At 46.5% G+C, this 144179-nt stretch overlaps 2 protein-coding genes across 2 annotated transcripts in view; one reads left to right on the top strand and one right to left on the bottom strand.

Moving 5' to 3' along the window:
• Positions 1-1258: 1258 nt before the first annotated feature.
• LOC119962117 (protein mono-ADP-ribosyltransferase PARP14-like) lies at positions 1259-76410 on the bottom strand. The gene is made up of 20 exons (XM_038790003.1): positions 76033-76410; positions 74508-74716; positions 73442-73496; positions 72832-73002; positions 68304-68552; positions 67868-68104; positions 62968-64496; positions 60001-60049; positions 53289-53423; positions 46018-46080; positions 40510-40686; positions 38973-39139; positions 38108-38231; positions 37550-37612; positions 33102-33278; positions 13663-13842; positions 11112-11879; positions 8903-9048; positions 5579-5753; positions 1259-2264 (listed from the first exon to the last, which is right to left on the bottom strand). Exons 1-20 carry the CDS (start codon positions 76199-76201, stop codon positions 1963-1965), a joined length of 5145 nt encoding a protein of 1714 aa, XP_038645931.1. The 5' UTR covers positions 76202-76410; the 3' UTR covers positions 1259-1962.
• A 25443-nt stretch (positions 76411-101853) lies between these two features.
• Positions 101854-144179, top strand: part of tnfaip6 (tumor necrosis factor, alpha-induced protein 6) — a 52578-nt gene continuing 10252 nt past the window's right edge. Inside the window, exons 1-4 of the mRNA XM_038790004.1 lie at positions 101854-102132; positions 106683-106820; positions 141609-141770; positions 143425-143653. Coding sequence (XP_038645932.1) covers positions 102039-102132; positions 106683-106820; positions 141609-141770; positions 143425-143653 — 623 coding nt within the window. The 5' untranslated portion in view covers positions 101854-102038. The remainder of the gene's footprint in view (positions 102133-106682; positions 106821-141608; positions 141771-143424; positions 143654-144179) is intronic.

Consider the following 144179-nt stretch of genomic DNA (forward strand, 5'->3'; position numbering starts at 1 on the left):
TTATTAAATTTAATGCACATGAACAAAATTGTTGATGATGATATCTACAATGACAACTTCCCACCAGTACCGATTGCACTTTAGAATAATATGTTTATTTTAGTTCAAAATATAGATAGGCACAAGAAGTTAATTTAACAGTAAAGCAATCACGTCGTCCAGCAAAACAGTTTTACCGATAATACTTGAAAAATATTCCGAAATAGTTTGTATCCTAAAGGACAATTGTTGTAGAAACGTAACTGAATTAATTCCTCAAGCTGGTGTTTCTGTTCCTTCTTATAATGTCTTTGGCTGTGTTTCCCTATTCGAATGGGTTGTGTCACTTTGGTAACAGGACATCTATTGGCAGGACCTCGTGTAAATTAGGTCTCATGCCAACATCCAGAGATGACATGATTCATTGAGCAAATATATAAATTCAATTTCTGTGTATAGACGCTTAGAATTATGGAATGGACTTGAGGTCAGATAAATTGCAATGGGAGGAGTGAGTGATCAACTGCTCTGTCATCTCATTTTTTGTATCCAGCCCAACACGTCTCCTTACTTTGGCGACTATATTGACTCCGTGATGCGCGATTGGACAGTTTCAAAGGTACCAGAGGCAGGTCCAGAGCCACCAAACCTCCTGGTTTCATTCAAATTGTTAGGAGAGTGACATTCGCATTAAGAGTAGGTTGCTGGTGTGGGAAATAGGGAATAATTCACACTAGTGTGATGGGTGGAGGACTTCAGTGAAGGCATGTGCCTGGGGCAAATCAAACTTGGTTTTACTCTGTATCTGACTCCAGCTACACCCTCATTCCGAGGAAGACATAAAATTACCTCTTTAACTGCAGACATAGAACATAGAACAGTACAGCACAGAACAGGCCCTTCGGCCCTCGATATTGTGCCGAGCCATGATCACCCTACTCAAACCCACGTATCCACCCGTAACCCAATAACCCCCCCCTTAACCTTACTTTTTAGGACACTACGGGCAATTTATCATGGCCAATCCACCTAACCCGCACATCTTTGGACTGTGGGAGGAAACCGGAGCACCCGGAGGAAACCCACGCACACACGGGGAGGATGTGCAGACTCCGCACAGACAGTGACCCAGCCGGGAATCGAACCTGGGACCCTGGAGCTGTGAAGCATTTATGCTAACCACCATGCTACCCTTAAGACAATGTAGACTAAACTGTAATGTCAAATCTATATGTTCATTAATCTATTTAAAACAGCAACAATGAGAACACTTTAGAGGTTTTAATGCCGGTCATGTGTTTATTGCACCTGATGTTCCAAACCATCTACATTTCCTGGAATTAAGGCTCAGGAAGGTGACTGCTCCAGTGAAGCGGAAGTCAAACTTCAATGGCTTATTCACATGCTGATGACATTGTTGGATGGTGTGTATTATTCTAACAACAGGCCTGACTGAAGGCCGCACAGTCTTGAGCTCACTGGCAACAGACAGAATCCCGGCCACAGGGGGCCAGCTGTCTTTACTTTGGTTTAACATTCTCAAAGTTACTGGTGGGCCAGGTGAACCAACAGCGTCCTCCTGCCCCGCCAAGGATACCTGGGGTCTCCGCTGGCTGATCCAAACCCACTCATCAGATCCCAGATTTTACTCATTCCCTTCCCATCCCTGACTACCACTTGTTTTTTTTGAGGGGGAGCGCCATTTCTGTGGGTCCCTGACAATGCTTGCCCACCCTCTCAATCAAGATCCTGGATGATAATTTATGATGAAGAAACAAGACACTTTTTTTTGTCTTTTACGGTTATGCTGTTTCACGTTAGGTTTGGAAAGAGTGCCCAGTGGCAATCAGAAACATTACAGTATCCGGAACAGATCCTCAAAGCATAAGCTGCAACTTGTAAAATGCTGGATTTACCAGACATATTACTGAAATTCAAAGAAGTTTCAATGAAACCATGGTCGCTGGACAGGCTGCTTCGGACTCATGCTGTCTTTGTTTTGAAGCTTATTAAGTACTCTGGGTACGCTCCAGAATCGCAAAAAACAACAAAAATAGTGGGATGAGCTAAATTATCCACTGCACAGTCGCATAGGTCTGTTGAGTCATTTTGTGCATTCACTGGCAATGGTTCCAGCATATCTTTTTGTCCTCTGCATTGCTTCGCAGTAATCACTCGAGCGTAATAAATGTGTTGGCATCCATTAGAATCAGGGTTGGAGTATATCTTCTTACATGAATAGGAGGCATTCAAGGCAAAGTAAGTTCCTTTTCCATAGGCAGTGGCTAAGAAGCATGAAAGGTATATTACTAGAGAATTGCTTAGTACAAAGAACAAAGAATAGTACAGCACAAGAGCAGACCCTTTGGCCCTTCAAGACTGCGCCAATCATGATGCCTTTCTAAAATGAAACTTTCTGCACTTCTGGGGTCCATATTCCTCTATTGCCATTCTATTCATGCATTCATCAAGATGCCTCTTAAACTTCACTATCATATCTGCTTCCACCACCTTCCCCAGTAGTGCATTCCAGGCACTCACCACCCTCTGTGTAAAAAACTTGCCTCGCACATCTCCTCTAAACTTTCTTCCAAGCACTTGAAAGCTATGTCCCCTAGTAACTGACATTTCCACCCTGGAAGAAAGTGTCTGACTGTGCACTCTGTCCATGCCACTCATAATTTTGTAAACCTCTATCAGGTCCCCCTTCAACCTCTATCATTCCAATGAAAACAATTTGAGTTGATCCAACCTCTCCTCATAGCCAATGCCCATCTGATCAGGCAACATCCTGGTAAACCTCTTCTATACCCTCTCCAAAACCTCCACATCCTTCTGGTAGTGTGGCGATGAAAAAAATGTACGCAATATTTCAAATTTGGCAAAATAAGGCTCTGTACAGCTGCAGCATGACTTGCCAATCTTTATACTCAATGTCCCGATCGATGAAGGCATTTACTGTATAATTCCCACCTGTATTAGACCTTCCAAAGTCCATTACCTCACATTTGCCTGGATTACACTCCATCTGCCATATCTCTGCCCAAGTCTCCAACTGATCTATATCTTCTGTATCCTCTGACAATCCTCTTCATGATCTGCAACTCCACCAATCTTTGAATTGTCCGCAAACTTACTAATCAGACCAGCTACATTTTCCTCTAAATCATTTATATATACTATGAACAACAAAGGTCCCAGCACTGATCCCTGAGGAACACCACTAGTCACAGCCTTCCATTCAGAAAATCACCCTTTCACCGCTACCCTCTGTCTTCTATGAGCTAGCCACTTCTGTATCCATCTTGCCAGCTCACCTCTGATTTGACTTTTTTGATTTTTAAAAATGTTATTTATTGTCACATGTATCAAAGTAATTTTCTGCAGCCGAGGGAACGTACACAAAACGTACATAGTAGACAAAAAGAATAATCAACCGAGTACATTGCCAAATGGTCCATCGACATGCAGTGATCAGTTACTGTGCGGAACAAGGGGCCAAACAAAGCAAATACTTGAGAAGAGCAGCATAAGGCGCCGTGAATAGTGTTCTTACAGGGATCCTGTGTACCTTCACCTTTTGTACCGGTCTGCCATGAGGGACCTTGTCAAAGGCTTTTCTGAAGTCTATGTGGACAACATCCACTCCCCTCCCTTCATCAATCATTTTTGTCACTTCCTCAAAACTCAATCAAGTTAGTGAAACACGACTTCTCCTTCACAAAACCGTGTTGCCCATCACTTATATGTCCGTTTGTTTCCAAATGTGATTAAGTCCTATCCCTCAGAATCTTCTCCAATAATTTTCCTGCCACTGACATAAGGCTCACCAGCCTATAATTTCCTAGATTATCCCTGCTACTCTTCTTAAACAAAGGAACAACATTGGCTAGTCTCCAGTTCTCTGAGACCTCACCTGTAGCCAATGAGAATACAAAGATGTCTGTCAAGGCCCCCAGCAATTTCTTCCCTTCCCTCCCTCAGTATTCTGGGATAGATCCCATCAGGCCCTGGGGGCTTATCTGCCTTAATGCTTTTTAAGACACCAAATACTTCGTCCTTTTTGATATTGACATGACCCAGACTATCTGCACACCCTTCTCTAGACTCATCATCCACCAAGCCCTTCTCTTCGGTGAATACTGATGCAAAGTACTCATTTAGTACCTCACACATTTCTTCTAGCTCCATGCATAGATTCCCTCCTCTCTCCTTTCCCTGGATACCCTCTTGCTCTTTATATACATATAAAATGCTTTGGGATTCTCCTTAATCCTGTTTTCTAAGGACATTTCATGACCCCTTTTAGCCCTCCTGACACCTTGCTTAAGCTCCTTCCTACTTTCTTTATATTCTTCAAGGGCTCTGTTCGTTCTCAGCCTTCTAGACCTTACAAATGCTTCCTTTTTCTTTTTGACTAAGCTCACAGTATCGCTCATTATCAAACATTCCCGAAACTTGCATACTTGTCCTCCATCCACACAGGAACATGCCGGTCCTGAATTCTAATCAACTAACGTTTGAAAGGCTCCCACGTGTCAGATGTTGATTTACCCTCAAACATCCATCCCCAATCTAAGTTCTTCAGTTCCTGCCTTAGATTGCTTAGAAAGGCAATTTGATCTATTGCACCTTCTGAAACCATGTGAAAATTCTAAGGACTGCAAATAGAAAAATTGCAACTTGAAAATCAAAGGCAAGAGATTTTTTTGCATTCTTTGATGGGTTGTGGACATCACTGGCAAGGCCAGTTGTCCATCCCTAATTGCCCTTGAACATTTCAGAAGGCAGTAACCAACAGCTCGCCGCATTTACCATGGGAAACCCTGTTGCGGGAGGGTGGAATATCCTGACCTTTATTTCAGATTTCCAGAATTTCCGCATTGCTTGTGTATCAGTGTTTTATTCACAGCCATTACTCTTCCAACACTACCACCTTGAAACAAATCTGGAGCGAGATTCTCAGCCCCGTTTTTCGGCGTGGCGCGCCCCTACCAGCAGTGAGATTCTCCGTTCCCGCAGCCGGCCGTTGTGGTTTCCCATTGTGGGAAACTTGTATGAATTCCCTCATCTCTCACTGCTCCAGTGGAAATGGATTCAACAGCTCATGGACACACAGAGACATAAAGCTTTGTAGCACAGAAAAAGGCCCTTCGGCCCATCGTGTCTACGCGGCCATCAAGTACCTATCTATTCGAATGCCCTTTTCCAGCACTTGGTCTGTAGCCTTGTCATTCAAATTCTTTCAAGCAGTGATTCCTAAGACTCTCTCAAATCTCCCCTCATGCTTGTAGCTTCCAATAGCTGGCACCATCCTTCTGAAACCTCTGGATTATCTCCAATGTTGACATGTCTTCCTGTATATCATATTCCTGTGCCGTATAACATTAGCCACTTACAGTTAACCTTGAACGGTTTATGGTGCCATTTTCCCCACCCGATCGGCACCTGAATTTACCACCTTAAAAATTCTTAACATAAACTCAGAACAGGCAGCTGCTAAATTCCTTAATTTGAATTGATCCCTGTTCTTTGTCAGACTGTTTGCGGCCTGAATATTCCAGCAGAATTTTGGTCAGCGTATTTCTCAGGTACTTACCATTTCTCCCGCAAAAGCTTCGGTTGAAGCCAGTTTTGTTCACTTTTTTAGAAATGTCCTTTGTAGTCCCATGATAAAGGACCTGCTCAACATTTTGCCCAAGGTTTTTTCTTTCTGCAGCTTCTTTGTGGACAGAATAACTTTGCCAAAGCTTGCAATTCTGAACCCTTTCAATCTAGACGAGAAATGTATACTCTGTTAGATTTTAAAGTAAAAAGAAATAGGTGAAGAATTGAAGCTAACATCATTTAATAAAATACATTCCGGATGTAATATTACTAAATTTGACTGAACATTATTCCAGAAACAAATATTTTGGGCTTGAAATTTTGAACCGAGCTTGAATCCATCAGTCAGAATGGGATTTTTAATAATAATAATCTTTAATAATGTCAAACGTGGTTTTTCTCTGTATCTGACTCCAGCTACACTAATAATAACAATCTTCATTGTCACAGTAATGAAATTACTGTGAAAATCCCTAGTCCTGTTCGGGTACACTGAAGGAGAATTCAGAATGTCCAATTCACCTAACAGCACATCTTTTGGGACTTGAGGGAGGTAACTGGAGAACCCGGAGGAAACCCACGGACATGGGGAGAACGTGCAGACTCCACACAGACAGTGACCCAAGCCGGGAATTGAACCCAGGTCCCTAGCGCTGTGAAGCAACAGTGCTAACCACTGTGCTACGGATTTGACAATGGGATACAACTGAGTTTCATTGGGATTCATTCCCAAGCTCCAGTGGAGCAACCTTCCAGGAGAGGGGAAGAGCTGTTCCCGGAGGTCGGATTTGGAGAAGATGTCTGATGAAATTCTACAAGAAAGTACAGATGGGAAAGGTATTGTTTTTGATACTAAAAGGCCTGCAGAAGGAGATTCCTAATGCAGCATTTGTTGGGGTTCTATTTGCATTTTACTGGTTGAACGGAATAAAGAGAATCTCAAGTAGACCCATTTGGTCTGTCGAGCATGCTTAGCCATTCAACAAGATCATCACAGCGGCATAGAATCACAGAAGGATGCCATTTGGCCCACTGTCGTGCCAGCTCTACAAATGAGCAACACAGAGAATGACATTAACATACAGTGTCCCTGTAACCCTGCCCATTCTTCTTTTTCAGAGAACAGTCTTAAACCTTTCAGAATGCTTCAATTGAACCAGCCTCCATCACACTCTCGGGCAGTGCATTCCAAAACCGAACAACTTCCTGTGTGAAAAAGTTTCTCTTCATTTCACTTCTGTTTCATTGACTGATTACTTTAAGTCTGTGCCCTCATTCTCAATCCTTGCACCAGTGGGAAATGTTCCCCCCTATCTACTCAGTCCAGGCCCCTCAGAATTATGAATACCTCTATCAAATTTCTTCTCAAACTTTTTCTGAGGAAAACAGTCCCAACTTCTCCAACCTATCGTCATTACTGAAGTGAGAGAGTGAATCCAGGCGTTTCTGGGATGTGAGAGTGAATCCTGGAATGCCTGGTATATGAGTGTGGATCCTGGAGTATCCGAGGTGTGACTGGAGTGTCTGAACTATGAGAAAGTGAATCCAGGAGTGTCTGGGCTGCGAAAGAGTGAATCCTGGAGTGCCCAGGGATGTGAGAGTGGATCCTGGAGTGTCTGATGTGAGACAGTGGATCCGAGTGGCACGGCAGCACATTGGTTAGCACTGTTGCTTCACAGCGCCAGGGCCCCAGGTTCGATTCCAGCTTGGGTCACTGTCTGTGTGGAGTCAGCATGTTCTCCCCGTGTCTGACATGGAGATATGTGTGACACCTTCTGGGACAACATTTGCTGCCCATTCCTAATTGCCCTTGAACTGAGTAGCATTTAAGTGTCAACCAAATTGCTGTGGGTCTGGAGTCACATCTCGGTCAAATCAGGTGAGGATGAAAGCTTTCCTTCCCTAAAGGACATTAGTGAACGAGACAGGTTTTTACAACAATGGTTTAATTGCAGATTTCATTGAATTCAAATTTCACCATCTGCTGTGGTCAGATTCAATCCTCATCCCCACAGCATTACCCTGGGTCTCTGAATTACTAGTCCAGTGACAATACTGTCATGTTCTTTGTTATGGCCGTAATACAAATGCATACAGAACATCTAGTTCTTTGACTAGTAAGATGATTTATTAACAAGATAAACACAAGGAAAGATAACTAACAAATTGTGATGCAGTGATGAATAAATTAATTCAGTGAATTCCCCTAGTGCGATTATCCTCTTGTGCAACTTACTATCAACTGCTGGATATTTTGAGTCACATGGTAGATCTCTATCGCCACCAGCTGGTTGGAGGTCGCATTGATAACCATATACATTGACAGACAACAAATACAAAACTGTGCACAGGCATATCACCACAAATACCACTGCCTCCTGATCCAGCAGTCCCTCCTCTCACTTTGAAGAGTCATAGAGTTTTACAGCACAGAGTGCCGTCGACCCTTCCAGAAGTTCCGTAGCCTTATAGCTATGGCAGTTTAAGTGTTCACCCAAATGCTTCTTAAATGTTGCAAGGGTTCGACCATTGTTTTAGGCAGTGAGCTTCAACTTCCCACCACCCTCTGGGTAAAGAATATTTTTTCTCAAATCCCTCTAAATCTCGTGTTCCTAACCTTTAATCTATGTCCCCTGGTTATTGACCACTCCACTAAGGGGACCATTTCTTCTTATCCACACATATGTAATTTTGTACACCTCAATCAGGTCACCCCCTCAGCCTTCTCAGCTCTAAGCAAAACAATCCCAGCCTAACCAGCTTTCGTTCATAGCTGAAACGCTCCAGCAGGCAACACGCTGGTGAAATTCCTCTACGCCCTAGCTGGCAGGTTTCCCGAAACCAAAGCTGAGGAGTTGACAGTGAAAAACTTCAGATGCCATCACTGGTGGCAGGGATAAGCTTTTAATATACTATAGCTGAGGAAATGAATGGATATCAAACCAAATACATTATATTTTAAGCACCTTGAGCATCAGTTTTTAACATTTTTTTTATGTCTTACATCGAACACCTAGGACGAGTCATTTCGGCTATCAGGCCAGTAGGATCTTACTGCCCTGCCGATGGCACCCCCCCCCCCCCCCCCCCCCCCCCCATGGGTTTCCCGGCAGCAAGGGATGGATTCAATGGGAAATCCCATTGGCAGCGTAGAACTGAAAGATCCCGCTGCCAGCCAATGGCGGGCCACCTCCTGTTGCCGTGGGGAGGCCAGAGAATCTTGCCCCCAATGTTTGTTAGAAACTTTAATTCTTTAAGAACAAAGTTGAGGAAAAAGCAATAATACATGCAATCAGAATTTAGTGAACACGCATACCTTGACTATGTCAACAATATTTGGCATACAGGATTTCTTGAATATCTCTGCCAGGTCTTTGTATTCTGTTGTACTTGGCTGAAGAGTAACAATTAAAACCTCTTCATTTTTCATGTTGGTCCAATTTGCTGGGAGTTCAGCTTTGGCTGGAACATTAAATAGACACAGATGCAGTTCCAAAAGTTAATGTCAAAGTTTAACGTTGCATTTGTAAATCTTTGCAAACTAGGTTAATTTCGATATGCGCAACATTCTTGTCATCTAACATTAAAGCAAAACAGTGCTGTGAAGGCAATTCGTTCCTGCTCATCTCTGCTTACTGAGATGAAGACATTCGGGGCATTATTTAAACTTTCAAAGTGTAAACTTTCAAGAAGAAAACACTTTTAGGTTTCCTTCTGGCTCCTGAAGATTGAGGAAAATCTCCCACATCACTCTGATGTTCCAGTCTATATTATTTAAGCCTGACTGCTCACATTCCAATGCCGATATTTTTGTGGTCAGAACACAGCAGCATCACTGTGCTTTTGTAATCTGTACACAATCTCAATCCTTCAGTCCTGATCCTAACCATCCTGAAGGTACACTAAGTTTGAATGAAGAAAGTCTTAGCCCATCCATCTTCAGAGTTTGATGATCATATCATCAAGCTATCTCTTCAATCAAGCAGTGGCAGGCCCTTGCCCATTCATCCACCACATACAATGAACCCTATAGTGCCAGTAACATTTGTTAAAAATGAATCTTTAAAAAAGTCACTCATTGATCATTTTTGAATTTATTAACAAACAACCCTTTTTACTAAAGGGCAATAAAAGTGTTAAACATCCAGACTGATTAAAGTTTCAATAGCTGAAACTGTAGGCACTTGAAACCTCTTAAACTTGTGATAACAAACATCGTGAAATTGACAGTAGAGAAAATAGAGCTAAAGTTGTCAATAACAACAATGGTTTCTCTGGGTTCAGGTGTTTCAAAAGGTTAATGGATTTCTGGGCTCTCAGGCCATCGGGGTCTTTTTTTGAGGGAGGCTTTCCTTGGCATGGAAGTTATGGGGTGCCATAAGGGGTGGGTGTCGGGATACCTCAGCATGGGGGATTGTGAGGTAACATAGAATCATGGAATCCCTACAGTGCAGAAGGAGGACATTTGGCACATCGAGTCTGAATCGACCCTCGGCCCACTCCCCTACCCTATCTCAGTAACCCCATCCAACTGCACATTCCTGGGCAATAAGGGACAATTTAGCATGGCCAATCCACCTAACCTGCACATCTTTGTACTGTGGGAGGAAACCGGAACACCCGGAGGAAACCCACACAGATACAGGGAGAACATGCAGTCACCCAAAGCTGGAATTAAAACCAAGCCCCTGTCGCTGTGAGGCAGAGTAATAACCACTGTGCCACCGTGCCGGGTTGGGTAAGGGCATGAAGTGGTATGGGGTGCCATGGGTCTGGGTGGTGGGATTACCTTGGCATGGGAGCAAGAAGAACCATAGGGGTTGGCTGAAGCATGGGGGAGTAGGAGGTTCCATAGGGGATGAGAGGGATTACCTGGGCACGGTGGGTATGAATTGCCAGGGGGTGGGTGGAGGGGTTACCTTGGCATGAGAGCAAGAAGAGCCATAGAGCTAATCCCTGATCATTTATGCAACTAACCCTATCCACAGAATTTGGATGGGGTTTTGCTGGAACCGATCAGAGTGAAGTAACTAAATCAGGGCTTCGAGGCTTCTAACCAGTCTTGCTCATAAAGAGAAGCACATTGTTGTTCAAAATACTACAGAATTAGGGGGTCATAGTTTGAGGATAAGGTAAACCTTTTTAGGACTGAGGTTAGGGGAAATGTTTTCACACAGAGAATGGTGAATCTGTGGAATTCACTCCCACAGAAAGTAGCTGAGGCCAAAACGTCGTGTAATTTCAAGAAGGAATTAGATATAGCTCTTGGGGCTGAAGGAATCAAGGGATACGAGGGGAAGGCAGGATCAGGGTATTGAACTTGATGATCAGCCATGATCATAATGAATGGCAGAGCAGGTTCGAAGGGCTGAATGGCCTCCTCCTGCTTCTATTTTCTGTGTATCTTTCTATGTAAAACGAAAACTGAAGGATAATCTAAAGTAATTTATAAAGTTACAGCATGATGTGTACATCATGTTCCCCAAATAATTATTTTATAAAGACAACTATTTGTTTTGATATACCTCCTTCAAGAAGTCTTCTCTTAATATCCACTACATTTCCTTTTGAATCACTTTCTTGCATCTTGCCAAAGTCAATGGTGCATTTTGTCCCATTTTTTGTAAAATCTAAGGTTTTCTTTGTATCCCTGTAAGCTTTTTCAAGGTCGCAGTTTAAAGATTGATCATAGGGTTGAACTGCTCCATTGTGCACAAACTCCCACTGGACAAACCTCTTCATCTGAGTCTCTTCCTGCCTTCTATCTTCTCTTCCTTTGACAGCCTGGAACATCGAGTTCACTTCAATAACGGATTCCAGAATGTCGGCACTGTGCCCGTCTATTGTTATTTTCTCTTGCTCAATTTTGACTCTCAATTGATGTTTTTCGCAGAGATCTAAGATTCGTTGTTTTTCGGCATCTGAGAAACAGGCTGCATATTTATTTGTTATTGCTTTGCTCTGGCATTTTTCTTTAATTAGATCTTCAACATGCTTCTGAGCCTTCGTAATGTCATTCTTTGTTACGCCATACACTTCAACCATGCAAATTAAAAACTTTGCTGCACTCAGAATGGTTGGATAAGCAGGTTTGACTGCAGGAACAGGTCTGGGAGCAAAGAAACGTTTGAGGACAGAAGGAAGTTTGATGGCAAGGACAGAATTGTTGGCAGGGGCAGGATTGACGGCAGGGACGGGATTGATGGCAGCCACAGGATTGATGGCAGCCACAGGATTGATGGCAGCCACAGGATTGAAGGCAAGTGCAGGATTTGCTGAAAAAGCTGTTTGTGCTGAAAAATAAAATTGATATAACGTGTTTAGTGCAGGCTTCCTGCTAACATTCTGCAGTGCAGAGAAAGAAATTTATACTGGAATTATTACAATAAGCACAAAATATAAAACTTTAAAATTATGAGTCTTTGAAGTCTGAGATTGCCAAAGTAAATAAGATGGATTTTATGCTTCCAGAAACCAATCCTAACCTCTCTCTAAATCAGATGGAATTAGATCTGCAGGGCTCAACAACATAATAACTACATGTCTGCAAAAGAACTCACTACATTAAATGGTGTCACTTCTAGTATATAGCAGACATCAATTTAACTGCCAGTACCAAAATATTAGTCGCAGGTGTTTTACAATGTACCTACAACACTCTAACAGCATCCGATATATTTTAAAAAGGTGAAAGTATAACGTACTGCTTAGTTTTGATATGGGTTAGGATCTTAAGTTCCTAACTTCAATAGGTTCTGTGCTAGATTGTCAGGGTGCGAGATTGGCAGTGCCAAGGTGCCCAGGTGCCACTTTGGCAGTGCCAGGGGTAGGGCTCGGGCGTGGCCTTTCCCATATGATATGGGGTGAGGGGTGTTTGCGAGCCCCAAAAAAGGTTGGGGGGGGGGGGGTATGATTCTGAAAGACGGGGCTGAAAGAGGGGTGTAGAGATCGGGGCAACCTTCCAAAATGTTGCCCAATCTGTGAGGATATTAGCTCACCAGCGCAGGACAGCTGCCTAATGTGGCCTCGGCGGAGAGAAACTACCCAAGGACCAAAAAACTGGCAACATGCCGATGAATAGCGGGGTGAATCTCACCGCTGCAGCCATCGAGAAAAACCCCGCCAAACACACCCAAGAGAGGACTTTCACTTGTGTCTGCTGAATCGCGCCCCTTGTATCTGAGATTGAATCAGACTGTTTGCAGCCCTACTGCCAGGTCTGACTCTAAGGTGAGTTTCTGGGTACATAACCATACCATTACTAAACCTGCCTATTTCCACCACAGTAATATAACCTGACTACGGCTCTGCCTCAGCTCATCTGTTGCAGAAACCCTCATCCACAGCGTCGTCACCTCCAGAGTAGATGATTCCAATGCACCCCTGGTAGGCTTCCCTTTTCTGCCCTCCATAAACTTGCAGCCATCTAAAACTATCCCTGTGCTAAGTTTTTCCAAGTCCCGCTCACCGCCCTGCGCTCACTAACTTACAATGGCTCTTCGTTTAAAATTCGCAACCTTGTGTTCAAATCCCTCCAAGGCCTTGCCGTACCCTATCTCTGTAATATTCGCCAGCCCTTCAAGATAGCTATACTCTCTCCATTTCGCGCCTCATGAACTTCCCCGATATTAATCAGTCCGGCTCTGCCTTCAGTTGCCTGGTCCCTAAAGTGTAGAATTTCTTCCCTAAATCTTTTCACCTTGCTTTCCTCCCTTAAAACCTATTTATTGACCAAGCTTTCAGTCTTCTGCCCTAATATCACTTTGGGTTGGTGTAAGAAACATTTCTTGGCAGTTCCCCTTTGAAACATATTGAGGCATTTTACTAGGTTAAAGGTGTGATTATAAATACAAATTGTTCCTACTGTTATTCTGACAAGACAGATTAGTATAGCAAATGAGAATGTTACACAGGCCCCATGATTGCTTTTCTGAATGGATGAAGCTGGGGCAGGAGTGGATGAAGCTGATTTGCAACAGTTTGAAGCTTACAGTGAAAAATAAGGGAGATTACTGAACTGGGTTTTGTGATTATGGAAAACACCTGCAAGAGTATCGTGCTGAAATAGCTTCTCACCCACAGGCTGTGAAATGTTGAAACGCTGCTCCATACATTGGCGAAATGGATCCATCATCCGTGGGTCGAATAAAATAATCCTTATCAAAGAGAGTGAAGGTTGAGCAAAGTCTAACAGGTAATCATTTATTGCGTCCAGCAGTGCATTTGCAATATCACTGGGCCTCAATTTCGCATACCCTAAACAAAAGGCAGAAGATTTGTGCGGTTAAATACTGTCTTGAAAAAGCTCAACAAAAGCAGTGACTTAAGTAAAACCAACTATGAATATCCTTGTGGTCACAGTGCCCTACTTCAATCAAGTGACCATATGCAAACGCAAAGAATGAGTGACAGCAAGCTACTTGATTATGGAGGTGTTGGGGGCATGGCTGATAACACTGGGGCCTTTGTCAGAAGATTTTGGATTTAAGGCCCACAGTGAAGTAATGAGGGAATGCTTGCACTGTCGGGTGCTCCATTGTTCAGATAAGATGTATGTTAAACTGAGGCCTTGTCTAGCCCCTCAGGTGGAGAGAGACTCTCTATTTCGAAGAAGAACAGGAGAGATATCCCGAGTGTTCTGACCAATACTTATCCCTCGATCAACATCATAAAAACATATGATCATTATTGCATTGCTGTTTGATGAACTTGCTTTGTGCAAATTGGCTGTCACGGTGTCTACAGTATAAAAGCGTGAGGCACTCTCAATTACGACACGAAAGTTAGGTCAGTAATCAAAGGCAGTAATAAGCAGTGAAGAATGGCAGCATCCAAGAGAAGTGTGCTCGCAAAATGGAGTCTCATCTTAAATACTGTTTCCCAGGGGGCGTAGCCAGAGGCGGAGTCCTCCAGGGTTCCAAGCCTTTTAAAGGGGCAATGCCAAGCCTCTTAAAGGGGCAAGGTATTCCGATCATCACAAAGCGATTATATTTTTTAAGTGCTGCATTGGTTGTAAGCACTTTAGGGTGTCCTGTGGTCATGAAAGGTGCTATATAAAGGTAAGGTTTTTTAAAAAAACTTGCAGCAATCTGGACATTTTGTTACAAATTGTGGAAGGCACTTTCTTTCTTTTAAACTGATCGTAATTTCCAACGTTTCCGTTCATCAGAGAAATCGCAACAAAAACCACTTCAGTTCTAATCTCTGACTCACAAAGACAGACGATAAAAAATACAACACACATCATGCTTTGGCTAAAATTAATTGGTTAAACAAAACACACAGATTTTCACAGCTCACAAATATCACAGTTAACCGTTAGCCTTATCTCACGGCTACAGAAAATCTGAATTCCCTTTCTCTACAGAAACTCATCTGTTACGCTTTTAACTTAATCTTCTATTTACTTTTACTCCCCTGTTTTTTTTCGAGAGGGGGTCAGCTTCATTAGGTTCCTATGCGGGACATATAGGTTTAATTATTAAAGCTGCAGTTACAAAAGTGTGTCAACAAAATGGGCTGCTATGGCCAGATGCCATACCCATAGTAATGTATGCCCTGAGAAATCAGAGAAATCGTAATACGGGTTTAACCCCGTATGAGATAGTAATGGAACATTCCATGACAACTGGAACTAAACCCCCAATGACTCCAGCGGCAGTAGCCATAATATGGGAAAATGAGGCATCACTAAAATATGCCCAGGCCATGTGTGAAACCGCTGAGAAAAAAAAACAAGAAAAAAAAACCAAGAAAAAAAAACATGAAAAGTTCCAAAAGGCAAAAGGCTCAGATGCATCCAAAAGAGGGAAATACACACCCTTTAAACCTGGAGATCAAGTGTTTGTGAAAGAACTAAACAAAGATTATTTTTCTCCTAGGTGGAATAGACCCTGCCAAGTGCTGCTAACAAACCGAACAGCCGTTAAAGTAAAAGAAAAGCCTGATGTGATCCACGCAACTCGTGTAAACTACATCATATGGAACATTGAGAGTACTGGCAAAACGCTGACCTGAAGAGAATGATGGCGCTACTGTTCTTATGTATTATCATATTAATCCAACATCATGTAGAGGGTAAACTGAACACAAACACCTTGATATACATGTCCCACTCATACACAGAAAGTGTAAATACGTCCAGTTGTTGGGTTTGTACACAAATTCCCAGATGCTGGGAAGTTGAAAATCGAACTAGTGGCGGCCCCTGGGGAGGGGATCCGATTAGACTAATGATGACTGATAGTAAAGGAAACCTGACTGCATATAACGGCACCTATTTTATATGTGGACGTAAGGCGTACCCGTGGTTACCAGAAAATTGGGAAGGCTCCTGCTATTTGGGATATGTGGTCCCTTATGTACATCACGTCCAACAACTAAGGGACCATCCCCATCACAGGACGACACGAAGTGTTATGACATGGGCACAAATGCTGGGAATTATGATGCCACCATTAGGAATAGCCGCTAATGCCTATGACCTGCGCGAATTACGAGACATCCTTGAGCAGGTAGCTAATGACACCGCGGAAGCTGTTAACCAGATAGAAACTGAGATGGTTGCTAGAAGAGCAGTTGCCCTACAGAATAGAAAGCCGCTTGATTTTTTGTTAGCTGAAAAGGGAGGCACTTGTGCCCTGATTGGCAGTAACTGTTGCACATACACACCTTCCACACAGGTGCTTGGTGTTTTTGAGTTATTCTGAAAGTGACAAATTAATGTTCAACACTGAAATTTCCTGGCTATTGTGAGCATTTCCTGAACTTGTGCCCTTAAAGTAACCGGCCAGCTTAAAAGATGATCTAGCGGGTACCAATGGTGTCAGGATTGCTTGCTGTTGGAACCTGCACAGATCCTACTGGGTAGGGACAATTGGTTACCCCGTGGATATCCGGGAGTATAAGCTCTCCAATAATGTGGTGGGGCAATCATTAACCTTTCCTGTTGTATAAATAGAGCCAGCCAGTTAGGTACGGCTTGATAGAAGACCAGTAGCGAAGTACTGGTGCTGTGTAAATATTAGTGTAAATACAGCTAATTTTCATTTGGCTCACAAACTCGTGTTGAAATCTGCGTGGTCCTAACACAACTCAGTGCTGGGGAAAGTTACTCAGTTCATGTGAGTGTCCCTTTAAGAAAGGTTTTTATCTTATCACATGGCTTCAGTAATGTCATTTTGCGGGTGGTGCTGGGCTGTGGCTGTGAGGTGTCTGGGTTTCAGTTTCAGTTGACTGCTTTGGACAACAGAAGGAGAAAGAAGCGCCTGTCTTTCTATGTTTTCATTTTCAAAGCTGTTCCAGTAAAAAACACATTCGTTGTGGCTAACTGCCTTGGTAATTTTAAAGATATAGTTTGCTTTCCGGAAGGAGAAGGAGTTTGAATCTGCTGGTTGAGACTGGATCAGAATCTCAGGGAAAGGACCAGTCCCATTCAAGTGAGAATCCAGTCTGCCGGGCCACGCCCATGAAAAGGGGTTTGGTTTATTGGATTTTGTTGTTGAATTGGAACAGTTAAGGGGGAATTCATTAAGTGTTATATACATAGATTACTGGAGGTGTGTGGTGTCTTTATGTTCGTAATTGATAAAAATTCTTGCTGTGTTTATAGATATAGATGCGTTAACTACATTCTTAGAATAAATATTGTTTTGATTAAAGTGCTTAGGAAGTCTGATGAATCACACCTGAAGAGAAGGCTTCTGTGCTCACCCTAGCCAAATTCAACATAAAGGTTGTAGTTCAGGTGAACTTCATAATACACTTTGGAGTTTCTAAGCCCTGGCCCATAACACTCAAAAATAAGCTAGTATAAAACAGGGATTTTAAAGCCTTTAAATATAAAAGTAAGTGTAGAAATACATTTAATATTATGGACTACCATTTAACTTAGCTCCAAAAATGAAAGGAATAGGATCTGAGAATTTGAATGGACAGAAGGAGGTTTATCAGCTCAATATAGCTGTGCCAGTTTTCAGCTTAATATCATTCTCCTGTGTCATAATATACACCAGTATATCATGGTGCAGACACACACTGATGGACACACACAGGGACCAATCAACATGTACAAACACCAAACGCCAATCACCAGTTAGAATACACACACTATAAAGGCAGAGGGCACCATGGTTCCCGCTCATTCTGGGTGCTGCCTCTGAGTGTAACAAGAACTCATCCAGCCCAGCACAGACTTACACCACGTGCTGAAAGAATCAACTGGTTCGGACAAGGCTTAGGTCTCTAGTTTAAGTTAGCATCATTTAGACCCACAGTCATCGTGTGTTAGTTAGTTAGAAGTAGTTAATAAAAATTGAGTTGAACCTTCATCAGTGTTGAAAGTGTCTGTTCATCTCTCAAGTCTACACTAGCCAACACTTCATGGTACCAGAAGTTGAGGGATGCTAGCACTTCTGAGACCTACCTTTCAGTGATCTGCCTTCCACCAGTCTCGCGCCATCCTACAGAATGGACTCCGTTCGCCCGCCGCCGCCTCTCCGCATTGCCGGGAATCTGGGCTTGAACTGGAAACTTTTCAAACAGAGCTTCCAGCTGTACCTCGAGGCCAGGGACCTGGAAGCTGCCTCGGATGCACGGAAGATTTCTCTCTTCCTCTTCACAGCCGGGGACCACGCTCTGCACATTTTCAACTTGCTCACCTTCGATGAGGGGGAGGACAAATCGAAGTTCAAGACAGTGATTCTAAAGTTCGATAGCCACTGCGCGGTCGAGGTCAGCGAGAGCTTCGAGAGATACATGTTTCAGCAGCGAATTCAGGGTAAGGACGAGCCTTTCCAGTCCTTTATCACCCACCTCCGCATCCTTGCGCAGTCCTGCAACTATGGGTCCATCTCTTATTCCATGCTCTGTGACCAGATTGTTTTTGACGTTCAATCTGAGCCCCTGCGCCAGCAGCTACTAAAAGTAAAGCAGCTCACTCTCTACTGCCATTGAGACTTGTGTACTTCATGAACATGCCTCCATGCGCTACTCCTGCATCCAGGCCGCTGAAACGGCGCGGCAAGCCCCTGACGAGGCAGAACGGGTCCAAATTATTAAATCTTTTCAGGCTCTGAATCTGAACGGTGGTGGCCATTTTGCGCGCTTTTCGAAGAGTCCCACACTCACATGCAGTGAGCGTGCTGATGTCACGGACCACTTCACGCAGGTGCGGTGGCGCGACGAACGCCCCGATGCTCCGGCGTGCGGCAACTGCGGCTCCACCCACTTAAAGCGGCAATGTCCCGCGAAGTCCTGACGCTGCCTTCAGTGTGGCAAATGAGGCCACTACGCTGCAATGTGCAGATTTTCCCTGCCTGCTGTTTTCAGGAGGTCCACCCAACCCCACAGAGACGTCAGGGCTATCCAGCCTGCCATCAACGAACCTACTCCAGACCTTGCTTCCAACTGTGTCTGCGATGACCCACAGGTCCCATTCCAAATCGGCATCATTACTACCAACATGATGACCCCAACCATGGCACTGAACCTGTCCACGTCCACAGCATCAGCCAGGATGATGAGTGGTGTGCCACCCTTACGGTCAACCGGTCCCCTGTCAGGTTCCGCCTGGACACTGGCGCTTCTGCCAATCTCATCGCATCATCTGATTTCCGCAAGCTCTGCGTACAGCCTGCTGTCCTGCCATCTGCCTGTAAATTGCTGGACTACAATGGCAATACCATCGCCGCCGGCGGCTCCTGCCACCTTGAGGTGACATATCGTGCTCACACAGCCATTCTCCTGTTTGAGATTGTTGCTGCCTCAAAAGCCTCCCTGCTTGGTGCGCAGGCATGCATGCTGCTCCACTTAGTGCAGAGAGTACCCTCTCTCTCTTCAAGCGATGTGTCTGCATCCTCTGACACAGACTTCAGGGCGCAGCTCGACTCCATCATCCAGCAATACCATGATGTTTGCGAAGGCATGGGCACGCTCCCTTACACATACAAAATCTTACTCAAGCCCAACGCCACGCCTGTTGTTCACGCACTCGCAGAGTCCCAGCGCCCCTCAAGGACCGCCTCAAGCAACAGCTCCAGGACCTCCAGGACCAAGGAGTCATCTCTAGGGTCACGGAACCCACAGACTGGGTAAGCTCCATGGTCTGCGTCAAGAAACCGTCCGGCGAGCTGCGGAACTGTATTGATCCTAAAGATCTGAATCAGAATATCATGCGGGAGCACTACCCGATTCCGAAACGTGAGGAGCTCACGTCCGAGATGGCCCACGCCAAACTATTCTCAAAACTGGATGCCTCGAAGGGTTTCTGGCAGATCCAACTAGATGAGTCAAGCAGAAAGCTGTGTACGTTCAACACATCCTTTCGCAGGTTCGGCTACAACCGGATGCCATTTGGCATCATTTCTGTGTCCGAAGTTTTCCATCGGATCATGGAGCAGATGATGGAGGGGATCGACGGAGTCTGGGTATATGTCAACGACATTATTATCTGGTCAACCCGCCTCAAGCACGTTTTCAGGCGCATCCACGAACACGGCCTCCGCCTCAACAGGGCCAAATGCTCCTTCGGACAGTCGAGTATCAAGTCAGAGAATCGCCCGGGGTCGGCGTCAATCCCGCCCCCGCCGTGGCCGGAATTCTTCGCCACCCGGGAATTGGCGGGGGCGGGAATCACGCCGCGCCAATCGGCGTGCCCGTCGTGGCGATTCTCCGGACCGCGATGGGCTTAAGTCCCACCGCTGAGAGGCCAATCCCGCCGACGTGGTTTCAACCACCTCTGGTGGCGGCGGGACTGGCACCGCGAGCAGGCCCCCGGGTCACAGAACACAGAACACAGAACAGTACAGCACAGAACAGGCCCTTCGGCCCTCGATGTTGTGCCGAGCAATGATCACCCTACTCAAACCCACGTATCCACCCTATACCCGTAACCCAACAACCCCCCCTTAACCTTACATTTTAGGACACTACGGGCAATTTAGCATGGCCAATCCACCTAACCCGCACATCTTTGGACTGTGGGAGGAAACCGGAGCACCCGGAGGAAACCCACGCACACACGGGGAGGACGTGCAGACTCCGCACAGACAGTGACCCAGCCGGGAATCGAACCTGGGACCCTGGAGCTGTGAAGCATTTATGCTAACCACCATGCTACCGTGCTGCCCCTGGGGGGGGGACGCGGGGCGATCGGACCCCGGGGGTGCCCCCACGGTGGCCTGGCCCACGATTGCGGCCCACCGATCGGCGGGCGGGCCAGTGCCGTGGGGGCACTCTTTTTCTACTGCCGCCGCCACGGCCTCCACCATGGCGGAGGCAGAAGAGACCCTCTCCACTGCGTATGCGCCGGTGGTGACGCTAGCAGCAGCTGACGCACCGGTGCATGCGCGAACAGGCGAAGGCCTTTCGGCCAGCCCCGACGCTGGGCATCAAAGGCCGTTGCCGCCGGTTTTGGCGTGGCGCCAACCACTCCAGCGCGGGCCTAGCCCCCAAAGGTGCGGAGAATTCCCTGACACCGGAGTGGTTGGCGCCATTCCGCTATGCCCACGGACCTCCCGATGGCTCCCCGCTCAGGAGCGTGAATGGAAGGAGCTGGAGGCCAAGCTTTCCATGGCCCCAGTGTTGGCCTTTTACGACCCCACCAAAGAGACCAAAATCTCTACTGATGCCAGTCAGTCGGGGATTGGTGCCGTGCTCCTGCAACGAGACGAGGCCTCGTCATGGGCCCCCGTTGCATATGCGTCGTAGGCGATGACCCCCACAGAGCAGCGCTATGCGAGTGTCTCGGCCTTCTCACTGGAGTCGTGAAGTTCGACAACTACGTCTATGGACTTCCGCAGTTCATGGTTGAAACCGACCACCGCCCGCTTGTAAATATTATCAAAAAGGACTTGAATGACGTGACACCTCGCCTCCAGCGTATCCTACTCAAGCTGCGCAGGTACGACTTTCAACTGATCTATACCCCTGGCAAGGACCTTGCTGTTGCCGAAGCCCTCTCAAGGTTGATCACAACTCTGTGTGATCACAACGGCTTCATTTGCCGAATAGATGCTCAAGTTCAGCTTGCAGCCTCCCATTTGCCAGCTTCGGATGCACGACTAATGCAAATTCGCCGCGAGACAGCGGCTGATCCATGTCTGCAGCGGGTAATGCGTCTAATGTCAGACGGGTGGCTCAAGGGCCAATGCCCGCAATTTTACAACGTCCGCGATGACCTGGCGGTTGTCCATGTGCTCCTGAAATTGGATCGCATCGTCATTCCACAAAGCATGTGCCAGCTAGTGTTGGAGCAACTCCATGAAGGCCATTTAGGAATCGAGAAATGCCGCCGCAGGGCCAGAGAAGCCGACTACTGGCCGGGCATCAATGATGACATCGCCAATGTGGTGCTCAACTGCTCTACCTGCCAGCGTTTTCAGCCCGCCCAACCACGGGAGACCCTGATGCCCCATGAGCTCGTCACATCGCCTTGGACCAAAGTGGGCATCGACCTGTTCCATGCATTGGGCAGGGACTGCATCATCATCATCGACTACTTCTCCAGTTACCCGGAGGTCATCAGGCTGCACGATCTCACATCCTCGGCTGCGATCAGGGCGTGTAAAGAGACATTTGCCCGACATGGCATTCCACTGACGGTCATGTCAGACAATGGCCCCTGTTTCGCGAGCCAGGAATGGGCCGGATTTGCCCGACACTACAATTTCGAGCACGTTACGTCCAGTCCCCTATACCCCCAATCCAATGGGAAGGCGGAAAAGGGGGTCCACATCGTCAAGCGGCTCCTCAGCAAGGCCGCTGACGCCAGCTCAGATTTCCAACTTGCTCTGCTAGCCTATCGCTCCGCCCTGCTCTCCACCGGCCTGTCGCCTGCTCAGCTACTAATGAACCCCACTCTCAGGACGATGGTGCCATCGATTCTTGCTCCCAACCTCGATTATGTCCCCGTGCTCCACCGCATGCACATGTCTCAACTGCAGCAGAAAACGTCCTCCGACTCACGGGCTGCTGACCTTCCCGACATCCATCCACGCGACAAGGTTCACATCCACCTCCCGGATGGTGGCTAGTCTGCACCTACTGTCGTTCTAAGGCAGGTGGCCCCCCCGCTCCTTCCTGGTCCGCTTACCGGATGGATCCATTCGGCGCCGCAATAGGCGTGCTCTTCGCCTGGTTCCAGGGTTGTCACGGGATCCTCTGACCAGCTCTTCTACTGATCCCGCCGTGGACTGTGTGTGTGCGCTTCTGGTCGCTCTGCCTGCCCCTGACGTGCTGCAGCGCTCCCGGATCCTGATGCGCCAGCCCTTGCCCTACCCTTGATGCGGTCAACTAGAATTCGTCGCCTACCTCAGAGACTGAACTTATGAACTCTGTACCCATGTGGACTCTCTGAAATGTTTTTTTTTCTCTATCCTTCATTGTTGCATTCGTTATCCAGTAATTTGTAAATAGATTCGTTGGTTGTTCCAGTTCATGGTAGTCATCTGCACCAGGCACCTTCCTCTGTAAATAGTCTTATTCCCTGTATATAGCTTTGTACATATGTCTTCGCACCTCACACGTAGCTAGGTACATTCTCCATACACCCACACTATTTATTATCACATGCCTATATCAACATTTGTTTATAAAAGGGGGGATGTCATAATATACACCAGTATATCATGGTGCAGACACACACTGATGGACACACACAGGGACCTATCAACATGTACAAACACCGCAGCCAATCACCAGTTAGAATACACACACTATAATGGCAGAGGGCACCACGGTTCCCGCTCATTCTGGGTGCTGCCTCTCAGTGTAACAAGAACTCATCCAGCCCAGCACAGACTCACACCACGTGCTGAGAGAATCAACTGGTTCGGACAAGGCTAAGGTCTCTAGTTTAAATTAGCATCATTTAGACCCTCAGTCATCGTGTGTTAGTTAGTTAGAAGTAGTTAATAAAAATTGAGTTGAACCTTCATCAGAGTTGGAAGTGTCTGTTCACCTCTCAAGTCTACACTAGCCAACACTTGATCCTGTTTTTTCACTTTCCTTTGAAAGTTATTGTGACTGTTCCATGTTTGAGAAACACACCGAGCTTTTATTTTACATTTTATAACCTCGTCCTTCACTCTTTTGGTGATGGTCTTAAAATTATGCCCCCTTTGACCAGTGGAAAGAGCGTTTTTCCGATTTACCTGTTCAAAACCTTTCATAATTTTGAACGTGCCTCTCAGATATTCGATTATCCTTCACTGCTTCAATAAAAAGAACATCTGGTCAGCCAGTGAGAATGGAGGACATGACTAAGTTTAATGATGGGAGGACTGTGGGATGCTGACTGATTTATATCGTTTTGTAAGTATGACAATATCAAGCCGTTGAGACAACTCTCCCAGCCTTGGCAGACGTCCCAGATATTAACGTGCAGGGTCGACTGGGCTGCCTTCATCTTTGTCATGTTCTAACTCGCTGCCTATAGTTCACATCTGAGTTATTTATCATTTTGTTATTCTTTTTTAATTCACAGCAGTTTGATATAAATGAGTGCCTTACTAGGCCATTTCAGAGGGCATTTAAGATGTTGGTGTAGGAGCTGGAGTGACATACACGCCCCACCATCTAAGCATGCCAGGTTTTGTTCCTTTAAGCACAGGTTGAGCCATTTAGGTTTCTATGAGCATGCGACAACTTGTGGTTATTGTATCTAGCTCTTTCAAATACTCTCACATATTTGATGGTGCTGTTTTTCACAATGAATTTTAATAGAAGCTGGGTCTATCCTTCATGGATATTTGCTAGGAATTGTCAATGTCAAATCTTGGTTTTGGAAATTCTGGAGTTATAAGCAGAATAACCTCACAATTAGCAGGAGCTTTGAGTGTCAATTTCAACATTGTCTTCAAACTTGTGTTTTGTAATTGAGTGTAATAATCTCACACTGAAGTCACTTTATCAAGTTATACTAGGGACAGAATTTTTAGCCCACGTTAGCCGTCGGCGCAAATTCTTGTGAGAATTGGGAAACGCAATTCTTGCCAGATTGCGTTTTCCAATTTTCCACGCTCTTAGCCAATGACGTAACGTGGTTCTCGCCCAGCAAGGTTGCGAACATCATTTAAATACATTAGCCTTCCCGTTGGGACTTCCCTCCTCATTGAATATTTATTGCATGCTGGCGTGACGTCATGCTGGTGTGATTTACAACAACTATATAAAACAAGAAACTGGCTGGAATAACTTGCACAAGACTCATAGAACTGGGGAATATTGTTTCCCCGTGTTCATTGGAACTGTGAGCTCCCCTGCTCCAGGGTGTCAATTAGCGAGGGGGCACCAGAGAGAATGTGGGGGAACCAGAGAAGTGCAACTCGAGGCTGGGAGGCGGGAGTATTTGTGTCTCAGCACTTCAGGGTGGTGTGTTGCTCACAGGCCTTAGTGGCTGTTCACTGCTGTGGTTCTCCGTGTTTCAAGAGGTCTGGTGGCTGGCTTGCATGGTAGCACTTCTCGGATCCCCCTTGCTGGGCTTTGAGTCATTTCTCCCCTGAGGGATTGCCCTTCTAGACTGGCATCTGGAGGTGGGTGGGAGCGGGTGAAATCACAGGGTCAGAACAGAGGGCGACTGTGAGATCCCTGGGATGGGTGCCGTGAAATGCCAGGCTGCCTGGGAAGAGTGGGAGACTCTGAAAAGGGATGGTGAGCAGCTACAGAGGGCAGAAGACCCTGACAAAGGGGGGAGAGTGAGTGCAGTCCGAATGAACTCCCAGACTGCAAACTGTACCCTCAGGGCAAGAGCTTTCTGGAAGGGAAAACCCACTGGTTATGGAAACAAGGCCATCAGGAAATAAAGTCCGGGTATCTGGCTGTTCAAGGTGGGAGGCTTGTTTAATCTGCAGCCCATGAGAGCTGGGGGACTGGGAGTGCCACCCAAGGATGAGGGTGACTGCAAGTTGCTGTCTCAGCATGAATCAGGTGTGCCGCATCTGCCACGGGACAAAGCCAGTTGCCTGATTAGCTCCCTGACTTTGTCTTGATGAGTCAAGTGTGCCAATTTGGTCAGTCCTGCAACGCTTGAGTGTGCCACTGATTGGCGTCCAATGATTAGCCCTTTGGGGGCTGATCCTCCAAGCATTGAACACTCGGTTTACACTCACCTCTCCATAACAGAGAGGTGTCACACATTGCCCCTAATGCAAGGTGGGAGGGTAACAATGTTCATCGGTCACCCCATTCAGGCCATGATGGGTGGCAGCATCTTGTTCCCCATGAGGTTGGAACAGTGGGTGATTGAACGCGGTCAACTGCCCGCATGCCTCATCCTTGCCTGGGAGGAGCGGGAAGGTAAAGCGGCCCATTGAGACTCTCAAGAGTCGAGGCGCTTCTGTCAGGTGGAATTGAGAGGGGCATTTTATGAGTGGGGAGGGAAGTGAGGCTCATTGGAAAGCCACTCGCATAGGGGGATGTGAATGGGTGGGTGTCCCAGATCTTGAGAGGGTCAGGGAATTGTTTGGACTCCTTGTCACTAACTTTTAATTCTCTTCCTGTCAGTTTTTGATTTGAGAGAGTCATGAAGCCAGTGTTAATAGCTGTGGAGTAGCAGCAGCGGTCTGCCTCAATATGAGGCTGCACATGGACTGAACCAGCAACCTGCAGAGGGGGGGACGCTGAGCCCGCTGATATACCAGGTGAAGGGCCAATACGGTGGAGCCTCAGAGGAGACACTACCTGCCATGGGTTTACCGTCAGAGATCCTCCGACATCCAAATATCAGAAGTCCAGTGTCTGAGAAGCTGCGTCTGTCCTGGGGACAGTGAACCACCTGTGCCAAGAGATACAAGAGTTGACACCACATGGTCTGGGAGGTCACCCATTGCCTGTGGCCCTGAAAATCACCGTCACTATGAACCTTTATGCCAGGGCTCATTTCGGGGCTGCATGGCTGGCCGGTGTGGTATTTTCCAGTCTTACACGTGTAAGTGCATAAGGGAGGTGACAGATGAGCGATTTGCGAGGGCTCATCCGTACATCAACTTTGACCAAATCCAGGTGAGCCAAGCTGCAATGGACTTCACCAACATAACTAGCCAGCTCCAGATGCAGGGTTTCATCAACAGCACCCACGTGACTCTGCATTCAATATGGCGGCATGGGTGCCATTTGTGAACCGGAAAGGATTCCACTCCCTCAATTTTCAGACTATGACCATGTCATGCGTATCATGCAGGTATGTGTTCATTTCCTGGGGGCCATCCATAAACAACTCCATCCTGGGATGCTCGCAGATCTCAGCCATTTTCAATGGTGAGCAGCGGCTGAAGAGATGGCTCCTTGGGGACAAAGGGTACCCACTCAGGAGGTGGTTGATGACACCAGTACGGAGGCCACAAACACCTGCTGAGACTTGCTACAATGAAACTCATGCTTCGATGCATGCGCTGGTCGCGCAAGCGATTGGCCTGCTCAAAATGCCATTCTGGTGCCTGGACATAGAACATATAGTGCAGAAGGAGGCCATTCGGCTCCATCAAGTCTGCACTTACCCACTTTAAGTCCTCGTTTCCACCATATCCCCATAATCCAACAACCCTGCCTCACCTTTTTGGCCACTAAGGGCAGTTTATCATGTCCAATCCACCTAACCTGCATGTCTTTGGACTGTGAGAGGAAGCCGCAGCACCCGAAGGAAACCCACGCAGACACGGGGAGAACGTGCAGACTCTGCACAGACAGTGACCCAGCGGGGAATCGAACCTGGGACCCTGGCGCTGTGAAGCCACAGTGCTAACTACTGTGCTGCCCACAGTCAGGGGGAGCCCTCCAGTACAGCCTCCAGAGGGTGTCCTGCACACTTTGTGTTCTGCTGCACTCTGCATAACCTGGCACTGCAGCGGAGCGAGCAGCTGCACCGTAGACGGAGGAGTACCACATCTTCTCGGATGAGGAAGATACCGAGGAGGGCAGCGAGGGGCAACCCGCGGAAGTGATGCAGACAATGGACAGGGCCTGCTTGGGGCGCTGGGCTAGGGACACCCTCATAGCTTCTCGGTTTGGGGCAAACAGGACAAGGATTTCAAGACCTTTCCCACCACGGGGTCTTACATCTTCTCACTAGTGTGATGCCTGTGGGAGGTCATTGTCAGGGTCAGACTAATCATAGGCAGGCCTCCAAAGTGATTGACTGGACACTGCAGGAGAATGATGATGACTTACAGTGAGGGCAGAGTGTTGCTCCTCATATCATGTCTGATCTGTCTGACTCCTGCATGACGGGGAGGAAACGCAGCCTGCCACTGAACAGGGTGTTCCAGGGGCCCAGAGATGCTGAATGGCACATTTCAGAGCTGCTACTGCCTCTTCCGATGTCAGGGGTCCCGGTGTGTTTCCGCACCTGCTAAAGAGGTGGACAGACTCTCGTATGTTTTCAGCCAATGGCATCCTCGTAGCTAGAGAATTCTGTCAGATATGAGAGTCCTGACCATTGCTGTGGGGGTGTGTGGCGAGGGCAAACCATCCATGGATGGGGCGTTCGGAGGGGCCTGGGGGGCCCGCACCAGGAGCAGTGTAGCATTACTGCTTCGTCAGTGTGAGAGGTGTCTCTAGCTGTGAGTTTGCAGCGATGGTCCCTTATCAATGCACAATACAGTGATGAATAGAGGAATATATAGTATTATCTGTAGTTGGTGCAGTAAGGGTTAAAAGCCTGGGATAGTGTGTGACTGCTGTGGTCATGTTTTAAAATTCTGGTTTGTAAGATAGGTGGGCTTTTTGGAAACAGAGATTTGGGCGATTTGGATTAAGAGGGTTCCCTGGGGAGTAAGTGAATAGGGACATTCTGTTCAGCTTAGTAAGATGATATAGTTGATGTGAGGAGCTAGGGGTTGAAATAGTCAGGTATTGAGGGTTTTTCAGGGTTGACTTTTGGCTGAAAGGTGAGCTGAGATGGTTTCTGAAGAATACAGTCAGAGATTCTGCATTATTCTGAAAGTCAGATCCTTTTCTTTCAAGCAGCTTCAAAAGATCTCTCTTAAAGTGGAGTATCCAAGACATCTTTTTACAGCAAGTATTCCCGAGTCTGCTAACTGTATTTAAAAGTGGATTGGGACCGGAGATGGATTTGTTGTTTGAGTGGAAGTAAAGATGGCTGTTAAGGGTTACTGTGTATTAACTATTGATTCGCATTGTTTAAGGGGTAATTTTAAGCTATTTTCTGGGGTGATGTTAAAGATATTTTAATACTGTGTTAACAATAAAGTTGTTTTACCGTGGTTTACTGAAGTAGTTGAATCACTTGTCAAGAGGAAGGAGGAGGCTTATGTAAAGATCAGACATGAAGGTTCAGTTAGAGCGCTTGAGAGTTGCATGTTAGCTAGGAAGGACCGAAAAAGAGAGCTAAGAAGAGCCAGGAGGGGACATGAGAAGTCTTCGGCAAGTAGGATCAAGGATAACCCTAAAGCTTTCAACAGGTATGTCAGGAATAAAAGAATGACTAGGGTAAGAGTAGGGCCAGTCAAGGACAGTAGTGGGAAGTTGTGCGTGGTGCTAAATGAATATTTTTTGTCAGTATTCACGCAGGAAAAAAGACAATGTTGTCGAGGAGAATACTGAGATACATGCTACTAGACTAGAAGGGCTTGAGGTTCATAAGGAGGAGGTGTTAGCAATTTTGGAAAATGTGAACATAGATAGGTCCCCTGGGCAGGATGGGATTTATCCTAGGATTCTCTGGGAAGCTAGGGAGGAGATTGCTGAGCCTTAGGCTTTGTTCTTTATGTCGTTATTGTCTACAGGAATAGTGCCAGAAGAATGGAGGATAGCAAATGTTGTCCCCTTGTTAAAGAAGGGGAGTAGAGACAACCCCGGTAACTATAGACCAGTGAGCCTTACTTCTGTTGTGGGCAAAGTCTTGGAAAGGTTTATAAGAGATAGGATTTATAATAATCTAGAAAGGAATAATTTGATTAGGGATAGTCAACACGGTTTGTGAAGGGTACGTCATGCCTCACAAATCTTATTGAGTTCTTTGAGAAGGTGACCAAACAGGTGGACGAGGGTAAAGCAGTTGATGTGATGTATATGGATTTCAGTAAAGCGTTTGATAATGTTCCCCACGGTAGGCTATTGCAGAAAATACGGAGGCATGGGATTCAGGGTGATTTAGCAGTTTAGATCAGAAATTGGCTCGCTGTAAGAAGACAGAGGGTGGAGGTTGATGGGAAATGTTCAGCCTGGCGTTCAGTTATTAGTGGTGTACCACAAGGCTCTGTTTTGGGGCCACTGCTATTTGTCATTTTTATAAATGAGCTGGAGGAGGGCGTAGAATGATGGGTGAGTAAATTTGCAGATGACACGAAAGTCAGCAGAGTTGTGGACAGTGCGGAAGGATGTTGCAGGTTACAGAGGGACATAGATAAGCTGCAGAATTGGGCTGGGAGATGGCAAATGGAGTTTAATGCAGAAAAGTGTGAGGTGATTCATTTTGGAAGGAGTAACAGGAAGACAGAGTACTGGGCTAATGGTAAGATTCTTGGTAGTGTGGATGAGCAGAGAGTGTCCATGTACATAGATCCCTGAAAGGTGCCACCCAGGTTGAAAGGGTTGTTAAGAAGCCGTAATGTGTGTTAGCTTTTATTGGTAGAGGGATTGGGTTTCGGTGCCATGAGGTCATGTTGCAGCTGTACAAAACTCTGGTGCGGCTGCATTTGGAGTATTGCATGCAGTTCTGGTCGCCGCATTATAGGAAGGATGTGGAAACATTGGAAAGGGTGCAGAGGAGATTTACCAGGATGTTGCCTGGTATGGAGGGAAGATCTTAAGAAGAAAGGTTGAGGGACTTCAGGCAGTTTTTGTTAGAGAGAAGGTTAAGAGGTGACTTAATTGAGGCATACAAGATGATCAGAGGATTAGGTAGGGTGGACAGTGTTAGCCTTTTTCCTCAGACGGTGATGGCTCGCACGAGAGGACATAGCTTTAAATTGAGGGGAGATAGATATAGGACAGATGTCAGAGGTAAGTGCGTGGAATGCCCTGCGTACAACAGTAGTGGGCTCGCCAAAATTAAGGGCATTTAAATGGTCATTGGATAGACATATGGACGATAAGGGAATAGTGTAGATGGGCTTTAGAGGGGTTTCACAGATTGGCACAACATCGAGGGCCGAAGGGCCTGTACTGCGCTGTAATGTTCTATGACATAGAGCTGCCATCCTCTCACTGTAAGGGAGGAAGCACAGAGTTTACGCAGGGGTTTGCAGATTATGGCGCCACCACATGCCACTGTGGAAGCTTTTTATGGGTGAAAAATGTGAACTTTACTGCAAGCTAGTTATTACAGTGGCAACTTATCTCTACAAGTGCCTTGGTTCACCCGTGCCCACTACGTTCCTATCATTTCTTTGTCTTCCTAAACCTCCTGTTATGTCTAGGCGTATTCCCAGGATCCACATCTCAAGGCCTGCTACGTTCCACATCCTGTTGCTTGAGATGACATTAGCAGGAATCTCCTGGATGGCTGGGATCTTGAGGATCCAGACCTGCTTTTCGGCTGCGCAGATGTGAATGTATTGCCCTCCTCAGTGTGTGGGGTTGGAGGTGTGTCGCTCACAGTTAGAAGGGTGTTAAATGGGCAGGGTACCACCAGGGTCTCCTGGGTTGAAGCCCCTGGGTACTCTCCCTTGGATCCGCTTCCCTGTGGATGCCTGGATGCCCCTGCAGTCCGCCATGGGATGGGGGAGGGGGGGTGACTGGAGTGAGATCCAGAAGTCCCACCATCCTCTGGTGCTGACATTTGTGGATTCCCACCAGTGCCTGACCATGCACGGTAGCATTGTGGTTAGCACAATTGCTTCACAGCTCCAGGGTCCCAGGTTCGATTCCGGCTTGGGTCACTGTCTGTGCGGAGTCTGCACGTTCTCCCCATGTGTGCATAGGTTTCCTCCGGGTGCTCCGGTTTCCTCCCACAGTCCAAAGATGTGCAGGTTAGGTGGATTGGCCATGCTAAATTGTCCTTAGTGTCCAAAAGTGCCCTTAGTGTTGGGTGGGGTTACTCGGTAATGGGGATAGGGTGTATGTGTGGGCTTGGGTTGGGTGCTCTTTCCAAGACCCAGTGCAGACTCGATGGGCCGAATGGCCTCCTTCTGCACTGTAAATTTGATGAAAATACAGTTGAATCCCTGCACCATGGAGCTCATTCAATCAGCCATGGAGGTCATAACCTGAATGATGGAGAGGGCATCCCCCGCTATGGAGTGCACGTCCTGCGCCAATGACTACATTGCAGATGCCACCCTCGCAATGTTGGCCTTGTTGCGTAGGAATGGCAGTAGCATCTGACAGAAGGTGATGGGACTCCTCCGGTTGACCTTGGACAAGGGGAGGGATGCTAACATCCCTTCCTGATACACGTGACTCTGCCATTGTAGCCCCAGCAGCTCAGGGTTGACAGAACCCGGAGGCACATTCTCTAACTGGAGCTCAAGAGAGTCCTGGGCTCCAACTCCCTCCAAGTACCTGACCTCTGGGACATCTCTGCCTCTGCCTGCTGTGAGGCATGCGCCATGGCGGGATATGTTGAAGGTTTTCACTCTTGTCTTCAGCCCCCACCATGCTCTCTGCATAGGTTCGGTCTTGCTCCTTGCCTGCAAGCTCAAGGTCATTCCTCAAATGAGGTTTGGTCTTTTAGCTCCAGTGGCTGTACCCACGCATAATAATAATCGCTTATTGTCACAAGTAGGCTTCAATGACGTTACTGTGAAAAGCCCCGAGTCGCTACATTTCAGCGCCTATTCGGGAAGGCGGTACGGGAATTGAACCCGCGCTGCTGACATTGTTCTGCATTATAAGCCAGCTGTTCAGATCACTATGCTAAACCAGCCCTAAAATGCCGGTTTTGTTCGAGTTTGTCCTACAATGAGGCAGATGAGGAGAGTGTAGGCCGGAGCCGTGGCAGGTCAGATGGTGGTTTTGTGTGGGAAGCGTGGGAGTGTCAGTGAGGACCGGGGTGGGGCTGGTGGGCATGGCAAGTGTTTGGGCCTACGAGGTCGGTGAGAGTGAGATCTCCGTGGAACTGGGAGACGTGATTTCGAGGGTGCTGCGCGACACGAGAGAAGATAGACTTGCCCTGGCTTAATGAAGGTCTGCCTGATTGTGGGTAGAGGGTCTCCCACCTCTGCTGGACCCCATCCAGAAGCTTGCTGAGGGCTCCCTCGGGGAAATGTGGTGCAGGCTTCCTGGCAGCCACCCTCCTAGATTGGACTCGGAACAAGTGCTGGGGAGATGTTTAAATGGTCATCCCCATTGATTGCAACCATTCAGTAGTGGAGGGGCGAGCGAATCAGAGGTACGTTGCCTCGGGTGCGGCATGAAACCCATGGTAAAAAAATCTTTTGATTAAAGATGCTGAATATACGGTGACCTTTCTCACCAATGGCATGGACAGGATTCTCTCTGGATTTCTCACCGGGTCCAACACTTTGAAAAAGCATTGTAAAATTCCACCCTGTGTTTTTTTTTGTGATAACATAAATGCTAATTTAAAGGCACTATCTATCTGTATTAAAACCTACCTGCTCCCACAGCTGGAAAAGACACTGAACTTATTTTTAGGTTTTCACATTGCTTCAAAACGTTGTCAAACAATGCTTTTGTGTTTTGTGCCTTCGTCCACTCGACCAGGTGCAGAATGTGTTTAACTTGAAGATTTCCTGCCTTTGTCGTAACAACACTCCCACTGGTTTGGACTCCTAGGGAGGAGAAAGAGAACTTTAACTTAAGGTTAAACTACCATTTTCATCAATTGAATAACTCATTGGGGCACACTGTTTATCTCACTCCAAGTTCAATAGCCCAATGGATGTTTAAAAAGACGTTTTATCGGCATTAACGGTGAGTGCACCTTTTTCTGTTTTTCTGGTTCTTTGTTTCTTGGGGGAGTGTGGACGGAGGGGGGGGGGGGGGGTTTGTGTTGATCAAAGAACAACAAGTCTTGTAAACTAAGAAAACTATTTATTCAACACTACAATTGGATTTGACACATCTCTAAGAATTAACCGTTGATTAAACACACATAAACTATACTCAAATACTTGAATAGGATGGGAATAGAGGGATACGGACCCAACAAGTGTAGAAGATTTTAGTTTAGACGGGCAGCATGGTCGGCACAGGCTTGAAGGCATGTTGCATGTCCAGAAATACTGGGCGAGATTCTCCGCACTCCCGACGGTGCGGAGAATAGCGTGGCTCGTAAAATTTTACGGCCACGCTGTTCCGATGCCCTCCCGCTATTCTCCCCCCCCCCCCACGCCCAACTCCCGACACGAATCGCTGCCGCCGTTTTTTTACGGCCGGCAGCGATTCACAGCTGATAGATGGGCCGAGTTCCCAGCCCTTTACGGCTGTTTTTACGAACGGCAAACACACCGGGCGCGATTCTCCCAAAACGGGAGAAATCGTAAGGCTGGCGTCAAACCCGGGCGGGTTTGACGCCAGCGCCCCCCTTCCCGACCGGGAACCGATTCTGGTCCCCGGTCGGGGCTAGCAGCCCGACGCCGTAAGCTCCGGCATCACGGGCTTAACGAATTTCGTTAAGCCTGCTTGCCCGAGTTAGCGCCGGCTGACGCGTCATATGACGTCAGCCGCGCATGCGCGGATTGGAAGACTCCAACCCGCGCATGCGCGGATGATGTCATCGCGTATTTGCGCGAAACCCACGCATGCGCGGGCCGGGATGCCCCTCAGCCGTCCCGCGAATGGATACTGCGGGGCGGCGGAAGGACAAATAGTGCGCGGGCATCGGGCACCGATCGCGGGCCCATGGCACCCTTGGCACGGCCGTGGTACTGCCGTGCCAATCGGTGCCATAGTTATAAAATGCGAGTTTTTACGGCCGTTTTTATGAACGGCCAGACCAGGTCTGTTTGCCGTTCGTAAAAACAGCGTAAAGGGCTGGGACTTCGGCCCATCTATCAGCTGAGAATCACTGCCGGCCGTAAAAAAACGGCGGCAGCGATTCATGTCGGGAGTTGGGCGGGGGGGGGAGAATAGCAGGAGGGCGGGAAAAATGTCGGGAAGGCCCTCCCGCTATTCTCTGACCCGTCGTGGGGGGCGGAGAATCGCGCCCACCTGGTCTGGCCGTTCGTAAAAACGGCCGTAAACTCGCATTTTATAACCATGGCACCGATTGGCACGGCAGTACCACGGCCGTGCCAAGGGTGCCATGGGCCCGCGATCGGTGGGCACCGATCGCGGGCAGCGGGCCCGATGCCCGCGCACTATTTCTCCTTCCGCCGCCCCGCAGTATCCATTCGCGGGGCGGCTGAGGGGCAACCCGGCCCGCGCATGCGCGGGTTTCGCGCAAATGCGCGATGACGTCATCCGCGCATGCGCGGGTTGGAGTCTTCCAATCCACGCATGCGCGGCTGACGTCATATGACGCGTCAGCCGGCGCTAACTCCGGCAAGTGGGCTTAACGAAATTCGTTAAGCCCGTGATGCCGGAGCTTACGGCGTCGGGCTGCTAGCCCCGACCGGGGACCAGAATCGGTTCCCGGTCGGGAAGGGGGGGTGCTGGCGTCAAACCCGCCTGGGTTTGACGCCAGCCTTACGATTTCTCCCCATATGGGAGAATCTCGCCCACTGTATCTAACATCTAACTCATTAACTACTCTCTTGCTCTCTCACTATCTTCAGTGCTCCTAGCTCAGCTCCTGCTCCTACCACCTACCCCAACCTTCTGTCCCACAAGGCTCCCTTATATACTTCTAGGATTGCTCCTTCTAGTGGCTGTCTGTAAACATTTCATTAACCCTTACATTACCTTCATGTATAATAATACCAAACTGACAAAGTTGTGGTTGTTGTGGCACAGTGCGAACGGAAGTGATGACGGTGGATATCTGAGGGTTGGCGTGGAGGGTCGCATAGCATGAGCCAGGGGTGCCCGTTCCTCCTGTTGCTTTTTGCCTTGGCTATGGAGCCACTGGCTACTGAGGTCAAAGGCCAGGAGAGGAAGTTGGGGGAGCTGCCGTTTAAGGTAGTGGGGAGAGCATTAAGTGCTTGGTGACATAGAGTTGGGCGTAGCTACATAAGTTAAATTTGACTCAGTTGGTGGAGCAGATGAAGGGGGACTTCAAGAGGTGAGATGTGCTGCCACCGTCGCTGGCGGGATGGATGCAGTGAAGATGACGGTGCTGCCGAGGCTCTTGTTTATATTTCAGAACCTTCCGATCTTTGTCCCAAAGGCATTCTTTGAGAAGGCGTTGATCTCAGGGTTTGTACGGGGGGGGGGGGGGGGGGGGGGGGAGGAGGAGGAGGAGGAGGAGGAGGAGGAGGAGAGAGAGAGAGAGAGACCTCTTGGGTTAAGAGGGTCTTTTTGGAGCAGGGGCGAGGAGTGGGGTGTTGACGCTGCCGAATATAATGAATTACTTCTGCGTGACCAATATCGCTATGATCAGGAAATGGATAGTGGGGGAGGGGTCGGTTCGGGGGCAGATAGAGGAGGCTTTGTGTTGGGGAACAAGCGTCAGGGCTTGTTCACGGCACACTGCCATTCTCACTGGCTAGGTACTCCGTGATGGTGTCGGCCTTGAGGGGAATGGGGCAGTGAAGGCAGCATTTGAGACTGGAGGAGGCCTCGGTGTGGGCACCGATCTGTGATAATCATAGGTTTGCACCAGGGGGGTTGGATGTGAGGTTTCGGGGGTGGCAGCAGGCAGGAATCAAGCAATTTGGAGACCTGGTCATTGGGGGCAGCTTTGTTAAATTCGAGGACCTGGAAGAGGTATACAAACTGCCTAGTGGGAATGAGATTAGGTACTTGCAAGTCTGGGATTTCGTGAGGAGCGAGGTGCCGTCCTTTCCCGGGTTGTCGTCCCTGGAGCTGCAGGATAAGGTGTTGCCGAGGAAGGGGGTAGGGAAGGGGAAAGTGTCCGAGTTCTACAAGGAGCTGATGGGCTGGGAGGGAACCCCGATGGGAGACATTAAACAGAAGTGGGGGTAGGAGCTGTGGGGGAGGTGGAGACCGGCACAAAGGAAGAGGCCCTGCGGAGGGCGAATGCGTCCTCCTCGAGTGCACGGCTCAGACTTATTCAGTTTAAGGTTCACCACAGGGAGCATGTGACGGTGGCTAGGATGAGTAGGTTCTTTGAGGGAGTAGAGGACAGGTGTGGGCGATACACGGAGCGGCCCACGAATCATGTCCACATGTTGTGGGCATGTTCGAAACTGAAGGGGTTCTGGCAGGGGTTTGGGGGCATAATATCCAAGGTATTGGGGCTGAAGTCCAGAGGTAGCGATATTTGAGGCGTCAGAAGATCCGGGTGTCCAAGGGGGCGAGGGAGGCTGATGTTTTGGCCTTTGCCTCCCTGTTAGCCCGGAGACGCACTTTGCTTGAGTGGAAGGACTCGGAGCTGCCTAAAGCAGGGGTGTGGGTGAGTGACCTGGTGGAATTTCTGAGGTTGGAGAAGGTCAAGTTCCTCTTGAGGGGGTCGGTTGATGGGTTCGCTCAGAGGTGGAAGCCGTTCATTGACTTCTTTAAGGAGAATTGAAGTGTCAGCGGCAGGGGGAGGTGGAGGGCATATAACGGGGTTAGGAAGAGGGAAGGAAGGACGGGATGTGGGGGTAAGGCCTCCCCCGGACCCAATCCCTGGCAATGTGAACCTGGCAGCTGGGCATTGCCAGCCTGGCTTACCTGGGCACCCTGCCAGTGACCTCGACCACCCAAAGATCTCCAGTGGCCTGGGAGGTCCCCCCCACAGGTGCTGTTGTGACGATTCAGATGACTCCAGCAAGGCTTCGGGCCTGGTGTGAGCCCAATTTGGGGATTGCACACAATTCACCTGTTGCTCACACATCTGTGTTGGGAAAAAGATGGTCGTTGAATTGCCCCCAGCGTTAATGTTTCAAATCCCCATGACTCTTCTTCAGAGGCTATCATCCTTCCTCCTAAAATAAAGCTAATTCTGAGCTTGCATTTGTCCATGTCTAGATCGAGGAAAATGGCCTCAGTTACTCACCCAGTTGATTGCACTCATCCACCACTGATTGGCCGGCTGCTTTTAGAATAGCACCAGAAACTCCTGCAAGTTAGAGAAGTTAGTTATTGATGCTGAAAGGCAATTTCCATTCTACAAAGAACTCAACTTCTCTGCTGTAGATCTGCAAATTTCAGCAGGTCTGCTATGTAATCAAGCCCACAATTCTGTTTTATCATGAGGAGGGGATGAAACTTTTTTCCCATTCTTTCCACTTTCTGTCCATCAGATGTCACCGACAGACAAGTCAGCAATCACGGGCGAAATTCTCCGACCCCCCACAGGGTCGGAGAATCGCCTGGGGCCGGCGGAAATCCCGCCCCCGCTGTGGCCGGAATTCTGCGCCACCCGGGAATTGGCGGGGGTGTGAATCGCGCCGCTCTGATCGGCCAAAGTCCCGCCGCTGAGAGGCCTCTCCCGCCGCCGTGGTTTCAACCACCTCTGGTGGCGGCGGGATTGGCGGCGCAAGCGGGCCCCTGGGGTCCTGGGGGGGGGGGGGGGCATCGGGTCACTGTTGTTGAACAAAGCATTATAACTCACCATTCTTTCGGTCCAGGTTGACAGTCGTGCTGTTCACAATCGCATCAGTGTGCTCTAATGTGATGTCACCTTGAACAGCTATCACTTTCACTTTTCCACAGTTTATTTCTACGGAATTCAATGTCTGAAGGAACAAATTGTGAGTTTTTAAAACATTTGGATTATTCCCTTTCTTTCCGTGTGTTCTTCTTTCTGACCTAGAGAGCAAGCTTTCAGTCTGTTCCTGGACACGATTTTAGTTTTCAGATGGCAAAATGAGAAACTGGCCCATCGAGGAGCAGAATATTTAAACGGCCAGGCCTCATTAACTTGCTGTCAAGAGAAGTCATCGGGATTTGAAACATTAAATCTGTTTCTATCTCCACAGATGCTGAGTTGTTCCAGCATTTTCTGGGTTTTTTTAATTTTGGATTTCCAGCATCCGCAGTATTTTGCTTCTATCTCATTAACCAGCTAGCTTCCTGACCAATACGGCCATTAAAGGCAATGAGATGTTGCTTCAAGGACACCAGGTGACCTATCTTTGGCGTGAGATGCCTGTACTGTGAGGGGAAACCCTGCATCAGAGGGTGGTGAAGCCCAGGATAGGGAGTCCTGCCTTCCGAAAAAACGAACCTTGCTGAGTTTTTTTTCTGATCTTAGATCCTGTTCCCTCGCTTTGACCTGGCAATGAAGTCCTCCTCCACTTAGATTAAAATACCAGAATGGGCCCAAATGATCTCTCTGGGCTCGGGGATAAGGATTCTTGCCAGAAAGGGACAGAAAAGGAATGTGTATGTTTCTCACGCTTCATTTTAAATGCCCCTCTGTCTGGTTTCATTATAAGGCTGCAAAATGCAGTAGCTAATCCCGAATCTTCTCCTACCTTTGGTGATTTTTGTTGGAAGACATCAGAAAAAGAATCGTACACTTTACGATCGAAGACGACAATGTAGATGTGTCTAATGGCTGATGGTTTGTTTTGTGACAAATGGTTTCTAAATCCAGTCAACAGGCTTTCAACAGCATCTTGCGATTTCACACCTCCTATACCTGCAAAGGAACATGATAAAAATGGAGCTAAAGTGGGCGGAACCCAGAAGAGGATCAACGTATCTTTGCTCAAATTATTGAATTTTACTATCAGTATCACAGTCAATTTTTTAAAAAGCGTATTTTCATACCCACACTATTTTTTACGCCTTGGGGAATAGTGGTGGGGAAGGTGGTGGTGGAAGGATATCTGAGCTGATTGTAAGCCCGTTGAACCACGTTGAATGCTCCTTTGCTGGCCAACAAGTCATGCTGTTGGTCTCAAACCCAGAGCTTCTGGTCCAGCTGTAGGGACGCTACCACTGTCCCACAAAGCCTCATCACATTCAATGAGGCATGAATTAATCAATTAATATGAATTTACATGTTTGCTTATTTATTATTTATATATGTAAATTAATTGCATTTAACTTTTTTAGTGTAGCCATTATTTACTGATTTAATCTGTATCTATACAGATCAACCTCAGATCTATTGTGAAACTGTGTCCCCTACTATACCTACACTTATAATTTTGTACGGGCTGTGCAAGTTCTGGTAGTTCCTATAAATCAACAATTATGTAAGTCAGATTGTCGGCTTCCACCATTGTATCAAATTCAATGTGACATTAATTCGGAATCTCTTTTGACTACTTATTAGTGAGCACTAAGCGGGCACAGAGCTCATGATTTGAGCATTGTTAACATGATGTACTTTATCCAGGATGGAAGCCAGGAAGATAAAGTTCTCATGTGGAAGCTGAAGGTAATGAGGAAGCAACGTTCGGTGATCAGACACTAAGGCAGACTCAGCCATAGAAACCAGCAAGTCTCCACTTTGATCTCCTATCTCTGCTCGGCTAATCTCAGCCAAGCCAGCAGTTGAGGATGCGGAATTCCCAATATCGGTCTCAATGGTCGGAATTCTCCTTCCATTGGGATTCTCTTTTCCCACGTGCAACGCACCCCCGCCCATGGTTTTTCCGCGGCGTGGGATGGCTTCAATGGGAAATCCCGTTGACAATCGGCGGGAGTAGAGAGTCCAGCTACCAGCGAACAGCGCACTGCCGAGACTGGAGAATCCCGCCAATATCTTTGGGTTAAAGGGTGAAAGGTTTGCCCTAGTGTTTTGTGCCTGATTGTCATTGAGAACAACAGCTGCTCCAAATACAGTGCGATGGATTAGGAATTACGTCGCGTTGTGATACCACTGTAGCTGAATAGCCAGATGATGATCATTGTCAAGAGACACACCAGTCATTTGGGAGAGGAGCTGGAGGCACAAAGGTTCTCATGCAACTGAATCTCTGCAGCAAGCATCACCTGCAGGAGAGGAGAGAAGCGAAGGTGAGAGAGAGATGAGCATCTTGCTGTTCTGACTGCAGTTACCTGTTCCTAGAGCAGGGAAAGACACTGTGGTAATCTGATTTTTTTCACATTCCTGCAATACTTTTTCCACCGAGGCTGTTATCAGAGCAGGAGTAGTTTGGCCGACCATGTGAATGATGTAATCGCAGGAAAGGTTCCCACTTCCGGTAACTACAACACCACCATTAGGCTGAGAACCTGAAGAAATCATAGGTAGAAAGTGAAATAAAAGTTAGATTTATTTTCTCTGCTTACAAAAGCATTACAGTTAATAACACTGATGGAAAGATGAGTGCAAAAAAGGCTTTGTGGTGTTCGAAAAAAGCAAAACTTGCATTTATATGGTGCTTTTTATAGCTCACCGTGTCCCAAAGTGCTTTACAGTCAATGAACAGACCCTGTTGTTTTAGTAATTATACGACATACCAATTAGTTACGACCCTGGCCTGCAGGCAAGATAATAAGTGTTTTCACAGGTCAGAATGCCGATATAACTCTAGAAAGACTGGAACTAGGGGCAGCATGGTAGCATAGTGGTTAGCACAGTTGCTTCACAGCTCCAGGGTCCCAGGTTCGATTCCCAGCTGTGAGTCTGTGCAGAGTTTGCATGTTCTCCCCGTGTGTGCGTGGGTTTCCTCCGGGTGCTCCGGTTTCCTCCCACAGTCCAAAGATGTGCGGGTTAGGTGGGTTGGCCATGATAAATTGCCCTTAGTGTCCAAAAAGGGTAAGTGGGGGTTACTTGGTTACGGGGATAGGGTAGATATGTGGGCTTGAGTAGGGTGCTCTTTGTAAGAGCTGGCGCAGACTCGATGGGCAGAATGGCCTCCTTCTGCACTGTAAATTCTATGATTCTAAATGGGTCTAGGAACTGTTTCAAGAAACCACAAAGATTTCAAAAAAATGCTTTTTAAAGAAGTACATTCTACTGGATTGTCTCTTTAACTCTTTCATTATCTAATTAAAAGTCTGTGGATTAACCTCAACAATTCACTGTCTCCTTTGAAAGTGTTTTGAAACTATTTGAGTGCATAGTGGAAAGTCTCCATGTAAACCATGCATAAGGGGTGGAATTTTCCCATACGGGACATGCCTCTCTGAACTTAATTCTTGTTTGTGGATGGGCTCAGCAGCCTGGAGGGTGATGGCCATTAGAGATGGCAAGATTGGGTTTGGGCCTATAACCAGTGAGGACACATGCCTGTCATAGAAACCTAAGAGCCAAGTGTGCCTCCATGTTGGAGGCAGCTCATGCTGTCACTTGTTCTCTCCACACTCATTCACAGGTGCCAGGAAGAGGGAAAAAGCCAAGCCACGAGAAGTCCTATCCATCTTCAACAGAAACGCAAGGCCAGAGAGAAATGAAGAGATCTCAGGAAAGCGAAGAGCAACTGTATAGTCGTCATGACAGACACCTGCATTCTTCACAAGCCCAGAGACACACACGTTGAAGGATCTTAGCTCTAGTGTGGGGAGGGTCTCACACTCTGGGGTCACGGCACAGACACGTTTCCACAGCAGGAAGAGGAAGGGTCAGCCGAGCTCAGCGGAAGTTAGAGGAATTCTGAGGAAGACGCAAAGTAAACTGGGCCCTCCAGACGTCAGGTCTCCGCTGGACAGCCACCACTATCAGCCAAGGAAAAAGGGCCAACTAGTCAGCAGGCTCCTTCCACCCCTGCTGAGGATTTTGAGGGAACACTGAGCAGGAGTGACAAAGGAAGGAAAAGTATGAAATACTCAAGTCACATTTGGGTGGTCTATTAAATATCACAAATATCAAACTTTTGTAAATAAGTTGACTTTCTCTTTAATAATGTCCGATATATTGTTTTAGTCCTTAAGGCTTAGTGTGTGCGTTGTCCCCCCAAGCCCCGTTCATCATCCTGAGGCACCCCATCCCCCAGAATGAGGCACCTTCAGGGAGGAAAAGGTAATTGCCAAGATCCTTGCGAGCCATGTGCAAGCACTCTCCCGCATACACTGAACCTTTGGCCTTCAAATTGTTGTGAGGAGAGGTTGAGTAGGTTGGGTCTGCACTCTTTGGAGTTTAGAAGAATGAGAGTCAACCTAATTGAGGCATATAGATATCTCAGGGGGCTTGACAGGGCAAATGCTGAAAGGTTGTTTCCACTGATAGGAGTCTAGTCAGTGAGAGGTTGCCCATTTAAGACTGAGATGAGGAGGAATTTCTTCTCTCAAAGGGTAGTGAATCTGTTGAATTCTTTATCGCAGAGGGTTTTAGAGGATGGATTGTGAGACAGATGGACAGATTTTTAATCAGTAAGGGAATGAAGGGTTATGGAAGACAGGAAAGTGGAGTTGAGGATTATCACATCAGATCAGTCATGATCTCATTGAATGTTAGAGCAGACCCGATGGTCTGAATGGCCTACTTCTGCTTCAATGTCTTATTGTCTAATGTTCATGCTGGGTGGGATTCTCCGTTGCCCGACATCAGAATCGGAATCGGGCAGAGAATCGATCCCGACGACAAAATCGGGGCCGGCGCCGTTTGACGGTGGATTGCGATTCTCCGCCCCTCCAAACCGGCGTCATCGTGACACGTGCCACGCGCAGTCGCAATGCCATTGGCGCCTCGTCAACTGGCCCACTCGCGATGCTCCACCCCTGAAGGCAACGTCCTGCGCTGGCATGATTTCCCACTGCCGGTGTGGATGATTGGGCATGGCGGAGGAGTGAGGGAGTTGGGCCTTCATCGGCATCTCATTAGCGGGATCCAAGTCAGACGTACGCAGGCCTCTGACAGGGAATGCGACCCGTTATGGCAGTCAGTAGCAGATGATCCCAAAGTAATTTCACACCAGTGTAAAACTGATTTTTTGAACTTCCACCACATTCTCTCCCCCACCTGCCATTATTCCCGCATGGGGCGTGAGAAAATCCCTCCCTCCCCCACCCCAGGAATAGATTCTTGTTCTCTTGGGTCAATGTATTCCAGGTAAACATGTGTTTAGATGTTGATTCAGTTCACAAGGCAACATAGACCTGACGATGGGAACTGATTGTTCGACATGGAAAAGTCTGAATGGCTTATAAGAGTACATCACGGTATTTCTTGAACTTTGGGACCAGCCAAATAGACTTCAATTAGGAAAATGGACATTCACGATAAAATCCTGGATGCAGTTCATCTGAAATTAATTGCTAAGTTGATCTAACAAAATATTACAAATTGCCATAAAATCCGAGATGAAGACAATAAAGATGTCAAGTATCCTTGATGGGGAGAGATGAACATCGGATTGACATTCCAGACGCTGAAACGTCAGGGGGAATTTTGTGGCATCAAGGGTCCTGCCTGCCTGCTGGAGAGCTGGTGAAAGATCCATGCTGCCTCTTCAGGAAGACCCATTGAACCACAAACCAATCAAGCACTGGCAAGGACAGCAGGTGGATCTTCACTGGAATCAAGGGGTGGATGGCTTCCCTACCAAGGACTGCCAGCGAATCACAGATATGCAGCTGCTGTGCTCAACAGTACCACTGTGGAGACCCTGGCTGCTGCTCGAAAGACAGGCATCAGAGACCCAGGATCAAGAGCAACGAGGCCATAGGTAAATAATGTCAGGGCTTGAGGGTTTTCATGTGGTGGTGGTCAAAGGGAGAGGGATCCTCAGGAATCAGCAGCAAGGGAAGGGGCTCTCAGCGGGTCCCACCTTCCCGATCTTCAGGCGCTCAATCAGACACTGAATGTCTTTGATCGTGAGACCCGCCAGCCCAAGATGAAAAGCTGATTGTACAGTTTTACGTACTGTGCATGCCACTTGGTGACAGATCTACCTCCAACTGGGTTAATACTGGCAGCAACGCGATGAGGCCCTTAAATGATCATCAATGACCAATTAAGTGCTGCAACTGGTGGTGGGGTGGGAAGGTCAACTTTGGGCCTTCCTGTCAGAATTCCCAGAGATGGGAAGGCAATGGGTCCAGTATCCAAATCCTGCCGAAGAAATGCCCTGCCAACCTCCAAGTTGACCACCAGTGGCATCACAATATTCTGGGCAACGGCATTAATTACGTTCACCATGGATGTTGCCTTAATTACTTGATAGCTTGTTGCAAAGGTCACTGAGGCCATATATACAACAATTCCAAGTTTTACCTATATCTACTAATGAACACAATGACTAATCCGACTGACTAATCCTATAGAGTTTGAACACTCAATCATATTGTCAGGTCCTCATGTCCTTTCAATCTTAGTCACAATGGTAAAAATTGTGATCACTGAGGTTGATGAAATAAATTACATGTCTCAAGAGTATCACAGAATCATAGAAAAATTATGGCACAGAAAGAGGCCATTCAGCCCATCAGGTCTACACTGGCCAAAACATTTTTTTTTAAACTAGGCACCCATTCTAATCCCACTTTCCAGCCTTGCAGGTTACAGCACTTCAGGTATAGATCCAGGTACCTTTTAAATGAGTTGAGTGTTACTGTCTCCACCACCAAACCAGGAAGTGAATTCCAGCCATCCACCACCCTCTGGGTGAAGAGGTTTTCCCTCGTGATTCCACTAATCCTTCTAACAATCTAATCCCCCTGGTAATCCAACTCTCCTCTGAGGGAAACAGATCTTTCCTGTCTACTCTATCTACGCCCCTCTTGTATACCTCAACTAAGTTACCCCTCAACCTCCTCTGATCTAAGGAAAACAACTCCAGCCTGTCCAATCTCTCCTCATAGCTGCAATTTTTCAGCCCTAGCAACAATCTCCTCTGCAGTGCCTCCAGACAGTCTTCCTGTAATATGGTGACCAGAACTGTACACAAAATTCCAGCTGTGCCCTAACCAGTGTTTTATATAGTCCCATCATTACATCTCTGCTTTCGTATTCAATACCTCATCCGATAAAGGAAAGCGTTCCAAATGCTTTCTTGACCATCTTGTCCACCTGTCCTACCACCTTCAGGGACCTGTGGACATGTACTCCAATGTCTCTCCTTTCCTCGAATCCTCTCAATATCATCACTTTGTTGTGTATTCCCGAGCTTTGTTTGCCCTCTCCAAACAAATGACCTCACACTTCTTTAGATTGAATTTAATTTTCCACTTTTCTGCCCACTCAACCAAACCATTGATATAATTCTGGAGTTGACAGCTATCCTCTTCACTATAAACTACACAGCCAATTGTTGTGACATCTGCAAATTTCCCAATCATGCCTCCCACACTTAAGTACAAATCAGTAATATATACCTCTCGTACTCTGGAGATTATTAGTTCATCAGATCATCAGTCAACTGTTGTAATCTCCATGCCAATGCTTCTACCAATCAGAGTTCACTTGACAACAAACTAGCCTCTTTGTCTCTTTGCATGCAGTATATATTGTTGTTCTCTTTACAATTACTATTCTCACAAATTGTCCTGATGAGTGCAAGACAAAAAACTTTGACAACTTGTGTCTTTTTTTCAGCAATAATCTAGAGATTGTTTTTAAGCTAATATGATTTAGCTATATCTATATATATTATACATATATATATGTGTGTGTCTGTAACTTACCCAATTGTTTGCATTCATTCATGACAGTACTGCCAGCTGCTGCAAATATTGCCCCAGAGACACCTAAAAAAACAATAGCAAAAAAATACGTTGATATCTAATTCATCTTTAGTCATGTCAGTGCTCACAACATGGATCCTTTGATTTCTTTAGTTATATATAATATTCTTACAGCAAAGAGATGAATGTACAGAAGGTGGAATGGTTTAATCTGGAAACCCCAAAGTTTCTAATTTCAGTCGGAGCCTAAATTAGAATCTTCCCCACAACAAAGGGACTTCCCCAGAACGAGGGAGGAAAAATCAAGAGCGTAATTTCCAGGATAGACGAGTGCCACCTATTCTCCAGCCCCTGGTGACCTCACCTCAACCACAGTGGATGTGAAAACTGAGATCAGGAAGACAAAAACAAGTGAGGTAGTTTACCAGCAATTCTAAATACAGAAATAGCCCAAGAGAACCTTTCTGACAACTCCACTCAAAACACCTGCCTGGTCTGATTGCAAATTTAGGTGCACCATTTTCATTTGTAAACCAAAAATCAATGCTCTGGACAAAAGAAGAGAGAGGGTGGTAGCTCCTGGTGGGCCCTGTAACTAAAACAAAACATCAAACGAAACTTAACAAACTAAATCAAAATGTCATTACTGGAGTGATGATGCACTCCAGCCCCTGTGGCGTCCGCCAGTTGCGGAAGGTTTGAAGCATGCAGATGGACGCCATGGTAGCTGCAATTTTTCAGCCCTGGCAACAATCTCCTCTGCAGTGCCTCCAGACAGTCTTCCTGTAATATGGTGACCAGAACTGTACACAAAATTCCAGCTGTGCCCTAACCAGTGTTTTATATAGTCCCATCATTACATCTCTGCTTTCGTATTCCCATGGTAGGCTTATTCAGAAAGTAAGGAGGCATGGGATAGTGGGAAATTTGGCCAGTTGGATAACAAACTGGCTAACCGATAGAAGACAGAGAGTTGTGGTGGATGGCAAATATTCAGCCTGGAGCCCAGTTATCGGTGGCGTACCGCAGGGATCAGTTCTGGGTCCTCTGCTGTTTGTGATTTTCATTAACGACTTGGATGAGGGAGTTGAAGGGTGGGTCAGTAAATTTGCAGATGATACGAAGATTGGTGGAGTTGTGGATAGTGAGGAGGGCTGTTGTCGGCTTCAAAGAGACATAGATAGAATGCAGAGCTGGGCTGAGAAGTGGCAGATGGAGTTTAACCCTGACAAGTGTGAGGTTGTCCATTTTGGAAGGACAAATCTGAATGCGGAATACAGGGTTAATGGTAGGGTTCTTGGCAATGTGGAGGAGCAGAGAGATCTTGGGGTCTATGTTCATTGTTCTTTGAAAGTTGCCACTCAAGTGGATAGAGCTGTGAAGAAGGCCTATGGTGTGCTAGCGTTCATTAGCAGAGGGATTGAATTTAAGAGCCGTGAGGTGATGATGCAGCTGTACAAAACCTTGGTCAGGCCACATTTGGAGTACTGTGTGCAGTTCTGGTCACCTCATTTTAGGAAGGATGTGGAAGCTTTGGAAAAGGTGCAAAGGAGATTTACCAGGATGTTGCCTGGAATGGAGAGTAGGTCATACGAGGAAAGATTGAGGGTGCTGGGCCTTTTCTCATTAGAACGGAGAAGGATGAGGGGCGACTTGATAGAGGTTTATAAGATGATCAGGGGAATAGATAGAGTAGACAGTCAGAGACTTTTTCCCCGGGTGGAACACACCATTACAAGGGGACATAAATTTAAGATAAATGGTGGAAGATATAGAGGGGATGTCAGAGGTAGGTTCTTTACCCAGAGAGTAGTGGGGGCATGGAATGCACTGCCTGTGGTAGTAGTTGAGTCGGAAAATTTATGGACCTTCAAGCGGCTATTGGATAGGTACATGGATTAGGGTAGAATAAGGGAGTGTAGGTTAACTTCTTAAGGGCAGCACGGTAGCATTGTGGATAGCACAATTGCTTCACAGCTCCAGGGTCCCAAGTTCGATTTCGACTTGGGTCACTGTCTGTGTGGAGTCTGCACATCCTCCCCGTGACTGCGTGGGTTTCCTCCGGGTACTCCGGTTTCCTCCCACAGTCCAAAGATGTGCAGGTTGGGTGGATTGGCCATGACAAATTGTCCAAAATTCTATGATTAACCTAGGACAAAGGTTCGGCGCAACATCGTGGGCCGAAGGGCCTGTTCTGTGCTGTATTTCTCTATCTATCTCTATGCACTCCCTCCACCTGGCCAAAAATGTAGCAGCAGTAGAGGAGTAGACAGCCAAGTCGGATGACCCTCCGCGATTGCCCGCTTCCTGGACCTGCTAAAGGCCAATTTAGCCAAGCCCAGGGGTTGGCTTACGAGGAAATCCTTTCCCTCTGCTATAGACCCCTCGGCCCTTCCCCCACCCCCGCACCGGGACAAATCTCAGTATATTTGTTTCAATCAAACAATCAATTAATTAATTGTTTAAAATTCACTATAATGCCCCTTTCTATTTAATTTCCATATCCTGGCAATTCACGAGCACATTATCAACAATTGACAAATTAGGATGGTTCATATATTAATATAAAGGATTGGACATCCACCTTGGGCGGAATTCTCCGACCCCCCCGCAGGGTCGGGGAATTGCCCGGGGCCGGCGTAAATCCCGCCCCCGCTGTGGCCGGAATTCTCCGCCACCTGGGAATCGGTGGGAGCGGGAATCGCGCCCCGCTGATTGCCGTGCCCATCGCGGCGATTCTCCGGCCCGCAATGGGCCAAAGTCCCGCCGCTGTCAGGCCTCTCCCGCTGACGTAGTTTAAACCACCTCTGTGCCGGCGGGATTAGCGGCGCGAGCGGGCCCCCGGGGTCCTGGGGGTGGGGGGCGCGGGGTGATCGGACCCCGGGGGGTGCCCCCACAATGGCCTGGCCCGTGATCGGGGCCCACCAATCGGCGGGCGGGCTAGTGCCATGGGGGCACTCTTTTTACTCCGCTGCCGCCACGGCCTCCACCATGGCGGAGGCGAAAGAGACCCCTTCCACCGCGCATGTGCCGGTGGTGACGTCAGCGGCTGCTGACGCTCCGGCGCATGCGCGTACTCACGGCGACCGGCAAAGGCCTTTCAGCCAGACCCGACGGTGGGCGGCATGGCGCAAAAGGCCGTTGGCGCCAGTCAGCGGAGCGGGAGCCACTCCGGCGCGGGCCTAGCCCCTAAAGGTGCGGAGAATTCCGCACCTTTGGGGAGGCCCAATGCCGGAGTGGTTGGCGCCACTCCGCTACACCGGGACCCCCGCCGCGCCAGGTAGGGGGGAATTTCGCCCCATATCTCTCAATAAAGCAGCCACAACCATTATTAACAGATTCATGCTGACAACCACAAATTCGAATAAAACCCTTATTTTTCTCATTAAACATTGTCGAATTGGCATCTGGCAATAGGTGATGAAATCGTTATCCAGTCTTTGCCAACTAAGCAATCAAAAACAACAATGGTGTAATCCCTCAAATATTCTTCTTTTACTGGATTGTGGAAAATTCCAGAATCCATGTTTTATAGAACATAGAACAGTACAGCACAGAACAGGCCCTTCGGGCCTCAATGTTGTGCCGAGCCATGATCACCCTACTCAAACCCACGTATCCACCCTATACCCGTAACCCAACAACCCCCCACCTTAACCTTACTTTTATTAGGACACGACGGGCAATTTAGCATGGCCAATCCACCTAACCCGCACATCTTTGGACTGTGGGAGGAAACCGGAGCACCCGGAGGAAACCCACGCACACAGGGGGAGGACGTGCAGACTCCACACAGACAGTGACCCAGCCGGGAATCGAACCTGGGACCCTGGAGCTGTGAAGCATTTATGCTAACCACCATGCTACCCTGCTGCCCAAGTGTACAAAGTCTTTACAAAGGCTTAATTACCTTTAAATGCCCGCATTCAAAGCATTGTCTTGCATCTTTGACTTTGTCTACATGTATGTTTCTGGAACATACCTTTTCATTCACCTGAGGAAGGAGCAGTGCTCCAAAAGCTAGTGATTTCATAAAAAAACCTGTTGGACTTTAACCTGGTGTTGTAAGACTTCTTACTGTTCTATGGCCAAGCCAGTTCTGGATCTATCCAGCTTGTTCACCCCGACCCCATGTGATCTAATCTTTTGCACCAGCCTGCCTGAGGGACCTTATCAAATGCTTTACTGAAGTCCATGGAGACAACATCCACAGCCCTTCCCTCATCAATCATTTTTGTCACCTCCCCAAAAAATTAAATTAAATTAATGAGACATGACCTCCCTCGTACAAAATGCTGTCTGTCGCTAATGAGACCATTCACTTCCAAATGTGCATAGATCCTATCTCTGAGAATCTTTACCAACAATTTCACTATCACTACATCAAGCTCACTGGCCTATAATTACCCAGATTGTCTTGCAACCCTTCTTAAATAATGGTACAACATTGGCTATCCTCCAATCCTCTGGGATCTCACCTATGGCCAATGAGGACACAAAGATTTCTGTCAGAGGCCCAACGATTTCATCTCTTGCCTCCCTCAGTAATCTGGGATAGATGCCATCTGGCCCTGGGTATTTGTTTACCTTAATGCTTTTTAAAACACCTAACACTTTCTCCTTCGTAATAACAAAATGTTCTAAAGTGTTTACACATCCCTCTGAGACACCACCAATCAACGTGTCCCTCTCATTTGCGAATACCGATGCAAAATACTCATTAACGACCTCACCTACTTCCTTTGGTTCTACACATAATTTCCCTATTTTGGCCTTGACTGGACCAACTCTTTTTCTAGCTACCCTCTTGTTCCTAATATACATATAAAATGTCTTGGCATTTTCCTTAATCCTGTCTGCCAAGGACCTTTTGTGACCCTTTTTGCCCTCATAACTCCCTACTTGAGCTCTTTTCTACTTTCCTTGTATTCCTCAAGTGCTTTATCTGTTTTTTTGTTGCCTGTACCTCATATATGCACCTTTTTTGTTTTTGACAAGATTTTCAATTTCCCTGGTCATCCATGGTTCCCCAATCCTGCCATTCTTGTCCTTCCATTTTACCGGCACATGCCTATCCTGCACTCCCATCAACTGCTCCTTAAAAGATTCCGACATGCCAAATGTGAATTTACCCTCAAACACCCTCACCCAAACAACAGTCTCCAAATCCTACGTAATCTGGTTGTAGTTAGGCTTCCCCCAATTTAGTAGAAGGGTGTAAGAGTGAGTTTGAAAGATGATACACATCATTTTTAAAATCTGAAATTGGTCAGGCAGTTGTGGAAGTGAGATCTCTTGAAGGGGGAAGAGGATCTTTTCAGGTGGGTGTGTTTCAAAATGGCTGACTTAAAGGGGAACCCTAATGATTATGAGGCAACTGAATGCCAACCATGCTCAGTTATGTTCTCCTCTCTGAGGGGAGGCCAGCATGGCAATTGGGTTGCTGCGACTCATGGGTTTCCCAAATGTGAGATCCAAGTAAGGTGTGGAGCTGCTGTTCATTCAGTTCCATTTGCTATCTGCTGCAATCAGAGGCAATGAGAAAGGGAGGGAGCTGAATGCCTCCATGGGGCAGGGCTGGTGGACATCAGCCAACTCGTGACTCAGAATTTTCACACCAGTCTTTGCTTTCTTGTGGTCTAATTGTGATATTTCCGGGGCAAGTTGATCTCCTACCCCTATGTATTTTGAACGTAGCCACATACCTCCAACTATTCTTCATAATCTGCACACATGAAATGAAAATCGCTTATTGTCACAAGTAGGCTTCAAATGAAGTTACTGTGAAAAGCCCCTAGTCGCCACATTCCGGCGCCTGTTCGGGAATGCAATCCCTGTGACATTCTTCTCTCTCTGTCTGTCTTGCAGGACATGGTGGTGCATAACAAGAGGGAGAAGACCTGAGCTGGGGGGGGGGGGGGGGGGGGGGGGGTATGCCTCCATCACCTGTATCCTCGAGAAGACAGTGCTCTACATTATGAGGCCAGCTGTGACAAAGCACATTAGCTCCCAGCTGTGACAAAGCACATTAGCTCCAGAGTAGCTGAACACATTCAAACTGATAGTACGTTCCTGCCTTATGTTCTCTCTCAAAGCTCAGCTCAATCTTCTCCTGATATCGAGCATGAAGTGCAAGCTGCAGATGGTGCCACCATGTACCTCTTGCTATCAACTCCAAATCCTTCCCTCATCCCAACCTTCACTCCAACCTTCCCATTCTAAACTTATGCTTTCACATACCCAAGATCTGTCACCTGGCCTACCAAAACAGCTTCATGAAGAAGAGGGAGAGTTTCACCAGACCTCTGATTAAGAAGAACTGTCTCTTGATTTGCAGCCAACAACTCAAGTACTTGGGCAGCACGTACTTTAGAGGGTAGAATAGATTCAGGGCCTCAATGCACAAGGATGAATCATTTAGTTTTGTATGTATTGCTGGATATGTTGTTGGATAAGGTTATGATGGAAATCTCAATTGGTGGTCTGTATTTTAAGCTTTTGGCCAAAAGGACTTCGGGACCACCTCATGGCTGAATCATAGGTGCCTCAAGCATTGCTCCTGGCTGAAGTGGAAGTAGGAAAAGTGCTCCCTGAAAGCCCTTGGTGTCTACGATCTTTAGTGAAGAGCCTTCCTCCTTCTCCCTCTTTGCATAGGTTCCCTCTCTGCAGCCCATGCTCCAGGTTCCTGTCCTGTTACAGGCCAAGAGAGACTTCAACTATAGCCCCCATAATTCTAGCAGAATTTCTAGTGACAGGGCAGAAAAGCCCTCCCTGTCAACAAGCAGTAACACACCTTCAAAATCCAAATGACCAAAGTTCTTCCAAGAATATATTATATTAATTCCACAGACTTTGCAAGAGTCAAATCAGGTCAACAGCGCCACATTTACAAACTGTATGGCAAGCCCTTTAAATAATACTACTGGGGGTTCTCCACATAGTTGAATACCTGTTCAGTTGGGAATTCATAGTGCATGGTGTTAACTGAACCCATGCAGACTAAATTGGCAGAAATCAACCGAAGAGACTATTTGACACCACAATCTGCACAAATATGAAAATGTCTGGCATTCCCACACTCGCATCTTTACCACCATAGTGCATTGTGTCAATTGCATCTGTCATTTCCAGTAAGTCCTGCTCCCATATCACCAGCACTGGAGATCTGCAGATTAATCTTTTGCCCTGAATCTTTTATTCAAATGTTTAAAGATTTTTCCAACTTAAATTTTAGGGTCTGAGGGGTTAAATGCAAACATAAAATATCCTACCGGAATTGAGATCCAGTGTTTCATTTGTGGAATTCACTATTGCTTTTACACGTTCCTGGGTTATGTCTCCTTGCTTCACCTCCACCACAACATCATGGATTGTCAGCTGTGTTGGCAACAATGATCGCTGTTGAGCTAGAGAGTAACAAAATGACATGTTCTCACTTAACATCGTATTTACAGTCCAGTTGATAGCATCAGAAATACAGTCAGTTAATGGACGAAGAGTACAATCACCCATATTTCATCTTACCTGTGCGCCTTTCAAAATGCTGTGAAATATTTAGAGAGCGGCAGACTACTGTTTTAGAATCACCTTCTGTGTCTACGTTACAATTTGCAGAAGGTGAATAATTTGTAAAAGGTGGTATTTACGACTTATGTTAATTACTTGGCTGAAAGGACTGACTGTATTTTAGCAAAATTTGCCGATGATATGAAGATGGGTAAGAAGCAAGTTGTGAGGGGCATGAAAAGAGAATAGATAAGTTCAGCGAGATAGACTGTAGAATGCTATGGTACTGAGGGATCTGGGTGTCCTTGTACATGAATCATAAAAAAGGTAGCTTGCAGGTGCAGCAAGTAATTAGGGAGGCAATGGAATGTTGGCCTTTATTACAAAGGGAATGGAGCATAGTCTTGCTGCAACTGTACAGGGCATTAATGAGACCACCCTTCGAGTACTTGATCTCCTTACTTAAGGAGGATATATTTGCATTGGAGGCAGTTATGAGAAGGTTGTCTAGACGGATTCCCAGGATGAAGTTATTGTCTTTTGAGGACAGGTTTAGTGGGTTGAGCCCATGCTCATTGGAGATTAGAAAAATGTGAGGTGATCTTATCGAAACGTCTAATGTCCTGAGGGAGCTTGACTGGGTAGGTGCTGAGAGTATGTTTCCCCTCACACAGAAAAACTAGAATTGGCATTTAGAAATATTGGGTTTCCCATTTGAGACTGAACCGAGGAGAAACGTCTTCTCTCAGAGGGATACTCTCCACAGAAAGCAATGGAGGCTGGGTCACTGAATATATTCAAGGCTGAGTTAGATTTTTGATCAACGGGGGAGTTTATGGTTACTGGGGACAAGCAAGAAAGCGGCATCAAGGTCACAATTAGATCAGCCATGATCTTATTGGAGGAGGCTTGAGAGGCCAAATGACCCATGTCAGCTTCTGTTTCTTAGGCTCGTACGTTCTTCAACATTGTGCGGCAGTTGTCAAAGACTATTGATGGTCCTTCCTTCTCGATTTATGAGTAGCTTTTTTCAACCCATGAAAGGGTTCTTGACCCATGTCCTATCTGCCTTTCACAGCCCTCATGGGTCAATACCTCACCAACACCATACGGAGAGGTCTTGCAAGGTCAATATCAGTTCTTTAGGTGGGTCAAAGGTTTGAGGAAGGCAGCAATTGCTTTACTCTGTTCAAGGGTCCCGCCAAGACACAGCCAGAAAATCCTGGCCATAATATAATGGGGCATTTCTTATTTGGGATTTTAAAAATCAAAATGGTGCTTTAAAATATGGGAGACACATTTATAAAACATGCTTTATTCCAAAACAAGGTTTTAACAACTTCTGCCACATTACATTTTGTTAAATCAATACTCTGATTACATGAGCAATTCATAAGGATAGTAATGTATTTTCACATTGGGATTAAATTGGTTTAAAATTGATTGACGACGGATGGTGCTAAGTATTTAGGATGGTAGCAACTAACAAGTCAAAGAAATAACCAAAGGTACAGGGCTAACATTTACAGGCTTTTGGTAATTTTAACTTTGGGTGGTGGGTGCAAAAGCATTAATGGTGAATTAACAGTCCGTTATACACCATGCTCGATTTATTTTGTGACTGGGACACGCAATGGGAGTGAAGTGGGAGTCAGGGTCTATCTAGGTCAGGGAAACCTAAATATTCCTTGTTGAACCCAGAGGAACACTCCTCTTCATCTTAGACCTCTAAGGGAAGTCCACCCATAGGTGGTGAGGTGGGGTTGGTGGGCAAATGTACATCATTTGGTCTCAAACATAAACAGACAATACTGGCCAATCTCAGCAGGTCTGACAGCGTCTGTGGAGAGAAAAGGGAGCTAACGATTTGAGTCTGGATGACTCCTTGTCAAAGCTGGAGAGAACTGGAAATAGGGTCAGATTTATACTGTAGTGGGGGAGGGGCACGTGGAGCAGTGGGGCCAGATAGGGGGCCAGCGATAGGTGGAGATGGACAAAGATATTGAGAACAGAAGACAAAAGGAATGTAAATGGGGATGATTAGGGCCAAGAAGGGTGCTGATAGAGGCAAAGCTTGCGTTCTTAACACCTGGAAGGAAGATAAAAAGTTTCTTGTTAAGGCATCAGATGAGATGAAGAATGAAATCTTCATTCAGCTTTGGGATAGGGTGAGTCGGCATCGCTGAAGAGAGATGTCAACTGTGCATATATGGTGGCGCATGGCGCTGAACGTCATTTGGTCTCCCTCAGTCTGAAGAACTTTTGACAGCAAGGTAATAACAATTGTACACCAGATGCACCTCTGCACCTTGATGCACCATCAATTGCACGCGAGGCGAGTGATTTACCAATGTCAGGCTTTAATTAACTAGAACACAGCCTGGCGATCGTCTACAGTGGAAAAGGCCGATCGTCAGGCTTCTGAGCATTTATACCTCGTTGATAGAGGCGTGGTTAACTCAGCCTCTCGGCCAATCGGTCGAGAGGCACATGACCGACCAGGGCCAATGGTAAGCCGACGTTCTGGCCCAATGGCAGACGAGTATGCAGATCATATCATCACACACCTATTGTTCAAAGGGATCTTAGAACCATTATTACATGAAGGAATGAGTCAGTTACTGTAATTTAAAAGAACAGTCAAGATGCCTGGATTGCAGTCCACTGGTCCGTAATTGAAACTGGGCAGCATAACCCCAGGAAACATTCTGGGGCCAGGAGATAGGAGAGGAGGAGTTGCGTTTTTGATTAGGGGCAGTATCACGGCAGTACAGAGAGAGGATATATCTGAGTGTTCGCCCACTAAGCTTATATAGGTAGAACTGAAAAATAAGAATGGTGTGATCACTTTGATAGGATTGTACTATAGGCCCCCAAATCGTCAGTGGGATATTGAGGAGTAAATATGTAAAGAGATTACAGATAGCTGCCGGAAAAAGAAGGTGGTAATAGTTGGGGACTTTAACTTTCCCAACATTAACTGGGACAGCCATAGGGCAGCACGGTGGCGCAGTGGGTTAGCACTGCGGCTTCACGGCGCCGAGGTCCCAAGTTCGATCCCGGCTGTGGGTCACTGTCCGTGTGGAGTTTGCACATTCTCCCCGTGTTTGCGTGGGTTTCGCCCCCACAACCCAAAAATGTGCAAGCTAGGTGGATTGGCCACGCTAAAATTGCCCCTTAATTGGAAAAAATGAATTGGGTATTCTAAATTTATAAAAAAAAAAAAAAAAACTGGGACAGCCATAGCGCTTGGGGTTTGGATGGAGAGAAATTTGTCGAGTGTATTCAGGAAGAACTCCTCATTCAATGTCTGGATGGCCCAACTAGAGAGTGGGCAAAACGTGACCGCCTCTTGGGGAATAAGGAAAGGCAGGTGATGGAAGTGTTAGTGAGGGATTACTTTGGGACCAGTGTCCATAATTCCATTAGTTTTAAGATACCTATGGAGAATGATCGTTCTGGCCCAAAAGTTAAAATTCTAAATTGGGGCAAGGCCAATTTCAAGGGTATTAGGCAGGAACTTACAAAAGTTGATTGGGGGTGCCTATTTGCAGGCAAGGGGACAGCTGGTCAGTGGGAGTCTTTCAAAAAGGTGTGAACTTGGGATTAGCGTGAGCACATCCCTCTTAGATTGAAGGATAAGACTGGTAGAAGGAGAGAACCCTGGACGACTTGGGATATTGAGGCCATTGTCAAAAGGAAGGAGGCATATAGAACATAGAACATCGAACATACAGTGCAGAAGGAGGCCATTCGAGTCTGAACTGATCCACTTAAGCCCTCACTTACACCCTATCCCCGTAACCCGATAACCCTCCTAAACTTTTTGGTCACTAATGGCAATTTATCATGGCCAATCCACCTGAACTGCACATCTTTGGACTGAGGGAGGAAACCAGAGCACCCGGAGGAAACCCACGCAGACACGGGGAGAATGTGCAGACTCCACACAGACAGTGACACAGCTGGGAATCAAGCTTGGGAACCTGGTGCTGTGAAGCCACAGTGCTACCCACTTGTGCTACCGTGCTTCCCACATATGACATGCATAGGCAGCTGAGATGAAGTGGATCCCTTGAAGAGCATAGGGCTTGTCTGTGTAGAGTTAAGAGAGAAATCAGGAGGGCAAAAAGGGGGCATGAGATTGTCTTGGCAGGTAAGACAAAGGAAAATCCAAAGAGCATTTACAGATACATAAAGGGTAAAAGGGTGACTAAGGAGAGTGTAGGGCCTCTTAAGGATAAACAAGGTCATCTATGTGCAGATTCACAAGGGATGGGAGAGGTCCTAAATTAATATTTCTTTTCAGTATTTACTGTTGAGAAAGGCACAAATGTTAGGCAAATTAGGGAAATAAAAAGTGATGTCTTGGGGAGTGTACATATTACAGAGAAGGAGGTGCTGGAGGTATTAAAGTGCATCAAGATAGATAAATCCCCGGGATCTGATCAAATGTATCCCAGGACATTGTGGAAGGCTAGGGAGGAAATTGCCGTCCCCCTTGCTGAGATATTTGAATCATCAGCAGCCACAGGAGAGGTGCCTGAAGATTGGAGTGTAGCAAATGTTGTGGCCTTGTTTAAGAAGGGCTGTAGGGATAAGCCTGGGAACTACAGACCAGTTAGCCTTACTTCTGTTGTGGGTAATTTGTTAGAAGGTACTCTGAGGGACAGGATCTACAGGAATTTAGACAGGCAAGGGCTAATTAGGGAAAGTCAGCATGGCTTTATAAGAGGAAAGTCTTGTCTCACAAATTTGATTGAGTTTTTTGAAGAATAATACCCATTTCTTAAATGTACATTTCTTAAACGCACATTTCTCAAAGGTACTCTCACATGACAGTACCAAGAAGGGGGATGAGGGCAGTGCAGTCGACGTTATCTACATGGATTTTAGCAAGGCCTTTGACAAGGTACTTCATGGTAGGCTGTTGAAAAAGGTTAAATCTCAGAATCCAGGGTGAGGTAGCCAATTGGATACAAAATTGGCTTGGCGACCGAAGCCAAAGGGTGGTTGTGGAGGGTTGTTTTTCAAACTGGAGGCCTGTGACCAGCAGTGTGCCTCAGGGATCGGTGCTGGGTCCACTGTTATTTCTGATATATATTAAGGATTTGGATGAGAATGTAGGAGGCATGGTTTGTAAGTTTGCAGATGACACCAAGATTGGTGGCATAATGAATAGTGAAGAAGGTTATATAAGATTGCAACAGGATCTTGACCAATTGGGCCAGTGGGCCGATGAATGGCAGATGGAGTTTAATTTGGATAAATGTGAGGTGATGCATTTTGCTAGATCAAATCGGGGCAGGACCGACTCAGTTAATGGTAGGGAGTTGGAGAGAGTTACAGAACAAAGGGATCGAGGGGTACGGTTCATAGTTCCTTGAAGGTGGAGTCACAGGTGGACACGGTGGTGAAGAAGGCATTCAGCATGCTCAGTTTTATTGGTCAGAATATTGAATACAGGAGTTGGGATATCTTGTTGAAGTTGTACAAGACATTGATAAGACCACACATGGAATACTGTGTTCAGTTCTGGTCACCCTATTATAGAAAGGGCGTTGCTAAACTAGAAAGAGTGCAGAAGGGATTTACGAGGATGCTACCAGGACTTAATGGTCTGAGTTATAAGGGGAGGCTGGATAGGCTGGGACTTTTTTCCCTGGAGTGTAGGAGGCTGAGGGCTGAACTGATGGAGGTCTGTAAAATAATGAGGGGCATAGGTAAGGTAGATAGTCAACATATTTCCCCAAAGGTAGGAGAGTCTAGAACTAGAAAGAGTATAGGTTTAACGTGAGGGGGAGAAATACAAAAGAGACCAGAGGGGAAATCTTTTCACACAGAGGGTGGTGAGCATCTGGAACGAGCTGCCAGAGGCAGTGGTAGAGGCGGCTACAATTGTTTTCCTTTAAAAATCAGTTAGACAGTTACATGGGCAGGATGGGTACAGAGGGATATTTTGTTTTATGAATTTAGAGTACCCAATTTATTTTTTCCAATTAAGGGGCAATTTAGCGTGGCCAATCCACCTATCTACACATCTTTGGGTTGTGGGGGCGAAACACATGCAAACACGGGGGGGAATGTGCAAACTCCACACGGACAGTGGCCCAGAGCTGGGATCGAATCTGAGACCTCGGCTCCCTGAGGCAGAGTGATAACCGCTGTGCCACCGTGCTGTCCTACGGTATAGAGGGATATGAGCCAAATGCGGGTAAGTGGGACTAGCTTAGTGAGAGAAACTGGGCAGCATGGACAAGCTGGGCCGTAGGGCCTGTTTCCATGCTGTAAACATCCAAACATCAATGGGGCAGAGAGTGGCTCGAAAGATAATGAGTAACATTTAATTGACATGCTGAGTGCGAGGAGACACAGACGTACCCAATAGTTCAGAAAGTAGATCTGGAGGGCCACTCAAAACCTATAATCACATTCAGTAAGGTCCATAAATTAAGTATGTCTGCATTTTTTTCTTACCGTGGGGCAAAGGCACTGGTGACGCGAGGCTTTGTTTATCTTCAATAAACTGGTTAGCAAAAGAAAAAGAATGTTTAAAAAAGTGCAGATTTGCTCCGACAATGTTTCTTTTCCTGTAAATCATTCAACAAATTCTGAATATCTATCGTTTGCAGAAAATATATTGAGTCGTATCCTCTGCTTGAATCTTTCATTCTGCATCAGCTTCTCATGATCCAATTGCCCAATGGGATCTGTATTATTCTTGAAGTGATTTGAATGGTTCATGGGTAGCAGTACTAGCACTCTTGTGGTACTACTCACCTATGTATTACAATCCACATTCTCCCACTCCACACACAGCCAGCCTCTCTTTTCTCTGATGACCTGGCTGCCTGAGCCTGATGCCCAGCCTTCTCGTCGGCACCTTGGTTCTCCACCTTCCCCGATAACCTCCTGCTAATTCTAACTCACCAAGCCCAATTCTGGCTCAATAAAACTGGGTTTGCCGCTATCATTGTTTTGGTGAAGATCCTCTCATTAGATCATAGGATTTACAGTGCAGAAGGAGGCCATTCGGCCCATCGAGTCTGCACCGGCTCTTGGAAAGAGCACCCTACCCAAGGTCAACACCTCCACCCTATCCCCATAACCCAATAACCCCACCCAACACTAAGGGCAATTTTGGACACTAAGGGCAATTTATCAAGGCCAATCCACCTAACCTGCACATCTTTGGACTGTGGGAGGAAACTGGAGCACCCGGAGGAAACCCACGCACACACGGGGAGGATGTGCAGACTCCGCACAGTGACCCAAGCCGGAATCGAACCTGGGACCCTGGAGCTGTGAAGCCATTGTGCTATCCACAATGCTACCGTGCTGCCCTCTTTTTTTAAAAAATCATGCTCAAACTTGAGGAATGAGGGAGTGACCTAATCAAAACTTACAAAATTCTTACAGGGCGTAGCAGGACAGATGTAGCTAAGAAGTTGCCCCTGGCTGGTGAGTCTGAAACCAGGGGACATCATCTCAGAGTAAAGGGTAGGCCATTTATAACAGTTGAGGAGGAATTTCTAACTCAGAGGGTGGTGAATCTTTGCAATTCTCTACTCCAGAGGGCTGTGGAAGCTCAATCATGGAGCATGTTCAAGACAGAAATTGATGGATTTCTAGAAACTAATGGCATCAAAGGATAGGGAGATTGTGCGGGTAGGTGGCTTTGAGGTAGATGATCAGACATGGTCTAATTGAATGGCAGAGCAGGCTTAGCGGGCTGGATAGCCTATCCTATTTCTATGTTCCTATGTTCAGGATGAGAGTGTCACTGGTCAGAGCAACATTCATTATTCATCCAAATATCTTTTCTTGCTAGTCTCGGCCTCTTGGTTACTAGGCTGGCAATATCACCCTCATTGGCAAAAGTGAGTCAGCGCACTGCCCTCTGGGTTTAAATCCAGGTCAAATTGACAGGATGAAAATAATGTTATTCTTTTGATATGGAATGGAATGGGAGTTGAGGCTAGACAATCTTTTTCCAATTTCTAATGAGCAATGGGCTCATGATGCGAAAAGTACTGTTACTTCTAACCTGGGCAATCTGACGGAGGCAGAAAATGAGAAATCTCACACTACTGCAAAAAAAACTAAAATAAACCACAAAAGTGAACAAGTGTTCAGGATAACCGGAAATTGCAGGTGAATCTTCAAACAGGTGTCAGATCCCTCAGGGGAGGGATTTTCCACCCTTATTTTCGGGGGCGGAAATGGCAGAGAATCCAGCGGGAGACCCAAGACATCTTACACGCTGTGTGATTTCCCCGCTCAATTGGTCCCAGTGATAAAAGTGGGGCCTTAAAAACTACTTAAAAAGTACATCTTTACATCTAATTTACAATGCATATCAGGCATTTACACCTGACAGGTGGGGCTCACTCAGAGCCCTCCCCACCAGTAGGACGTTGGAGGACTTGCCCCTTACATTTTTTTAAGTGTCAACAAATATGGCAGGAAAGGCTGGCAGTTTAGCTGGCAGGTTGCACCCGGCTTTTCCCACCTGAGTTGACAATTAGCCAAAAGATTGGTAAATTCTACCCAAGGATCGAACACCTTTTGGGTGTGGGACTTGGGGGCTATTCCGTTTTCCAGCAGCTACTTTGCAAGCAGCATGGGTGTACACCTGTTACCTGCCATATTCGTGGCTACTGAGCACGAGAACAATGAGCCCTTTGAAATATCTTGGTGCAGCACCTGCCCTGGTGCTTGGGTCCGCATTTGCTTTCTAACTTTATCAATCTTGTACTGAATATTGCGGCCTCCAGTAGTTGGAATCACCTTCGCGATCACAACACTGGATTTTAAACCATTTCCACCACGACAGACGGGAACGGATTGATGGGAAGGGGGGACTGGCCTGCTGCATTTTTTACCTTGCGGAGGGAGGGCACCTAATTTACATATTTTCATCAGGATCACACAGTGCAATTGGGTTCCTGATTCAGCATTCACTGTTGCAGAGATTTCCACATGGTTTGGAGACCCGGCAGTGAAAGAGAGGCAGGAACTGCCAACCTCGCAAGGTAAGGTCTTCCTCAGCACTGCTTGTGGGTCAGGAGGAGCAGGAGCTCTTCCTTTGGCCCCTCAAGGAAGCCATTGGTCTTTCCCCAGTCCCAATAACTAGCCCTGTCTCCTTGACGTCTCAGTTGTTTACTCCCCAAAATAACTGACTAGGGCCTCTTGTGCTTGTACATCTTTCTACCCTGAAGCCAGCCTGTTCATTTGGCTGGCCGCCTGGCAGGAAACAGAGTTGTTAGAGGTCTTGACATTAAAGCTTTTCTAGGTTTTCCTGCCTTCCTGCTACTTTTGTAAGCTTGGTGTCTAAGCCTAGGCAATTATTTACTCGTCACAAAAAATAATCTGACTTTAAATCGAGTATAATGATTTTTCATTGGATAGGTTGAAGCCATTTGATTGTTCGTATACACTTACAGGTTTTGGTAAGTTCAGTGCAGCCTGGCTTTCATCCTTGGTATTAATTAACAACATACACCCATATTTTTTAGCTTTGACTTCCAGGATGTCCTTGTGTTCAGAGAGGGCTCTGGCTTCTCCTGGTTTGTTGTAAGTGGAGGTTACTGATTGAATCAGTGATAATTTATCTTCAACAGCAGAAACTGCCTCCTTTATATGCTCTGCCGCACCAGATACTTTTAAACCTGGAGAAGCTGTTCTGATATATGATATAATGACGTTTTTGTTTTTGACTTCAAGCAATTCTGTGAGACTCAAGGAACTTTCCATATAGTCCACCTGCATCAATGTGGCAGGAATGAGTTGTGTGATCACCTTCTTATTGTCCAGGTAACTGTTTATTATTTTTGCAACATCAGAAACAATGTCTGCATATCCTACGATTATTAAAGCAGCTTGATTTGCCTCTTCTATGATTCTGCAGCCCGCATCCTTTGACTTCAAGTCAAATTTCAACTCATCAAGGAACCTTTTCCATATGTCACCTTCAGCGACTTTGATTTGCTGTGGGGTGAAGTCGATCCTTACTTCCTGGAAAAGCTGCTTTATTTTATCTTCTCCTTTCTTTACATCTTCCTTCAGAGCCAAGAGTTCAACAGACTGTTTGTGCACCAATGTGGCCTTGATGCCTTTTTGAATGAAGTGAGTTTGCACAAATTTCTTGAGGTCCAGCGATTTGATAAAATCTATCAGGTGTGAAGACTGATTGAGAGGTTTGCTTTCTAACTGGGACTGAAACTGGCTGATGGCTTTGCGAACTTGGCCAACTTCCTCCATTAATCCTTTCAGTTTGAAGGCTGGGGGATCTGTGTTGGTGGACATTTGTACAGAGGAAACAGTGTCTTTGACATTGCTGTGCACGAACTCCAATTCCTCAAGACTTCCCAATGAAATCTGCTCTTCAACAGTGTTCCTTTCAACTTCCAATTCTCTGCTTGCCTTTTCCAATATTTCTTGTAGCTTTCTGGAAGTGTCCAAAATTGTACTTTCTTCCCCAACAATGACAATCTTGTTTTCTGTCGAACAGTAAAGAATATCAAAGCCAGGTGCTTTCAGCCCCCTGCTTTTGTTCTTTACTTTTTGCCACAAATCTATATCTATTGGGAAGTCTCTGAAGTCAAACTTCCCGATGAATTTCCAGATCGCCTCTTCAGCATGCCTCTTCCAGTCCTTGGCAATTTTATAGCACAATAATATGTCTGCATCAAAAGACGGCTTCAGAATCATTTGCTTTGAATTTGGAGAGTCTTTGAAAGTAATGTTGCAATAAGCGTCCTTTGCAATTTCTTCTAACCTTTGCTTATTGAGGCGAGTGTTGAGGATATAGTTTAGAAGTGTTTGATTGATGCAAATTTCAAACTGTTCAGGCTGTTTGATTTTTGGACCATTATTTCTGTACAAAGATAATTGCAGATCATGGTAATAACGGCTAACAGTCAACTGAAAACCCTTTCGTGAATGTTCCCTGTCAATGACTCTTCGTACCACTGCAAAAACACAAATAGAAGGAAACAAACAATTTTACTGAGTAGAAATAGATATATCTATTATCTATCCAATCTTGTGCACACAGGTGTAATACTCCAGACTGTTGCACAATGTTACAGATGCAAAACAGTTAATTTGTAAAGGAGAAAATTAGTCAATTCACACCAGATTCTTCTTATCTGGACGTTTGGTCTCTCTTGAAGAGAGACTTTCTGATCATTATAGAATCACTGGTATTTATGATACACTAGGACATTCAGTCCATCTTGAAAAAGAACAATAGCACAATCCTAGTTTCTAACACTTGGTCTGCGGCCTTCACATGATCTATGCTACTTCAAAATGCATATCCAATTACAATTGAAAGTGCACAGTAAGAAGTCTTACAACACCAGGTTAAAGTCCAACAGGTTTGTTTCAAACACTAGCTTTCGGAGGACTGCTCCTTCCTCAGGTGAATGAAGAGGTATGTTCCAGAAACATATATATAGACATTAAAGAAGCCATCCCCTATGGACAAGCCCTCTGTATACACAGGATCTGCTCGGACGAGGAGGAGTGTAACAGATATCTACAGACGCTGAAAGATGCCCTTGTACGAGCAGGATATGGCGCTTGACTCATCGATCGACAGTTCCAACGCGCCACAACAAAAAAATGCACCGACCTCCTCAGAAGACAAACACGGGACACAACCGACAGAGTACCCTTCGGCGTCCAGTACTTCCCCGGAGTGGAGAAACTATGACATCTTCTTTGCAGCCTTCAACACATCGTCAATGAAGATGAACATTTTGCCAAGGTCATCCCCACACCCCCACTACTTGCCTTCAAACAACCGCGCAACCTCAAACAAACCACTGTTTTCAGCAAATTACCCAGCCTTCAGAACAGCGACCATGAGATCACACAACCCTGGCAAGGTAATCTCTGCAAGACGTGCCAGATCATCGGCATGGGTGCCACCATTACACGTGAAAACACCACCCACCAGGTACATGATAGATACTTGCGCGACTCAGCCAACGTTGTCCACCTCATACGCTGCAGGAAAGGATGTCCCGAAGCGTGGTACATTGGCGAGACCATGCCGACACTGCAACAATGGATGAACGGACATTGCGTGACAATCGCCAGGCAGGAATGTTCCCTTCCAGTCGGGGAATACTTCAGCAATCAAGGGCATTCAGCCTCTGATCTCCGGGTAAGCGTTCTCCAAGGCGGCCTTCAGGACGCGCGGCAACACAAAATCGCCGAGCAGAAACTTATAGCCAAGTTCCGCACATATGAGTACGGCCTCAACCGGGACCTTGGATTCATGTCGCATTACACTCATCCCCCACCATCTGGCCTGGGCTTGCGAAATCCTACCAACTGTCCTGGCTTGAGACAATTCACACCTTTTTTAACCTGGGGTTACCCCTATCTCTGGATCTGTAAAGACTTAATTACCTGCAAATGCTCGCATTTAAAGCATTGTCTTGCATCTTTTACTTTGTCTATATATGTTTCTGGAACATACCTCTTCATTCGCCTGAGGAAGGAGCAGTGCTCTGAAAGCTAGTGTTTGAAACAAACCTGTTGGACTTCAACCTTGTGTTGTAAGACTTCCTACTGTGCTAACCCCAGTTCAATGCCGGCATCTCTACATCATTGAAAATGCAATGAAGGTTTCTGGTCTACAAACCTTTCAGGCAGTGAGTTTTAAAATCCCCATCTGAATTCTCCTAAAATCCTTCTTAATTAAATCCATGCCCCTCAGTTATTGACTCTCTGACAATGGAATAAGCTTTGCTGAACCTCTCAATCTAGGTTCTCATAGTTTTACATGTCTCAAATAAATATCCCCTCAGCTTCAACTACAAAAGCAAAGAATCCCATACGCTTTAGCTACCTTGTGTGGACCTGCATGCCAAGGTCCCTCAGTTTACCTGCACTTCTTAATATCCCACCATTTATTAGATCACAGACTCCCTGCAATGGAGAACAAGTACATTCGGCCCATCGAGTCTGCACCGACCGTCTGAAAGAGCACCCAAGGCCTACTTCCCTGCCCTATCCACGTAACCCCGCCTAACCGCATGTTTGGACACTAAGGGGCAATTTAGCATGGCTAACCCACCTAACCTGCAAATCTTAGAACTGTGGGAGGAAACCAGAGCACCCGGAGGAAACCCAGGCAGACACAGGGAGAATGTGCAAACTTCCCTAGTCGCCACATTCCGACTCCTGTTCGGGTCCATAGAGGGTGAATTCAGAATGTCCAATTCACCTAACAAGCACGTCTTTCGGTACTTGTGGGAGGAAACCGGCGCACCCGGAGGAACCCCACGCAGACACGGGGAGAAAGTACAGATTCCTCATAGACAGTGACCCAAGCGGGAATCAAATCTGCGATCCTGGCTCTGTGAAGCAACAGTGTTGATCGCTTGCCTTGTTCTTTGGACTGCATTCCATTTCGCTCCCCTGACCTGACCACTAATATCTTCCCCATTGGAAAATACGTTAGCTGGCTGAATTCTGGCTGTTGGAATCTACTGAGATGCCAATGTACTGCTTTGCCTTGGTAATGGGATCATTGGTGATTTGTCAGAGACAGCCGCACATTACATATTGGGAAATGGTTCGGTATCTGTTGTATCCATCTGAAATTTAAGCATATTAGTCACATCGGGAGCCACCCGTACAGCATAATTCCTACAGCAAAAACCTGACAAAGTACTGCTCCTCAGAAATAAGAAATAGACTGACTGGATGCCCTTAGCCTCTTGACCCTGAGCAGAGGCCTTTCATGAGCAAGTCTCCCCCCACTTATTGTCTTCTAACAAATTTGCATAACTGTTTGTGGTTACTCAGATTCTTGTTGCTTCTCTTCCTCAAATTAGTCATCCATCCAAAGGGAAATAAACACCAGAAACATCACAGTGAGTGCTTAACCAGGAAAAGGAAGGAAGAAAACATCATGATAAAGCAACCTCATAACTGCCTAGAAAATGCACTACTCGCAATAGCACAAAGATCATAAAGACCTGAGAGCTTGCAAATTATACCCCACTGAATCCAGTTTTCAGTCATGTCAGCCAATTTTTTGAAGCTAATTCCATGAGGCCTCAACAGTGGATTTGCCGCTGGGTTGGGTAATTCCGTGAATTCCAGAGTTAAAATGGCAATGGAATGAGGCAGCTACAATTTTCCTGATTATAGCCACACATTGGTGTTGGGAAGATTGGGTTAAAATCAGGAATGGGTTTTAATGAAACTTAAAACTTAAGCGAACTCTATGCTGGAAAAGATGGCTGACACGCAATAAAAATTGATTTTCATGTTTGAAATACAGCAATATTTTCGGAAAACAAATGGAATACTCTACCCTCATGATCTTGAAAAGAAACAATAGCTGTCATTGAAAATCTTTGAAAAACGATTTCTGTGATTTCGCCACCACCGCTACGTTTGGTGTTGGAAAAATACAAGTCCAGGAAGTCATCGCTGAAACTGGGTTGAATTCCTTCAACCTGCAATGAATTTGTCTTTTCCATTCTTTGGGCAGTGATAGGCCGATTTTCAAATGGTTTCTGGCAACAATTCTTCAGAAAGGATTTGGCATCTGAGAAAGAAACATAATGAAAAATTCTACATTCCTGTATACAGCCACATTAATCATAATCTTCAATACAGGCCTCAGTGAAACCATTTCATTCCGCCCCACATATCCATCATCCCGGCATCATTCCCAAACATGCAAATGAAACAATTACTATTGCCTCAAGAAAAATTAGAAAAGAATAAAATGTAAGAATACCAACCGATATCAGTTTCAAAAGTGACCACCACTGATTCACCATCTTGCAGAGGTTCAATATGATGTTGTGTGTTATTGCTGAGGCTGTCAACGTATAGAGCAATATGCCCTAACCTCGAGTTACCATCGAAACCCCTCAGGAGAAATGTCCGGGGCTCGTACTTTTCATCTTCTTTGTCTTTGTCATATAATTGCACTTTCAGAGTTTTGCCACCCAGCTTGTGCTGCTTTTGTGAAATTATTTTGTCCAGATCTGTAAAACATAAACCATAAAGGCAGCAAAATCAGCGACCCAAATTTCTCTTTGCACCTTACATCCCTTGCATTTCCCACCACAACCTCAGCGCTCTATAGAAGACTGACTTGACAAAATAATTCACTTCATAACCTGATGTAGCAGGCAGCAAAGTATACATTATGTTACTGTATCCTCAGCAATCTATTGTGCCACCTGTGGAAATTAAGTCAATAAGTTCAAGGTTTACTGCATTTATTATTTGAATTGGAATTGTAAATGTCTTCTTTATATAGAGGATTATTATATTCATTGCACATAATGAACAAAAAAAGGTTTCCTCAAATGCTGTCAATCTTATTGATCAAACTTTTGAACATGTTTTTGAAATAAACTGCACTGGTAGTGTGTTGCCTTGAAAACCTTATATACAAAGGAAGTATACATGTTGGAATTCCTACAGTTCCATGCACTATAAGTTTGATCTTATTGGCAACCTCATATATAGGGCCTGAGCCATTTGCTCACAGTGCAAGTTTGGTCCTGAAATCAGGTGCATCAAAGCCATCCTGCAAAATAATGGCTACCCTGATCTGACCACTGTTCACTTTATATCGCACAAACTCATGAATGAGCCTAAGGCTGCCACTTTTAGCCCCCAAAATGTTGTTCAATCGCGGAATCAGATCTAATGTTGGACACTATGTTTGAAGTTTTGCAAGAGCGGGATGGTTGAGTACGTTCAACTTCAGATTGTCCTTGGTTGTTAAGCAACAGATAAAAGATTACGGTAGACAAATCTCCAGAGCCAGATGGCATCTATCCCAGATTACTGAGGGAGACAAGAGATGAAATCGCTGGGCCACTGGCAGAAATCTTTGTGTCTTCGTTGGCCACAGGTGAGATCCCAGAAGATTGGTGGTCTGTTACTAGTGGTATTAGAACATAGAACATAGAACAGTACAGCACAGAACAGGCCCTTCGGCCCTCAATGTTGTGCCGAGCCATGATCACCCTACTCAAACCCACGTATCCACCCTATACCCGTAAACCAACAACCCCCCCCCCAACCTTACTTTTTATTAGGACACTACGGGCAATTTAGCATGGCCAATCCACCTAACCCGCACATCTTTGGACTGTGGGAGGAAACCGGAGCACCCGGAGGAAACCCACGCACACAGGGGGAGGACGTGCAGACTCCACACAGACAGTGACCCAGCCGGGAATCGAACCTGGGACCCTGGAGCTGTGAAGCATTTATGCTAACCACCATGCTACCCTGCTGCCCCTTATTCTGCAGGGATCAGTACTGGGACATCTGCTCTTTGTAATATATGTAAATGACTTTGGTCTGATTAGCAAGTTTGCAGATGGTATTAAGATTGCAGGAGTTGCGGATAGTGATGAAGATTGTCAGAGAATATAACAGGATATAAATAGGCTGCAAAATTGGGCTGCAAAATGGCAGATGGAATTTAACCCGGACAAATGCGAAGTGATGCATTTTGGTAGAATTCAGGTGGGAGCTATAAAATAAATGGCAGAACCATCAGAAGCTTAGAGACACAGAGAGATCTGGGCATGCAGGTCCACAGATCCTTAAAAGTGGCAGCACAAGTGGAAATGGTGGTAAAGAAAGCATATGGCATGCTTGCCCTCATCGGACGGGGTATAGAGTATAAAAGCTCAAAAATTATGTTACAATTATATAGAACGTTGGTTAGGCCACATTTGGAATACTGTGTCCAATTCTGGTCACCACACTACCAGAAGGACACGGAGACTTTGGAGAGAGTATAGAAAAGGTTTACCAGGATGTTGCCTGGTATGGAGGGTATTAGCTATGAGGAGAGATTGAATAAACTGGGATTCTTCTCCCGAGAAAGATGAAGGCTGAGGGGCGACCTGCTATAAGTTTATAAAATTATTAACGGTATAAATAGGGTGTACATTTGGAGGTTTTTTCCCAGGGCGGAATTTAAAATTACAAGGGGCAACAAGTTCAAGATGAGGGGGGGGATAGGTTCAGTGGAGATGTGCGGGGGAAGTCTTTTCCACAGAAAGTGGTGATGGCCTGGAATGCACTGCCAAGTGAGGTGGTTGAAGCAGATACATTAGCGACCTTTAAGACGTATCTGGATAGGCACATGAACAGACGGGTAATAGAAGGAAACAAGTGGGTGGTCTAGATAGGGCACATGATTGAAGCAGGTTGGAGGGCCAAAGGGCCTGTTCCTGTGCTGTACTGTTCTTTATTTTAGATGATGCTAGCCATTTCACGCTGTTACTATTCAGTTGCACCATGTGTGGTGTTCTCCACTAACAGGATGCTATGATCAAGCCAAAAAGATGTTCTGCCTATCACATAAATAAATAATGGTGGTACATGAATTTCGGTACTGATCTGATTCTAGTTATGTACATGCCAATAATTAGTGGATCTTATCAAAAAGTATGTCCCTTCGACTGTTCACAACAGTCAGGGTACTGACTGTAGCCAACCAGCCCATGCTTGCAAAACTCAAAAATTAGTGTCCAGCATAAGATGTTATTCTGCAATTGGACAACATTTGCTAAGAATCGTGATTGTGCTAAGAATTATGCTCACAGTCGGGCTCACAGTGCGGCTCTTGCGCATGCTAGAAATTACACACCTTAATACATAGGGCTCAGTTCTTTGCAAACAGAAAGAACATGCACACACATTGTGCCCTTTTCAATGAAACAAAACTGGCGACAACCATTTTCTGGTTTATTCCCCAGGGCAATGCCTTGCCCGATCAGAGTCAACCGGCCTGGCTTGAATTGAAACAAAGCTCGGCGGTTAATTATCAGTCGTCAATTAACTGGTGCACTCTCTTAAGGCAATGCCTCTAGCAATCATATTCCACCAGCCAACCAATCAGCACTCTCTTCTCATGTCGTATAAATAGTTGTTCCCATGACATTTGGTCTTCCTATGAATTGACCTGATGAGTGTAAAATGAAAATCTTTGACAACTTGAGTCTTTTTTTCAGTAATGCAAAGGAAATATTGCTTCCCTTCTGCCCTGTTGTTAAAACTCGTCAGAAAATGTTTGTCCAGATGCCAAGTGTCAAAAGGGAGAACTGATCCATTAAATATTCTCTCGCCTCGATGAGTATAAACTAGTTTTATTGTCCCTTCCCTCCAGTTGTGGAAATAATGTCACCATATAAGTGTTTTTGATTGAATATTTTGCAAAAAAAAGGATTTTGAGATTGAATTATGTTTAGTTGTGTCTTAAAACAGAATGATTTGCTAGTGATTTTAAAAGACAATAGGTATTTAATAACATGTACTAACGCCAGATGAGCCAGGTTATGAAATGTCACAACTTACCTTCCATCTGAAACTGATCGATTCGGGATCTTTTGTCTCATCCCAGGCCCATTAACCAGAATGACCAGGGTCATTAAGCAGTTCAACATCTCATCTCAGGTGGCAAAACAAATATGCATTCAAATGAGGCCCAAACCGAGAAATGGCTCAGGCCTCCCAACACCAGCTGACTGCAAACATTTTAGGTGGAAGTGAAAAGCTCTTCCCCTCTGTATCCAACAACCTCAAACCCCAGCAAAATGGAATTCTGGTCACAAGATGCTCTAATTCTTCCATTCCTACATTATATTTTCAGTTGATTAGATATTGGGCAGTGCTAACATTGTTCACAAGGCATATGAGAGTGACCAGGGCTAACTACACTTGTGACAATGTCTAAGGAAGACCCAAAACACAGTATGCAATTCAGTGGGTTGTTACAAATCATGGGATTGATCTATGTTTCTAAAGAAATGCGGCTATGATTGGTAGAAAGTCTGTGGGTGCAATGGATGACATTCCCTCAACCCTCTCTCTCACTTTATGTGGCTCTTTCGTTCTCCAATCCCTCTTTTAAACAAGAAGCTTAATGTTAGGAAACATTAGCATCCATTAGCCAGGATGGCCAGGGTCATTAAGCAGCTCACCATCTCATCTCAGGTGGCAAAACAAATATGCATTAGAGAATGTGCTAGAACACTGCTAGAATATGTATCATATAGTGCAAGTCTTTTTACTGAAAAATTTGAGATTGCCTCATTTGCATCGTTAAAAACCAGTCTAAGGATTCATGTGGACAGCACTAGTGCACAGATGCTCGACAAAGTAATGGTATATGAAGTGGTAGGTATCTGCAGTACGCAGTCATTATTCGGATCTATCTTTTTCATTTTGTCACATATTCTATCTCACTTTTTTCCCTCAGATGCTACAATTAACAATATAAACATTTACCATCGTTGCTTGGACAAGTCAAAAACCAAGAGCACTCATCATTTTCAGAAATTTCCACATCTGGTACAAATCTTTCAAAATACAGCGCAATAATATCTGTCTCGACGGGACCATCACAGCAAACCAGCAGCTGGCTTAATTGGCTTTTCTCTCTCTCGGAGGTGTCGAAAACTGAAAGAGAAAAATGTACATCTGAAGTGATTTTTTTTCTTTCCTCAGGGAATGATTAGAACATAGGACATACAGTGCAGAAAGAGGCCATTCGGCCTATCAAGTCTGCACTGACCCACCAAATCCCTCACTTCCACCCTATCCCCGTAACCCATTAACCCCTCTGGTCACAAAGGGCAATTTATCACGGCCAGTCCACCTAACCTGCACGTCTTTGGACTTGTGGGAGGAAACCGGAGCACCCGGAGGAAATCCACGCAGACACGGGGAGAAAGTGCAGACTCCGCACAGACAGTGACCCAGCGGGGAATCAAACCGGGGACCCTGGCGCTGTGAAGTCACAGTGTTAGCCATTTGTGCTACCGTGCTGCCAAATATTGTGACACATAACTATGGCCATGGCAGGATGTACTTTGTTCTGCAAAAGTAAAATCTGTACCTGGCTCTTCCACGGGATCTGTGGATCCTCGATTTTGAACTTCCTTTGATGGACTCTGCAGTGGAAAAACAGAAAAAGAGTACGCATACAGGAAGCTGTTGCATTGTTCTAGACAAAGTAGTGGTCGTTAGATGCACAGTAAATGAAAGCAATGAATGTAAATGAATCAGAAAATAGTCAATTTGCTTTCTATTTTTCCCCGGATTTTCTTTCCTCCTTTCCTGAATGTGCTGACCCATGCTGGGTACCATTTTTTCATGCAGTTATACTCTTGATATCCAATTTAAGTGGACATTCTTTCTGAATGGGGATGGAAAGCACTGTCGCCAGCTACTTGACTGCGATTTGCCCTCACAGGTAAGCCTACCTCTATTCTCACTCAAGAGCCACAGATTCATACCTTCCAGTCAGTCTCACTAAGCATTTATCAGTAAAATCATAACCAATTTTTCCCTTTTACGACTAGAGGTAGGGAAGTTAATTGTCACGACAAAGCAGCTGCCCCAGTTGACATTTGCAGAGGTAGCAAAAGCCAGATGCTAAATTTGGAACTTGATGGTCTGTACAACTTGGTACTACACCACATGGGAATAGAGGGATACAGACCACGGAAGAGTAGAATAGAAGATTTTAGCTTAGACGGGCAGCATGGTCGGCACAGGCTTTGAGGGCCGAAGGGCCTGTCCCTGTGCTGTAGTTTTCTTTGTTCTTTGTTGTTCACCAAGAACCTCTAGCCATTAGGCAGCTGAAGAATGCCAGTTTTTTAACATTCTGAAACAATGAGATCAAGAGGCAGATTATCCAGCCTTGTCTGTGGCGGGATTTATGTTCACACTTACGGCTTACGTTTAAATTCTGTGTCATCATTTCTTGGGGAGCTGGACATTAAAATCAGTTTTACTTAAAATCCTGCGTTTACATCTTTAAATATGCATCAAAAAAATGAGACGCAAATTGCCCCTGTACAATTTGAAAGTAGCTCAATTTGCAAAACTAATTTAATGGAAAACAGCATGGCAGAAAGCATAAATAATAGGAGTGTGCATTAACATCAGTGGTGAATTACCTGGTCATTTTTAATGTGTTCTTGTGAACTGGTCAACAACTGATTTTGTTCTATTGCTGGCTCTTTCTTGGTGTCTGCTGTCACTCCTATGGAGCTCATAGAACTTCCTCCATTACTGCTCCACTCATAGAGTGTAACCCGAAGCTGGACCGGATCTGGGCCTAATAGTTGCACTGTGTGGAGCTCCTTCTTCGCCACGTTTTTCTGCACTGATAACACAGGATAAGCATGAAATATTTTTGTTCTAAATCTGCTATGAATAATCTCCCTACTATCCTTTAACAATTGGCTTGCCACTCCGAGTGACAATCATTAAAATGAATATCAGCTTTTCATTGCATGTCATCATTAGAATCTAACTGCATCATTTTCTTCCCAAGGCCACATTATTTTCAACCGAGCTACTTTAGGCCTGGACATTCCACAGGCTTGAGATGACAGGCAGAGCTAACTTACATGGCAGGTAACCTCAAGCATGGAAATTCCCAACCCTGTTATTTTTATAACAGTCATCAAGGGCGTGATCACCAATCCCTCTCCTGTCAACATCTTTGAAGTCACCATTAGCCTGAATCCAATCATACCATGCCTCAAAGAGCAGGGCCTGGTGCCTCCTTGCCAATTTGGCAGATCGCTTTTGACCAGAATGGCTTGGGGCTGATCTATACCTCACCCCCTCCCTTTTTATTACTCCTTGTAACATGTTACCTCACAAAAGTCTCATTCTTAAAAGGCTTCGGTTAATTCAGCATCTACAGATTTTCCGGGGGTGGGTGAGAGCTCAAGGTTTCTGTCAGGACATCTTTTAAATGAAGAGATTCCTCCCAATGACCTTCCTGGATGGCTTGGCCCAAATTTTAATATTATGCCATCTAGATCTAGATTCCCCCACAAACACCCAGGACTGTATTCTCTGCTCCCTGACGCCGAAATTGTGTTCGGCGAGGAGGCTAATGCTTAGGGCCGTATCGGCAGCTAGAGCCGGGTGTTCTCCGCTGCCTGGTTGCTTGCCCCCAGCAAAATGGGGGATGGGTGGCCATTGTGTGCCAGTTTTCCTGGCATAAAACACCACCGTTATCACGCCGGCGGAGAATCCAGCCCCCTGACTGTGGTCTGTTTGAACATGTGCATCCCCAGGAGAAGGAATCGGGAGTCAGTAAATATATTCTTGTTGTGGACATGAATGGTTCCAATTAAATATCAGAGTGATGGTGGGAGATTGGTTTTCAGTGAATGCCAGAGAACATTTAGAACTTCAAGTTCTCTGATCATTGTCTGCCAGCGGAGAGCTGTGCTCGAAGGGAACTGCAACTCAAGGCTGATTCACTCACTAAATGACACTCCCAGAAGTTGCCTCGACGTAGGTTCTCAGACCAGTGGCGGAAGTCAACATTCACCGTTAAATTGCACTTAAAATACTTCAACATCCTAACTTTATCAGAATTATGACCGGGAAACTACCCGATATTTCGTCCATCGTTAGAAACCAGAGGCTCGAAATTGATTTATCAAGTTAAATCCTTACCTTCTTCACTTTTAAAACACACCAGGAACGTCCTCTGATCCTGATGTGCTCGAACCTCACATTCTCCTCCACCCGATTTTTTCTTACTTTGGAAATAAATGGCTAATTTACTTTTGACAGAGTCCAGCTCGAAAGGCAGCCCTTCCACCAACACGGGAAATCCAGCCATCCCTTGGCTCTGCTCCTCGCGGGGCAATAGTCTCAGCCTCCACTCCTTTCGATCTCCAAAGGGAGGCCAGTCTTTTTCTGAGGGGTAAGTGAGGGCGATTGTCCGATTGAGAGTTCAACCGTGTCAAAGCGATTCTGTTTTGAAACCTCAGTCACACCAGGTTCCGCGGAAATGTTCATCCCTAACTGAGCGGGCCGGCTAACCAGAATCGAAAGTGAAAGCTAACAAAAAAAGTCATATATTTGCTAACATTCCAACGATTGGATTCGTTGATTTATTTCAATACAGTCTCTTCTCGCCATTCTGGGAATTGTTGATCTGCCCAGGCTGAGTGTATTATTTCCCCTCTGCCCTGCTATCAGATGGTTACTCACAAGAGTCCAAACTCAACAACAGCAACCTGCATTTATGTAGCACATATATGTAGTACACATGTCCCAATGCGCTTTCTTCTTCCTCGGCGATCTCTCGCTAATGAGTATCATTGTCCACCGAAGAAACTCTGTGTTACTAGCCATGGGTTCTGTGGGTCCTCACGTGGCTGATGAGCCCGATCCTGGAACCGCATCTTCGACCGGACACTTGGCAGGTGTTTCTGGGAGGTGGGCGGCAGGGTAGCACAGTGGTTAACACTGTTGCTTCACAGCTCCAGGGCCCAAGGCTTGATTCCCGGCCTGGGTCACGGTCTGTGTGGAATCTGCACGTTCTCCCTGTGTCTGAGTGGGTTTCCTCCGGGTGCTCTGGTTTCCTCCCACAAGTCCCGAAAGACGCACTGTTAGTTGAATTGGACATTCTGAATTCTCCCTCTGTGTACCCGAACAGGCGCCGGAGTGTGGCGACTGGAGGATTGTCACAGTAACTTCATTGCAGTGTCAATGTAAACCTACTTGTGACAATAATAAAGATTCTTTTTTTTTTAAAGCCCTGATTAGACCACATTTGGAGCAGTTTGTTTAGTTCTGGGCACCATACCTTAGAAAGGATACGTTAACCTTGCAAAGACTCATGCCACATAGATTTATCAGAAGTTTACCAGAGCTTCAAGGGTTAAATTATAAGGAATGATTACACAAATTAAGTTTATAATTCCATGGAATATAAAAGGTTCAGGGCCGATTTGATTGAGGTGTTTAGGATTTTGATTATTACGCACTTACATCTGGTGTTATTCTAGCCAGACTGGAGCAAGCCGATATCACTCAAATTAAGATTTCAATGGGTCCTTTGTTTGTCATGACTTTGGGGGAAGACGGGAGAGGTCCCCACATTGCTGCAGAGATATTTCCAAACTTTGGTATCAATGGTGAGTAGCGTTGCGGGTGCTTTACATTATTTTACTCCTCCCTCTTGCAGACTCTCATAGCTATGTGGATGTAGGGAGAAAGGGGTATGGGATTACTGGCCAGGAGAAGGTTCTTTAGGTTTCACCTAGCTGTGCTTTGGGAATTAAAAGGAGAAAAGTTATCTATAATCAATATTTGTATTGTTTTGACATGGGATGTAGGTATCACTTGGCATAGGCAATCTTTTTTACCCATCTCTAATTGCCCTTGAAATGAATAGATTGCTAGGTGATTTCAGAGGGCAGCTAAGAGTCAGCACATTGCTGTGGGTCTGGAGTCACATGTGAGGCAAGGGTGACAGATTTCCTTCTCTAAAGGACTTTAGTGAACCAGATGGGTTTTATAACAGTCGATGATTGTTTCATGGTCACCATTACTAAGAACTATCTTCCAGCCTCAGAGTGTTCCTGGAGATCCATCTTCTTTCATCAGAAGGTCCATTTTCTTTCTTCAATTGTGGTTCAGTAATGTTGGGTGCCTTTTAAATAAGGTACCCAGGTATGATGGTGGGATATGCATGTGACTGCTTCAGCCCATGGCTCCTCCCATTAACTACATCATCTCTATCCCATTAACTGGGTTATCCCCATCTTTTGATCGATAAACACATTGTATCTAATTATCTACTCCCAGGGAACTTTCTTTCTTTAACCAAAATTCCATTTGCCTTTTCAGGTAAACAATATACAAGGTTGGATTGAATTATGATCTTACTTTTACGATGCTTCAATTATCCCTTCTGTGGCCAAAGTATCTACCTGTCTTTTAAATCAAGATTTAAAGAAACATTACTGCAGCAGTTACATACACCAGGCATTAATAATTACTGCATCAGATACTTATAGTACAATATATAATCTGAAATTCCTACATTCATCACATTATAGATTTGAGAACCATTTACTTCTCACAGCTCACATGGATAACCTCACATTTATCCATGTTAAATTCCATCTGAAACATTTTGGCCCACTCACCTTACTTATCCATATGCATTTATACATTGCTTATTACCTCATTGCAACCTGCTTTCCCATATATTTTAGTGCCATCTGCAAGTTTGGCTACTGCACATTCGATCCAAGTCATTAATATAGATTGTAAATATTTGGGGCCCTAGGCACAAACACTGTGGCACACTACGAGTTACAGCGTGCCAACTGCTCTCTGCTTTCAGTTGGTTAGCCACTCCTCTGTCCAAGTTAATAAATTGCCCCCAACCCAGTGGGATCTTGTCTTGTGTATTAACCTTTTGTGCGGCACCTTATCAAATGCCTTCAGGAAGTCCAGATACGCTACATCTACAGGACCCCCATTATTTTTTTTGCTTGTTACATCTTCGAAGAACTCTCTAACAAATTTGTTGAACGTGATTTACTTTTCATAAACCATGCTGACTCTTGACTTTTCAAATGCCTTGATAGTACTTCCTTGATAATGGATTCTAACAATTACCCAACAACAGCTGTTAAAGAAACTTGTCTATTGTTCCCTACTTTCTGCTTTGCTTGAGTTTTGAACAGAGGCATTATATTAGCCTTTTTTCAATCCACTGGAAACTTTCCAGAATGCAGGGGATTTTGGAATGTTATAACCAATGCCTCCGCTATCACTGCTGCCACTTCCTTTTAGACCCTAGGTAGAGGCCAGCAGGCCCCGGGGACTTGTCTGCCTTTAATCACAATAGTTTATGCAGTACGTTTTCCTTAGTGATGACATTTGTTTTAAGTTCCTCCTTTTCTTTTTTATATTTGTTTATGGGACGTGGTTGTCGCAGACTATGCCACCATTTATTCCCCATCCCTAATTTCCCTTGAAGGGGCAATTAAGAGTCAACCACATTACTGTGGATCTGTAGTCACATGTAGGCCAGACTTGGATTGGATTGGATTTGTTTATTGTCACTTGTACCGAGGTATAGTGAAACATATTTTTCTGCGAGCAGCTCAAACAGATCACTTAGTGCAAGAAAAGAAAATATTCAAAAGGGCAACACAAGGTACACAATGAACGACGTGCTGTTAGGTAATTTGGACATTCTGAATTCTCTCTCTGTGTACCTGAACAGACTCCGTAATGTGAGCTTTTCACAGTAACTTCATTGCAGTGTTAATGTAAGCCTACTTGTGATAATAAAGATTATTATTAAATATATAGACACCGGCATCGAGTGAAGCATACAGGGTGTAGTGTTAATGAGGTCAGTCCATAAGAGGGTCATTTAGGAGTCTGGCAACAGCGAGGAAGAAGCTGTTTTTTAATCTGTGCGTGTTCTCAGACTTTTGTATCTCCTGCCTGATGGAAGAAATTGGAAGAGTGAGTAAGCGAGGTGAGAGGGGTCTTTGAATATGCTTCCCGCTTTTCCAAGGCAGCGGGAGGTGTAGACAAAGTCAATGGATGGGAGGCGGGTTTGTGTGATGGACAGGGCTGTGTGCACGACTCTTTGAAGTTTCTTGCTGTCTTGGGCCGAGCAGTTGCCATACCAGGCTGTGGTGAACACAGATAGGATGCTTTCTGTGGTGCACCTGTAAAGGTTTGTAAGAGTCAATGTGGATATGCCGAATTTCCTTAATTTCGTGAGGAAGTATTCCAAGTAGTTTTCCGAGTCTTCAAACTTTTATTCTGGAGACCCACTTTTGCCAACTGGCTGATCTTCGGGACCCATGCAGCTCTTGCTGCAATGGCAGCTGATTTTGCCCCCCCTGTGTTTGTAAGCTCACTGCACTTCTGATATAATTGCCAATTAGAATACTCAAAGTTCTTTCGCTTTGATTACAATGAGACAGGATTACAGAAAACTGCTTGGAATAAAATTTCAACAACAGGACGTAAAGAATGATACTGAAGATCATAGACAAACTACACCTGCTCTGAGTGTTGAAGAGGAGCAGGAACAATCAACGTTCCACAGCATGATACATGTTCTGCTTTCTGTTATCAGTCAAAAGTCTCAAACAGCAGTACCAGCTTTACAAAGCGCAGCATGCACTGTAAAATGTGTGATGGCAGAGAATCTGATTAATCTGATTATTGTAAATTCTCTGCATCTTTGATGATTTGATTGCCTGCAGGTGCTCGCATTCCGGGGCATCTCTGACTGTGTCTATATAAACATTTCTGGAACAAGCCTTTCCATTCACCTGAAGAAGGAGCCGTGCTCCGAAAGCTCGTGTTTGAAACAAACCTGTTGGACTTTAACCTGGTGTTGTAAGACTTCTTACTGTAAATTAAAGGGCATTTATTTTACGTGCTAAATGGAATGCATTGATGCTGCTATAGAGGCACCGGAGAATTATGATTTGGCATGAGCCCGACGCCAGCCACGATTTCAGCATCAAAACCGATTTTCCGTCCATCGCATTTCGCGATTCCAGCGCCTGCCAACGGAGAATCCCGGTCAGTATGTTTTAAATTCCTTTTTAATTCCTTTCTGGAATGTGGTTTATTTCACTTGCAAGGCCAACGTGTGTTTTCTACCCTTAATTACTTAAGAAAGTAATGCTGAACTACCGTCTTGGACTGTTGCAGTCCATCTAACGTAGGTGCACCCACAGTGCTGTTAGGAAGGGAGTTCCAGGATTTTGACCCAGCCACATTGAAAGGGCGGTGATATAGTTCCAAGTCAGATTGGAGGGTGGCTGGCAAGGGGAACTTGTAGGTGGTGGTGTTCCTGTCCATCTGCTGGCCTTATCCTTCTAGCTTGTAGAGATCACGGTTTTAGAAGGTGATGTTGAAGGAGCATTGGTAGGTTGGTGCAATGCAACTTCTAGATGGTACACACTGTATGCCCGAGGTGGATGGAGTGGATGTTCAAGTCAGTGGATGGGGTGCCAGTTAAGCGGGCTGCGTCTGGATTGCGTCAAGACTCTTGAGGGTGCTTGGAGCTGCACTCATCCAAACAAGTGGAGAGCATTCCTTCACTGAGATATCCCTCACGTAACTTATGGGATAGGAATGCGTATCTTCCCCTGGTTCTCACAGAGCACAGACTCCCCCCTGAAGGGTGGGGAAACTCCATTCAGCTATATATAAAAGGTCTGCCAGTAAGGCACCGACCGAAGGGAGATCCTGTGGAGATCTACCGCGAGTTATACATAAATTAACTGTAAAGAAACCAAAATTCTTTAATCTTACTCTCTGTGGATTCGTGTCCTTACTAAATGAAAATGGCTTATTGTCACGAGTAGGCTTCAAATGAAGTTACTGTGAAAAGCCCCTAGTTGCCACATTCCGGCACCTTTTCGGTGAGGCTGGCATGGGAATTGAACCGTGCTGCTGGCCTGCCTTGGTCTGCTTTAAAAGCCAGCTATTTAGCCCAGTGTACTAAACCAGCCCCTGGTGAACTACATGTGACTCTTCAGTATAAACAGGTACGAGATGTATTGTATCAGAATCCAGTTGCAAATCGCCCGATATTTGCATTGCATTATTTCTGGCACATTTTCTGAAGGGCTTCATTGTATTTTATTGTAGCTATGGTGGTTTGGCCTGGAAAGTATTGATGCTATCAATGAATTTGCATGTTCTTGAACACAGATAAGGCAATCTAACAACTTGACTTGAAAAATAAGTGGTTTGGAGGGTGTTAGCTATGCGTAAGGCTGAATACAGCCTTACGCAAAGAGATATCCAATAAGCCCTATTCCCCCGTCTCTTCTCCATTGCCCAAGTTCGGGGCCTCACGGTAGCATGGTGGTTAGCATCAATGCTTCACAGCTCCAGGGTCCCAGGTTCGATTCCCGGCTGGGTCACTGTCTGTGTGGAGTCTGCACGTCCTCCCCGTGTGTGCGTGGGTTTCCTCCGGGTGCTCCGGTTTCCTCCCACAGTCCAAAGATGTGCGGGTTAGGTGGATTGGCCATGCTAAATTGCCCGTAGTGTAAGGTTAATGGGGGGATTGTTGGGTTACGTGGGTTTAAGTGGGGTGATCATTGCTCGGCACAACATCGAGGGCCGAAGGGCCTGTTCTGTGCTGTACTGTTCTATCTTTCTATCTATTCTAAGTCTTACAACACCAGGTTAAAGTCTAACAGGTTTGTTTCAAACACGAGCCTTCGGAGCACTGCTCCTTCCTCAGGTGCATCTCCACATTAAGGCTGAATAGATTCGGGCTGTTTTCATTAGAATGACAGAGGTTGAGGGGCGACCTGATAAAGGTCTCCAAGATTATGAGAGGCATGGCTAGACTGCATGGGCATAGATTTAAGGTCCGTGGGGCAAAGGTTAAAGGAGAGGCACGAGCCAGGCATTTTACACAGGGATGGTGAGTGTCTGGACGCACTGCCAGGTGAGGTTGTGGAAGCAGATACATTAATTGCATTCAAAAGGCATCTCGACAAATACATGGATAGGATGGGTATAGAGGGAAGTGCTGAGGATGTTGGCCAAAGGTGGTATCATGACGGTACAGGTTTGGAGGGCAGAGGGACTTGTTCCTGTGCTGTATAGTTCTTTGATCTTTGAAAACTCCACCAGTTACTTGCACAATCCAAGTATTTCCAAGCACAAAATCTTGCACCATACCACCCTCTAGTGTCCAAGTTTGCATCAATATATTACAGAGAAGCATGAGAAATTTTGAGCATATTTGTCACTGATTTTGTGTGGTAGGATTTTTTTTAGAATTACCAATGTGATCGTAGAATTATACAGCTCGCAATGAGGCCATTCGGCGCATCATGTCTGTGCTGGCTCTTTGAAAGAGATATCCAATAAGCCCTATTCCCCCGTCTCTTCTCCATTGCCCAGCATTTCTATCAATTTAAAATATTTATCCATTTCCCTTTTGAAGGCTATTAACAAGACTGCTTCCACCATCTTTTCAGGCAGTGCATTCAAGTTCATAAAAACCCTTGAGAATTGTTTTCCCCTTGTGTCGTCTTTGTTCTTTTTTGTTCTCTTGTTGCCAAATATTCTGCTCCTGGAAACAATTTCACCTAAATATTCAGCAGAACGTACTGTGATGTCCCCTTTATGGTATCTCTCCTGAACCTTCACTGCTCTCAAGAAAGCAATCCCGGAGTCTCTAGTTTCTTTAAATAACTGAAGCCCCTCAGTTAAGGAGTCCCTGAGAATATTCCCGAAAATCTGTTCTGCACCCACTCTCAGGTCTCCACATTTTCCTAAAGTGCCGTGCCCAGGATTGGAGTAGAGACGTGGTGTGCAGGTGGTGGGGGTGGAGGGGTAGTGTGGGCGCTGTTGTGTTATTCATCCTGGGGTAACAACAGGATGCAGTTGTACTGGAAAGTAGACACCAAACTTAGGCGTTGGTTCAATACGATTTATTGAACTTCTGTAACAATGCACACAGCAGGCTGTGGGTTGACACTCTACTACTCTAAGTGTACTAACTCTGACTAACTAGACTAGCTCTTATCCACGTGTAGAAGGTTCTGACTGAGATATACATCCTGACTGTCACTACAGTTGTCACCAGTGGAAAGAGGCGGAGTGCTGATGCCTCGTGTGTTTTATAGTAGGAATCCCCCCTGTCTGGTGATTGGTTGTGTTCTGTCCTGTGTGTTGATTGGCTAACGTGGGTGTCTGTCACAGCCTGTCTTTACCTCATGATGTGCATGGGTGCATAATATGACATCCCCCCTTTTTTTTAAATTTGTCGGTTGCTTAGAGCATATACGACATATATACAGATAGGACTATTTACAGCAAATGGCGAGTGAATGTATATGTACATGTAAGGTGTCTAGCGTGCAGATACAGAACAATATGTACAAAGGAAATATTTATAAGTCCAATCTCTGGGGCTGGCGTTGGATCCTTGTTGATCACCTGAGAGGTGGAGGTGGGGACGATGGCGCCTTGACAGGCGGGATTGCAGCCAGATTGGTGGCTTCATGGAGCGAGGTGTCCGGAAAAGGCATAACGACAGCTCGGAACGTGAGATCCGGTGGTGGGCAGGCAAGTTTGCGTAGTGCCCTTCTGTTGCGCCTGACAAAGGAGCCATCAGCCATGCGAACCACAAATGAAATGAAAAAATGAAATGAAAATTGTTTATTGTCACGAGTAGGCTTCAATGAAGTTACTGTGAAAAGCCCCTAGTCGCCACATTCCGGCACCTGTTCGGGGAGGCTGTTACAGGAATCGAACTGTGCTGCTGGCCGGCCTTGGTCTGCTTTCAAAGCCAGTGATTTAGCCCAGTGTGCTAAACAGCCCCTTGACCTGGAAGCAACTTGTCGAACAACAACAGCTGGAGCTGACCAGCCTCCACCAGGCAACTTGATGCGAACAGCATCTTCCGGAGAGAGCACAGGGAAATCAGTAGCATGAGCATCATTTGTCACCTTTTCCCGGTTTCTGAGTTGCTGCACCTTTTGCAGCACTGGGAGGTGATCCAGGTCAGGTCAATGAATGGCCAGAACAGTCATCCACAGGTCACGATTCATAAGGAGTTGTGCTGGAGACATACCAGTGGACAGAGAGGTTGCCCTGTACGCCAGCAGCGCAAGGTTAAAGTCAGAAGCTGAGTCCGCAGCCTTGCAGAGCAGTTGCTTCACAATATGAACCCTTTTTTCGACCTTCCCGTTAGATTGCGGGTAATGCGGGCTTGAGGTAATGTGTTTGAACTGTACAGCTTTGCAAAGTTGGACCACTCTTAGCTGTGGAAGCAGGGGCCATTGTCGCTCATGACCATGAGGGGAATACCATGCCTGGCAAATGTCTCCTTGCAGGCCTTGATGACTGTCCTCGATGTGAGGTTGGACAGTTTCACCACTTCCTGGTACCTCGAGAAATAATCGATAATAAGCACATAGGCGTGAAAATGGTCGGTTCCCACCTTAGACCATGGAGAGGTCACGATCTCGTGTTGCTGGAGTGTTTCTTTGGGCTGAGCAGGCTGGAAAAGCTGGCAGGTCACACAATTGAGGACCATGTTAGATATGTCCTGGTTGATTCCAGGCCAATAGACAGCCTGCCGGGCCCTGCGGCTGCATTTCTCGACACCGAGCTGTCCCTCGTGGATCTGTTTGCGCACTAAGCTCTGCAAGCTGCGAGGAATAACGATACGATCTAGCTTGAGGAGGATCCCCTCGATGACTGTTAGGTCGTCCTTAACATTAAAGAACTGGGGACATTGCCCTTTCTGCCAACCATTTGCAAGGTGATGTATGACCCGCTGCAGAAGAGGGTCCTTGGCAGTCTCAACTCGAATGTTGACTAGTCTTTCATCTGAGGCACGGAGGTTGCTGGCACACAGTTGCACCTGTGCCTGAATTTGGCGGATGAAGTTGACCTGTTCACAGGACGAGGTGATAGCGTGAGACAGGGCATCCGCAATGATTAGCTCCTTGCCACTTGTGTATACCAATTCAAAATCATACCTGCGGAGTCGAAGGAGAATCATGTCATTCAAGCCCTTGTGAATGATATGGACTAGGGGTCTGTGGTCAGTCTCTACTGTGAAGGTTGGTAGACCGTAGACGTAGTCAAGGAACTTTACAATGCCGGTGAAGAGGCCCAGGCACACTTTCTCTATCTGAGCATATCTCTGTTCAGTGGGAGCCATGGCCCTTGACGCATAGGCAAGGACGAGGAGTCATCTTTCTGGAGGAGCACCGCACCAATGCCTTCCTGGCTTGTGTCTGTGGAGATTTTTGTCTCCCGCTCTGGGTCAAAAAACGCTAGTACCGGAGCAGTGGTGAGCTTTGCCTTTAACTCGAACCACTCTGCTTGATGTGTGGGTAGCCACTGGAATGCAGTGGATTTCTTCACCAGATGCCTGAGGTGTGAGGTGTGTGATGCCAGGTTGGGAATGAACTTTCCCAAGAAGTTGTCTATACCGAGGAAGCGTAGTACCGCCTTTTTGTCTTCTGGGGTCTTCATGGTGTTGATGGCCTTGACTTTGTCCAAATCTGGTTGCACACCCTGCTGGGATATCTGATCGCCCAAGAACTTGATGGATGACATGCCAAAGGAGCATTTGGCCTTGTTCAACTTGAGGCCGTTGGCATGTATGCGTCAAAAGACTTGTTGGAGATGAGATATGTGTTCCTCTGGGGTCGTGGACCATATAATGATGTCATCAACGTAGACATGCACACCCTCAATGCCCTCCAGCATCTGTTCCATGATCCTGTGAAAGATTTCAGAGGCAGAAACAATACCGAACAGCATGCGGTTGTAACAGTACCTTCCGAAAGGTGTATAAAACGTGCAGAGCTTCCTGCTGGACTCGTCCAGTTGTATCTGCCAGAAGCCACGTGATGCATCCAGCTTCGTGAAGAATTTGGCGTGTGCCATCTCACTGGTTAGCTCCTCCCACTTTGGGATCGGGTAGTGTTCCCGCATTATGTTTCGGTTAAGATCCTTGGGATCTATTCATATGCGCAATTCTCCTGAGGGCTTCTTCACACAGACCATCGAGCTGACCCAGTCATTCGGTTCCATCACTTTAGAGACTATACCCTGGTCTTGGAGCTTCTGCAGCGATGCCTTTAAATGGTCCTTCAGAGGAGCCGGCACCCGGCATGGTGCATGGATCACAGGCGTGGCATCAGGCCTGAGTAAGATTTTGTAATGGTACGGCAGCACATTCATCCCACTGAACACACCCGGGTATTGTGACAGGATTTCGTCAATGTCAGCCTGAAGATTCACATTGGCAGAGGACATGGCATGTACGCGCTGCACGAGATTGAGTATCTTACATGCATGGGCACCAAGCAGGGAAGCATTGCAAAGCTTTACGATTTCGAATCGCAGTGTGGCCTTGTTGGAGACATGCAGGTGACAAGACCCTAACGCAGTAATGGCTTTGCTATTATAATCAAGCAGCTGGCAGGCCGGCGGAAGAATTTTTGGCTGCCTTTTGATGCGAGCAAGATCTGCTTGAGATATGAGATTGGCTGAAGCACCAGTGTCCAGCTTGAACCGGATGCTGCATTGGTTAACTTGTACGACAGCACCCCACTCGTCCGCAGAATCCACGTTGAGGATGGGTCGGCGTGTTACTGAATTTGAGGAGTCCTTGTCATACGTAGTAATGATGCCCACACAATATGGGGACTCCAGGCAGTCGTCCTCTGGATCCGTGATGTTACCAGCATCCGAATCCAGCAGCTCTTGTTGCACACTTCGAACGCGTTTGCATTGGAACTGGGATCGCTGGCCCATGACCGGAGGTGCAGACCTGCACAAGGCTGCATAATGGCCAGGCTTCCCAGAATTTAAACATCGCCTGCCTCTTGCAGGGCATTGCCGCTTTAAGTGGGCGGTGCCGCAGTTCAGGCACATCGTTGCACATGCGCAGTGCGGTCAGCCGCCGCTTGCACCTGCGCAGTGTGGTCTTCTGCCGCTTTGTTCTCCCGTCCGTGGTGCGCATGCGTGAGACCCTGGGAAAAGCGCATGAAATGGCCGCCTTCATCGATGCTAAGGCGCCGCATTCGGGCGATGGCCTGGACACTCTCTGCCTCGTGGGAGACCAGTTGGTCCTGTTCTGCCGATTTAAGGCGGGAGTAGCGACTTTTCGCTTGTTCATTCACTTTACACGTCTTGATGGTGACTGGCAGGGTCATGTTTTTTATTTTTATGATGTGCATGGGTGTATATTATGACGGGGCGTGCGGGTGGAGAGTGGTGTGGGGTGTTCCTGATGGAGCGGACGCTGTGGGCAAGGGTGTGGAGGTGGTGTGAGTGGGGGTGGTGGAGGGAGTGATGACACACATGCCATAGGGGGTCTCACTTTCTCGCCCGATGCCAACTTCCACCTCGGTGACTGCCCTCTCTCCTGGCCCACCGATCGGGTCCAGTGCTGCTGTTCTGCTGCAGTGAGGGGTCGCAGATCCGGCATCCCCCTCCAGTCTTCTCCCTCTCACGACGGTTGTGGGCTGACTTCTCCTTGAGGTGAGACAGAAAATGCACAGTGTTAGGCAGTCGAACACATGCAGAACAGGGGACGGGTAGCTGGTAGCCTTCGTGACCAGGGCATCCGACCATAGCAGCCGGTATGGGTGCTTGCAGGGAGGGTGGGGCCGTCCTCCGCGGGGTGGGTGGGGGAGCATGTTACGGCTGTGTGGGTCAGGGGTTAGTGCCAGGGGCACAGTGCTGCTTACTCACCCTGGCCGCCCTGAGGAGGTTGTGCAGTTTCTTCCTGCACTGCTGGCCGATCCTGGCAGTGTTGCCCACAGCACTCACAGCCTTTCCAACCTGTGTGAAGCCTGGTGCATGGCAGTGGGTGGTAACATCCTCCCTACCCTAGGGTACAGGCTAACATGCCTCTCCTCACTGCATCCAGCAGTGTCTCCAGTTCTGAATCGGTGAAACGGGATGCCGCTCTGCATGGTGCCACCTTGTTGGCTGCGATGATTGTGCGTGGGGTGTGGAGTGCTTGTCTGCGGCTGCAGCTTGTCAGCCTCTCAAGCATCAATCCCAACTCCGGCAAATCGGATACCGTTTTTCATGCAAATTGGTCGTGTTTCACATGGCACCGGTACTAGCCCATTAACAGTTATCATAGAATTTACAGTGCAGAAGGAGGCCATTCGGCCCACCGAGTCTGCACCAGCCCTTGGAAAGAGCACCCTACCTAAGCCCACACCTCCACCCTATCCCCGTAACCCCACCTAACCTTTTTGGACACTGAGGCAATTTAGCATGGCCAATCTACCTAACTTGCACATCTTTGGACTGTGGGAGGAAACCCACGCAGACAGGGGAGAAAGTGCAAACTCCGCACAGACAGTGACCCAAGGTTGCTGAATTGTTCTGGGAACGGCGCCAATTCTCTTCTTGTGGAGCACCATCGATTCAATCCTCGCGACAAAACGTAGTCTCAGGAACGGAGAATCCTGTCGGCAGAGGTTGCTGAGCAACGATTCCGTCAAGACGTTGGAGAATCCTTGTTGAGCCCACGTGTATTCATGGCCAATGTTCGTTCTGGCTTAGCACTTTGTTTTGTTGATGTAATTGTTGAAAGTCTAGCTTTGCCTAAGTATCTTGTGCTAAATGCGTTCAACGCTTTCAGGGGAAAGCAGTGCTGGATTCATCAGAGTAATCACCCAAATATCTGCATTCCCTTGAATTTGGTTCTGCACAGGCTGTCTGTTGAAATGTCATTGAACTTTTCTAATAGCTTGGATAGAATAGATAACAGACGTTTCTATTTAATTATTCCTCTAAAAGGGCCTGTAGCCCACAGGTATAAGGCAAGTTGGCCTGCCATGAATCCTGAAAAATAAACATTACATTTGTTGCACAGAATGTTCAGCTGTCGCTTAACTAGGTTAAGGACAATGTTTTCATTCTTGAAGAAATAAATGTAAAAGTTTAACATCCCCATAGTCCTCCCACAGACAACAACTTTCCAGACTTGAAGTTTCCTATTGAATGCGTCAATTCTTTCACACTGGCCAAAGAAAAGAGTTCTCCCGCCTTGCATAGTTCTGGCGTGGGATTCTCTGCTCCAGCTGACGCCGCAGCTGAATCAGTGGCAAAATTGGCGCTGCTTCCGGAGCAATTCAACAATCGGTAATGGGCTAGCCATGTAGAACACGAGCGATTCCAATGGGAAACGGTGTAAGATTTACCAGAATCGGGAATGACACTCGAAAGGCTGACAAGAAGCAGCCGCATATTAGCACTCCGCTCCCCCCACACACTCCTCTCAGCCAACAAGATGGCAGCACGGAAAGCAGTATCCCGGCTCGAAATCCTGCTGGTCGTTGTGGAGGAGAAGCGGGCTGCCATGTTCCCCAGGGTGGGAAGGAGGCTGCCACCCTCCTCCATGCACCATGCCTGGCTGCAGGTGGCAAAGGCCATGAGCGCTATGGGCCGTGCCACCAGTACCGGCCAGCAGTGCGGAAAAGGACCGGAGGGGGATCACTGGACCTGCAGCAGAGTAGCGGGCACTGCAGCAGAGTAGCGGGCACTGGACCTGGTTGGTGGGCCCGGGGAGAGTGCAGTCGCTAAAGCTGAGGATGGCATCGGGTGAGCAAGTCAGACCGCGCCATGGCACGTATGTCACCACCACCAGCCTCCCACACTCTCCCTCCACCACCCCCACACCACACCCCACTCCACCACCACCCCCTCCCCCACCTACCACTCCAACCCACAATCCAATCATGCGCCATGTCTCGGGCATTGCAGGATCTCCTGGCGACGAGGTGAGCCCTTCGGGTGTCCCCCGCCCCTGACCCCCAACCCCGAGCAGCTAGCAGCGAGGAAGAGGAAACGGAGAGGTGCGAAAGTCCTCGAACCTCAGCCCAGGACACCCCGGACAACCAGTCTGGCGGCACCACTGACTTCCTGACACGGCTGTCACCAGCGCCATCCCAAAGGCACTCACCTCGGTTGGGCATGTTAGTGAAGAGGCACCTCAGGCACTATCTGATGCACGGTACAGAAGATGGAGGTAGGAGTCCCTGAAGGGGCGAACGGTCTTTGGGCGGCCCAACCCCAACGACTAGCTGCCATTTGGACGGGCTTCAGGCTTCTGGAAAGGTTGGTTCCATCGATTCTGGAGTGTTAGGGCCCGTATGGTCAGAAAGGAAGACACCGGTTAAGTTGGCACAGGTGCAGCGCACAGTATAATGTTAGGGGCTTGGACACAAACCTATCCAGATATGTTCTCCGTTTATCAATAAACACCTGTTCATAACGTTTCAACCTACCTCAGTGCTCTGTCCGAAGGATAGCCTGGGCTGGGCTGTCTGCAGAGGGGACGCTGAGGGGCAGGAAAGAGATGAACAGATATTGAGGAAGGGCTTGGGCCAGGGACCCGTTCAGCCAACGGTCATCGCATCGGTGCCCCTCCACCCTATACCCATCAGCACCCACCCCCCCCCCCCCCCCCTCCACCCCACCATCCCTATCTCCGCCACCCCAAGGGTTAGGAGGGACCGTGATAGAATGGCCAGCTTGCAGCAGGGATCACCCAGGTGAAGGCTGGAAAGTGCTACCGTGGGGAGGAGTCAGACATTATCAAACGGTGTGGAGCACAAGAGCTCATCGCAGTGCCGTTTGTCAGCATCTTCCATTCCATTAATCAGACCCACTGTTACTGCCAACCCAGGGCCTGCACCCCGTAGTGAGGCAGGTAGGAAACATGGAGGTGGTTACAGATAGGCGGGGTGGAGGGGGATGGTAGATAGCACAGGGAGGGTTTCACATGGAAGAGGAAAGTTGGCCAGTGGGTTCGTGGGGGTGGGATGGGAATTCCGTGCCGCTGGGCAGGTTCCCGAGCGTCTGCCAGGGCCCCACGCCCTGCCCATCCTCGCCGTGCCCCGCGTCCTCCTCGCCAGACGATGCCTCCTCTTCCAGTATGTCATTTCTCTGCTGCGCGATGTTGTGGAGTACGCAGCAGGCCACCACAGTGTGGGAGACCCGGCGCTATACTGGAGGGGCCGCTCCACAGCAGTCCAGACACCTGAACTGTATCTTCAGCATGCCAATGTACCGCTCGATCACGACCCCTGTCGCTGCATGGGCATCGTTGTAGTGGGTCTACCGTCAGTCTGCGGCCACAACCCCAGCGGATAAACCCTGTCGCCTAGGAGCCAATCCCTCAGCCAGACGCGCGCCTCGAAGATGTCAGGAATCGTTGAGTGAGCCAGGATGAAAGCGCTGTGAACACTGCCCTGATATCGGACTCAGGCGTGAATGATGTGCATCTCATGGTCAATCATCAGTTTCACGTTCATCGAGTGGAACCCCTTTTGGTTTGTGAAAACCTGCCTGTAATTGGCCGATGCTCGTAAGGAGTCATGCATTCTGTCAATCACCCTTGGACCTGGGGCATCTCGGCGATGATGGTGAACCCCACTGTTCGGGCATCCTGGTGGGCTTGGTCACATTGAATTTGTATTGTGCCAAGCGGGCACATACTGCCTCCATGATGGCATGGATGCACCTGTGCACCACAGTCTGCGAGATCCCAGACAGGTCTCCACTTGGTGCCTGGAAGGACCCCATGGCGTAAAAGTTCATCCCGATAATCACTTTGACTTGCACCAGGAGTGGGTCTGAAGGCCTCCCTGATACCCCCGCGGTGCCTGGTGCACCATGATCTGGCAGATATGTAACACTGTCCCCCTGCTCAGTCGGAGTCTTTGACGGCATGCCCGGTCCTGTAGGTCCTCGAAAGACATTTGCTGCCAGTACACATGAGGCCTGATGCGGTTCCTCCTTCCCACCTCTTCCTCGGCCTGTTGGGCGGCTGGCTCTCTATCCTCACTGGCTGCCTCCTGTTCCTCTGGGGCAGGCTCCGTCGTGCCGGGGCGTCCTCATGGAGTTCCTGCTCGTACAACCTCAGTGCATCCCAGGCCTGCGGCAGCCAGGATGAAGGTTGGATTCTTGGTTGGATTCCGATAGCCATCGTCTGCAGGACGTGAAAGGCAGACATGTTGGCATGTTGGGCCCCATTCTACACTGCAGAGCCTGCCCTCCATGTCCCCCTCCCCCTTCCTCCTCCTCCATCCCCACACTCACCCCGCCCGTTTCGCCGGTACCCTGCCCTCCGCACCCCTGGGCCATTGGTGCCGGCACCGTTATTCACAATGTAATTTGCTTCACAAACATCCTTGCATCATATAATCTGCAATGTATCTATGAGTGTGCCTCATAAACTATTATAATTATCTGTTTTTTAAAACATCTTTTGACATATACGTTTGACTCGTCAGCCATAGGCTATGTAAAAATTTATGTTTAAATCGGCTTGCGTATGTTGTGATCCGCAAAAGCTTTTGATGTCAAATAAGGTCCAATGAAAGGAAAAGGTTGGAACTGCTGATCTAGATCCCTCATAATTAAGAACATATAAATTGGACCGGGGTGGACAATAAGGCCCTTGACCCTGCTCTGCCATTCAATAAGATCATGCCTAACCTTTAGCTTCAACTCCCATATCTCTTAATTTCCTAAGAAACCAAATATCTGTCTGTCTTAGCCTTAAGTATATTCAACAATGGAGCATCCACACTCTCAGGGTTATGGAATTCCAAGGATTCACAACTCTTTGAATAAAGACATTTCTTCTCATGATAGGCCCCTTATTCTGAGATTGTGCACCTACATTCTAGATTACCCAACGTAGTGCATATTCAGGAATGAAAAGCTGGTTTGTAATGCAGAACAAAGACAGCAGCGTGGGTTCAATTCCTGTACATAAGAACACAAGAACTAGGAGCAGGAGTAGGCCATCTGGCCCCCGAGCCTGCTCTGCCATTCAATGAGATCATGGCTGATCTTTTGTGGACTCAGCTCCACATTCTGGCCCGATTTCATAACTCTTAATCCCTTTATTCTTCAAAAACCTATCTATCTTTATCTTAAAAACATTTAATGAAGGAGCCTCAACTGCTTCACTGGGCAAGGAATTCCATAGATTCACAACCCTTTGGATGAAGAAGTTCCTCCTAAACTCAGTCCTAAATCTACCTCCCCTTATTTTGAGGCTATGCCCCCTAGTTCTGCATTCACCCGCCAGTGGAAACAACCTGCCCGCATCTATCCAGTCTATTCCCTTCATAATTTGATATGTTTCTATAAGAACCCCCTCATCCTTCTAAATTCCAACGAGTACAGTCCTAGTCTACTCAACCTCTCCTTGTAATCCAACCCCTTCAGCTCTGGGATTAACCGAGTGAATCTCCTCTGCACACCCTCCAACACCAGTACGTCTTTTCTCAGGTAAGGAGACCAAAACTGAACATAATACTCCAGGTGTGGCATCACTAACACCTTATACAATTGCAACATAACCTCCCTAGTCTTAAACTCCATCCATCTAGCAATGAAGGACAAAATTCCATTCGCCTTCTTAATCACCTGTTGCACCTGTAAACCAACTTTTTGCCATTCATGCACTAGCACACCCAGGTCTCTCTGCACAGCAGCATGTTTTAATATTTTATTATTTAAATAATAATCCCTTTTGCTGTTATTCCTACCAAAATGGATAACCTCACGTTTGTCAACATTGTATTCCATCTGCCAGACCCTAGCCCACTCACTTAACCTATCCAAATCCCTCTGCAGACTTCCAGTATCCTCTGCACTTTTTGCTTTACCACTCATCTTAGTGTCGTCTGCAAACTTGGACATATTGCCCTTGTTTCCAATCATCTATGTAAATTGTGAACAATTGTGGGCACAACACTGATCTCTGAGGGACACAACTAGCTACTGATTGCCAACCAGAGAAACAGCCATTGATCCCCACTCTTTGCTTTCTATTAATTAACCAATCCTCTATCCATGCTACTACTTTATCCTTAATGCCACGCACCTTTATCTTACGCAGCAACCTTTTGTGTGGCACCTTGTCAAAGGCTTTCTGGAAATCCAGATATACCACATCCATTGGCTCCCCGTTATCTACCGCACTGGTAATGTCCTCAAAACATTCCACTAAATTAGTTAGGCGTGACCTGCCCTTTACGAACACATGTTGCGTCTGCCCAATGGGACAATTTCCATCCAGATGCCTCGCTATTTCTTCCTTGGTGATAGATTCCAGCATCTTCCCTACTACTGAAGTTAAGCTCACTGGCCTATAATTACTCGCTTTCTGCCTACCTCCTTTTTTAAACAGTGGTGTCACGTTTGTTAATTTACAATCCACCGGGACCACCCCAGAGTTGAGTGAATTTTGGTAAATTATCACCGGTGCATTTACAATTTCCCTAGCCATCTCTTATAGCATTCTGGGATGCATTCCATCAGGGCCAGGAGACTTATCTACCTTTAGCCCCATTAGCTTGCCCATCACTACCTCCTTAATGATAACAATCATCTCAAGGTCCTGTCATAGCCTCATTTCTATCAGTCATTGGCATGTTATTTGTGTCTTCCACTGTGAAGACTGACCCAAAAAACCTGTTCAGTTCCTCAGCCATTTCCTCATCTCCCATTATTAAAACTCCCTTCTCATCCTCTAAAGGACCAATATCTACCTTAGCCACTCTTTTTTGTTTTATATATTTGTAGAAACTTTTAATATCTGTTTTTATATTCTGAGCAAGTTTACTCTCATAATCTATCTTACTCTTGATAGCTTTTTTAGTAGCTTTCTGTTACCCCCTAAAGATTTCCCAGTCCTCTAGTCTCCCACTAATCTTTGCCACTTTGTATGCTTTTTCCTTCAGTTTGATAGTCTCCCTTATTTCCTTAGATATTCACGGTCGATTTTCCCTCTTTCTACACTATTCCTCAACTGTTTCACCATAAAGTCTTTGCTCCCAGTCTACCTTAGCTAGTTCTTCTCTCATCCCATTATAATCTCCTTTGTTTAAGTACAAAACACTAGTGTTTGATTTTACCTTCTCACCCTCCATCTGTATTTTAAATTCCACCATATTGTGATCGCTCCTTCCGAGACGATTCCGAACTATGAGATTATTAATCAATCCTGTCTCATTACACAGGACAAGATTTAGGACCGCTTGTTCCCTCGTAGGTTCCATTACATACTGTTCTAGGAAACTATCGCGGATACATTCTATAAACTCCACCTCAAGGCTGCCTTGACTGAACTGCTTAAGCCAATTGACATGTAGATTAAAATCCCCCATGATAACTGCTGTACCATTTTTACATGCATCAGTTATTTCTTTGTTTATTGCCTGCCCCACCATAATGTTACTATTTGATGGCCTATAGACTACTCCTATCAGTGACTTTTTCGCCTTGCTATTCCTGATTTCCACCCAAATGGATTCAACCTTATCCTCCATAGCACCAATGTCATCCCTTACTATTGCCCCGATGTCATCCTTAAATAACAGAGCTACACCACCTCCTTTACCATCCACTCTGTCCTTCCGAATAGTTTGCTACCCTCGGATATTTAATTCCCAGTCGTGACCATCCTTTAACCATGTTTCAGTAATGGCCACTAAATCATACTCATTCATGATGATTTGCGCCATCAATTCATTTACCTTATTCCGAATACTACGAGCATTCAGGTAAAGTACACTTATGTTGGTTTTTTTACCTCTGTTTTGAATCTTAACACCTCGATCAGTAACCTCTGCTAAGTTATATTTCCTCTTACCTTTTCTCCTAATTTTCCTTGTCGTTGAACCCATATCTTCATGTAACAACCTGCCGTGTCGCTTTCCATTTGTGTCTTTACTTCCCGTTTTATTCCTTTTAGTATTACTGGGCCTATTCACTGAGCTCCCCTCAGTCACTGTACCTTGTACTGTCGCCCTTTTTGATTTTTGACTATTGCTTCTCTGCCTTACACTTTCCCACTTACTGTCTTTTGTTTCTGTCCCTGTTTTACTACCTTCCGACTTCCTGCATCGGTTCCCATCCCCCTGCCACATTAGTTTGACCCCTGGCCCCAACAGCTCTAGCAAACACCCCCCCCCCCCCCGAGGACATCAGTTCCAGTCCTGCCCAGGTGCAGACCATCCGGTTTGTACTGGTCCCACCTCCCCCAGAACCGGTTCCAATGTACCAGCTGAGAATTCTGAATTCTCCCCCTGTCCCCGAACAGGCACCGGAATGTGGTGACTAGGGGCCTAGGGGCTTTTCACAGTAACTTTGTTACAGTGTTAATATAAGTCTACTTGTGACAATAGAAAGATTATTTATTTCTTTGTTTATTTTATGAAATGAAGTGCACTTAATTTGCGTGTGTATATATGAAACGTTGAAATCTGGAGTGCATTAAAACAACATTACTGTATTTGTATATTTGCTTCCCCCCTCAGTAGAAGATTGCATATTTTATACGATTGGGCTGTATTTCTTGTAATGTTGTCGAAAGATTACAGGATTTGATAGACAGAATATTGATGAGTTTGGAGAATTAACCACTAGATGCAGTGGCAGCAATGAGAGGGTTGTTTTTGTGAAGTTTTGACAGTTGATTTTTTTCTATTATTTCAGATCAATATTTGTTCCCAGGGGAATCTGTGATTGGAAGAAAACCCAAGGCACAGACACCATTCATTTATCCTCCCTTCTCTCCTAAGAACTTTCCCATGCAAGACCAGAAGGTGCAACATATGCACTTTCGCCTCATCCATCTGGGAGCCCAAACACACCTTCGTGATGAAACAGTGATTTAATTTTTTTTTTACTTAATATACTCGATTCACTGCTCATGATGCAATCTCAGCTACAAAGATGAGATCAAATGCAGATTGGGTGATAACTTTGCTGATCACCGGCGTTCAATCCTCAAGCATGACACTGAGCTTTTGGTCACTTCTCCCTTCAGTTCCTTATCTCATTCCAACATGGCCCTTGGTCTCCCCCCCCCCCCCCCCCCCCCCCCCCCTCCCCAGTGGAGGGAGATGGATCTGAGAGGCTGGAGCAGGGATAAAAGGATTATGGCCTTGCGGGGGGAGGGGGTTAGACCATAACACATAGAAGCATAATTAGGCCACCCGGCACATCGAGTCTGCTACGCCATTCAATCATGGCTGATATTTTTATCATCCCTATTCTACTGCCTTCTCCCCACAACCCCGATCCCCTTATTAATCAAGAACCTATCTATCACTGTCTTAAAGACACTCAGTGAATTGGCCTCCACAGCCTTTGCGGCAGAGTTCCACAGATTCACCACCCTCTGGCTGAAGAAATTCCTCCTCATCTCTGTTTTAAAGGATTGTCCCTTTAGCCTGAGATTGTGTCCGCTGTTTCTAGTTTTTCCGACAAGTGGAAACATCCTCTCCACATCCACTCTATCCAGGCCTCACAGTATCCTGTAATTTTCAATAAGATCCCCCCCCATCCTTCTAAACTCCAACGAGTACAGACCCAGAGTCCTCAACCGTTCCTCATATGACAAGCTGTTCATTCCAGGGATCATTCTTGCGAACCTCCTCTGGACCCTTTCCAAGGCCAGCACCTCTTTCCTTAGATACAGGGCCCAAAACTGCTCACAATACTCTAAATGGGGTCTGATCAGAGCCTTATACAGCCTCAGAAGTACATCCTATTGTATTCTAGCCCTCTTGACATAAATGCTAACATTGCATTGGCCTTCCTAACTGCTGACTGAATCTGCACATTAACCTTAAGAGAATCGTGAACAAAGACTCCGAAGGTTCCTCCAAAGGGCACAGGGGACACCCAAAGGAGTCATGCCCTCCCACCCCTATCACTAGTCCATGCCATAAAAGCTGTTAGGCTACCCGTTTAGTGTGTGCTTCCCTCTTCCATGGGTGCAATAGCAGCAGAGGCAAAATGAAGTATTTAAATGGCCATTAATTAGCCACTTAAGACCCTCAAAATCTCCATGAGTGGTTGGGCTGCCTGACATCTTCCCCACCTACTGAAAAGTGGGAGATAGGTTGGGGATGGGTGAGTAGGCAGTAGGAGCCCCCCTCCACCATAAAATACACTGAGGGGGTGTGAGAGAAACGAGGGAGGCAAAATTCAGCCCATTAACTTGGCGTCTCCGTCCAAATATGCTGTCTGCCTGCTGAGTGCTTCCAGCATTTTCTGTTTTTATTTCCGATTTCCAGCATCTGCAGTATTTTGCTTTTGTCAAGACAATATTGCTTTGTATTTCAATGACTCTTTCAAATGTCTTCATGTGGTTTACCATGAGTAAAGCAAACCTAGTTCAAGAAACTTAAAACATGACCACGATCAATCATAGCTTCTTGAGCCAAGAGACAATGAACTCACTGGAGGCCTTTTCAAGGAAAACGTTTGAGCCAACTTTCTGAAGCACACAGTTAAAGATATTCTCAGTATTGAATCTCTGCAAACAAAATGTCAAATGTGCATTTTGAAAACCCACACATGTGTGTAAAATTGTTACACTCAAGCGGACCATGGGTTGTGACTGTGCATTTGGAAATAAACTGGTTTAGATAGAAGGCAAATGATGAACACCTGAAATAAGAGGTTTTAAAATATTAGAAATAAATGACACATCACCAGTCTGTAAAGGGTGTCTACCCTAAATATTCTTCCTTCAGGTACTATGTCCTAAGAGGACATTTGCAACCATGGACTTACATTGGATTGGTCCATGGTAATGGCTTGGCATGCATAGGACCAAAAGACAAAGGAGCAAAATTATGCCATTCGGCCCATCAAGTCTGTTCTGCCATTCAACCATGGCTGATATGTTTCCCCATTCTTCTGCCTTCTCCCCATAACTCCTGATCCCCTTATTAATCAAGAACCTATCTATCTCTGTCTTAAAGACACTCAGTGACTTGGCCTCCACAATTTTCTGCAGCAATGCTTTCCACAGATTGAAGAAGTTCCTCCTCATCTCTATTTTAAAGTATCGTCACATCTGTCTGAGGCTGTGCCCTCGGGTTCTAATCTCTCCTACTCGTGGAAACATCCTCTCCACGTTCAATCTATCTAGGCTTCTCAATATTCTGTAAGTTTCAGTGAGTTCCCACCTCTTCCTTCTAAACTCCATCGAGTACAGACCCAGAGACCTCAACCGCTCCATATATGACAAGTCCGTCAGTCCGGGGATAATTCTTATGAGCCTCCTCTGGACCCTCTCCAAGGCCTTAGATATGGGGCCCAAAACTGCTCACAATATTCCAAATAGTGTCTGACCAGAGCCTTATACAGCCTCAACAGTACATCCCTGCTCTTGTATTCTAGCCCTCTCGACATGAATGCTATAACATTGCCTTCCTAATTGCCAACTGGACCTGCATGTTAACATTGAGAGAACCCTGAACCAGGAAACTTTGTGCTTCTGATTTTCAAATCCGTTTCCCATTTAGACAATAATCTATATCTCCATTCTTCCATTCTTCCTACCAAAGTGCTCACACTTTTCCACATTGCAATCCATCTGCAATTGTTTGCCCACTCTCCTGGCCTGTCTAGGTCCTTCTGCAGCCTCTCTGCTTCCTCAATATAACCTGTCCCTTTACATATCTTTGTATCAAAATAATACAACAGTGGTTTGCTTTTGCCTTCTGCAGTCTGGCTGACCAGGAAACTCTTCAAGGCATATGGGAAGGATTTACAGGATGATAATTAATCACATTCTGAACATATTTTCCATGGCCATCAAGTCCTGAGTGGAGCTTAGCCCAGGGGTAGCGGCACTACCACTACACCACTAGCCCCACCTGAAATACCAGCCCATCATTTTTCTTTGTAGCTGCTCACAAAACTGCATTAGGGCTTTTATTTAATCGAATGTGGTTTGCCCAGCTTTGAGTTGCATGGCTGGAAATGGTCACAGGGACGCATGTGTTTGGAAATGACCCTTCCTTCAGCTGATTTCAATGATTGAAGAAAGAAAGTAGCTTCTAGTGGCATTATTTGGGACGATATCCAAAAATAGCGCAGATGAAACCACGGGTGGGATTCTCCGGCCCCACGCGGGGTCGGAAAATTGCCGGGGGGGCGGCGTGAATCCCACCCCCGCCGGCCGCCGAATTCTCCGGCACCGGAGATTCAGCGGGGGCGGTAATCGCCCGTCGGCGGTCGCTCACAGTGGCCCCCCCGGCGATTCTCCGATCTGCGATGGGCCGAAGTCCCGCCCGTTCTTTGCCAGTCCCGCCGGCATAAATTAGACTAGGTCCCTTACCGGCTGGACCTGGCGGCGTGGGTTGGGCCAGGGTTCTGTGGGGGGTGCGGGGCGATCTGGGCCCCCATGGTGGCCTGACCCGCGATCGGGGCCCACCGATCCGCGGGCGGGCCTGTGCCATGGGGCACTCTTTTCCTACGCGCCGGCTGTGTCAGCCTCTGCGATGGCCGACGCGTAGGTGAACCCACCCCCCACCCACCCGCGCATGCGCGGGGATGACATCAGCAGCCGCTGACGCTCCCATGCATGTGCGGACCCATGCCGGCCGGCGGAGTCCCTTCGGCCCCGGCTGCCGTGGTGCCAAATGCCATCCACGCCGGCTGGCGGGATGCAAACCACTCTGGCGCCGGCGAGGATTCCGCACCTTTGGGCCGGGCCGACGCCGGAGTGGTTCACGCCACTCCATCCCGCCGGGACCCCCTGCCCCGCCGGGTACGGGAGAATCCCTCCCCACATCTCCAAACAAAAGTTAGGACCCTTCCAAATCAGACTTGGTTTGCAATTGGCATCCGATCTTAGCACTGCAGCTTTGGGGAGCAGGAAGCATTACGTTGAAGTAGATGTGTTTGAACTTCTAATGCCCCACACAATGATTGCATTGTCTGAGTTGTGCAATGGCAGATCAGCTTCCAATCCTGTCTACATGCCTCCCCGAGAGACTTAACTAGAATGAGAGAGATTTGTTACTTCGAAAGCCATGTCAATTTTAATTTAAAAAGCTGTTAATAATAATACATTTGATATTTTTTTGAAACCATTTGAAGTAATAATCATCTACATTACAATTGGTACGCTGTTACAGAGCAGCAACTGTAACCTCAGCAACCACAATGACCTCACAGCTATTCAACGGAGGGAAAGAATGTCTGGAGACCAGATGTTGGGACACTGTGTCATTTGCTGGAAACCACATATATATATATCTACTTATGACTGTTAACAGCGGTACCACTTACTGGAAGACTCCTGAACCTGAAGAACGTCTGCTGCTATGTTTCTGTCCTTCTTTCTCCTTGCTGTACTGTGGCATGAGATAGAAACATGGGGGCTGAAAAATGGAATACTGCACAACTCAATCTGGTTAGGTAAGACTGCAGTGTGGTATTATTCCTCTTTTGTTTCAGAAGGAGATTTGATTCTCAGTTTGTACTCGAAAACCAGGTTTTAATGCTGACCAGGTTAGCATCAACCCCTCAGCTCGTTTGTCATCGGTATTTCAAGCTGTTCAGAGTCTGCAGTCTTCCAGCAAATGTTCTGATGTTTTAAATTCTTATCATCCTCCAGAATTAATGTTCCTCTTATTGGTGTGCAACCTATTACCTTCCAGATAATCAGCCCTTTTCTGAATGACTCATTAATTATACGAGGGTATATTTCATTTTTAAAGTTAAAGTAAGACATTAATATGCATTAGTTTATGTAAATAAATAAACCAGGAATTATACCTTACTGTAAGACACACTGTCGTACCAATGTGTGGGTAGAAGTAAAGGAATTGATCATAGAATAGGATCATAGAATTTAGAGTGCAGAAGGAGGCCATTCGGCCCATTAAGTCTGCACCTGCCCTTGTAATGAGCATCTCAATATACTTTGGCTAAAGGAGTTGTTTAATGAAACAGTGTAACCAGTGCTGATTTAAAAGGGATTTAGATAAATATATGAACAAGAAATACTGAAAGGGTTTGTTAATTGGTTGATACATTGGCAAATGGCCACCTTAAATGTTGTAAAATTCTGTATTCTCCAAAGAAGCCAGTTAGAAATTGTACCTTAGTGGTCACTGAGTAAGGACAGCATCCAGCACAGCTGAATGGTGCACCACCAGCAAATAACAGTCACATTCACTATTTTGGTTCATACAAAGAATAGTTTCTTAACTGAGGAGACTTCCAGCAATGATAGAATCTTGTCTTCGGGTCATAGAATGGTTACAGCACAGCCTGCTGTGTCCTTGCCAACTCTGTGCAAAAGCAGTTTAGCTGATCCAGCTCCCTCCCCCTTTCCCCATCGCCCTGCAAATTGCTTATCCTCAGATGCATATTCAGTGCCCTTTTCAAAGCCACAATTGAATCTGCCTCAACCACAATCTCAGGCACAGCATTCCAGATCCCTGCATAAACAATACTTTCTTCGTGTCCACCATTGGTTCTTTCCAATCACCTGAAAACAGTCAATAGCAATAATTTCTCTCTATTGACTCTTTCTAGTCCCTTCATGATTTTGCATTCCTCTAGCAAATCTCCTCTCACCCTTTTCTTTGAGAACAACCCCAGCTCGTCCGGTCTGTGCATGTTACTGAAGTCCCTCATCCCTGGAACCATTCTCTGGAACCATACTCTGTGCGAGGGCAGCACAGTAGCCTAGTGGTTAGCACAACCGCCTCACGGCGCTGAGGTCCCAGGTTCGATCCCAGCTCTGGGTCACTGTCCGTGTGGAGTTTGCACATTCTCCCCGTGTTTGCGTGGGTTTCGCCCCCACAACCCAAAAATGTGCAGAGTAGGTGGATTGGCCACGTAAAATTGCCCCTTAATTGGAAAAAATTATTGGCTAATCTAAATTTAAAAAAGAAAAAAAAAAATTTATACTCTGTGCCTGCAATTATAAAGCTCAGGAGCCCGTATGCCTTTTCAACAACTTTCCAAAGCTGCCCTTCAGTGGTTTGTGCACATATATCCCCAGGTCTCTCTGTCCCTGTGCCTCCTTGAGAACTGTACTCTCCATTATAGGGGACCAGTTAGCTCAGTTAGCTAAGAGCCAGATTCAGGAAAACATCAGAAGCACGGATTAATTCCCCATACTGGCTAAGATAGCTCCTGGGGTCTATCTCATTACCTTACCCCTAAATTAATACCATGAACCCTTTCACTATGTCTCATGCAGTTCACAGTACCTTCAAGCTTTGAGTCATCGGAAAATCAGGGAGGAAAAAAACCCAGCACATTGGGATGATTGCTTTTCAATATCAAATTAGCAAAGATATTCCAATCTAAACAATCAATGCAGTTCTGAGGAGAAATTGAATAGGTACAAAGCTGTTATGACACATTCACACATCAGGGGCGAAATTTTCCGACCCCCAGCAGGGTCGGAGAATCGCCTGGGGCCGCCTAAAATCCCGCCCCCGCCGTGGCAGAGATTCTCCGCCACCCAGGAAGTGGCGGCGGCAGGAATCTCGCCACTCCGATCGGAGAGGCCCCTGCGGTGATTCTCCGGCCCCAATGGGCCGAAGTCCCGCCGCTGGGAGGCCTCTCCCACCGCCTCTGGAACAGCGGGATCAGCGGCGCGAGCAGGCCCCCGGGGTCCTGGGGGGGGCAGGGGGCGATCAAACCCCGGGGGGTGCCCCCACGGTGGCTTGACCCGCGATCGGGGCCCCCTGCTCAGACTCCGGGCCAGTGCCCTGGCTGCACTATTTTCTTCCGCGCCCGCCACGGCCTTCGCCATGGCGGAAGCAGAAGAGAACCCCACATCGCGCATGCGCCGACCGGCGAAAGCCTTTCGGCCAGCCCCGCTGCCGGGGGCGCTGGTTTTTTGTGCCAGTCTTCTGATGCTAACCGCTCCGGCGCGGGGCTGTCCCCCAAAGGTGGGGAGAATTCCCCACCTTTGGGAAGGCGCGACCCCTGAGTGGTTGGCGCCACTCCCCTACTCCGGGACCCTCCGTCACACCGGGTAGGGGAGAATGCCGCCCCAGGATTTTCACAATAGTATGTATTGGTTATTGTATTCCTCTCCCTTTCTTGTGTTGTGTTTATAATCCTTTCCTTGGAACAGGGGTCCGGGAGGTGAGCTGGGGTAGGTGGAGGTCTGAGCAGCCTGCTCAGTCACTTTTAAGTCATTAGTTTGCACTATTAATGCTATTGCAACATTGTAAGAAATAATATACTACAGCTTGTCTTTATGAGTTTAAGTCTTTTAACTGTGTTTAAAGCATTGGATGGAATTTTCCCTTACATTTCAGAGTGCCAGTCTCTGACCGAGACTTGGAGTATAGCTCTCCAGCTGTACAACCGAGTTTTTAGACCAGGTCTCGAGCTTCTTGGAAGCTTCAGTGGGCGTAGTTTATACCGTCACTGTGGCAGGGCGGGGCCTGATAGAGCTGCCAAGACTAGCTCCACAGAGATTGGGGCGCACTTTAAAAACAGCACCCTGATCAGTGCAAAACAAAATCCGCCCCCCCCCCCCCCCCCCACATCAGCCCCCCCCTACTCCCCCACATTCATGGCGGACCCTGCCACAAGCATCGGGAGCTTCCCCCCCTCCCCCAGCGCAAGCATCAGCATCCAGGCTCTCACCCCTAACCCCCACCACAAGCATCAGCATTGGGGGCTCCTCCCCTCCATCAAATATAATGCAAACCCTGTCCCCAATGCCCAGAGAGTCTCCCCTTACATGGCCTCCGGCAGAGTTTGGCACTTCGAGATTGTCACTGTAGCAAAGGGTAGTGCGAGGGTGTGGTACGAGGGTACTGCCTGGGCATGTCCCTCTCCCCTCCACTGATTCACGTTTTCCAAACCTGTTGTGTATCTCGCCAACGTGACATCGACATCTCATCTGCACGGTGAGAGGGGATCTTGCAGCGGGCAGCTACAGCTAGAACAGCCAAGTATATTCAGATGTATTTAAATGAGATTTCCACCATTTCTGGACATAAACCTTGTTAACTCATCAGTAAAAAATGTAGAAAATCGAAAAACATGATCTTACCGGCGAGAATTGCGTTTTCCGATTCCCGTAGGATTTTCCAATTACAACACCATTCTCGCTGATGGTTAATGCAAGCTGAAAGTCACCCCATTATCTTTGTTTTGCTTTTCTAAGTTTGTAACCAATATTACTCCATTAAACTGAGATTCCACCTTGTAGTATTACACTGTAAGATATTCCCAACATCTTTATTGTATGGGGACAAGAATAAAAGATAACAAAAGGTGACTCAAGCTTTTTTGGACCATTTCCTTTACAAATAAAAGATTTGCCACCTGTTCTCCAAAATAAAACCAGGTAGGTCGACTCAAATTTTGGGGCACGTTAATTTGAATTTAAACAGAAGCTTGGCAGTTAACTGTTCCCTGGTGCCATCTCCATGGCAATGCCTCTACGAAACAGAGTCCATTCATAAACTAATCAAGACTCTCTTTGCCTACCTTATAAACTGTTGTTCCCTTTACAATTAGTATTCTTGCAAACTGTCCTGATGAGCGAAAGATGAAAAACTTTGACAGCATGTCTCTTTTCTCATCAGTACTCAAGTTCCATACTACCAAATGGCTATTTGTATTTAAAAGCATTCTAAAAGTGTAATTGAGTGTCTTATGAAGTAGGTACATCCACCGCCAAATGCTTTTGTCTATTTTAACTGTTTTAATAGTCGCATCCTCCCATGTGGTATCTAATTTAATATATAAGTAGCTCCACAGTTTTTAGTTTTATTTTGTCCTGTATTTCTGAAGTTTTTTTAATATTTCAATCTGTACATTTTGTGAAAGTGTCTGCTGATTCATGTCCACAGCACTAATGATGTGACAAAGGTTGGAGACAGAAAACATCTTGGTCTTTATTCATAGATTAACTAAAAGTTAAGCTGAAGGACTGTATTAGTTGTGCAAAACTGACATGTCTTGCCATGCAATTACAGAACAAGCAGCTGGCGTTTATCACAGAGAGTCGCGCAAAGGAAAATATCAGCTCACCTTGAAAGAAGCTAAAGTGCTGTGCGATTATGAGGGAGGACAACTTGCGACGTACAAACAGTTAGAGTCAGCTCAGAGAATAGGTAGGAAAGGGTTTGCCATATCAAATGGAATGCGTTTGGCACATGCAGTGCTAATTCAAACCTAAATGAGCCACTTTGTGTTTTATTGATTGTACCATGGCAGTAAGCAGTGATATTTCTGGATGTAATTACTTTTCTTCATGAGACTTGTTACTTGGTACTTGGCAAGGCTTCCCTCTGTAGTTTTCCACCAGGCAATTTTCACAGGTGGTGCACAATGAGTCCAGTCGATAGATACGCTCATTAGAAATGTTCAACAGATTTTCCTTGAATTAAATTTCAAAGGGCATAGACAGTGCAGACCTAAAGGACTTCAACTGCGGAGGCAAAACCAAATTCCTGTGGTATTATTAATGGTGCATTTGTAAAAGCAGGTGTCATGAACATGAATTAGTTTTCCAGCAAGATCTTCATAGATTTCAGAGAAATCTTTCCCATTACTGTCTCGGGAAAATAGAGGAACAGCTTTCTACAGTTGTAACTCTGTATATAGGCTGTGAAGTTGGCAGGAATATCACTGTCACCAAATAAATAATTTTTATATTAAAACCATTTGAGCTGAAACAAAATTTGATATTACAGTTAAGAACTTTTCCAAAGTCAAGAGAAACTCTATTGCTCTAAATTAACTTGATAATGCCAAAAAATACACCCCAACCAATCTATTAAACAAACTGCTTTAAATAACTTACTTTTATTTCTTTTATTTCCCTTTTTCCTCATTCTGTTTTCTAATTATCATTCTGCTTCTAATTGATAAAATGGTAATGGCACTAGATTATCAATCCAGATGCCTAGGCTAATGCTCTGGGAACATGGATTCAAATCACTCAAAGGGCAGCTGGTGAAATTTAAGTTCAAGAAATAATTCTGGAATTAAGAACTAGTCTCGGTAACAGCGACCATGAAACTATTGTTGCTTGTCAGAAACAAAAATCTGGTTTGAACGTACTTTGGGGAAGGTAATCTGTCGTCCTCACGTGGTCTATGTGTGACTCCAGACCCACAGCAATGTAGTTGACTTTTAAATGCCCTCTGAAATGGCCCAGCAAGACACTTGGTTGTGTCAAGTTGCTACAAAGTCAGAAACGAATGAAAGCGGATGAAATAACAATGACAAGTCCAGCTCTGCCCTACAAAATCCTTGTTAATAACATGTAGGGGCTCTTCCCAACATTGTGAGAGCTGTCCCACAACTAGTTAAGCAACAACCTGACATAGTCACCAAATCATTCTTTACAGAGAATGCCCCAGGCGCCACCATCGCCATCCCTGGGTATATCCTGTCCCACCGGCAGAACAGACCCACCAGAGAAGGCAGCACAGTAGCATACGATCTAATCCTCTGGGAGTCCTCAACATCAATCCCATGAGATTTCATGCTATCAGGTCAAACATAGGAAAGGACGCCCCCTGCTGATCATCCAAGGACAGATAACTGGGTTATGAGCCCTGCTCGTCCTCCAAATGAAGGCTGGAAATCAATTACCTTCTCCTTGATTAACTTTTTACTACTGTTTCTTGGGCAGATTGTAACTGACTGGATGTTATAAGGGCCTGGGTGAAACTCCTCAGTAAATGCTCTCTCATCACAAGAGAGCCGGCGCAGGGGTTCGGGGGCCTATGATACAGAAATCTAAAGAAGACGATTACCGTTTTAAGCACACACAAATCTATTAGAAAAATAAAACGTGCAATTGTGATAATTTTACGAAAGGGTAGGGGCTGGTTTAGCACACTGGGCTAAATCGCTGGCTTTTAAAGCAGACCAAGGCACGCCAGCAGCACGGTTCAATTCCCGTACCAGCCTCCCCAAACAGACGCCGGAATGTGGTGACTAGGGGCTTTTCACAGTAACTTCATTGAAGCCTACTCGTGACAATAAGCGATTTTCATTTTCATTTCATTTCAAATTGCAACCTAGATAAATCCCAACAGGAAAAGAAAGTTCTTATTTCTATAAGGGAATCCTAGGTCTAGACTTTACTCGTTACAGGCATAGGGTAGATTTTCTGGTCCCGTCCACTATGGGAAGCTTCCCGGGTGGAACAGAAATTTTGACGGACCATCTAAAGGTTTATTGACCTTGGGTGGGATCTGATCTTGGAACAGGCGCGACTGTAAAATCCTGCCCGTAGAATTTCAAAATCTATCAAATATTAAAGTAATATTACCTTCTTCCCCCAGTCGCTGAAATTCGCTAGGTTCAGGAAAGGGCTGAAGTCAACCCATGAGAATCCAATGAATCTGAAAATTCTGGTTTGGATTGAAATATTAATAATGAATTTTGGGCTTGTACAATTAATGGTTACAAGGAAGATGGTCATTTGATCAATGACAGTCTACTCCTAATTAATATCCTAGACGAAAGGACTGCCTATTATAATGTGGGTACTCGTTCAATTTCTAAGAAATGTTATTTTGAATTTATGCTTGAAAATCGGACGTTATGTTACAGTCATGTTGGTCAATATTGCTTAGTCAAGGGACAGTGTTCAGTAAGATAATAAGATGTGAGGCCCAGCATTCTTTATCTGATTGTGGCTTTAATTATCAGGGGTAGCATTGTGTGCATGCGTGCTAGAGTAATGGCAAGAAAGAGAATATATCATTTTTGAGGCATGTGTATTTCTTATCAGTGAATTCACACTGTTGTTAAGGGAGTTCTTGCAAGCTAGTTTTGACTCCAGTTAAAATGTGTTTTACTGTGCGTTTACCCAAAGTAACCTTTAATCTAATCCTGTATTAATTATATATTATTTGACCCTTATTCCTTCGCACATTGGCAGGTAATGTTCACGCCACAAAAGTGGCATTAATGACCACCTCCAGCAAGGGAGAATCTGACCAACTCCCTTGATATTCAATAGCAGAAATTGTGGCTTAACCATATAAATACTGTGGCTACAATAGCAGCTGGAGGCTGGGGATTCTGCTGCGGGTAACTCACCACCTGACTTCCCAAAGCCTGTTCACCATCTACAAGGCACATGTCAGGAGAGTGATGGAATACTCCCCACCTGTCTGGGATCAGTGCAGGTTCCAACAGCACTCAAGCAACATGACACCAGCCAGAACAAAGCAGCCCTATTGATTGACACTCCATCCATCACCTTAAACATTCAACCCCTCTGCCGTCAACACACAGTGGCAACAGTGTGCACCATCTATAAGATGCACTGCAACAATCCACCAAGATTCCTTCAACAGCACCTTCTAAACCCATGAAGGACAGTACGTCAAAGGACAAGGGCAGCAGATGCATGGGAGCAGCAACACTTGTAAGTTTCCCTACAAGCTACCCTCCATCCTGACTTGGAACTATGTTGCCATCCTTTCACTGTCACTGGGTCAAACTCCTGGAACTCCCTAGCAGCACTGTGGGTGTACCTACACTATATGGCTGCAGCTATTCACTCCACCACTGTCTCAAGAGCAATCAGGGATGCTGACCTACCCAGTGAAGCCCACGGGTGGGATTCTCCGTCGGCCGATGCCGAAATCGGGAAAGCCGATTGGGCAGAGAATCGGTCTTTACGCCGCAATCGTGGTCGGTGCCGGTTCACGCCAAGTCATAATTCTCTGGTGCCTCAACAGCGCCGTCAATGTGTTCCACTCCACAACTACAGTAAACGCGGTTTGCATATCGTTAGCGGGCCTGGCCTGGTATTCTCTGGAGCCACCGCGATCCTCCACCTCTACCAGGGGGAATTCCTGATGGCAAGGTTCATTTGTGCTTTTCAAAATTGGGAAGCCAGCACCGTGGCTGATGAAGGAGAGAGAGGAGGTAGGACACGCAGGGATAGGACCATGGGCTGCCGGTCTTGACATTGGCCGGGCTGCTGGGGGGCAATGACGGGAGGGTGACCAAGGGACAGGCCGTGGGGCCGGGGTGATCTCCCTTGGGACCTGGGTGTCCAGGCATGGACCGCCATTGCCACGGCTTCAAGACAGCCACCTTGCTGTGCACCCAACTGAACACCCACCTTGGCCCGTGGCTCTGCAGAGTGACACCGGCTGTGTGGGTGCTCCAATCCCACCATCCCCCATACCTCAGCCCAACTCTCCACCCCCAACACCACTGCCCCCACCCTCCGCCATACCACCCCCCTCAACTAGCCAACATCCGCCATCATGGGCTGTATTGCGCAGCCCACACAAGGGCAAGACCAACAGTAACTCCTACGGGGGGAGGGGGGTGCCGGACGGGGGACACAAAGCGTACCGCTGCCATGGGCAGCACAGCTGATGGTCCGACGGGCAGCTGGGATGGGCGCCAGGGCCAGAGGCTCCCACGGTTCCGGGCACCGATGGGGAAAGGGTTGCAGAGATGGGGAAGGTGTGGCAGACATGCGGGGACAGCGTCCACAGTGACAACCGGGGCCACCTGTTAGACCTAGGGTGGTGGCTCCTGGGTGACAGGGATATCCACTGCCGTCGTGCCTGATGGCACCTATCTGGAGGCCACAGACCGATGCAGAGACCCACTGTAATGATGCACATGCGGCGACCAGGAGTATAATTGAATGGTGCTGCTGCATCCTGAAGATGTGGTTCAGGTGCCTGGACCGCTCTGGAAGGGCCTTCCTGTATAGCGCTGGATGCTTGGATGCTTGACAACAACCCTGGCTCGAGGACTGAACCTCCACAATCAATGGGACCGTTCGTTCCAGAAGCCTGAAATCTGTCTCGTCTGTCCCGCCAACCACCCCCTCAGGGGTTCCTACCACCACCTGATGTATCACTGCACGTGTGTGGTGTGCACCAGATAGTGTCCCAGGAGCCTCTTCACTAAAGTGCTCAGCCGAGATGAGTGTTTCTGGGATGGTGGAGGGTGTTGGAGACAGCTGTGAAGGAAAATCAGTGTATTCCCCAACTCGGGTTCTGGGGTATCACTGGATGCGGGTCAATGGATCCCTCCATATCTGTGTCATCGTCATCGCTGCTAGCCATCTGGGTATGTGGTCGTGGTTGGGGGGATGGAGACGCCACTTCAATGCATTCTATGCTGGTTTCAAGCAGGAAACCATTGACAACTGCCTCAGCAGCCTCGACACACCCATGCCTACTGTCACAGCTTCTGAAGTCAGATTGGCCTTCTTAAAAGTGTACCCTCGAAAATCAACGGGTCCTGATGGGGTCCCTGGTCGTGCATTCAGATCCTGCGCGGACCAACTTGAAGGTGTGTTCATGGATATCTTCAACCTCGCCCTACTCTGTTCTGAGAGAAAGACCCCATCATACCGGTGCCAAAGAAGAACCAGGCAACATGCCTCAATGAGTTTGTCCAGTGGCCTTTTCATCTATCATTATGAAGTACTTCGAGAAGTTGGTCATGAGACACATCAACTCCATATTCCCAGAATGCCTTGATCCACTGCAATTCACATACCGTCACAACTGGTCCACAGCAAACGCCATCTCCCTGACTCGACATTCATCCTTGGAGCATCTCAACAACAAGGACTCCTACGTCAGACTCCTATTCATTGACTACAGTTCCGCTTTCAACACCATAATCCCAGCCAAGCTCATATCAAAGCTCCAAAACCTAGGACCTGGCTCCTCCCTCTGCAACTGGAACTTCGACTTCCTGACCCATAGACCACAATCAGTAAGGATAAACAACAACACCTCCTCCACGATAGTCGTCAATACCGGGGCCCCGCAAGGCTGCATACCTAGCCCCCTACTATACTCCCTGCACACACACGACTGTGTGGCAACGTTTGGCTCCAACTCCATCCACACATTTGCTGATGACATAACCATAGTGGGTCAGATCCAATCCAATCTGTCCTGGTCAACCCACGTCCATGCTACAACCAAGAAAACCCAACAGCGCCTATACGTCCTCGGGAAACTGAGAAAATACGGCATGTCCACATTGACTCTTACCAATTTTTACAGATGCACCACAAAAGCATCCTATCTGGCTGCTTCATAGTTTGGTATGGCAACTGCTCGGCCCAAAACTGTAAGAAAATACAGAGAGTGATGAACACAGCCCAGTCCATCACACAAACCCGCATCCCATTCATTGACTCTGTCTACACCTCCCATTGCCTTGGGAAAGCGGGCAGCATGAACAAAGACCCGTCCCACCTGGGTTATTCTCTTTTCCAACCTCTTCCATCGGGCAGGAGATACAAACGTCTGAGAACACGCACTAACAGGTTCAAAAACAGCTTCTTCCCCACTGTTACCAGACTCCTGAATGACCCTTTATAGACTGAACTGATCTCTCCACACATCTTCTCTACTGAGTAGTACTACACTCCGTATGCTTCACCCAATGCCTGTGTCCATGCATTTACATTGTGTATTTATAGTATGCCCTATGTTTTTCATGGATGGAATGATCTGTCTGAACTGTTCACAGAACAATATTTTTCACTGTACCTCGGTACACATGACAAACCCAAATCAAATCCAATCTGATCACCGGCAGCTCCTGCAAGGCACAAGACAAGACACATGATTGCATTGCAGGCTGGGAGGGGGGGAGTGGGGTGGTGGGGTGTGAGGGGGAGGGAGGTGTGTGGCGGAGGGAGGTGTGTGGGGAGGGGGTCTGGCGGTGGAGAGGGGGTGAGTGGTTGGTGGTGGTGGGCCAGGGGCTTTGTGGTGGTGGAGCAGGGATGTGGCAGTGATGGTGAGGTGGTGGTCGGTGTGGGGGTGCTATGGGTGGTGGTGAGGGGGGTGACACATGTGTCACGAGGAACCCGTAACTCATCGGCATCAAACTTCCTTGCCCGATGTCGACCTCTACCGTGCTGACTGCCTTTTCTTTGGGCCCTCTGACCATGTCCAATGCCCCCTGTTCAGCTGCGGTGAGGGGCCGCAGGTCAGGCGATACCCCCCAGCCTTCTCCCTCTCTTGGCGATTGCGGCCTGCTTTCTCCTGCAGCGAGGGGGTGGGGGGGGGGGGGGGGGGGGGGTGCAGAAAGCATCCATTGTTATACAGTCCGGTGCATACAGTCCATGTTGCTGGTGGGTAGATGGTAGCTTCAGTAACCAGGGCACCCGGCCATGGTGACCAGTATGGGTGCCGGCATGTGGTGCAGGATGGGAGTTCGGATGCCCTCTAGGTGGAGAAGGTGTTACAGGTGTGTGAGTTAGAGCTTGGTGCTAGGGACATAGTACTGTCTACTCACCCTGGCGGCCCTGAGGAGGCTGTGCAGTTTTTTCTGCACTGCTGGCCGGTCCTCGCTGTGTTGCCCATGGTATTGATGACCTCTGCCACCTGCGGCATGGCCCAGCGAACGATAGTGGCTGGTAGCCTCCTTCCCACCCTGGGTACAGCTTTGCCCGCCTCTCCTCCACGGCAGCCAGCAATGTCTCCAGTTCGGCATCTATAAATCTTGGTGGCGCACATCTTGCTGCCATCTTGTTGGCTGGGATGTGTGTGTGTGGGGAGTGAAGTGTGTATATACGGCTGCAGCTTGTCAGCCTCCTGAGTGCCAATCCTGAATCCAGCAAAACAGACACCATTTTCTATTGGAATCAGTCGTTTTCCACGTGGTGCAGTGCTCGCCCCTTAACGGTTGGTGAATTGGTCCAGGTGAGACGCCGGTTTTGCTGTCGTAGAAGTCCACTAATCCTGCCCCGGAGTCAACATAATCTTAGGAACGGAGAATCCGGCCTCCTCTTTTTGTTCTAAATACTTATCCTCGACTTTCCTTATGTTTCCCTATTCTCTTAAGTCAACTTGTAAGACAGACTCACATCATGTGGTTGTCATCCAAATGGTAGAAAACTGCTCCACAGGATTCTTTTCAGCCAGTCTTGATCCAGAGTTCAAAAGGTTATGATAACTGTGTAAGAGGCACAACCAGACCAGCTTTTGTAAATTAATTCTATACAACTAAAACAAACACATTACAGTTGGACAACGTTACTCATCCAATCTGGCCGCCTGACTATGGGCAGGTGAGTTAATTCATCAATATGACTTAAAAGGTAAATTTGCACCACCAAATTAACTCTTCACACCACAGTCTGTGATCATTTAGGATAGTCTGGGTGAAACTCAATGGAGAAAAGCCAGTGAATTCAAAGGCAAGTTTGAAAGTAGAGGAAGGCAACCATCTGTTTTGGTGTCTGAACTGATGGTCTGCAGTATATAATCAGGGCGAAGGTCCAATTATGGAGGGAAGGTGCGGTTATTTTCCATACCTCTTGTAGATCCTGGGATGGATTCTCCATTAGCCGATGCTGGAATCGGGAAACGTGATTAGACAGAGAATCGGTTATGACGCCAAAATCTCAGCGAGCGCAATTCTCCATCGTCTCGACAGGGGCGTCAATGTGTTCCAGAATGCACATACAGTAAGCGCTATTGGCATATCATTAGCGGGCCTGACCCGATATTCTCCAGGGCCTCCGTGATTCTCCTCCTTTAATGGGTCAAGTTCCCAATGGTGAGGTTCACTGCTTTTAAAAATAATAAAACAGGCGCAGTGCCTGTTGAGGGTGAGAGAGGGGGCATGCAAAGTGTCCAAAATGGTGATATGCATCACTGTAGATACACAAGGGGTTAATGTAAGTACACATAGACTAGCTGGACACTAGAGGGAGCACCAGAGACATGACACACAGACATTCAACCAATAGGTCAGTAAGATAGGACACGACCAATGGGCATTCATGATACACACAGAGGTGACACTACCACAGGAGGGCATTCCACCAACCCACATATAAAGGACACAGCACACATGATCTTCCTCTTTCCAGTGGAGATACTCAGTGAGTACAGACACAGGGTTGATTGAACATCACACCCACCACATGGATTGTAGCAGACTGGTTTGTCAGTCTGAGTAGCAATAGAAGGATTAACAGTAGAGTGGAATACGAGTAGGAGAATTGTTAATAGTTCAATAAACGTGTTGAAGCTATCTCCACGGCTGAACCTCCCTTTGTCAGAGTGCACATCAAGGAAGCAGCTTATGCTAAGTCAAGAGCATAACAAGACATCCAACATAGTTGGACATCCATAGTTTTCTGATAGTCGTGCCGCTGACCAGGGAGGGGTTCTGCCAGGGTCAGGGGGAGTAGCTGGGGGTGGCCAGGAGGTGGGCTGTGAGGTAGGGGTGGACTGGCATGAAATACCATTGCCACAGCCTGCAAGGCAGCCATGCAGCTATGCATGCTGCTTCCTGGCCACTGTGAACTTAGGGTCACAGGGCATATGGGTATCCTCTAAGCCACTCCCCAGGTGCCCTCTGGCCCCAGCTGACCGATCATGGGGACGGGCATGCTCCAGCGCAGCTAGTGCCATCTTGTTGGCTGGGCTGAGTGTGTGTGGGAAGTGAAGTGTGTATATGGGCTGCAGCTTGTCAGTCACCCAAGGGTCAATCACGGATCCGATGAATCCTGCACCGTTTCTCATTGGAATGGATCATGTTCCATGTGGCACCAGTGCTAGCCCTTCAACAGTTGCTGAATCTATCCAGGTGTGGTGCCAGTTTTGCTGTTGTGGAAGTCCACGAATCCTGCCCCGACGTCAACACTTAGTCTCAGGAACAGAGAATTCCGCCACACAACTTTTATAGTTTATTTTATATAATGTAGAGGAACTGAGTCACAGGATTGCTGATTAGTTTTAACAACAATGATACGTAGATTGGCGGCGTTACTGCTAGTGCTGAGGATTATCAGAGGATACAACAGGATATAGATAGACTAAGACTTGGGCACAGAAATGACAGATTTAGACAAATCCGAGGTGATGCACTGTGGGGGATCAAATCTAGCTATGAATTATACTGAAAATGGCAGAACCCTTAGAACATTAACATATAGAGGGATCTGGGCGTGGAGGTCCACAGTTCCCTAACAGTGGCAACACAGGTGGCCAAGGTGATTAAGAAGGCATATGGCATGCTTGTCTTCATCAGCCAGAGCATTAAATCCAGGAGTTGGGAAATTATGTTGCAGCTGTATAAAATCTTGGTTAGGCTGCATTTGGAGCACTGCAAGCAGTTCTGGTCACCACATTATCAGAAGGACATGGAAGCTTTGGAGAGAGGGCAAAGAAGGTTCACCAGGATGTTGCCTGGCTGGTCTCGAGGGTGTTGGCTATGAGGAGAAGTTTAATAAACTAGGATTGTTTTCACTGGAAAAACAGAGGCTGAGGGGAGACTTGATAGAGGTCTACAAAATTTTGAGAGGCATAGACAGGGTGGATAGTCAGAGGCTTTTTCCAAGGGTGGAAGTGTCAATTACAAGGGGGCAGAGGTTCCAGGTGAGAGGGGGAAAGTTTAAGGGAGATGCGTGGGGCAAGTTTTTCACAAAGAGAGTGGTGGGAGCTTGAAAGGCACTGCCAGAGGATATGGTGGAAACAGGCAAATTAGCAATATTTAAGAGGCACCTGGATGGATACATGAATAGAGAGGAAATAGAGGGATATGGAACGAGTAAGGGCAGAAGGGTTTTTTTTAGTTCGGCCAGCCTGATCGGCACAGGCTTGGAGGACCGAAGGATTTGTTCCTGTGCTGTACTTTTCTTAGTTCCTTGTAACGAGAAATAAACATTTATTAAATATGAAAAGTTGGGTTATTATCCAATGCTCGCTTACTCCCGTCTTAGATAATATACACAGATTTAAAGATTAACGTGGATTACAAAGTACATCTTAAGTTACAAGGGGCTGTTTAGCACAGGGCTAAATCTCTGGCTTTGAAAGCAGATCAAACAGGCCAGCAGCACGGTTCGTTTCCCGTAACAGCCTCCCCGAACAGGCGCCGGAATGTGGTGACTAGGGGCATTTCACAGTAACTTAATTGAAGCCTACTCATGACAATAAGCGATTTTCACAATTGTCTCATTAACACAAAAAGCCCCTTTCAAGCACCCTATTAGGTTCATGTTGAGAACTACTAGATGTGAGGCTATCCACTTTGGCGGCAAAAACAGGAAGGTAGATTATTATCTGAATGGTGGCAGTTTGGGTAAAGGGGAAGTGCAACGAGACTTGGATGTCATAGTGGAACAGTCACTGAAGGTTGGCATTCAGCTACAGCAGGCGGTGAGGGAAGCTAATGGCATGCTGGCCTTCATAGCGAGAGGATTTGAGTATAGAAGTAGTGATGTCTTGCTGCAGTTATACAGGGCCTTGGTGAGGCCACACCTTGAGTATTGTGTGCAGTTTTGGTCTCCTAGTTTGAGGAAGGACATTCTTGCTATTGAGGGTGTCCAGCGAAGATTCACCAGACTAATTCCTGGGATGGCAGGACTGACATATGAAGAAAGTCTGGATCGACTGGGCTTGTACTCACTGGAGTTTAGAAGAATGAGAGGGGATCTCATAGAAACATATTAAATCCTGATGGGACTGGACAGGCTCGATGCGGGGGGTATGTTGGGGGCATCCAGAACTAGGGGTCACAGCCAAAGAATAAGGGGGAAGCCATCCAGGACTGAGATGAGGAAGATCTTCTTCTCTCAGAGAGTTGTGAACTTGTGGAATTCTCTACCACAGAAAGCTGTTGGAGCCAGTTTGTTGGATCAAGAGGGAGCTGGACGGGGCCCTCGCGGCTAAAGGGATCAAGGGGTATGGAGAGAAAGCAGGAGTGGGATACTGAATTTGCAAGACCAGCCAGAATAATATTGAATGGTGGTGCAGGCTCGAAGGGCCGAATGGCCTACTCCAGCACCCATTTTCTATGTTTCTATGTTACTTTCTTCCCCAACCTGCTCTGGTGCCTCTGCTTTAACTTCCAACATTTTAAGTTGAAACTCTCTCTCTTTCGCCTTTCCCCTTACTTTAATTGCTAACTTCTCTTAGCCAATGCTCTTCTCCAATTACCTTCGAAAAGCTCTGTCTTTGTCTCTTTCCCCTCTTTCCCTTTCTTGTTTCTTTTCCTGCATCACTAGTTCAAGTTTTTTCCATTTCTATTTCCCTTTGCGATTGAATTTCAGCCAATTCAAATGCCTCACTCTTTTGGAGAACTTGGTCTATCGGACAACTCTTGTACATTTAAACATATCGCTATTCTTTCTGTTACCTCAGTTTTCTTTACCCCTGCAGATAATCCCAACTCCACTATATACCAATTCAGTCAACTGACCCTTAGTTACTTTCTGTGAACCAGTCAAATTACATCTTCCATGTTGAGGAAATTCTTCTCAATTTGCAATGCCATTTTGGATTCTAACCTGTACAATGTACAAAGAACAAAGAACAATACAGCAAAGGAGCAGGCCCTTTGGCCCTCAAAGCTTGCGCCGACCATGTTACCTGCCTAAACTAAAACCATACGCACTTACTGTGTCCGTATCCTTCCATTGCCACCCTATTCATATATTTTTTCAGATGCCCCTTAAATGTTGCTATCGTACCTGCTCCCACCACCCCTCCAGGCAGCGCGTACCATGGGAGGGATTCTCCAATAATGGGGCTATTTTCCCCCATGCCGCCGTAAAAACCGGCGTCAACCACTCTGGCATCAACGGCCCCCGAAAGTGAGGAATTCCCCAATTTCTAGGGGGCTAGGTTGACGCTGCAGTGGTTCCCGCAGCTACAGCCAGCGACGAAGGGCCGGCGCAAGTACGCGCATATGCCGAATGGGCGGCGTATTTCCGCGCATGCACGGGGGTTCCCTTCTCCGTGCTGGCCCCCGGGCAATATGGCGGAGCCCTACAGGGGCCCGGTGCGGAGGAAAGAAGGCCCCCACGGAACCAGCCTGCCCGCGGATCGGTAGCCCCCCCCCCCCCCCCCCCCCCCCCCCCGGGGTCGGATTCCCAGCCCCTCCCAGGATGGCCTCCTCACACTTAACTACCAGGTCCCGCCATGTGTGAGGTGAGTAATTCACGCCAGCGGGATTGGGCAAAACTTGTCGGCCACTCGGCCCCTGGGGGCCTGGAGAATTGCCGGGGGTGCGGTCTGTCAACGGCCCCCAACTGGCGTGGCAGGAATCGCGCCGCCGCCCGAAAAACGGCACGGGAGAATAGGGACACCGGCGTTGGGTGGCGGGGCGGGATTCTCACCTCCCCCCCGGGATTCTCCGACCCGGCGCAGGGTTGCCGAATCCCGGCCCATATATTTACCACCCTCTGTGTAAAAGCTTGCCTCGCACATCTATTCTAAACTTTTCGCCACTGACTTTAAACCTATGCCCCCTAGTACTTGATTCCCCCTCTATAGGAAAGAGCATCTGACTATCCACTCTGTCCATGCCACTCATAATCATGTTGACCTCTATCAGGTCGCCTCTCAACCTCCGTTGTTCCAGTGAGAACAGACCGAGTTTAACTAACCTCTCCTCATTGCTAATGCCCTCCATACCAGGCAACATCCTATTAAACCTCTTCTGTATCCTCTCCAAAGCATCCACATCCTTCTGGTAGTGTGGTGACCAGAATTGTGCACAATATTCCAAATGAGGCCTAACTAAGGTCCTGTACAGCTGCAGCATGACTTGCCAATTTTTGTATTCAATGTCCTGACCGATGAAGGCCAGCATGCCGTATTCCTTCTTGACCACCTTATCCACATGCGTTGCCACTTTCAGTGATCGGTGGACATGCACGCCCTGATCTCTCTGCCTGTCAATACTCGCAAGGGTTCTATCATTTATTGTGTAATTCCTACATGCATTAGACCTTTCAACGTGCATTACCTCACATTTGTTCAGATTAAACTCCATCTGCCAATTTTTGTGTTGTCTGCTAATTTACTAATCAGGGCAGCTACATTTTCTTCCAAATCATTTAAATACACCACAAAAGAAAAGGCCCCAGAACTTATCCCTGTGAAACGCTGCTAGTCACAGCCTTCCATTCAGAAAATCACCCTTCTACTGCTACCTTCTGTCTTCTGTGCCCAGCCAGTTCTGTATCCAACTTGGCAGCTCTCCAAGGTTTTACTGAAGACCAGTTATACAACATCTACTGCCTTTCCCTCATCTATCATATTTGTCACTTCCTCGAAAAACTCGATCAAATTAGTGAGGCAAGGCCTCCCCTTCACAAAACCATGCTGTCCATCACTAATAAGTCCATTTGTTTCCAAATGTCAGTAACTTCTATCTCTAAGAACCTTTTCCAATAATTTCCCTACGACTGGCGTAAGGCTCACAGACCTATAATTTCTTGGATTATCCTTGCTGCCCTTCCTAAACAATGGATGAACATTGGCTACTCTCTGGAACTTTGCCTGTAGCCAATGAGGATAAAAAGATTACTGTCAAGGTCCCAGCAATTTCCTCCCTTGCCTCCCTCAGTATTCTGGGGTAGATCCCATCAGGCCCTGGGGACTTATCTACTTTAATGCTTTTGAAGATGCCTAACATCTCCTACTTATCAATATTGTCATGGGCCAGGGTTTAGAGAACCCCAAAGTGTATCATGGAGTTCACCTGACCCACAACTTTTAATAGATTGTGGTATGGGGAGCACACGGCCCACTCTACAGGTGTGGTACAGCAGAAATGGAAAAGTATTTTTTAAAGCAAAACAATGTTTATTGTATGAACTCAAGTTAACCTTTTTAAAACATACAGTGAACATCTTAGCAACCATCAATGCAAATACAACCCCCAAAGAATACAACACTAAGTAATCCTTAAGCTTTCCTTTTAACATCCATAAGACTTAAAACAAAACCCATTTCTTCAAGGTACTCTCACATGACAATATCAACATGACACAGAATATCTACATACTCTACCCTATACTCCTCATCCACCAATTCCTTCTCTTTGGTGAATACTGACGCAAAGTATTCATTTAGTATCTCTCCCATTTCCTCTGGCTCCATACATAGATTCCCTTCAATATTCTTGAATGGACCAACTCTTTCTCTGGCTACCCTCTTGCTCTTTACTTATGTATAAAACACCTTAGGATTTTCCTTAATCCTGCTTGCCAACGACATTTCATGACCCCACTTGCTTTCTAAGTTCCTTCCTACTTGCGTTATATTCTTCAAGGGCTTCATCTGTCCTAAGCCTTTTAGACCTTACGAATGTTTCCTTTTTCTTTTTGACAAGGTTCATTATCCAGGGTCTAACAAGATCTCGCAAGATTTTGAAATCTGGATCTTCCCTCAGTGGGCGAGCAGAGCTAAGTGAGCTTAAAAACGGGGACCAACCAGGCAGAATGGCACTGGGAGGGGGGGGGGGTGTCCCAGGCGATGGGAGGTCACCGGGTGATTGGTATCTGGGCAGGGTGGCACACTGGCACTGCTGATGCCACCCGGGCATTGCCAGCTTGGCAGCTTGGCACCCTAGCAGTACCATCTTGGCCCAGGGGTGCTCTGCCCGTATGAGGTGGGGTGCGCGAACTCAAGGACCCTCCCCCCCCACCCCCAGCAGGTGAGATAGGGGGTTGGGGGGGTCTGAGTGTCGCATTGGTTGGGGGGAGGGGGGTTCAAGAGATTGGGGCGCCAGCGACCGGAGCTCCTCAGTACAGGAACAGTACAGTTTCATCACGTAACTTGCTTTAGAAATGCAGGGGCAAGAACCTTTTCAATTAAACAATGATAACTTACTCAGATGGATTAGTTGGCAAAAGTAATTGGAGTTGAACTATACAATCCAGGCAGCCCCAGGCTCCATTCTTGGTCTGTCCTGCATTAGTGAAACACTGGTGGACTGTCGGAGCCTGTAGGTGAGGTTGAGGATAATCAGTCAGCCAGGGTCCTCACTAATGGTGACAATACAATGATGCTTGCTGATAAGTGTATGCATATGGGAAATTAGGGCAAAAGCCATGGATCATCTGTGACGATTACACGACTCTTCGATCAAATAGAGTGTGGCATGTTTTCTAATCTGCTGAGATCATTAAAATACCACTGTCATTTACAGCATAGAAGGAAGCAATTCAACTCATCATGACTGAACTGACATCAAATCAAAGTGCTGTGGATGAAATAATAAGAGAAAGTGCTGGAAAAACCCGTTCAGCAGCATCTTTGGGGAGAGAGCGAGAGAGAGAGACAGTGTTAACATCTCCAGTCCAATATGACTCTTCTTTGGAATTGAAGAAACGTAGAAATATTATGAGTTGGATTCTCCGTTGGCAGGATCCCCCGCTTCGCCGGCAGCGCACTCATACCCATGGATTTCCCGACGACGTGGGGTGCAGAACAATGGGAAACCCCATTGGCCGGCTGCCGGGACTTAGGATCCCGCTGCCGACAGGGGAGCGTCGCAGCAGAAAACGGGTGGGTGGGAAGGAGAATCCCGGCCAATGGGTTTTATGCTGTTGAAAAGCGGAGAGGGTGAGGCAGAACCTTTGCCTTTCTCTCTTTTACAGTCAACCTCTTTGTTGGCCGAATCTCCCTCTTTTTTTTTGCCATAAGCAAATTTTCCCTCTATACCCAAGTCCAGATAATATAAACTGCAAATAAAATCCAGCACTTTCCAGCACTCATTGCTGGGGCACAACGCTCCATCCTCCTGCAGTCTGAGCAAACTTATCTCTTTGTTTTCCATGTATCAACTCTGTATTCGTACTGCTTTACTTCCTCTTATACACCTAAATTGACCTGATGAAGGAGCTGCGCTCCGAAAGCTAGTGTTCGAAACAAACCTGTTGGACTTTAACCTGGTGTTGTAAGACTTCTTACTGTACGTAGATTCTTGTCAGATACCTCAATTCCACTATGAAATGAAAATCGTTTATTGTCACAAGTAGGATTCAAATGAAGTTACTGTGAAAAGCCCCTAATCGCCACATTCCGGCGCTTGTTCGGGGAGGCTGATACGGGAATCGAACCGTGCTGCTGGCCTGCCTTGGTCTGCTTTCAAAGCCAGCGATTTAGCCCTGTGCTAAACAGCCCCTATCCATTCAGGCACTCAGTTCTTCAAATAAAGATGTAACTTATCAAACATAACTTGCCCTTAACAAATCTGTACCAACTATCCTTGATTAACCAACACATTTCTAAATCCTTACTAATATTATCTTGAATTATGATGAGACTCCCAGCCTCGGCTGGCAGCTACAGAATGGTTATTTAGCCAAGTGGCCACTTGGTACTGAATGACGTTGGTCAGCTGTAAAATCATACAGCATGAGTGAGAGATTTCAGAGAGGGCCAAGAAACATTAAAACCCAAAAATCACTAAATGAGCTATAGTTTTCGCAAGGAAGACATAAGCACCAAACTCAATATGACTGGTAGAAAAATTGACATGGAACTTTCCACAGCGGAATTGCCATTGCCAACCCATGTGCTCTCAATAAAAAATAAAAAATAATGTAATATTCCCCAGGGAGTTTGTTAGATGAATTTCAATTGTGCATGTTCTGGGCCATGTTCAACTGGCTGATTGGGATCATGCCAATGCTATCTGAAAGAGACCTCTCAGTAACAGTATAAGGGAGCAGAGAATAATAGAAGTCATTCATTTTACAAACATTGTGGGGGAAGTACAATCTTATTCAAACTGAGCTCAAATGCTGGCAACTGATTTCCTAACGAAAAGTTCCTTATGTTTTTTCATCTCTACCCCCTGAAAAGCTGAATGTAGAAAAAAACGGCAATATTTGTCTAATCTTATTTTCAACATTATTCATCCTTCACTATTTACCTTTTGCCTGACATTTCCACAGTCCCAGCACATGTACTACAGGTGGCAGAGTAGCACAGTGCTGAGCAGCTTCGATTCCCGGCTTGTGTCACTGTCTGTGTGGAGTCTGCACGTTCTCCCCGTGTCTGCGTGGGTTTCCTCCGGGTGCTCCGGTTTCCTCCCACAAGTTTCCAAAGATGTGCTTGTTAGGTGAATTGGACGTTCTGAATTCTCCCTCTGTGCACCCGAACAGGCGCCGGAGTGTGGCGACTGGGGGATTTTCGCAGTAACTTCATTGCAATGCTAATGCAAGCCTACTTGTGACAATGATAAAGATTATTATAACTCATAATTCTACAGATAACCAGGTTATTGAAGCCCCCTTGATTTGTGCAGCTTCCCACGGCGAACAGCTCATCTAGATCAGATCTTCCAAGTTAATATGGTCACGGGGTCATCATCTGTCCCTTGATTAGTGGATCACATCTACTTAGGGTGGCACGTTTCTGCATGGGTCTTCGTGTGCCTGAACAGACCAATTCCTGACCCACAGATCTTTGGGTGTATGGGGAAAGACATCCCATGAGGTAGTGTAATCCAGCATGCAGGAGTTGCTTCCTTTCCTTCTCTGGATAAGGTTTGGGTAGGGATAGGGATACAAGGATGAAGGGATCTTGGAGTACAAATACATCAATCACTAAAGGTTGAAAGGCCATAAAAAAAACAAACCAAATACTTGGCTTTATTTCTAGAGGAATAGAATTGAAAAGTAGGGAAGTATGTTAAATCTGGCTCAACGTTTGGTTAGATCATACTGTGTGTAGCTCTACTGGCCATATTATGAATAGGATACAGAGGCACTAGAGAGGGTGCAGAAAAGAATTATGCCACAAATTATACTGGGAAAACATATCAGGAAACAAAATGACAGGCTGTGTCTTTGTTCCCTTGAAAAAAAAGGTTGAAGGATGACCGAACAGAAGTCTTCATAACTCTGATAAGTTTTGAAAGAGTGGATACTGTCATATGAGAGTACCTTTAAGAAATGGGTGTTTATAAATGGGTATGTACAGAAATATCTATAGTGAGAGTACTTTTAAGAAATGGGTGTTTATTGCTGCTGTGATGTCAGTGAGTGGGTGGAGCTGGGCTGTCTGTCAGCTTTTTACTTTTGTTTTAGGCTGTTTGCTGCAAAGTGTGTTTTAGTTTCGTTTTCAATGTTGGAGCTGAAGCCAGACCCAGCAGGTGTACTGTTGATCTCTCTGCCATGAAAAGACTATCTCTTGATCATTTGGTGAATTCAGGATTATAAATGTTCTCAGTAGTGAATGTAAACCTAATGTGCTTCTAGTAAAAGGTGTTTTAATTCTTATGGATGTTAAAAGGAAAGCTTAAAGGATTACTTAGTGATGTATTAATCGGGGTTGTATTTGAATTAATGGTTGCTAAGATGTTCACTGTATGTTTTAAAAAGGTTAACTTGAGTTCATAGAATAAACATTGTTTACCTTTAAAAAATACTTTTCCATTTCTGCTCTACCACACCCGTAGAGTGAGCAAAGTGCTCCCCATACCACAATCGCGTAAACATTGTGGGTCAGGTGAACTCCATGATACACTTTGGGGTTCTCTAAACCCTGGCCCATAATAATACAGTCAGAGAGATGGATTTTGTCATCCCAATGCTGAGCAAATACACATCAGGTGGAGGAAAAAGGAGGTGTAAAGATAGTATAAATAAATATCCTGGTGCGAGGTTTGCTAGTGTCACACGTGTGGGTTTAAACTAGTATGGCAGGGGGGGGGGGGGGGGTACCGGAGCAATAGGTCAGAAGGTGCAAACATTGAGGGAGAACTAGGTAATAGGGCCAGTATGCCTCTAAGGAAGAGCAGACAGGGAGATGTTGCTTAAAACAGCGGGACTGGTGGCCTGAAGTGCATATGTTTTAATGCAAGACGTATAACAGGTAAGGCAGATGAACTTTAGAGCTTGGATTAGTACTTGGAACTATGATGTTGTTGCCATTACAGAGACCTGGTTGAGGGAAGGACAGGATTTGCAGCTAAAAGTTCCAGGATTCAGATGTTTCAGGTGGGATAGAGGGAGAGGTAAAAGGGGTGGAGGAGTTGCGCTACTGGTTAGGGAGAATATCACAGCTGTACTGTGGGCGGACACCTCAGAGGGCAGCGAGGCTATATAGATAGAAATCAAGAATAAGAAGGGTGCAGTCACAATGTTGGGGGATTAGTACAGGCCACCCAACAGTCAGCGGGAGGAAGAGGAGCAGATAGGTGGACAGATTTTGGAAAGGAGAAAAAGCAGCAGGGTTGTTGTGATGGGAGACTTTAACTTCCCCAATATTGACTGGGACTCACTTAGTGCTAGCAGCCTGGATGGGGTAGTGTTTGTAAGGAGCATCCAGGAGGGCTTCTTAAAATAATATGTAAATAGTCCAACTAGGGAATGGGTGTACTGGACTTGGTATTCGGGAATGAGCCTGGCCAGGTGGTCGAAGTTTTAGTAGAGGAGCATTTCGGGAACAGGGAAAATCCCAAGGCTTTGTACACGTACATAAAATGCAAGAGGGTAGCCAGGGAAAGGGTTGACCCAGACGAAATGGGCGAGGTACTAAATGAATACTTTGCATCAGTATTCACCAAAGAGAAGGAATTGGTGGATGTTGAGTCTGGAGAAGGGTGTGTAGATAGCCTGGGTCACATTGAGATCCAAAACGACGAGGTGTTGTTCGTCTTGAAAAATATTAGGTGGATAAGTCCCCGGGGCCTGATGGGATCTACACCAGAACAGTGAAGCAGGCAAGAGAGGAAATTGCTGAGGCCTTGACAGAAATCTTTGCATTCTCACTGTCTTCAGGTGATGCCCTGGAGGACTGGAGAATAACCAATGTTGTTCCTTTGTTTAAGAAGGGTAGCAAGGATAATCCAGGGAACTGCAGGCCGGTGAGCCTTACATCAGTGGTAGGGAAATAACTGGAGAGAATTCTTTGAGACAGGATCTACTCTCATTTGCAAGCAAGTGGGCATATTAGCGAGAGGCAGCACGATTTTGTGAAGGTGAGGTTGTGTCTCACTAACTTGATAGAGCTGTTTGAGGAGGTCACAAAGATGATTGATGCAGGTTGGGCAGTGAGTGCATGCTGTCTATATGGACTTCAGTAAGGCCTTTGACAGGGTCCCTCATGGCAGACTGGTACAAAATGTGAAGTCACACGGGATCAGAGGTGAGCTGGCAATATGGATACATAACTGGCTAGGTCATAGAAGGCAGAGAGTAGCAATGGAAGGGTGCTTTTCTGATTGGAGGGCTGTGACTAGTGGTGTTCCGCAGGGATCAGTGCTGGGACCTTTGCTGTTCGTAGTACATATAAATGATTTGGAGGAAAATGTAACTGGTCTAATTAGGAAGTTTGCAGAGGACACAAAGGTTGGTGGAATAGCGGATAGCGATGAGGACTGTTAGAGGATACAGCAGGATTTAGATCGTTTGGAGATTGGGTGGAGAGATGGGAGATGGAGTTTAATCTGGACAAATGTGAGGTAATGCATTTTGGAAGGTCTAATACAGGTAGGGATTATACAGTCTAAACTAAAATCTTCTACACTTCCAGGCTCCGTATCCCTTTATTCCCGGACTTCATGTATTTGTCAAGTTGCCCCTTAAACGTCACTGTCATCTCTGCTTCCACCACCTCCTCCGGCAGCGGGTTCCAGGCACCCGCTACCCTCTGTGTAAAAAACATCCCTCGTACATCTCCTCTAAACCTTGCTCCTCGCACGTTAAACCTATGCCCCCAAGTAATTGACCGCTCTACCCTAGGAAAAAGTCTCTGACTATCCACCCTGTCTATGCCCCTCATAATTTTGTAGACCTCTATCAGGTCATCCCTCAACCTCCTTCGTTCCAGTGAGAACATACCAAGTTTATTCAACCTCTCCTCACAGCTAATGCCCTCCATACCAGGCAACATCCTGGTAAATCTCTTCTGCACCCTCTCTAAAGTCTCTAAAGCCTCCACATCCTTCTGGTAGTGTGGCGACCAGAATTGAACACTATACTCCAAGTGTGGCCTCAGGTTTTATACAGCTGCAACATGACTTGCCAATTTTTGTACTCAATGCCCCAGCCAATGAAGGCAAGCATGCCGTATGCCTTCTTGACTACCTTCTCCACCTGTGCTGCCCCTTACAATGACCTATGGACCTGTACACTAAGATCTCTGACTGTCAATACACTTGAGGGTTAAGAGCCCATGGTATTCAGGGTAAGATCCTGGCATGGATAGAGGATTGGCTGACTGGCAGAAGGCAGAGAGTAGGTATCAAGGGGTCTTCTTCAGGATGAAAGCTGGTGACTAGTGGTGTACTTCAGGGGTTGGTGCTGGAACCCCAACTTTTCACAACATACATTAATGATCTGGAGGAAGGAACTGAAGGCACGGTTGCTAAATTTGCAGATAATAAAAAGATTTGTAGAGGGGCAGGAAGTATTGAGGAAGCAGGCGAGCTTCAGAAGGACTTGGACAGGCCACTAGATTGGGCAGATGGAATACAATGTGAACAATTGTGAGGTTATGCACTTTGGAAGGAGAACTGGAGGCATTGTCTATTTTCTAAATGGGAAGCTGTTTAGAAAATCAGAAGCACAAAGGGACTTGGGAGTCCTTGTTCACGATTCTCTTCAGGTGCAGATCCAGTTGGCAATTAGGAAGGCAAATGCAATGTTAGCATTCATGTCGAGAGGGCTAGAATACAAGACCAGGGATGTTCTTCTGAGACTATGTAAGGCTCTGGTCAGACCCCACTTGGAGCAGTTTTGGCCCCATATCTAAGGAAGGATGTGCTGGCCTTGGAAAGGGTCCAGAGGAGCTTCACAAGAATAATCCCTGGAATGAAGAGCTTGTCATATGAGGAACGGTTGAGGACTCTGGATCTGTACTCATTGGAGTTTAGAAGGATGAGGGGGGATATTATTGAAACTTACAGGATACTGCGAGGCCTGGATAGAGTGGATGTGAAGAGAAAGTTTCCACTTGTAGGAAAACCTAGAACCAGAGGACACAATCTCAGACTAAAGGGACAGTCCTTTAAAACAGAGATGAGGAGGTATTTCTTCAGCCAGAGGGTCGTGAATCTGAGGAATTCTTTGCAGCAGAAGGCTGTGACGCCAAATCACTGAGTGTCTTTAAAACAGAGATAGATAGGTTTTTGATCAATAAGGGGATCGGGGTTATGGGGAGAAGGCAGGAGAATGGGGATGAGAAAAATATCAGCCATGATTGAATGGCGGAGCAGACTCGATGGGCTGAGTGGCCTAATTCTGCTCCTATATTGTATGAGCGTGTAAAATAAACTAGCTTTGGTTTAAATAGAAGCTTAATGTTCTTTGTAAACACTACGGGCGGGATTCTCCGACCCCGCCGGGCTGGCGAATCGCCGGGGGCAGCATGAATCCCGCCCCGCGGCCCTGACGCCAGCTGCCGAATTCTCCAGCGCCCGTTTTTTGGCGGATGTGGGAATTGTGTTGCGCCAGTCGTGTGACGTTGGCAGAGGCCCCTCCCCCCCCCCCCCCCCCCCCCCCGACGATTCTCCGCTCCGCGATGGGCCAAGACGCCGCCTGTTTACGGCCTGTCCCACTGGCATAAATTACACAAGGTCTGTGCCAGGAGGACATGGCTCTGCGGAGTCCTCGGGGGGCGGGCGCAGGGGGTTCTGGTCCCGGGGGGGGGACCCCATGGTGGCCTGGCCCGCGATCGTAGCCCACCAATCTGTGGGTGGGCCTGTGCCGTGGCGGCACTCGTTCTCTCTGCGCCGGCCGCTGTAAAGCTCCGCCATGGCCAGCGCGGAGAAGAAACCCACTGCGCATGCGCAGGAATTATGCCAGCGGTTCTGGGAATACGCTGGCGCTCCTTCGGCGCCGGTTGTCGTGCACCAATCACTCCAGCGCCGGCCTAGCGCCCGAAGGTGCGGAGGATTCCACACCTTCTGGGCGGCCCGACACCGGAGTGGTTCACGACACTCTTTGGCGCCGGTATGGCCCGCCTACCGGATACCGGAGAATCCCGCCCTACGGCTTTTGGCTATCTTGGACAACAATACAAGGAACATTACAGGGGAGGGACCTTAAATTCAAATTTCCCACCTGATCCCTGCTGGCCACCATCTTGGTCAGAATGGGAATCATCGTAGATGGCATGGTGACCCAATGTGGCACTGGGATGAGCCTTTTCAATGCCCATCTCATTTATCAGTTTCCCCAAATGTTCTATTTTCAGCGAGGTGAGTCATGTCATGATCTGTGAAACATGTCAGGTCAGTCATTTTGTGAACCCTTGGATACCCGTGGTGTGGTTGGGAACCATTTGACCATTAAAAGTTCAAATCAACTCCAAATGTCATAATGTAATTGTGTACAATAAATTAAGTATATTTTTACTGTGGTGATTGATCATAGGGCTCTGTCCTTAGAATTTAAGTGACCATTAAATTGACCATCATTCACTAAGTGTTCGTATGCATCAGAGTACTTTCTCCAGTGGATACCGCACTCTAAACTTTGTGAATACTTACACAATGCTGGCCAATAAAGTTCAACGGTAATGAGAAGCTGATCTTCAGGTGTAATCCGGCTCCAGTACTTTTATTATTACAATGGTTTAAAGTCAGGCACTGTTGAATCTTTGCAATAGCTGCCAGACTTCTTTGATTAAAAATCTATCTGTTGAGGTTTTGAAATAAATGACTTCAAAGTCTCTTATTGAGCTCAGAATGATCTGTTTATTTAGTTGTGCAATGGAATTTCATTATGAATGAAGCAGTTTTGAAATACTGTTTATTTATTTTGACAGATTAATGTTTTTCAAGGGAGGTTTCAATAGCTCTGTGTTTGATGACAGTTTTATTAGCTTTCAAGGGAAGCAATTTAATTGAATGGATTTTTAAAAAATTCACAAGCATTTCAAAGAATCGAGAAGGTTACAGAACTCATGAATTCTGCCCAAAAGTGAGTGGACTTCAACGGGGAAATTAGAGGTATTAAGGAGCATGAGATATATGAGGGGGCATTGTGGGATCATGGATGAGTGAGCTGGATGAGAAGTGGTGGCCAGGAGGCCTAAAGGTCATCAACAGAAGTAGGTCGATGTCCAAGTGAATTGAGGGAGCATTCTTACCTGCCAGTCTTGGTATCCATCCATTTAAGGCTTATGTAAGGAGCCCTGATTCGGGCCCACCCCGAGTTCCCAGAGTGGATATAAGTTAGTAGAATCATAGAATTTACAGTGCAGAAGGAGGACAATCGACCCATCGAGTCTGCACCAGCCTTTGAAAGATCACCCTACTCAAGCCCACACCTCCACACTATCCCCGTAACCCAGTAACCCCCACCAATCTTTTTGGATACGAGGGGCAATTTAGCATGGCCAATCCACCTAACCTGCACATCTTTGGACTGCAGGAGGAAACCGGAGCACCCAGAGGAAACCCACGCAGACACGGGGAGAACATGCAGATTCCACACTCGAAGTGCGAGCGCCTTCACCCAGAACTCGGGAACATGGCATTGGGAAATGGTCCAACGAGCGATTCTCAAGCCATTGGTGAAAATCTAGCCCGGAATATTTCCTCTTGCAGGAAAGAGCACAGGTCGAGGCCAAAAATATAAGACAATCACCAGGAAATCCAATGGGGAATTCAAAAGAAACCTCTTTACTCAGAGTGGTGAGAATGTGGAACTTGCAAACACAGGTAGAACATAGAACAGTACAGCACAGAACAGGCCCTTCGGCCCTCGATGTTGTGCCGAGCAATAATCACCCTACTCAAACCCACGTATCCACCCTATACCCGTAACCCAACAATCCCCCCATTAACCTTACACTACGGGCAATTTAGCATGGCCAATCCACCTAACCCGCACATCTTTGGACTGTGGGAGGAAACCGGAGCACCCGGAGGAAACCCACGCACACACGGGGAGGACGTGCAGACTCCACACAGACAGTGACCCAGCCGGGAATCGAACCTGGGACCCTGGAGCTGTGAAGCATTTATGCTAACCACCATGCTACCGTGCTGTCCCAAAGGTAGTGGTTGGTGTAAATAGTATGGATACATTTTAGGGTAAGCAAGATAAACATTTGAGGGAGAAGAGAATAGATGATTACAATGATAGATTTGCGTGAGAGCTAATAGGAGGAGGCTTGATTGGAGCTTAAACACCAGCATGGACTAGTTCGGCTGTCTGGCCTGTGTTAACCTAGGTAAACTTCTTTATAGAATCATACAGCACATTGAATCATACATACAAATGGAGGCCATTTGATTAATCATACCTGTGCCAGCTTCTTGGAAAGACCATTTTTGTTGATGGAAGTTTAAAGCAACTATCAAAGCTCAAGTGAGCAGAAGGACACATTACTTGAAATGAGTTCTGACCACAACTTATGCATCAACTAAACAAAGCATTAAAGAATGCTTTTTTACAAAACTGTAAACTTTACACTTTCTTTACATTTTTGAGTATGTTGAAGTAATGAATTTAAACATAAACATTCAACTTAGCATAACTATAATTGGCAGTGCACAGACACAAAGTTACAAAATTACATTACACTTATTGAGTTTATGCTCAGGAGAACCAGCAATTCTTGGTCTTTGGAAATTATATTTTGGGAAAGAGGACTTAATTTTGTTGACTCCTTGCCACCTTTAATTACTATGAGTACGCTTTTTTCAAAGTTTAAAGTTGAACCCTCCTCAAAAAGTTAGTCCAATTTTATTAAAACGTTCTATTAACTGCTGTGAACAATACTGTATTTTATGTTTTAAACAACAGAGCTTTATCAAGAATGGATTGAAGTTGGCATTTTTATCCATTTTTATATTACAATGGAATGATTCCATGTTCCAAGTTCCCATCATATTTCTGACAGAAACAGGCATTCTACTCCCAGAGGTTAGATTATTAGAGGCTTTGCTTTAAAACATGGAAGACGAATGAATGGAATATGAAACATGAATGGAAAACAGGTAAACAATAAACCGGAAAATAGAAAATGGGTGACCATGTATCAAAATGCTGCCGCTGGAGTATTTCCAAAAAACCAACTGTAGATTATTACTCAATAACTGGCATAGATGATCCTTCGGTGCGGAAGTTATATCAAAATTTATTCTTGACATGAATTGCTGGTGCTGTACAGAGTTTCCAAATGGTAACCATGCTGACATTCACAGCTAACATTGTAGAATCTCAATCGTTGTAGAATCCAATTAGTCCCACTCCCTTCTTCTTTCCGCATGCCCTTGGAATTGTTTTCTCCTGCAACTAATTATCTGATTTCATTTTGAAGGCTGAGATTTAATCTATATCCATCATCTCAAACAAGAGAGAATCTATCCATCCCCACTTGTCATTCAAGGCATTACCATTACTGAATCCCCCACCATCAACAGCCTGAGGTTACCACTGGCCAGCTGGACTACCATGGAGGTAATAGCAGCGAGTACCAAACCTCCTGACTGTCCCAGCACTGTCCACCATCTACAAGACATAAGTTAGGAATGGAATGAAATGCTCTCCACGAGCCTGGATGCTCCAATAAAACTCAAGAAGTCGTCCAGGTCAAAGCAATCCTCGTGGTGACACGGAATGGCATGGTGGCACAGTGGTTAGCACTGCTGTCTCACAGCGCCATGGACCGGCTTCAATTCTCGCCTCGGGTGACTGTCGCTTCTCCCCGGGTCTGAGTGGGTTTCCTCCGGGTGCTCTGCCTACCTCCCAAATCCAGAGATGTGCAGGTTAGAACAAAGAAGATAGAACAGTACAGCACAGAACAGGCCCTTCGGCCCTCGATGTTGTGCCGAGCTTTGTCCGAAACCAGGATCAAGCTATCCCACTCCCTGTCATTCTGGTGTGCTCCATGTGCCTATCCAATAACCACTTGAAAGTTCCTAAAGTGTCCGACTCCACTATCACAGCAGGCAGTCCATTCCACACTCTAACTACTCTCTGAGTAAAGAACCTACCTCGGACATCCCTCCTAGATCTCCCACCCCGAACCTTATAGTTATACCCCCTTGTAACAGCTATAAATAGTCTCTGAACGTCCACTCTATCTATCCCCCTCATCATCTTATAAACCTCTATTAAGTCACCTCTCATCCTCCTTCGCTCCATTGAGAAAAGCCCTAGCTCCCTTAACCTTTCCTCATAAGACCTACCCTCCAATCCAGGCAGCATCCTGGTGAATCTCCTTTGCACCCTTTCCAATGCTTCCACATCCTTCCTATAATGGGGTGACCAGACTGCACACAATACTCCAAATGTGGTCCTGTACAGTTGCAGCATAACCCCACGGCTCTTAAACTCAAGCCCCCTGTTAATAAAAGCTAACACACTATAGACCTTATTTACGGCTCTATCCACTTGAGTGGCAACCTTCAGAGATCTGTGGACATGAACCCCAAGATCTCTCTGTTCCTCCACATTCCTCAGAACCCTTCCATTGACCCTGTAATCCACATTCAAATTTGTCCGACCAAAATTAATCACCTCACATTTATCAGGGTTAAACTCCATCTGTCATTTTTCGGCCCAGCTCTGCATCTTATCAATGTCTCTTTGCAGCCTACAACAGCCCTCCACCTCATCCACTACACCAATCTTGGTTTCATCATCAAATTTACTGACCCACCCTTCAGCCCCCTCCTCCAAGTCATTTATAAAAATCACAAATAGCAGAGGACCCAGCACTGATCTCTGTGGTACACCGCTGGTAACTGGTCTCCAGTCTGAAAATTTTTCATCCACCACCATCCTCTGTCTTCTATGTGATAGCGAGTTACTTATCCAATTGGCCAAATTTCCCTCTATCCCACACCTCCTTACTTTCTTCATGAGCCGACCATGGGGAACCTTATCAAACGCCTTACTGAAATCCATGAATACGACATCAACTGCTCTACCTTCATCTACACACTTAGTTACCTCCTCAAAGAATTCAATCAAATTTGTGAGGCAAGACTTGCCCTTCACGAATCCGTGATGACTATCCCGGATTAAGCTGCATCTTTCCAAATTGTCATTAATCCTATCCCTCAGGACCCTTTCCATTAACTTACCGACCACCGAAATAAGACTGACCGGCCTATAATTACCAGGGTCATTCCTATTCCCTTTCTTGAACAGAGGAACAACATTCGCCACTCTCCAGTCCTCTGGCACTATCCCCGTGGACAGTGAGGACCCAAAGATCAAAGCCAAGGGCTCTTCAGTCTCATCCTTTGCCTCCCAAAGAATCTTGGGATATGTCCCATCTGGCCCAAGGGACTTGTCGACCCTCAGGCTTTTCAAAATTGCTCATACATCTTCCCTCAGAACATCAACCTCATTCAGCCTACCCGCCTGTCATCCTCAAAAACATAGCTCCTCTCCTAGGTGAACACTGAAGAAAAGTATACATTCAACGCCTCTCCTATCTCTTCTGACTCCATGCACAAGTTCCCACTACTGTCCTTGACTGGCCCTAATCGCACCCTGGTCATTCTTTTATTTCTGACATAAGAGTAAAAAGCCTTGGGGTTTTCCTTGATGCGACCCGCCAAGGACTTCTCATGCCCCCTCCTTGCTCTCTTAAGCCTTTTTTTAGCTCATTCCTTGCTACCTTGTAACCCTCAAGCGACCCAACTGAACCTTGTTTTCTCATCCTCACATACATTTACTTTTTCCTCTTGACAAGCCATTCAACCTTTTTTGTGAACCATGGTTCCCTCACACAGCCATTTCCTCCCTGCCTGACAGCCAGGGACATACCTATCAAGGACATGCAGTATTTGTTCCTTGAACAGGCTCCATTTTTCATTTGTGCCTTTCCCTGACAGTTTCTGTTCCCATCTTATGCTCCTTAATTCTTGTCTAAATGCATCATAATTACCCCTCCCCCAATTATAAACCTTGCCCTGCCGTATGACCCTATCCCTCTCAATTGCAATAATGAAAGGCACCGCATTGTGGTCACTATCTCCAAAGTGCTCTCCCACAAACAAATCTAACACTTGGCCCGGTTCATTACCCAGGACCAAATCCAATGTGGCCCCACCTCTTGTCGGCCTATCCACATATTGTGTCAGGAAACCCTCCTGCGCACACTGTACAAAAACTGCCCCATCTGAACTGTTCGACCTATAGAGGTTCCAATCAATATTTGGAAAGTTAAAGTCACCCATGACAACTACCCTGAGAGCTCCACACCTATCCATAATCTGCATTGCAATTTCTTCCTCCACATCTCTATTACTATATGGGGGCCTATAGAAAACTCCTAACAATGTGACCGCTCCTTTCCTATTTCTAACTTTGGCCCATATTACCTCAGTAGGCAGATCCCCCTAGAACTGCCTTTCTGCAGCCTTTAAACTATCCTTGATTAACAATGCTACTCCTCCACCTCTTTTACCACCTTCCCTATTCTTACTGAAACATCTATACCCGGAACTTCCAACAACCATTCCTGTCTCTGTTCTAACCATGTCTCTGTAATGGCCACAACATCGTTCTCCCAAGTACCAATCCACGCTCCAAGTTCTCCTACCTTATTCCGGATGCTCCTTGCATTGAAGTAGACACACTTCAACCCACCTTTCTGTCTGCCGGTACACTCCTGCATCCTTGATACCCTCTTCAGTACCTCACTACTCTCAACACTGGCTTCAGGACTACAGCTCGTTTTCCCAGGCCCCTGCCAAATTAGTTTAAACCCCCCCCCCCCCCCCCCCCCCCCCCACCCCGAAGAGCCGTAGCAAATTTCCCTCCCAGGATATCGGTGCCCCTCTGGTTCAGGTGCAAACCGTCCTGTCTGTTCAGGTCCCACCTTCCCCAGAATGTGCTCCAATTATCCACGTACCTGAAACCCTCCCTCCTGCACCATCCCTGCAGCCACTTGTTTATCTGAACTCTCTTCCTGTTCCTCAACTCGCTAGCTCGTGGCACCGGCAACAAACCAGAGATGACAACATGGTTTATGCTGGCTCTCAGCTTCCATCCTAGCTCCCTAAATTCCTATTTTAAATCCCCGTCCCTACTCTTACCTATGTCGTTGGTACCGATGCGTACCACGACTTGTGACTGTTCCCCCTCCCATTTAAGGATTCTGAAAACACGGTCCGAGACGTCATGGACCCTGGCCCGTTAATGTCCAAAGATATGCAGCTTTGGTGGGGTTATGGGGATAGGGCAGGGGAGTCCAAAGATGTTCACGTTAGGGGGATTGGCCATGTTGAATTGCCATCTGTGTAGGTTAGGTTAGGGGGTTGTTGGGGTGGTCTGGGGGAGTGGGCTTGGTTGGTTGCGGTGCTCATTCGAGGTGGTCAGTGCAGAATTGATGGGCCAAATGGCCTCTTCTATACTGTGGGGATTCTATGATTTTATGATTCCATGATTCTCTGACTGGGCCAAGGTAGGGTATCCTTTCAGAGGGTCGGTGTGGACACGATGGGCTGAATGGCCTCCTTCAGCATTGTAGGGATTCTATGACACTCCATCCACCACCTTAAACGTTCACTTCCTTCCCACTGGCATACAGTGGCAGCACTGTGTACCATCTTCAAGTTTAGTGCAGCAACTTGCCAAAGCTCCTCTAACAGCAGCTTACAAATCTGCAAGTTCTACCATTTAGAAGAACAAGGCACCAGACATGTGGAAATACTATCGCCTGCAAATTTCCCCATGCTGCATACCATCCTGATTTGAAACTATATCACTATTCCTTCACTGTCACTGGGACAAAAACATGGAACTCCTTTTCGAATAGCGCTGTGAATGTACCGAAGACTGAAAGTGACAGGCAGCCATTAGAGAAAGGGAAGATGAAGAGGCTAGAGAAAGAAGGTAAGTGGTTAACAGAAAGTGACAGAATGTAACATTCATTCCCAGGAATAAATAACAAAAACCCTATCAGGTGGTGCATTGCAAATCCTGATCACTCTTGTCTTTCTTCATTTCCTCTGGTTCTATTGTTAATCACTTTAAAACTGTGCCCTTTAGCTATTGACCCTTCAGGCAGGCATTTATGATTGAAAACATGCCTATCAAATTTGCTTTTAATTTTAACGCAAAAGCGAAATACTACGGATGGTGGAAATCTTCCTATATATATTTATTAAGTAAAACGCCTGTTTGTCTGTCTTTTTGTATGTTGGCAAACACCTCTGAGGTCTTTGAGCCAATCTAAATTAAACTTGGTGGGATGATACCTTGAACCAAGGGTCATGTTACCGAAGAGTCAAAATCTAACCACCCTCACAGGATGGATGGGAGGGGTGCTACAGCTCCTATCCTCTTTTACACTGTTTCCCTGTGGGCAACGTAACGCAGACGTGCTTTAACCAACCGTGACCACACATTCCAAGAAAGAATGTGGCAAATTTACGCCATAAATCCTTGCCCTTCTTTTATATTTCACACATTTTTTTTCTCAGATCAGTTATGTTCTGAGACACAATGCGTTATTGCCTGGTAAGGGAAAGAGACTGGCGGCATGTCTAGCCAGGGAACATAAATGAAATGAAATTAAAATTGCCTATTGTCGGATGATGGAGCAAAAAGACAAGACAGAAAGTGACAGGCACCAATTAGAGAAAGGGAAGGTGAAGAGGCGAGAGAAAGAAGGCAAGAGGTGAACAGAGAGCGGCAGCATGCAAGAAAAAGCAGTGTTGTAAATAAGAGGTCGGAACTCTTCAAAAGAGCATTCATCTATGATCCTCATCATAATTATGAGTCAGATCCAGGATATAATATGAAGAGTTGATCGGAGGTTTGTGAATATTGCGGTACAAAAACCTGGGGGTGGGGGGGAACGTGTTGTGCAAATGGTAAAGCGAGATTGCCAAACTTCAGTGAGCCACCTGACTCATTCTGCTTCTGGGAACAGCAACCAAATCAAAATGCTGCTTGAGGAAATACCAGGAAATACAACAGATGGGCACGATTAATTGCCAAGAAGTATCTTTGTCTTGGCTCAAGAACATTAACAGTGACCCTGATAATGCAGAGTTCAGTACCACAGAATTGGCGTTTGACACTGATGTTGAAAAATTTGGAGTTTTGACAAACATTGATGAAGTGGGGTGGAGATGTAGATTTTGATCCTGAGGATTTGGAGAGTGGTGCTGAGGATGTAGAGAATGATTCATAGGAATCATAGAGTTGAAACTGTAAATCTAATTAAACTCGGGTCAAGCCAAGCAAAGCAAAGTAAAGCAAATTAATTGTGAGAAAAAGGTATTTCTTGTCAAATAATGTTGTTGAGACTAATCATTTTGTGAGATTTTAGCGATCTGTGATTCATATTTGTGGGATTAAAATTGTTAACTAAATAATTGTGTGAAAGAAGGTAGTTAAGTGAAATTTTGAATGACTTTAACTGAATACTCAATCCTTTTCCCCTTGGGTTAATATCTTAGTTTATTACTTTATAAAAACGTTTTCCTCACTGTATTTATAAAAACATATTTTTAATTCTCACCCCTTTATTTCCCAGGTGTAGATGAGTAGCCCAGCTTGTCTGAACTGAAACCAAAATGCTGGAAATACTCAGCCAATCAAAACAGCGACTGCGGAGAGATTAGATGGTTAACATTTCAGGTCAATGATCTTTCATCGTGGTGTTCCAACATTTTCTGGTTTTCCTCCTCTTAGTCTTCTCTGCTCTTTGTGGACAACATCAGCTTTTGCCATCGATCATATAACTGCAATCCCTCATCCCTCAAACCATTCTAGTAAATCTCCTCAGACATCTTTCCAAAGTCTTCATGACTTTCCTATGGTGCCCAAAAGTGCTCTGGTTGGGGTGAACTATTTTTTACATAGGTTAAGCATAATTTCCTGTATTTTATACTGTGTGCATCTTGTTATTAAGCCCAGGTTCCATATACATTATAATCTGCTTTGTTAGCATGTGCTGCACCCTTCAAGGATTTGTCCAAAAATACTTCAGGTCCCTTTGCTCCTACATGCTTTCAAAACTGTACCATTTAGCGTGCATCATCTCTCCTCATTCTTTCTGCCAAAATGTATCCTTTCACTCTTCCTTGAGTTGAATTCCACCCGCAATATGCCCCCCAATTCCACCAACCTTTTGAAGTCTATTACTGGACACCATTTTACCGGAACCAAATCTATATCCGGTTTTGGGACGTTTAGCGGGGTGTTTCACGGCAGCTGCAGCGCCCAGGAACATCTCACTATTTAACGGCACTTTGTCTTTTTTTGGCCTGAGGGAGTTTCTCACTGCCGAGGCCGCTCATTTTTGGCTGGCAACCTTCAGCTCACCAGCAGGAAAGGCTCCTCGCAGATTGGGGCACCATTTTGTCTGGCTGCCCCGATCCTTCACCCCTCCCTTTCAAATCTCTCCCCCCATTCTTTATGACCCCCCCTCTCCCGCCCACAACCTCGAGGAGACCCACGGAACACCCCCTTAACCACCCCTCCACCTGGTTAGGCCCCCCAGGCCCGATCCCTGGCAGTGACAACCTGGCACCCAGGCATCCTAGCAGTGCCCCACCATCCTGGTAGTGCTAGGCTGGCAGTTTTAAGGCATTAGGGTGCCACCCTGCCCTGTCCCCAGCCACCCAGGTATCTCCAATGACCTGAGAGACCCTTCCATGTGCCATTACGATTAGTCCACGTTTGTGGAAACCAGCGCCCTGGTGTGGACTCCTAAGCATGGCCGAGCGCCAGGAGAATTCCACAAATGCATATTTAAATTAGCCTAATGGCTCATTGAAATATATTGATCTGGATCACGGCCAGTGAAGGTGAGATCCAGGTTGCGATGTCTCACAGGACGGCGTTAAATCTGACAAGACTTTTCAAGCATCATAAATCTCGCGCGAGGCCTCTCACGAGATTCAACGGCCTTGTCCTGACACAAAATTAGGTGCGACAAGACCTTCAAATCACACCCACTATCTTGAAGGTTCTGTGCTATCTGCTAACTTTGAAATTATACCCCTGCAGTCCAAGTTATTGATGCACATCAAAAAGAGTAATGGTCCTTATATTCATTTCAATGTCTCAGCGGTACTTGCTTAAAACTGATAACTAATCCGAAACAAAAGCGGAAAATATTCGAAATACTCAGAAGGACTGGCAGCATCTGTGGAGAACATTTCTGAACACCTACTTTAAATAGGTTTGCAAGTATCCCACATCAATGAGGTTGAGTCTGCCATTCATTATTTTGTAGGATTTCACGTGTGTGCAGCTGGGTGGCTTGCTGGAGGAAAGGTTGGATATCCAATAGTAAAACCTGGAGCCAACTGTGGACATGGAAAAACTGGTGTCATTGACTATGGATATCGAGTCAATAAATCGGAACTATGGGATGCTTACTGCTACAACCCACACGGTTTGTTCAATACATCTTTCATTTTCTCAATTTTAGTGTTTTTTACATTACAATAATTACAAATGCAGCCAAACGCATGCGCTGGATGTGTAACTTAAACTGTGACCGTACAACTACATCAACTAAATTGAGATGAGTCATATGGCGGACTTCTCCCGATTTGGTGGGTTTCTGGTGGACAGGCGGGCATGGAGAATCTGGTGGGAGCCAAAACATCGGGGGCGTGATTCTCCGATCCCCTGCCGGGTCGGAGAATCCCCGGGGGGGGCGGAGTGAATCCCGCCCCGCCGCTCTGACGCCAGCTGCTGGTTTTTGGGCGGGGGCAGGGATCATGCCACGCTGTCGGGGGCCGTTGGCAGCGGCCCCTCCGGCAATTCTCCGGGCCCCGACGGGCCGAATGGCTGTCCGTTTCTGGCCAGTCCCGCCGGTGTGGATTGGACATGGTCCCACACGGCGGGACCTGGCTGGTAGGCCGGCTGGTGTGGTCCTCGGGAGGGGTGCGGGTGGATGCAACCCGGGGGGGGGCACGGTGGCCTGGCGCGCGATCAGGGCCCACTGATCTGCGGGCGGGCCTGTGCTGTGGGGGCACTCCTTCCTTCCGCGCTGGCCTCTGTAGGGCTCCGCCATGGCTGGCACGGAGAGGACACCCCCTGCACATACGCTAGAATACGGCGGTCGCTCTGCGCATTTGTGGAACACGCCGGTGGTTCTGCGCATGCGCTAATTCACACCGGCTCTTCGCCGCTGGTTGGCATGGCGCCAACTAGCCCCCGGAAGTGTGGGGGACTCCACAACTTACGGTCGCTCTTTACGCTGGCAGCGGGCCATCGCAGGGATTCGGGAGTATCCCGCTTCGGAAACCCGCCAGCATTAAATTATGTTGTGTTGCTCACAATGGCAAGTTAATGGCCGGTCAGTGAATGCCCAATGCTTGTGTGGGGTGGGGAGTGAGGGCAGTAAATTTCTGAACTGGTTTAATACAGAAAACTTTATTGACAATAAAAAAAATGTTTTTCTTTTACTTATATTTGATGTGAGTGTTGTGTTTAGTCGACTAGTTCCAATGCTATAAAGTGACAGGTCCATTCTCAGTTGAACAGTCAGTGCCTAATGGCAGTGCGATCGCGCTTCCCTTATAGCCACATTTGTGCAATCTCAGCTGAACCATCAAATGACTGGAGGAAATAGTTTATTTCATTTCTTTGTTGTCTCACATGAGGGTAAAGGGAGGTTGGAGGTCCCTTCCTTAGGTGTCCAAAGTATTAGGGATAGGTCGAAACAGCTGAATGCTTCTTCTCAACTCAGAAACACAGCCTATATAAGGCCAGGATTTGCGCATTGACTTTCGATGAGACCGGACGATCCCAGTGGTGCTGCCAGGACCAGAAAGTCCCAACCCAATGAGACAATTGTAAACTCTCAATAAAAAAAGCACATGGTTTGATGTAAAAATGCTGTTCTGCAGAGAGAGTTGTGATTTTGATAGACATCTTCAGTGTGAAGAAATAAAGAGAGAATTTTGTCCCAGCTTTTCTTCCCCCCCCCCCCCCCCCCCACCCCCACGCACCCCCACAGTTATAACTATCATGGGGAAGCTTAATTTTCCAGTTTATTCCAAAGTATAATTCCTTTGTTTGTATTTTCTGCTCCTCAGCAAAACAATGTGGTGGTGTTCTGACAGATCCAGAGCGGATTATCAAGTCCCCAGATTACCCAGATGAGTACGAGCATCAACAGATCTGTTACTGGCACATTCGCTTAAAATACAAGCAGCGCATCCATTTACGGTTTCTGGAATTTGATGTAGAAGATGACCCATCCTGCTTGTCTGACTACCTTGAGGTGTATGACAGTTATGATGACATGCTCGGTTTTGTTGGCAGGTAAATGTTCATTGGTAATAATGTGATAGGACTGGATTGTGGTAATGCAGTGATGTAGGGCAAACCCCTATTTCACATAGATTTCAGATTTTCTCCCGTACCACCTATTGGGGGGCAATCTGCGATGCAGTTGATCTTAAGTGCCACTCACTGAAATGGCCCAGAAAGCAGTTCAGTTTGAGAGCAGTTAGGGATGGGCAACAAAGGCTGACCCAGCCAGCAGTGCCCACATTCGAAGAAAGAACACATTAAAAAAAAAATGGCGACATGGGCCCTAAATGCCGCGAGAGCCGGGGAACGATATACTTGCCGGCGGAAATTCATTTCCTGAGTTTCCACGACCCTGCCCAGAAAGGTTGGAAGCCTCATTTGAATACATTTTAATAAATCTACCCTTTATAGGGCTTCCCCACAATATGTTTCCTTCTGAATAGTGGTACTTTGTTGATGTGACCTCATGCCAATGAGGTTTACAACAGTTCTTATTCAGTTCTGGTACAACATTTACAAGGCCAATCAAATAACT

This window comes from Scyliorhinus canicula, chromosome 2, assembly GCF_902713615.1.
Source record: "Scyliorhinus canicula chromosome 2, sScyCan1.1, whole genome shotgun sequence".
NCBI lineage: Eukaryota > Metazoa > Chordata > Chondrichthyes > Carcharhiniformes > Scyliorhinidae > Scyliorhinus > Scyliorhinus canicula.

What these genes read in the sequence shown, in the direction of transcription:
- LOC119962117 (XM_038790003.1), bottom strand. Translation starts at nt 76,201, where the DNA reads ATGGCTGGATTTCCCGTGTTGGTGGAAGGGCTGCCTTTCGAGCTGGAC. An exon ending in AACACTGGATCTCAATTCCG is followed by an intron (nt 46,081 to 53,288) that starts GTAGGATATTTT and finishes TTGTTTTTTTAG; the next exon opens with GTGTCTCTGGGGCAATATTT. An exon ending in AAGCTTTTGCGGGAGAAATG is followed by an intron (nt 2,265 to 5,578) that starts GTAAGTACCTGA and finishes CATGCTTCTTAG; the next exon opens with CCACTGCCTATGGAAAAGGA.